Source organism: Panicum hallii, chromosome 7, assembly GCF_002211085.1.
Source record: "Panicum hallii strain FIL2 chromosome 7, PHallii_v3.1, whole genome shotgun sequence".
In the NCBI taxonomy this organism is placed as follows: Eukaryota; Viridiplantae; Streptophyta; class Magnoliopsida; order Poales; family Poaceae; genus Panicum; species Panicum hallii.
In genome coordinates, this window is record NC_038048.1 from 34,252,264 (window position 1) to 34,372,324 (window position 120,061).

General features: G+C 47.6%; 14 protein-coding genes, 1 long non-coding RNA gene, 1 other non-coding gene and 1 pseudogene across 19 annotated transcripts; 11 read left to right on the plus strand and 6 right to left on the minus strand.

Annotated features, from left to right (window-relative positions):
• The first annotated feature begins 16,191 nt into the window (after positions 1-16,191).
• LOC112898763 (beta-fructofuranosidase, insoluble isoenzyme 2-like) lies at positions 16,192-20,278 on the plus strand. The gene is made up of 7 exons (XM_025967050.1): positions 16,192-16,428; positions 17,076-17,084; positions 17,569-18,437; positions 18,551-18,709; positions 19,112-19,362; positions 19,535-19,625; positions 19,782-20,278. The coding sequence occupies exons 1-7, from the start codon at positions 16,245-16,247 to the stop codon at positions 19,965-19,967; spliced, it is 1,749 nt and encodes a 582-aa protein (XP_025822835.1). The 5' UTR covers positions 16,192-16,244; the 3' UTR covers positions 19,968-20,278.
• Positions 20,279-25,140: 4,862 nt separating this feature from the next.
• On the plus strand, positions 25,141-29,875 carry LOC112899996 (beta-fructofuranosidase, insoluble isoenzyme 2-like). 4 transcript variants are annotated; one of them, XM_025968687.1, is made up of 8 exons: positions 25,141-25,260; positions 26,170-26,245; positions 26,945-26,953; positions 27,236-28,101; positions 28,247-28,405; positions 28,939-29,192; positions 29,340-29,430; positions 29,522-29,875. In XM_025968687.1, exons 1-8 carry the CDS (start codon positions 25,141-25,143, stop codon positions 29,705-29,707), a joined length of 1,761 nt encoding a protein of 586 aa, XP_025824472.1. In that variant the 3' UTR covers positions 29,708-29,875. The 4 variants fall into 4 exon arrangements, with proteins under 4 accessions (XP_025824472.1, XP_025824475.1, XP_025824473.1 ...); XM_025968690.1 differs by having other exon boundaries at positions 25,141-25,248; positions 26,164-26,245; XM_025968688.1 differs by lacking the exon at positions 26,170-26,245 and having other exon boundaries at positions 25,141-25,333.
• Positions 29,876-32,796: 2,921 nt separating this feature from the next.
• LOC112900437 (40S ribosomal protein S14-like) lies at positions 32,797-36,212 on the minus strand. The gene is made up of 6 exons (XM_025969299.1): positions 36,070-36,212; positions 35,850-35,972; positions 35,684-35,729; positions 33,482-33,567; positions 33,279-33,408; positions 32,797-33,051 (listed from the first exon to the last, which is right to left on the minus strand). Exons 1-6 carry the CDS (start codon positions 36,070-36,072, stop codon positions 32,984-32,986), a joined length of 456 nt encoding a protein of 151 aa, XP_025825084.1. The 5' UTR covers positions 36,073-36,212; the 3' UTR covers positions 32,797-32,983.
• Positions 36,213-36,347: 135 nt separating this feature from the next.
• On the minus strand, positions 36,348-39,205 carry LOC112900685 (annotated as a pseudogene).
• Positions 39,206-40,261: 1,056 nt separating this feature from the next.
• On the minus strand, positions 40,262-43,007 carry LOC112901026 (putative hydrolase C777.06c). Its single transcript, XM_025969839.1, has 10 exons — positions 42,665-43,007; positions 42,357-42,495; positions 42,126-42,253; positions 41,876-42,023; positions 41,682-41,787; positions 41,132-41,199; positions 40,974-41,009; positions 40,730-40,839; positions 40,573-40,634; positions 40,262-40,490 (listed from the first exon to the last, which is right to left on the minus strand). Exons 1-9 carry the CDS (start codon positions 42,868-42,870, stop codon positions 40,577-40,579), a joined length of 999 nt encoding a protein of 332 aa, XP_025825624.1. The 5' UTR covers positions 42,871-43,007; the 3' UTR covers positions 40,262-40,490; positions 40,573-40,576.
• Positions 43,008-43,425: 418 nt separating this feature from the next.
• TRNAL-UAG lies at positions 43,426-43,505 on the minus strand. The gene has a single exon. It is a non-coding gene; the product is annotated as a tRNA-Leu (tRNA).
• Positions 43,506-47,318: 3,813 nt separating this feature from the next.
• On the plus strand, positions 47,319-48,792 carry LOC112900436 (predicted GPI-anchored protein 58). The gene has a single exon (XM_025969297.1). It carries the CDS (start codon positions 47,641-47,643, stop codon positions 48,400-48,402), a length of 762 nt encoding a protein of 253 aa, XP_025825082.1. The 5' UTR covers positions 47,319-47,640; the 3' UTR covers positions 48,403-48,792.
• Positions 48,793-51,382: 2,590 nt separating this feature from the next.
• Positions 51,383-56,337, plus strand: LOC112900261 (mitochondrial fission protein ELM1-like). The gene is made up of 10 exons (XM_025969055.1): positions 51,383-51,730; positions 52,888-53,126; positions 53,698-53,794; positions 53,927-54,076; positions 54,172-54,298; positions 54,989-55,101; positions 55,183-55,246; positions 55,326-55,419; positions 55,502-55,610; positions 55,789-56,337. The coding sequence occupies exons 1-10, from the start codon at positions 51,539-51,541 to the stop codon at positions 55,885-55,887; spliced, it is 1,284 nt and encodes a 427-aa protein (XP_025824840.1). The 5' UTR covers positions 51,383-51,538; the 3' UTR covers positions 55,888-56,337.
• Positions 56,338-57,388: 1,051 nt separating this feature from the next.
• On the plus strand, positions 57,389-61,875 carry LOC112899947 (OTU domain-containing protein 5-B). The gene is made up of 8 exons (XM_025968616.1): positions 57,389-58,461; positions 58,880-59,041; positions 60,047-60,124; positions 60,552-60,630; positions 60,723-60,868; positions 61,031-61,099; positions 61,195-61,360; positions 61,451-61,875. Exons 1-8 carry the CDS (start codon positions 57,784-57,786, stop codon positions 61,699-61,701), a joined length of 1,629 nt encoding a protein of 542 aa, XP_025824401.1. The 5' UTR covers positions 57,389-57,783; the 3' UTR covers positions 61,702-61,875.
• Positions 61,876-62,334: 459 nt separating this feature from the next.
• Positions 62,335-65,044, plus strand: LOC112900381 (small RNA-binding protein 11, chloroplastic). Its single transcript, XM_025969210.1, has 4 exons — positions 62,335-62,582; positions 64,251-64,319; positions 64,426-64,532; positions 64,633-65,044. Exons 1-4 carry the CDS (start codon positions 62,462-62,464, stop codon positions 64,741-64,743), a joined length of 408 nt encoding a protein of 135 aa, XP_025824995.1. The 5' UTR covers positions 62,335-62,461; the 3' UTR covers positions 64,744-65,044.
• Positions 65,045-65,395: 351 nt separating this feature from the next.
• LOC112900347 (probable F-box protein At2g36090) lies at positions 65,396-67,325 on the minus strand. The gene has a single exon (XM_025969171.1). It carries the CDS (start codon positions 66,546-66,548, stop codon positions 65,517-65,519), a length of 1,032 nt encoding a protein of 343 aa, XP_025824956.1. The 5' UTR covers positions 66,549-67,325; the 3' UTR covers positions 65,396-65,516.
• Positions 67,326-73,414: 6,089 nt separating this feature from the next.
• Positions 73,415-74,461, plus strand: LOC112901670 (photosystem I subunit O). Its single transcript, XM_025970628.1, has 4 exons — positions 73,415-73,571; positions 73,671-73,755; positions 73,883-74,062; positions 74,187-74,461. Exons 1-4 carry the CDS (start codon positions 73,496-73,498, stop codon positions 74,281-74,283), a joined length of 438 nt encoding a protein of 145 aa, XP_025826413.1. The 5' UTR covers positions 73,415-73,495; the 3' UTR covers positions 74,284-74,461.
• A 1,441-nt stretch (positions 74,462-75,902) lies between these two features.
• LOC112898828 (putative pentatricopeptide repeat-containing protein At5g37570) lies at positions 75,903-86,535 on the plus strand. The gene is made up of 3 exons (XM_025967131.1): positions 75,903-78,066; positions 82,463-82,540; positions 86,342-86,535. The coding sequence occupies exon 1, from the start codon at positions 75,937-75,939 to the stop codon at positions 77,764-77,766; it is 1,830 nt and encodes a 609-aa protein (XP_025822916.1). The 5' UTR covers positions 75,903-75,936; the 3' UTR covers positions 77,767-78,066; positions 82,463-82,540; positions 86,342-86,535.
• Positions 86,536-87,634: 1,099 nt separating this feature from the next.
• On the minus strand, positions 87,635-90,012 carry LOC112900142. Its single transcript, XR_003230150.1, has 3 exons — positions 89,845-90,012; positions 89,532-89,715; positions 87,635-88,006 (listed from the first exon to the last, which is right to left on the minus strand). It is a non-coding gene; the product is annotated as an uncharacterized LOC112900142 (long non-coding RNA).
• Positions 90,013-94,443: 4,431 nt separating this feature from the next.
• On the plus strand, positions 94,444-95,079 carry LOC112900686. Its single transcript, XM_025969516.1, has one exon. It carries the CDS (start codon positions 94,444-94,446, stop codon positions 95,077-95,079), a length of 636 nt encoding a protein of 211 aa, XP_025825301.1.
• Positions 95,080-109,324: 14,245 nt separating this feature from the next.
• Positions 109,325-110,762, plus strand: LOC112901454 (transcription repressor OFP13-like). Its single transcript, XM_025970381.1, has 2 exons — positions 109,325-109,884; positions 109,965-110,762. Exons 1-2 carry the CDS (start codon positions 109,357-109,359, stop codon positions 110,406-110,408), a joined length of 972 nt encoding a protein of 323 aa, XP_025826166.1. The 5' UTR covers positions 109,325-109,356; the 3' UTR covers positions 110,409-110,762.
• Positions 110,763-115,663: 4,901 nt separating this feature from the next.
• Positions 115,664-117,548, plus strand: LOC112900047 (putative HVA22-like protein g). The gene is made up of 6 exons (XM_025968761.1): positions 115,664-115,863; positions 116,018-116,116; positions 116,540-116,596; positions 116,675-116,738; positions 116,873-117,079; positions 117,177-117,548. Exons 1-6 carry the CDS (start codon positions 115,832-115,834, stop codon positions 117,291-117,293), a joined length of 576 nt encoding a protein of 191 aa, XP_025824546.1. The 5' UTR covers positions 115,664-115,831; the 3' UTR covers positions 117,294-117,548.
• Positions 117,549-120,061: the final 2,513 nt, after the last annotated feature.

Below are 120,061 nucleotides of genomic sequence, written 5' to 3' on the forward strand. Positions count from 1 at the left end.
ACTAAGTGGTAAAAAGGGGTATTTTTAGGTTTGTGGAACCCCTTATTTTGAGATATAGTCTCAAAATAATGGTTGAACAAACGAAACACTTAAAAGACCCTCAGAAAACCTCCTTAAATTGGATACTTAATTTATGAATAAATCATTATTCGAGTAGTCCCGTCATCTTTCTTCGTAGTCTTTGTTGAGTGGTGGAGCTCCTAGGACCCTCCGAAGGGTTTGACATTCGAAGGTGGAATGCTTGCTCTTCGCCTTTCTTCGGGTTGGTTGTTCCCCGACTTCTAGCTTGCATGAGTTGTACCCAGATAGTCGAAGGGGATATGATAGTTGGTGGGGCAATAGGCCTCAACCTTGTCGCACTCATGCTGCTTGGCGATGATGATGTTGCGGGCGTCCCGGCCGGCGTTGATGATAGTGCGGAGGTCGCTTGTGGAGCAGTCGTAGAGGTTGCCACGCTGGTGTTGGTGCTGTTCTGGTACGTGCTATCTGCACGCGGCACGCTTGGCGTTCCTGATCTTATGCTGCTCTTTTTGGACATCGTCTTCATCTTCGATCTTTGCAGTTCCCACAGTGTCGAGAGCATGTACAAGTAGATCGTGATGGGCGAATGCCCCCGCTGTGTCTAGGTTTGGACCATATGTGTCGGAGATGTAGTCGTCCTCGTTCATGTAGTAGTCATCCAATTTAATGTACTCCTATCGTTCATTGTCTTTGTTGACGTGAATCATGAATACCTCACGATCGGTGCGAAGTGTTTGGTACTAGCACTGCCTTCTTGGAACAGGAGTTCACCAGAGTTGATATTGGATTGTTGTGGGCTCGATTCGAGAAATTTGGAGGGCTTTCTGCCCTTCCAATGCTTGAGCCTGCCCGACCGAGTTGATCCTCTTGCCAGACTCTGGCGACTGCCTATTATAGGTGTTGGGTGAGTAGCCGAATCCGAATGGTTTTCATAAACGGTAGCCCCCCGACGTTCGGTGGCTTCTTCTTCTCCGAGTTGCAGTAGGTGATCAAAGTCATCTTCCAATGCGGAGAGGGTCTTGGGTAGGACCGCCTTAGACCGAATTGGACTTGGTACGAGGGTTTTGAATTTGCCGATGAAGCCATTGAAGTCGTGATCGAATGCCTTTGGCTCCCTGGGGTTGATGCGCTAAAGGGTGGTTTCTACGAGATTGATGCACTCAACGATACCTTGGTCGACTTGGTCGATGCCGGAGAAGATGTCGCCGGTGGCGACAGGAGGATGGCGAGGAGTCTATGGCGGTTCTGTGTTGAGAACGCCAGGTCAGGCTGTTGGAAAGCGGCTTCCGCGAGCTTGATGCATTCGGTGATCCCATTGTCCACCTGATCTATCCCGGCAATTAGATTGTCAGGACTGATCGATGGGCAAGGGTTTACCTTGATATGACTTGCGTAGTTTCCAATTAGATTAGAAAGTTTGATCTCGCTGAGATCATCGGTGAGATTATCGATGCTGCGGCTGGATGTCGGAGCAGATGCCTCTCGCCTCTTGGGGTTGGCCAGGTGATTGTTGAAACCACCTGAGCCGTTGGCGATGCAGACCCAGGAGCCGAAGTGCCCTCATCGGGCACGGTGCCGGTGAATCGAAAGATGCCATCAAGTTCTCCGACGGATGATCGATGAACACCCTCACCTGGCGCGCCAGCTGTTGGTGTTTAACCCCCAAGCCCACTGACGGATATTCCCGAGGTGGTAGAGTGTAGGTGCAGTGTCGTCGAGATTAAAAATTAGAAGGTGCAAGTAACACAAGATTTAGACAGGTTCAGGCCGCCAAGAGCGTAATATCCTACATCCTATGTGGTGGTTTGTATTGACTTAGGTGTTGATTATTTGGAGGGGCTCTCTGCCCGCTCTTTTATAGTCTGGGAGGATAGGATTACATGAAAATTCTAGCCTGATATTAGTTTAGGAGTTCTACCTGAGTATTACTCAGGTAGTTTCCTTCTGTTTCGAATAGTCTTCCTCCTGTACGAGTTGGTGTAGGGTGTGGATTCTGTCCCATTCTTTATCCTAGATATGTATGCTATGTGCGCAGTTTCGTAGTCCTGGTCTGACAGTGATGGCGGCAGCTAAATCTTTTAACTACTAGATTATTTTTTTGAACAAACCCGCCACACTCTTGTTGATTATGAACGTACGGAGTACGAATTACAAACCTTTATTGGCGGATAAAAAACTAAACATGACGACCTAAAACCCTGTACAAAGAGGATCTAGTCAAACTATGAGCGGGCCAAAATTATTGGCCCATGACACAATATGCAAGGAATTCCTGCACCAGAACGAGCTGGATCATCCGGGTCTACGGGGCCTTGATGATGCAACATGGGCAGACATTTGGCCCATCCAAAATCTAGTTTGCACATGCTCATCGCAGTTCTCCATGTAGACCGATCATTGTGTTTCATGTCTTAACGCTATCATTACCTTTGCATTTTTATAAGAAAGCGTGCTATTGTAAACTTGTCCTACCGGATCTTGTGAATTAAAATTTATGATCCTTCAAGAGTTAACCACCTCCCATTTTTTTAATATACATCTTGTACCAAAATTCAAATCATAGTTTATCTGATGCCTCTTAATTTCAAGAACGGAAAAAGGTTCGTCAGAAAATGTAACATGACAAAATTAAAGTGCGACTTAAGGACTGGACGATCATGTAGTGCGCGCGCGAATGAAGCATCTCCCTTCACTCCCTTGGCCGGCGGCGATCGTGTTGTCCTTGCGCAAAAGCAAAGCTGTTGAGTCGATTCGGGAGGGAATGTGAGATGGAGATGGAGAACGTGCCTAGCTAAGTGCGAGAGGTAGCTGGAGCTCGGAAAGGAATGGACACGGCCGGACGTCGCATCAGAGGTTGGAACCGACCGGAGCTGAGAGCACACGTACGATCGATCCAAGGACAATTACAACGAACAACAGGTCGATCCAGTTGACGGTCGGTGTGGTTCGGAAGTTCCCTGTCGTTCGTTGACAGTGCCCTTTTCCTATTCGAGAATACTAGTGGCAGTTCTTTAATTTAGCTGCCTAACTATTCCAGAGCTAGACCCAGCATGCAGCTGGTGGAGCGTTTCATCGGGCGTCCGGCGTAGCGCAGTTGATTCTGAAGGTTACCAAATCGATCAATAAGAAAACGAGACAAGATACTGAATATAACCACCAGCACTGCATGTCCCATACACAATGGATCAGGACATCCTTTCGTTATTTTCAACGGTGCAGAGGTGCTTAAACCGTTCTACTTAATCCATAAGCTAGTTATCGCCTAAATTTTGTTAAGAAAAAGGATATAAAGATTTGACCTTTTCAATCATCCAATACATACAACCATTGTCGATTATTACATCATCATGCCAATGCATATCGCCTAAAGAATAAGGTACTAAGTGTCTCGTTCCTTTCCGTAATCTAGATGAACACATTCAATATTTTTCTCTAATTGCCATGTAGCTAAATTATATGACAAACAGTACAAATTACTTAACTAGTACTTGTAACATCCCAGTTTTCATCACTATTGAAAGAAATGCAAAGTAAGGGTGTTTGCGTAATTTTATAAAAGATATTGATTTACAAAAAGTAACTTTTAAATCTACTCAGGACTAAAGTAAAAATACGAGTCATAATGACATGTCTATCCAACATTTATGACGAGTCTATCCCGTCATCATGACGTGTCATAAATGCTTGCATTTAGGTCCTGAATTTTATAAAGTTTTACTCTTTAGGACAAAAGCAATTCAAATCCGACTTTTGTTCCAAAAATTCGTGTGTAAAAACATAAGTTTTGAGTTTTTGAATTTGAGCCCTAAAGCAATGTTGTAGAGTTCGAAAAACTCTTCAACTTTCGTTTTGGGCATTTCTTCATTTGAGTTTTGGATTGATGGGAAATTTTGCCTTACAGATGAGCCCCTGCAGTTTTCTGAAATTGCGCATAAGTCCTTGGGGAATTCGATTTCCCTTTCCCCTCTGTTTTCCTTCTCCGGTGCTTTCTTTATCTTCACTAGCAACACCATCCCCCTTGATCTATAAATAGGACCCCCCTTTCTTTTGCCATCCACCCATGAGCAAGTTAGATAAGTTGTGGTAAGCTTAGTATTGGACTAGCCACTTAAGGTTGTGCGTTCCTTCGTGACTTTGTCGCTCCAATAAGGTATGTGTTAGTCTCCTGGTTAAGCTTGAGTACTTAGTATATAGGTTGTGATTCATCTGTTGGTAGGCTCCACCTCGCCATAAATCAGGGTCGTCGCACACAGCGCCGGCCGAGATATTTTTCCGCCGCGCGAACCGCCTCACCTCATTTATAAAGGAAGCCGACGCCTCTCCCTGCCGTCCCCCACCCGCGCTCGCTTTCGCTCGCGCACGCGCGACACACCGGCCCCACGACGCGACCGCGCACTGCCGCCGACACCGCGCCGTGCCGCCCACCTCCGCGTCCCCACCTTGCCCACGCCGCTGCAGCGTCCTCGCCGGCTTTGCCGCCTCGACGCTCGCGTCTTCAGTGCTGCCACTGTGGGAGCTGTCGGCGAGCTGCCGCAGCCCACGCCGTCGCCCGTGCGAGCCGCTGCCGCTCTCCCCGCCTATAAAAGGAGCGAGGCCGTGATGAACTCCACCATCAGCCCTAACACACCGAGCCGCTTCACTTTGCTAGCTGAACCACTTCTCCCGAGCTCAGTTCACTCACGAGACGAAGCTCCAACAGTTAACCCTCTCCTCAAATCATGTACTATCTATTTCTCCTATTTTCATCTCTATTTGAGCTTATTTTATAGCTTGCTTGTGTTGTTTGCCGGTTGCGCCGTTTCCGCCGTAGATCACGGAGTGACCGAGGAGGAGCCGGCCAAGGAGTACGAAGGTCAGTACAGCGGGCCGGAGCCAGAAGACCCGTACCACGAGCAGGAAGCTGCCGCCGCCGACGCGTACATAAGCGAAGGCAAGTTTCATTGACCCCTACGTGAGCGGTTGCATCCATGTGAGGACGTCTAGTTGTAGTCCTGGTTTAGGATCGATTACATATACCGATGCTTGAGTGATTGAGTGTGCTCATACATGCATGTGAGTAGTTATGCATATCCAGAGTTGAGACTAGGATATGAAGAGATTTGGTTGAGGCTAGGGCAGCTGGGTATGCTGGAGCCGGCGCTACCGTGGTGGTAGACTGGCAGGTGAGTGCTACCGTGGAGGTAGGCTCGAGTTGACATGTTGAGGAATGGTTGCTGCCCTGGTGAACCATAAGGACCGAGTTGTTTTGACATCTCACCTAGCTTACTTTAGTACGACCACAGGTTCCATTATGGGCCGGACTTAGCCTAATCCCACTGGTTAGCCTGACGGTCGCAGGGATGGTTCACGGGTATAGACCATTGGGGTCAGGGCCCGAGGGTTGTGCGGCCGGGCTGGGGCGTGACCACGGCTGGGTGTCGGTTATGTCGGTTGTCCGTTCGGGCAGTCGAGCTTGTGGGTACAGTGTACGACCTCTGCAGAGTGTAGAATCCATTCGAATGGTCCGTGTCCACGGAATGGACAGGCTACGGTGTGGTCCTGACAACTAGTGAGCTACCTAATGTGGGTTGTGTCGGGAAGAGTTGCATACTATAAGTTGCATTACTAATACTTTGTGCTTAATGTGCATCGTGCATGTCATTCCCCTCCCGTAGGGTGAGGTGGAACTTGCTGAGTACTTTTGTACTCACCCGTTTATGACTTGTTGCAGAGGATCCTGATTTCGTGCCTGAGGAAGGCGAGTAGTTCGTGCCCTATACCCAAGTCTGGAGTGGTGCCGTTGTGGTAGAAGCCCCCATGTCCGATGAAGAGTTTACCCTTGCGTTTATCATCGCAACTATTGTATTTCTAGTTTACATTATCATTGTAATCGAACGTATTAAATAAGGCTATGTATGACTGTGGCACCACTTGTGTAATGTATTTTCACCAGAGACTGTTTTCTGGTGTTTAAATACATGTTTAGCTCCGGTTGTTTAGGCCGGGGCGTTTCAAGTGGTATCAGAGCCATGCTTGGCTGTAGGACACGAACCGGTAGTAACGATGACCGTAGGAGCCCTAGGATGGTCAATCCATGAGACCCTATTAGTCCTTAAAACTTTATCCTTATTATGCTAACCCTACCTTTGTAAGTTAGATGGCGGATGACTGGACCACCACCTACTGCATCAACGAAGATGGATTTCCCAGGGTGCTTTATGCTGCCACGGTGCGACTGGGTATTCCGGAACGACCGGAGTATGCGGGTCGCGAGTTCATGGAGCATGGCACCGAAAGCTGTGAGGTCACCGTCCATATTGGCGCCAGTGATAAATACTTGGAAATGCAACCCTGGAGCATCACCGCCACTGGAGCCCGTATGCCTGACACCATTCAACTTGCAGCTCGCAAGGCACTGCGGTACCTATGCCAGATGTTCGAATGGCACTTGGGTTCCACGCCCATGAAGTACTTCCCACCGTTGGATCGTAGCCGTCCTGCTTGGGCAGCGAGGATCCGCAACCTGGAAAGTCCCGCAGGGACAGAGAAGAACCCCACAGTTGTCGCTATGTCTGGCTATTTGCTTAGCCTCGACGATTTGTGCGACCAACTGCATCAGCGTGTGAGAGATTTAATCCAGCGTGCTGAGGGAGCGGAGTCCCGTTGGCATAAGGCTAAGCTGGCCTTAGCTCAGGCAGAAGCCCGAGCGGCTGAAGCTGAAAGCCGCCTCGCCATGGCTGAAGAAAACCTTAGGGAACAGGCAGATCGCCACAGTCAACTCCTTAGGGGTGTTTACCTAGTGGACCGTGCCAAGCGCAAGGAACGCCATCCCAGGACCGCCGCGGAACCACCAATCCTGGAGGGGATCCCACTGTACCCTTTGTCCCAACCGCGCAGGAGGATTTGCGAATCAGTGCCGCCCACGCCTCCCGCGTCTCCCCGAGATCCCGGAAACAGTGACCCTGAAGACCGGGTGGTAGGGCTCAGTAGTCAAGTCGTCCCGGCCGACCCTTAAAAGTCGAGCCGCGTTATTGTAATCCGTCGTGTCATGTATCCCTGCTTGTTTGAATAAATGCTTGGTGCTTGAATGATTTGTTTGTGTTGTGTGCTATTATATATATATATATACATATATATATATATATGCAAATCTACCCTAATAATAAATTAGGAGAGCCACCTAATCGTACCCTATCCCTCCTTGACCGCAGATGTCCCGTCGTTCGAGTCGAGTCCAGGGACTCCATGCTCAGGAAGACGGTGACGAAGTCAACCCGAGAAACCAGGCCCCTTTGAACGTAGCCCCAGGAGCACCAGGAAATGGACACCCACCACCGCCACCTCCCCGTGCTCCAGCACCCATAGATCTGGCAGCCATACTGCAGCAGCAGAACCAACTCCTTCAAGTTCTTGTGACGACTCTCACAGCTCAAGCTCAAGGCAATCCTGGCAACAATAGACCTGCAATGCATCATGGCAATGGCAGCAGAATTGCAGATTTCAACCGCTTGCAGCCACCTAAGTTTGGAGGATCTGATAACCCTATTGAGGCAGATGATTGGCTGCGAGAGATTGAAATGAAGCTCGAGGTGGTTCATGCAGATGACAGAGACAAAGTTTTGCTCGCAGTACAACAGTTAAGGGGACCAGCCCTTGCTTGGTGGCAGAGTTATCGGGAAATAAATGAAAACGCTAACGAGATGGTATGGGCTGATTTTGTCAAGAGCTTCAGAGAACATCACATTCCCAGCAGTGTCATGAAGCTCAAGAGGGATGAGTTCAGAAAGCTTCGTCAAGGTGGTATGAATGTGACGGAGTATCTTCATAAGTTCACGGAGTTGTCTCGTTATGCACCAGAGGATATCAATGATGACGAGAAGAAGCAAGAAGCTTTTCTTGGTGGGCTAAACCCGGAAATCAGGACCTTGGTTGAAGTCACCACCCACAGTAACTTTAATGCCATGATCAACAGGGCTATCACCACTGAGAGAAATAGGAAGTCAGAACTCAGTGAGCGCAAACGACGGTTTGAAAGCAAGAAACCCCAGCAGATGGAGAAGTTCCAGAAGACTCAGTATCCGGCTCACTCAGGCCAGAGGAGCCAGGGTGCAACCTCATTCAGAACGCACCCCGGTTCTTTCCAGAAGCCAGCCCAGTCAGCTCCGGTTTTGCAGACCCAGAACACCTCCCGCACCCAACCGACTGGCGGAAGTCAAGTGACCAATCCGAAGGCCTGTTTCAACTGCCGTGAAGTCGGACACTACAGGGCCAACTGTCCGTATCTCAATCAGCCGGCCCCTTCGATTTTCTCCAACTCTGTTCAAGGACCAAAGCAGCCGGCGGGAACCAACCGTACAGCACCAGCTAAAAGCCAGCAGCAGTCCTTCGGCAAGGCAAAGGTGAACCATGTGCATGCTGAAGAAGCAGAGGATGCACCAGGAGTGATTTTCGGTGAGTTTCTGGTCCAATCAGCTCTAGCCTCAGTACTCTTTGATTCTGGAGCATCACATTCCTTTATATCCTCCCACTTTGTGGAAAAGCATGATATACCTACTATAGCCCTTAAGAGGCCGTTAATGACACGTTCGCCTGGAGGTCATATACCTTGCCACTTAGGTGTCTTAGATATCCCTATAAACCTAAGTGGGGTAGTATTCCTTGCCAACCTAGTAGTCCTTACTTCCAAAGGGATAGATGTCATACTCGGTATGGACTGGCTCACCAAGCACCGAGGAAACATAGCCTGTGCTGAGAGAGCAGTGACAGTCACCAACCACCAAGGGTCAACAGTCACATGCCTAATCCAGCCTAGCCTACCAGGCACCATGGTGAACCACATTCAAGCAGAATCCCCAGAAGATGTGCCAGTAGTTCAGGAATTCGCAGATGTATTTCCGGATGAACTACCCGGTATGCCTCCAGAAAGAGATGTAGAGTTCACTATTGACTTAGTCCCCGGAACCAAGCCTATAGCAAAGAATGCCTATCGGTTAGCAGCCCCAGAGCTTGCCGAGTTGAAGAAGCAGCTTGAGGAGCTCCAACAAAAGGGATTTATTAGACCTGCTGCTTCTCCATGGGGAGCCCCAGTGCTCTTTGTGAAGAAGAAAGATGGAAGCATGAGACTTTGTGTAGACTACCGTGACCTGAATGCAGTCACCATCAAGAACAAGTACCCTCTGCCTCGGATTGATGACCTGTTTGATCAGCTGAAGGGAGCTAAGTTCTTCTCCAAGATAGATCTGAGATCAGGCTATCATCAGCTCAGAGTACGACCAGAGGACATCCCTAAGACAGCCTTCAGGACCCGTTATGGCCAGTATGAGTTCACAGTGATGCCTTTTGGTCTAACTAACGCCCCTGCCTTTTTCATGACCCTCATGAATAAGGTGTTTATGGAGGAGTTAGATCGGTTTGTCGTGGTATTCATAGACGATATACTGGTCTACTCTAAGCGTGCTGAGGAACATGGACAACATCTTAGAGTTGTGCTGGGAAAACTCAGAGAACACCAGCTATATGCCAAGTTTAGCAAGTGTGAATTCTGGATGCAGAGAGTCAGTTTCCTGGGTCACGTCTTAACAGCTGAAGGTGTTGAAGTGGACCCAGAAAAGGTCAAGGCAGTATCAGAATGGAAGCAACCAACCTCAGCCTCGGAGATTAGGAGTTTCTTGGGATTAGCCGGCTATTACCGGAGATTTATAGAAGGTTTCTCTAAGATAGCCCGGCCTATGACCGAGCTGCTCCGAAAGGACACAAAGTTTGTCTGGTCTGAAGCTTGCGAGGGAAGTTTTCAAGAGTTGAAGAGGCAACTAACTTCTGCCCCGGTGTTAGTCTTGCCAGATAATCAGAAGAGCTTTGTCATTTATTGCGACGCATCCCGACAAGGATTGGACTGTGTGCTTATGCAAGAAGGAAGAGTTGTAGCTTATGCCTCAAGACAGTTGAGAACACATGAGCAGAACTACCCCACCCATGACTTGGAGTTAGCCGCGGTGGTGCATTCCCTCAAAATTTGGAGACATTATCTAATCGGGAACAAGTGTGAGATCTACACGGATCATAAGAGCCTGAAGTACATTTTTACCCAGTCAGATCTCAACCTTAGGCAGAGAAGATGGTTGGAGTTGATCAAAGACTATGATTTGGAAATTCATTACCACCCCGGAAAAGCTAATGTGGTGGCTGATGCGCTCAGTCGTAAAGCATATTGCCATCACCTAGTTACGCAAGCCCCAGAGCTGAGTGAAGAAATGAGGAAGTTAAACCTAAGGGTTATACGCCACTCTTGCAACCACAATCTTAGTGTTCATCCCATCCTGGATGACCAGATTAAGGAAGCTCAGATGGAGGATGAACGATTGGTATGGATTAAAGATCGCAACAGTGAAGGCAAAGCCCCAGATTTCAGGATAGATAAGGATGGAGTCTTGTGGTTCAAGAAAAGATTATGTGTGCCTAAGCAAGGTCATTTTCGCAGGACCATCTTGGATGAAGCCCATAACTCCACTTATTCCATTCACCCCGGCACTACGAAAATGTACCTGGACCTTAAGGAGAAGTATTGGTGGAATGGTATGAAGGGGGATATTGCTCGATTCGTAGCTCATTGTGATGTGTGCAAAAGGGTTAAGGCAGAGCACCAGAAACCCAGTGGATTACTCCAACCGTTGCCAATTCCAGTATGGAAGTGGGACGAAATTAGTATGGATTTTATCACCGGTCTACCAAGAACCCAGAGCGGCCATGACTCGGTTTGGGTAATTGTCGATCGACTTACTAAGGTGGCACACTTCATCCCAGTACGTACCAGTTATGGAGGGGATAAATTAGCGAAATTATATATTGAGCGTATTGTGAAGTTGCATGGAGTACCTAAGAGGATTGTGTCAGATAGAGGCACCCAGTTCACTTCGAGGTTCTGGGGCAGCTTACATGAAGCACTTGGTACAAAGTTGGACTTCAGTTCAGCATATCATCCCCAGACCGATGGCCAGACCGAAAGAATTAATCAGATCCTTGAAGACATGCTAAGAGCCTGTGTTCTTACTTATGGCAAAAATTGGGAAGATAGTTTGCCATATGCGGAGTTCTCTTACAACAACAGCTACCAGTCCAGTTTGAAGATGTCGCCGTTTGAAGCCCTCTACGGGAGGAAGTGTCGCACACCGCTCATGTGGACTGAAGTCGGTGACCGCATTATTGAGGGCCCAGATTTTATTAAGGAAGCAGAAGAAAAGATAGCGGAAATCAGAGAGAATATAAAGGCAGCTCAGTCCCGCCAGAAAAGTTATGCTGATAAAAGAAGGCGTACTCTCAGCTTCGAAGTTGGGGACTATGTGTACCTTAAAGTTTCACCAATCCGCGGCACACGCAGATTCCAGGTACAAGGAAAGTTGGCCCCACGCTACATTGGACCTTTCCCAATTATCAAGAAAGTGGGAGCGGTAGCCTATAAGCTTCAGTTGCCAGCAGAGATGTCAGATGTACACGATGTATTCCACGTGTCCCAACTCAGAAAGTGTCTGCGAGTACCGGAAGAACAAGTGGCACCAGAAACAATCGACCTGCAGGATGATCTCAGATATCAAGAAGTACCAGTAAAAATTCTAGATATTGTGACGCGAAGAACCCGCAACTCAGCAGTCAAAATTTGTCGAGTCCAGTGGAGTGGACATTCTGAAGCAGAAGCAACTTGGGAGAGAGAAGATGCGCTCCGAGCCGAGTTCCCCAGTCTCTTTAGTGCTGAAGCTGAATCTCGGGGACGAGATTCAACCTAAGTGGGGTAGGTTTGTAACATCCCAGTTTTCATCACTATTGAAAGAAATGCAAAGTAAGGGTGTTTGCGTAATTTTATAAAAGATATTGATTTACAAAAAGTAACTTTTAAATCTACTCAGGACTAAAGTAAAAATACGAGTCATAATGACATGTCTATCCAACATTTATGACGAGTCTATCCCGTCATCATGACGTGTCATAAATGCTTGCATTTAGGTCCTGAATTTTATAAAGTTTTACTCTTTAGGACAAAAGCAATTCAAATCCGACTTTTGTTCCAAAAATTCGTGTGTAAAAACATAAGTTTTGAGTTTTTGAATTTGAGCCCTAAAGCAATGTTGTAGAGTTCGAAAAACTCTTCAACTTTCGTTTTGGGCATTTCTTCATTTGAGTTTTGGATTGATGGGAAATTTTGCCTTACAGATGAGCCCCTGCAGTTTTCTGAAATTGCGCATAAGTCCTTGGGGAATTCGATTTCCCTTTCCCCTCTGTTTTCCTTCTCCGGTGCTTTCTTTATCTTCACTAGCAACACCATCCCCCTTGATCTATAAATAGGACCCCCCTTTCTTTTGCCATCCACCCATGAGCAAGTTAGATAAGTTGTGGTAAGCTTAGTATTGGACTAGCCACTTAAGGTTGTGCGTTCCTTCGTGACTTTGTCGCTCCAATAAGGTATGTGTTAGTCTCCTGGTTAAGCTTGAGTACTTAGTATATAGGTTGTGATTCATCTGTTGGTAGGCTCCACCTCGCCATAAATCAGGGTCGTCGCACACAGCGCCGGCCGAGATATTTTTCCGCCGCGCGAACCGCCTCACCTCATTTATAAAGGAAGCCGACGCCTCTCCCTGCCGTCCCCCACCCGCGCTCGCTTTCGCTCGCGCACGCGCGACACACCGGCCCCACGACGCGACCGCGCACTGCCGCCGACACCGCGCCGTGCCGCCCACCTCCGCGTCCCCACCTTGCCCACGCCGCTGCAGCGTCCTCGCCGGCTTTGCCGCCTCGACGCTCGCGTCTTCAGTGCTGCCACTGTGGGAGCTGTCGGCGAGCTGCCGCAGCCCACGCCGTCGCCCGTGCGAGCCGCTGCCGCTCTCCCCGCCTATAAAAGGAGCGAGGCCGTGATGAACTCCACCATCAGCCCTAACACACCGAGCCGCTTCACTTTGCTAGCTGAACCACTTCTCCCGAGCTCAGTTCACTCACGAGACGAAGCTCCAACAGTTAACCCTCTCCTCAAATCATGTACTATCTATTTCTCCTATTTTCATCTCTATTTGAGCTTATTTTATAGCTTGCTTGTGTTGTTTGCCGGTTGCGCCGTTTCCGCCGTAGATCACGGAGTGACCGAGGAGGAGCCGGCCAAGGAGTACGAAGGTCAGTACAGCGGGCCGGAGCCAGAAGACCCGTACCACGAGCAGGAAGCTGCCGCCGCCGACGCGTACATAAGCGAAGGCAAGTTTCATTGACCCCTACGTGAGCGGTTGCATCCATGTGAGGACGTCTAGTTGTAGTCCTGGTTTAGGATCGATTACATATACCGATGCTTGAGTGATTGAGTGTGCTCATACATGCATGTGAGTAGTTATGCATATCCAGAGTTGAGACTAGGATATGAAGAGATTTGGTTGAGGCTAGGGCAGCTGGGTATGCTGGAGCCGGCGCTACCGTGGTGGTAGACTGGCAGGTGAGTGCTACCGTGGAGGTAGGCTCGAGTTGACATGTTGAGGAATGGTTGCTGCCCTGGTGAACCATAAGGACCGAGTTGTTTTGACATCTCACCTAGCTTACTTTAGTACGACCACAGGTTCCGTTATGGGCCGGACTTAGCCTAATCCCACTGGTTAGCCTGACGGTCGCAGGGATGGTTCACGGGTATAGACCATTGGGGTCAGGGCCCGAGGGTTGTGCGGCCGGGCTGGGGCGTGACCACGGCTGGGTGTCGGTTATGTCGGTTGTCCGTTCGGGCAGTCGAGCTTGTGGGTACAGTGTACGACCTCTGCAGAGTGTAGAATCCATTCGAATGGTCCGTGTCCACGGAATGGACAGGCTACGGTGTGGTCCTGACAACTAGTGAGCTACCTAATGTGGGTTGTGTCGGGAAGAGTTGCATACTATAAGTTGCATTACTAATACTTTGTGCTTAATGTGCATCGTGCATGTCATTCCCCTCCCGTAGGGTGAGGTGGAACTTGCTGAGTACTTTTGTACTCACCCGTTTATGACTTGTTGCAGAGGATCCTGATTTCGTGCCTGAGGAAGGCGAGTAGTTCGTGCCCTATACCCAAGTCTGGAGTGGTGCCGTTGTGGTAGAAGCCCCCATGTCCGATGAAGAGTTTACCCTTGCGTTTATCATCGCAACTATTGTATTTCTAGTTTACATTATCATTGTAATCGAACGTATTAAATAAGGCTATGTATGATTGTGGCACCACTTGTGTAATGTATTTTCACCAGAGACTGTTTTCTGGTGTTTAAATACATGTTTAGCTCCGGTTGTTTAGGCCGGGGCGTTTCAGTACTCCCTAAGTTTAAAATTATAAGTTGTTTTGACTTTTTAGATGGGAAAAGTCCTGTTTACACCCTCAAACTATCATAAAAGTTCGGTTTTTAACTTTCAACTGCAAAATCGGATAAAATAGACAATCCAACTATCTAAATCGTGCAAATTTGACCCTTTAGGTGGTTTGAAAGGTGGCTTTGTTTTTTAAAAAAAATTTAAAAGATTCTAATTAGTTCTAAAAAATCAAAACCAATCCATTGTAAATCACAAAAATATGAAACTAGTATAAAAATTCCTAGAAATGTAATATATCTATTATTGCTCTATTTGAAACTTATTTATTCAAAAATAATAGGCATAACTACAAGTAACTAAATACTATGAACATTAAGAAATGGGAACCGAAAAACTGACAAGTAGAGTCAATAGATATGTTACATTTTTTGAAAAAAATTTATACCCGTTTCATATTTTTTTGATTTAAAATGAATTACTTATCAATTTTTAGTTTAAAATTATATATATTTAATTTTCACAAAATTAAAAACCATCTTTGAAACCCTCCAGAGAACCAAATTTGCACGGTTCCGATTGTTGGATGGTCTATGTTATCCGATTTTGCAGTGGAAGGTTGAAAAACGTATTTTTATGATAGTTCGATGGTGTAAACCGGACTTTTTCCCTTTTTAGATATATAGCTCTTGTTATGCACTTAGATGGCTAGATATGTGCTATATCTATATACATTGTAAAAGTATGTATCTAGAAAAGCTAACCTATAATTTGGAATTTGGAATAGGAGGAGTATTAAATTTCAGCTTGGGTAAGTGCCATTTGTTGAGCAATATTATTGCCAAGCCATAATAGTATTACTTAAGTGCCCTTTGTTGCCAAGGCGCAGGTTCATGCTTCTAGGTCTCTCGAATGGTTCTATACAAAAGTGCCGCTATCCTGAACGACTCTATATATCTTTCATCAAAAAATTAACTTAGGTCTCTCGAAGGTACAAAATCCTAAATCACAGTCATTTGGTGAAAGTTCTATTGTGTATATTTTTGTCTAGATATTGCTAACCCGTGTAGGGTGGACAGGTTGGACTAATATTATTAACATAAATGGCCATGGGGGAAAGCAGAATTGTTGTTTGGAGCACAAGTGCTGTGCTCTGCAGTTTGTGCTATCCACTGTGTTCTCGACTCAAAAAGGCTTTGTGGGAAAAAGTGGCTTGAAGATCGATGCCAGTCAGCCCATGCCCCGTCGGTGCCACGTGCCCCACGTTTGCCAGAGCTGTTAAAGTGTCGGAATCAAGAGCTAAAATTACCTGACCATCCGATGTCAAGAGGAGCACTAAGCAAACACCAATTGAAAATGCATCTGCTTGCTTGCAGGTGACTTGCGTTTTCCACGCCCCTCAAGCAGCAAACCGAATCGGAGGTGGTGCACTAACATTTCCACCGCGGAGCTAGATCACGCCGGGGGCAAAAAAGGGTTTTCACAGCGTCCGAATGTTACTGGATAAAATCCTCATGCGTCTCGGAAACACAACCCCAGGTTTCTGGCATTTTCCGTGAAGATACTGGTATTGCATACTTAAAACAAAACTAGAGCAAGCAACATGCTACAAAATGAAAAATCAAGTCCCCGTTTCAAAAGAAAAAAAGCTCTGGTTCGTTCAAAAAAAAAACTCTGGTAAGATAAGACCCCCTACAACTACACTTGTCTGATCTCCGCTGGGGAAAGCGAGCGTCGCTGAACTCAGAGAAAGCAAGCATGACCCAGAGCACTGACCTTCCATCCAGATCCAGCGCCTAAAAAAACAGCACAGGCCTGGCACGCGCTGCGCTCCGGGCATCGGCGACACAGTATAAATAGCACCCCTCTCCCCTGCTTCCGGGCATCCCTCATCAGTTCTCTTCCTGTTCTAGCTAGCTAGCTGCTGCACCTTTGTGCTAAGCGAGAGCTAGCAATGGGGGCGCTTGGAAGGGTTGCTTGGGCATGGCTGCTCCTCCTGCAGCTCGCCGGGGCGTCCCATGTCGTCTACGAGAACCTGCTCGAGGTGGAGGCGGCGGCGGCGGCCGTGCCGCCCTCCATTGTTGACCCCCTGCTGAGGACGGGGTACCACTTCCAGCCCCGCAAGAACTGGATCAATGGTAATGCTAAACCTGCTCGCTTGCTGCCTTGCTCGACGTAGAGCATGCAAAATTTTGTATTTTGCCGGCCAGCCAGTTTAGGACATTGTTCTGTTGTTCTTCTATCACGGAGACTCAATCAGACGTGTCATGCAGATTAATTCACCAGACAGTTTTTTGAGGGTGACATGCTGAACTTGCCCTGAAATAAAAGGATAAACCTTGTTCAGGGTTTTGACTTATCACCTGCAGGCTTATTATAGCTATGCCTGAGAAACAGACAGAGAACGTTGCTTTGACTGTCAACTCAGACATGCTTGATGCTTGTCACACCAGATACCAAGAGCTGCACACTTAACGGTTATCCCATAAAACCTGAATAAGTCAAAAACCCATTGAGATTACTGAAGAAGTTTCAAAGCTCTTTTTCACCAAGTTTTAAGTAAAATCTCCAGGGAACAAAATCTGTACCATTTGGCCAGTGTACAGATTCGTAACAGTCACATCTGTCTAAGTAGGTCGCTCTACTTTTGTTGCTTTTCTCTTTTCGGATTTAAGAACGGCTAGCTGTGCTGCCAAGGTTGGGCTCTAACTCGATTTTCTAATCGTCTCGGTGGGCTTGGTGCGTGCTCTGATTGCATCCGGCGGCGAAACTTTGCAACGCCCAGATCCTAACGGTACGTCGTTTCTTCCCTTTAAATTCCCTGCCACGAATCTCTGCCGTACATTTGAAGAATTGAAGATGCTATATATATATATATATATATATATATATATATATATATATATATATATATATATATATCGATCTGCTGGATTTATTTATATATAAGTATATATATGTCGTGGCAACTTGCAAACTCATTGCACGGCAGAGAACAGTGACGCCCTTTTTTTCTGGGGAGATAGGATGACAGAACACTTTAGCGTGCCAATGGGAGACACTCGGACTCCAAATGGAGGCAGGCATACTTGTCAGCCATGGGTTGGCTGTCTCCTACCATGGCCGCTAGTCAGACATGAACAGATCCAACAAGAAATGGCACCATGCATAACAATGTCTGATAGCACCATATTTGCTGGTGTTCTGATCTTATTAACTGCAAATAAAACTTAGACACTTGGTGATCTTAGAAATTTGTTGATCTGATGTACATGCAGCTCCACTGTACTACAAGGGGTGGTACCATATCTTCTACCAGTACAACCCCAAGGGCGCGGTGTGGGGCAACATCGTGTGGGCGCACTCGGTGTCCCGGGACCTCATCAACTGGGTGGCGCTGAAGCCGGCGATCGAGCCCAGCATCCCGTCCGACAAGTACGGCTGCTGGTCGGGATCGGCGACGACCATGCCCGACGGCACGCCGGCGATCATGTACACGGGCGTCAAACGCCCGGACGTCAACTACCAGGTCCAGAACGTGGCGTACCCGCGGAACAGGTCGGATCCGCTGCTCCGGGAGTGGGCGAAGCCGTCGCACAACCCGATCATCGTGCCCGGGGGCGGCGTCAACGCGACGCAGTTCCGGGACCCCACCACGGCGTGGCGCGCCGGCGGGCACTGGCGGCTGCTCATCGGCAGCGTGACCGGCTCCGCCCGGGGCGTGGCGTACGTGTACCGGAGCCGCGACTTCAAGCGGTGGACGCGGGTGCCGCGGCCGCTGCACTCGGCGGCCACGGGGATGTGGGAGTGCCCGGACTTCTACCCGGTGGAGGCCGCCGGCCGCCGCGAGGGGCTGGAGACCTCCGTGTCCGGCTCCGGCCGCGCGCGGGTGAAGTACGTGCTCAAGAACAGCCTCGACCTGCGCCGGTACGACTACTACACCATCGGCACGTACGACCGGAGGGCCGAGCGGTACGTGCCGGACGACCCCGCCGGCGACGAGCGCCACCTGCGCTACGACTACGGCAACTTCTACGCGTCCAAGACGTTCTACGACCCGGCGAAGCGGCGGCGCATCCTCTGGGGCTGGGCCAACGAGTCCGACACGTCCGCTGACGACGTCGCCAAGGGGTGGGCTGGGATCCAGGTCGGTACATCGATGCACATACCTGTCCATGGATGAGTTCATCCATGCGACCAAGCCTAGATGTCGATCGATCGACCACGCATGGCGTCATGCATCTTCGTTGCTCGCATCAGGCGATTCCAAGGACGGTGTGGCTGGACCCCAGCGGGAAGCAGCTGCTGCAGTGGCCGATCGAGGAGGTCGAGGCGCTCAGAGGCAAGTCGGCCACTCTCAAGGACAGGGTGATCAAGCCAGGTCAGCACCTCGAGGTTACGGGGCTGCAAACGGCACAGGTCTGTCGTGCTTACATCTTGCAATCCCTTTTTCACTTAGCAGCAGCCCGTGCATGTTTTGCCTGCGGATGGATATGTTAAGTTTTCCAAAGAGCCAAAAGGGACAGCAGCACTATACTGGCATCACAGCTGATGTGCAAATCGCAACACGATGTGTCCTGGTTGCCAGTGCTCAGCCCCGCGAGGCCACTAGCTGCCCTTGGTCGCCGCCGTCCGCTCGTGCCTTCTACGTCGGCCCCACCCATTTTTCACCGCACCTTTTGCCGTCACCACCACTCACCAGCACGCGCGCCCTGTCACGCCTAGTCCTTTTGAACCCTTTTCTCCTCCAGGTGCGATGTGCTGAGTTGGGAACCTGAAGCCAGTTAACTAACCACGGCGTGCGCGCGCCCACTTGTGCAGGCTGACGTGGATGTGAGCTTCGAGGTGCCGAGCCTGGCGGGCGCCGAGCGGCTGGACCCGGCTCTCGACGGCGACGCGCAGCGGCTGTGCGGCGCCAGGGGCGCCGCCGTGGAGGGCGGCGTGGGGCCGTTCGGGCTGTGGGTGCTCGCCTCCGCCGACCGGCGGGAGAGGACGGCGGTGTTCTTCCGGGTGTTCAGCCCCGCGCGCGGCGGCGGCAAGCCCGTCGTGCTCATGTGCACCGACCCCACCAAGTAAGTGAGCGCGCCGGCGTCGATCGGTCACACGTTGGCATGTGGTCAGCCACGAGTTTTCCGTGTGCTCACCTTCAAACCGGAGAGTGCTTTCTTTGGCTAGCTAGTTGCAAGTTGACTCTGCACTGACTTGGGTTTCTGCATGCTTTGTTTTTTTTCTTGGACACTACAGGTCGTCTCTGAACCCAAACCTGTACCAGCCGACATTTGCAGGTTTTGTTGACACGGACATTTCAAATGGGAAGATTTCTCTGAGAACCCTGGTATACATGACCAAACTTCTTTTTAGCGACCATGCCTGAGCGTATTTTTCATTGAGAGAACTAAACCCGGCTTCATGAATGGAACAAGAAGTTTGGACAATTTTATTTCCCTAATCAATTAATTAGGTGTTTTGTCCATTAATTTCCTCTGTGCAGATCGACCGGTCGGTTGTGGAGAGCTTCGGAGCCGGGGGCAAGACGTGCATCCTCTCCAGGGTCTACCCGTCGCTGGCCATCGGCAAGAACGCCCGGCTCTACGTGTTCAACAGCGGGAAGGCGGACGTCAAGGTGTCCCGCCTCATGGCGTGGGAGATGAAGAAGCCGCTCATGAATGGCGCCTAGCTAGGCCTGAATTGCATCACACAGGAGCTCCCATCGATCGTGTCTGGTCCACGCTTAGCGCGTCGTGTTTCCTTTTCATTTCAGGTGCTGGTTAGTTCCACGTTTCCATTGATTGTTCGTGTGATGGATCGTGCTCCTTTGTACAATGGCTTGTGCTAGCTGTGCTTTAATTTATATGATGAGTACGATTTCACTAGCTAGGAAAAAAGGACGAGTATGATTGTACCAAGGGGCCAATGCAGATGCCACTACGAATAATAAAACTTGTAGGTGTTCTTGGTGCGCATTGATGATAAACCGGCGCTAATTTATAAGCTGATCTCTCAGGACAGGTTGCTAATTAGTGAAGGGCTAATGCTATCTTATACTATATATATGTGCCCTTTTCTTCTTTTTGTTTGAGAGATCCGGAACTATGTCCGGCATATATTAATAAGAAGAACATATAGTATATATGCCTTTTTTAACCAGAATAAAAATGCCAATGGTCTCATGTTAAATGGCCAGAGTATGGTTATTATCAATTTACTTGAAGTTCTACATCAAGCTGTGGCTTCTTTGTCAGTTGCACGAATCCTCTCCAGTAATTTTCTGCTCCATCAAATGCCTAACCTCATGGCTTTGAAACCAAATAGAACATTCTGCATATAGGTTAAACAAAGCGGCCAAGGTAGGTCAAAGCCTCATCTTGATAGCATTTCCTCTTGTCTTTTCATCTGCACAATGCAGAAGTACTTTGGAGGCACCGATTCGATCATGTTCATTATTCTTCACGAAGTGCCGCCTAGGTAGGTACGTAAAAGCCTCATCCTGATAACACCAGACTTATCTCGGTAACATGCACGATGCAGAAGTATTTTCCTTCATAGGAGGCGCCAATTCATATGCATTCTTCCTCCCAAAGTGATGTGTGAGTGCACAGAAAAAATACCATACGTCTTTCTGAGTGGGCTAACAAGTTATTACCAGGGATATATAGGCGGATTGTGCACTTGCGCTACCTTTCCTCGGAAGAGAGTGAAAAGGAATTCACCTTACAGCGATTGTTAGGCCAACAAGCTTTCGGAAAACGTTAAACTATGAGGAAAACACACTTTACAGTGCTGATTGCATATACTTGGAAACATCCAGTCTTTTTGTCTCCACGAGTAGTGCCGGATCATATACAAAGAAAAAGAAAAGGTACTCCTTGGTTCTAAAATAGATGTTGATCATGCATGCCACACGTTAAATTTCAGAATTTTTACAGAAAGTAATTAAGATTTTTCACATGGAATTAACATTAGTAGATTTATTTGACAAATACTGTCAAGTGACTGTATATAAAAAATCGTTAAATGCTTAGAAAAAGGAGTAGTCAAATACATACTTTGGGACTGCATCAATATCCAAAACATAAAGTAAGAAAGAATGGATATGATACTACATCGTGTGCATTCCACTATCTAGCTGACGATTACCACAGAGCCTATTGTACTTGAGCAATAGTTTGGATGGTTAGTGGATGTAGTTCCCACTATCCTTTTTTTTTTTGCAATGTAGTTCCCATTATCTTGGTTTGATGTTTTGATTGTCTTATTAATTTAGCAAATTTATAAGAGGGGAGTAGCTAGGAGAGAATATTGCACATGGACTCTTGTGCTAGATATTTGGTTTTGAACAAAAAAAAAAGAGGGGAGATCTAACAAATCCAGAACTCAAGTACCCTATTACTTCTAAGTTTAAGAGGAGCAATAAGGTAGTTTCATGTTTGGGTAAAAGATTATACAAATGGATGTCATTGATCGCCATGATCCTTTGGATCACGGTATTGTGATTGTCACAAACTACTATGAAATGGTTAAAGAATGTTGCGTTCTTTTTCTTTCTTGACCGAGTTTTATCAACTAGGTATTTTTAATATGAGGTTTCTAATGAGGCAACATGTGGAATTTGGCAAGATACGCGAGCTATGCTATATATACTGTTATTTCCATTAGAATTGAAGGAGTTTTTGGAACATGATCAGTATGGCGTTGTGTAAATGTGCATTATGAATTTGGCCTGAAAGGCTTTATATGGATAATTATACCTAAATGGGTACTTGTTGGACTCGTAACAGAGGTGCTGTCCAAGAAGTTCATGTATACATTGCCACACGTTAGTGATACGGGAGTACTGTAGAGGAATCCCATCCAATATAAGAGAGGCCTCCCTGTAATGCCTTTTTTATAGAATAAGGGGAGAGGTTTCCAATACCAGTACTCCCAGGTTAAATTAGTTGAGAAGCATTCTTAGGACTATATTGTTTATGTGTGTTGTAAAAAACAAATAGTCTCGTGTGAATTCAACAATATTCAATGACGAAGTTGTGACGTAATAATGACCAAACTGTGCTACAGTACGTATATGGAGCATATATGTCTCCGTTAACTTCGCTCAGCTGCACGAGAAGCCAAGGTGCTGCGAAACAAAAGTTGAGCCGACTGGTGAAGAGAACATGGCGATGGAGAACATGCCTAGTGGGGGAGAGGTAGAGCTCAGAAAGGAATGGACGACACAGACATCGCATCAAATGTTGGAACCCAAACTGGGAGAGCACGTACAAGCAAAGGACAACGAACAAGAGGTCCAGCAAAGAGTTGACGGTGTGCCTCGAAAGTTTCTCGCCGTGTTCCTTTTCATCTTCGAGAATACATTGCCAGATTCCTTTAACCATGCATTTCAGGTATCTGGATCCAAGAGCGTTGCAATGTAGATGCAGGCAGTGCGTGCTTTCATTGTCACCGCCAAGTCGGCACACTACAGCGCAACTGGTTCAGAAGAGTGCCATGTGAAAGGATCGGAAAAGGCAAAGGTGCGGAATGTTCTTAACCACCAGCACCATCAGCATATTTGGCAACGGTTAGGGCATCTTTCATAGTTTCCAGTGGTACAAACTACAAAGTGCTCTTTAAGCACACCGTTCTACTCTATGGGTACAGCTACAACGATCTAGTTTTTGTTACGTCGCCTGAAGAAAATTCTACATGGAACTCTGCCAGCTAATTAAATGTTACATGAACCTCTGAATAGCCAATGCAATACGCAATGGAGATCTTAACTTGATGGCCAGCTAACTATGCCTGTCACTGACTCACTGTCGTGGTGCTGCTCCTCCAGTAGTCCTGATGACCTGCTGTCAGGATCCTTATCTCCCGATCACCACCCAGTACTATTTGTCTATACATTCCAGCACAAACCATACTGTTTTTCCTTTAATGTTGGTTCCTACAGTATCACAATCATTTAGCTCCATCATATATAGGAGTACTCGCAAAAAAAAAAATCCTAACAGACATATATTCTTCAAAAGTATTCTGATCTGTTTGGAATAGCAACGCAATGCAAAATGGTGTCGACAGACAGTGAAATGTACGGTCTTCTGAATTTCTGTACTGGTAAATGCCACGATAATGGACAAATGTTGTGCTAATTTATTACGATGAAGTCGGCCCCACAGGAACCGTGCAGTGACACTGCTTCCGTCCATAACTGGAACTGGAAGAGATGAAGGGCACTCCTCCGTGTGTGTTCACAATGTTGGCTTATATATTTCCTTATTTCCACTTTCAGAAACTTTTGTACGTCTTGATAATCGCTGTCAACGGCTTAAATCAAATTACAGGGAGCGCCCGGGATCAGGCAACTGGAATGGATTGACACGGGGGTAAAAACTATTTTGTGGTCTTCAATGTGCCATCGAGAGAACATGATATATATCTTTCGGAAAAAAACAGAACATAATATATAACTTATATTTGATTGATAAACTCACAAGGTAAGAAGGCTAAGCAATTCAACTATACTTTAACACTCTGTCTCACGTGCTAGTGGAGCCAGAAATTAATCATAGGTGGAGCCAAACAAATACAGTTAACATAAGTATGGATTCTCAAGAAATATGAAGATGATAATGGCTCGTCTAGTACTCTGGTTTGAGCCTTTGTCTTGGAGAAAGAGAAGACCAACAAGTAATACCTGAAATATGAGATGATTGTATGTGCGCGCGTTCACAGCTGGTTTGATTATTACGGGAGAGCTAGGCATGCTAAGTACTAACTAATTAGCTATAGGTGTAAGCTCCTAAATTGTGCTTAATAAGGAAGGATGCGTGAAAGGAACCCGTGCACGTATAGGGTAAGAGAGGAGAGGGTGAATTGTTAGGCAAACCAAAACCCTTAACATATGATTTTCGCTAATTATTTGCACAAAATATAAAGTAGATCATGCTATCTAGATGTGCAATTATGCAATTATGGTTCAACTAGTAGGAGTATTTGCACCCACCTATAAAAAATTTTGCAATTAAGAACTCGTTTTGTTTCAAAAAGAATCTTAAAAAACTTGTTATTGTCCAAATTAGAGTGCAAAAAGCCCTCTTTCACTTTCATAATTATAAAAAAGAATAAAAACCGCTGGCCATTTGAGAGGAACTTGGGGAAATTTTGAATATATTGTAGTACAGAGATCCATTATTGTTTATTTTCTATTATAGCTTGCAGTTCAAAACGCAGCATAGATGTGCTAAAAATAAAGGGAGTATAAAATGTAATTGGAGCACCAAAATGGACAAGACTAATAGATCGCCCATACGCTGTGTATCCACACGGAGGTTTCCCGGCGCCGCGTTCCCCACGTTTGCCAGGGCAGGTAAGCGTCCAAATCAACTACTAAAATTACCACGCCAGCAGAAGACCTCACAAAGATCAAACCAAGCGAAATTTTCTTCTGATTAGGTGCGGGCGAATCACGAGTTTCCACAAACCAGGCAATGAAAGGAAGCCAGGTTTCACATCATCAGAAAAAACTTGCCTGATAGTGTCGTAAACATTTTGAAAAACCGCAGATTTTCCAGCAACCTCTTGTCAGATATGATCTTCTCCAAATGATCTGCTCTCGGCGAGTGAAAGCTACACCGCTGAATTCAGAGAAAGCGTGTGTCGGAGGCCGCATCAAGCTCGGGATTTCCAGCGCTTGAAAAAACAGCGCACGCCTCGCACGCCTCGCACGCCGCGGCGCCGCGGCGTGCTCGCCGTCGGCTGCTCTGCCGAGTATAAGTAGCACGCCTTCTCCTCCGGTTCCGTCCATCCGTCGCCAGTTCTCTACTTGTTCTCGCTACACCTCTGGGGCGATCTGTGACTCAGCGAGAGCAATGAGAGCACTTGGGGCAGTTGCTTGGGCATGGCTGCTGCTCCTGCTGCAGGTAGCCGGGGCATCCCACGTCGTCTACGAGAACCTGCTCGAGCTGGAGGCGGCGGCGGCGGCGGCGGACGTGCCGCCGTACATTGTCGACCCCGAGCTGAGGATGGGGTACCACTTCCAGCCCCCCAAGAACTGGATCAATGGTAATGTAAACAAGAACTAAACTCTACTTACTTACTGACCTGCTCTCGGGTGGTGCATGTACGAGCAGGCGGCAATGAGTGTACGTTGGCAACTTGCTGCTGGCCGAGTGAATGCGCTGCAGCTCCAGTGTCAAGTTGCCGCATAGGAAAATTTTGTGTCTGCTTGCTGTCTGCTCCACTATTCAGACTGTACACTAAGTCACTAACCACTGTGTTCCGGGAACGAAAAAAATGGCTGTTTGTACGTAGGATGACGGTTTGAAGGTACAAGCTTAGTCGGTGGATCGGAACACGTTCCCCACGTTTGCCGAGCTGGTAAGCGTCAGGAATATTAATCAACCGTACCATAACAAGAGAGAGCGTAAACCTGAAATGAACCACAATATCTGCGTCACCCCCGAGCGACAAAATCAGGGCACCAGCAGCTGACCACAGGACCCTTTCATGGCAGATGCATGTCACCCGCCCCCAAAGGTCACAGCCAGTCAGCCAGCTTTCATAGCGTCAGGAAGCTTCCATGGTAGAGGCCTGAACCTGAGCTCCTGTCCTGATACACGTCGATCAAATGCCGCGTATTTCTGGTGTTTTTCCTGCTCAGTTATCGCTCGCGCGCGCAGTATAAATACCGCCCTCCCCCCTCTCGTCTTCCTCCGCCCACACTTCGCTTCTGATCTTGTACTCCACCTGCTGCGAGTAGTGTGTGTGCGTGAGTGAGAGCAATGGGAAGGGATGCTTGGGCGTGGCTGGGTGTGGTGGTGCCGCTGCTGCTGGTACAGCTCGCCGGGGCGTCCCACGTCGTCTACGAGAACCTGCTCGAGTTGAAGGCGGAGGCGGAGGCCGTGCCGCCGTCCATCGTCGACCCCCAGCTGAGGGCCGGGTACCACTTCCAGCCTCCCAAGAACTGGATCAACGGTAAAGTAAACCTCCCAAACTTGCTGTCTCGGACGAGGTGCAGACGGCTGGCTGCAGTGTGCTGTTCAGACAAGTCTTCCCTTAGGTTTAAAATCTATCACATCGAATGTTTCAATACCAATTAAAAAGATTAAATATAAACTAATTATAAAACTAGCTGCATAAGTTTAGGTTTATTTATAAGACGAATCACATGGGCTGATCACGGACTAATTAGGTTTGATAAATTCGTCTCGCAAATAAGCCTAGAGTTATAAAATTTATTATCATTAATCTATATTTAATATTTTTAATTAGCATCCAAATATTTGATACGACAGAGTTTAAAATAAACCCAGGGAACCAAACATTCCGCGCAGATGATATGTTGAGCATCTCCTGAAATAATCAGTAGGCAAGCTTATTCGATCGATCTCCAGAAATAAGCTTGATATGACATGTAGCTCAGACATGCTTGTCGCAGCAGAAATCACGAGCTGCACAGTAGCACACACTTAACTGGTTAACCCATCAACTCAGCCCTATCAGAAGTCACGAGCTCTCTGGCAAGAGTATCAGACATTTTGTTTCTTTTGTTTTTTTTTTCTGAATCCAATAGTGGTTCGTTCGAAGGCTTGGCTCTAACTCCATTTTTCTAATCTCTGGGTGGGCTGCTCTCTGCGATCTGATTGCGTCGGCGGCGGGACTTCGCAACACCAGACCCCAACGGTACGTCGTTGGCCCACCGTACCCTTTGGATTTCCTCCCGTCATCATGCATGCCATGCATGCAACTTGCAAAATTCATTGCCCGGCGCAGAACAGTGACGCCTTTTATGACAAGATTTCAGCACATTTTATGACAGTGTCCACCAATCAAAAAATTTAAGTTACACCCCAAAAAAAACACAATTTGCATGATATCTGTAAGCTCCATACTAGTACCAAACTGAATGGTGTTTCCTGAGGTTTTTGACAGTTTTTGGATTGAATGAAAACTGCATGCATGCAGCTCCGTTGTACTACAAGGGCTGGTACCATTTCTTCTACCAGTACAACCCCAAGGGCGCCGTGTGGGGCAACATCGTGTGGGCGCACTCCGTGTCGCGCGACCTCATCAACTGGATGGCGCTGGAGCCGGCGATCGAACCCAGCATCCCGTCAGACCAGTACGGCTGCTGGTCCGGCTCCGCGACGATCCTGCCCGACGGCACGCCGGTGATCATGTACACGGGCGTCAACCGCCCGGACGTCAACTACCAGGTCCAGAACGTGGCGTACCCGCGGAACAGGTCGGACCCGCTGCTCCGGGAGTGGGTGAAGCCCGGCTACAACCCCGTCATCGTGCCCGAGGGCGGCATCAACGCGACGCAGTTCCGCGACCCGACCACCGCGTGGCGCGCCGGCGGGCGCTGGCGGCTGCTCATCGGCGGCGTGGCCGGCGGCGGCACCCGCGGCGCGGCGTATGTTTACCGGAGCCGCGACTTCAGGCGGTGGGCGCGGGTGCGGCGGCCGCTGCACTCGGCGCCCACGGGGATGTGGGAGTGCCCGGACTTCTACCCGGTGGGCGCGGACGGCCGGCGCGCGGGGCTCGAGACGTCGGCGCTGGCCGGCCCGCGGGTGAAGCACGTGCTCAAGAACAGCCTCGACCTGCGCCGGTACGACTACTACACCGTCGGCACGTACGACCGGAGGGCCGAGCGGTACGTGCCGGACGACCCCGCCGGCGACGAGCGCCGCCTGCGGTACGACTATGGCAACTTCTACGCGTCCAAGACGTTCTACGACCCAGCGAAGCGGCGGCGGATCCTGTGGGGGTGGGCCAACGAGTCCGACACCACCGCCGACGACGTCGCCAAGGGGTGGGCCGGGATTCAGGTACGGCGACGACTGCCGATCTGCTAGCTAGACTGCTACGTGCATGCATGCCCTACTCAAATAGTGACAAGATCTCGATGTAATTGAGTTCTTCTCCTCTTGCTCAACTTTGCGCGCGTGTCACGTGCTTGAATGGTGGCATCAGGCGATCCCGAGGACGGTGTGGCTGGACCCCAGCGGGAAGCAGCTGCTGCAGTGGCCGATCGAGGAGGTCGAGGCGCTCAGGGGCAAGTCGGCCACTCTCAAGGACAGGGTGATCAAGCCAGGGCAGCACCTCGAGGTCACCGGGCTGCAAACCGCACAGGTTCGGCGTGCTTGTTACTGTAAACTTGTAATCCTTTTTCCAATTCACCTGCCGAATTTTTCTAATGACCGAAGAGGAATGGGGCAAGTGCACCCCCTCAAAAAAATACCCTAAAAAAAATAGGGCAAGTGCAGTGTACGGCGTTAACGCCATCAATGGCGTCCTGCAAAAACTGCTCCCCCTGATCTTCAGACAGCGCGATGCATGTTATCCTGGCTCACAATCTTATCCGCCGCCAGTGCTCTGCACGCACAAGTTGATCCTGCCCGGCATGCTGTGCAGTACGCCAGCTCCCCACTTGCCACCCCCAGCCGCGCGCCCGTGTCGCCTCCTCCTCCTGCCTTCTACGTAGCCCACCGTTTTTCACCGCGCGCGTTTTCTGCCGTCGCCCACCGTCATCCGCGCGCACTTGCACGCCTTTTCTCCGATCCCCGGCGGCCGGGTGCGTGGTGAGTGGTGACCCGGTCAGGGAAACAATAACCAAACTAACTTGGGCGTGCACGCCGCACGCGCGCTCCCATTCTCGGCTGCAGGCTGACGTGGAGGTGAGCTTCGAGGTGCCGAGCCTGGCGGGCGCGGAGCCGCTGGACCCGGCGCTCGCCAACGACGCGGAGCGGCTGTGCGGCGCCAGGGGCGCGCCCGTGGAGGGCGGCGTGGGGCCGTTCGGGCTGTGGGTGCTCGCCTCCGCCGACCGGCAGGAGCGGACCGCGGTGTTCTTCAGGGTGTTCAGGGCGGCCGCCGGCAGCGACGGCAAGCCCGTCGTGCTCATGTGCACTGACCCAACCAAGTAAGTGCGCGCGCCGCACCGGCATCGTCATCGACCCGGTCGGCTGGTCTTATCGAGCATTTGCATTTGGTGATCAGCTTTGGCTACACGTACTTGAGTGCATTGACTCGGGTTTAATTTCTTTCTTTCTTTTCCCCCCTCGGGCAGGTCATCTCTGAACCCAAACCTATACAAGCCGACGTTTGCAGGGTTCGTTGACACGGACATCTCAAACGGGAAGATTTCTCTGCGAAGCTTGGTATGCATAGTAGAATAAGCAAACAAGTCCCATGCAACAAGCAAATCTGCAGACTATATTTTCGTCACCCTGTGACTGCATTTCTCTGCAGATCGACCGGTCGGTTGTGGAGAGCTTCGGAGCCGGGGGTAAGACGTGCATCCTCTCCAGGGTCTACCCGTCGCTGGCCATCGGCAAGAACGCCCGCCTCTACGCGTTCAACAACGGCAAGGTGGACGTCAAGGTGTCGCGCCTCACGGCGTGGGAGATGAGGAAGCCGCTCATGAATGGCGCCTGACGTATTACACGCGAGCTTCTTCCATTGTGTCCGGTTCACATCTGGCGCGTCTTTTCTTTTCTTTTCTTTTTCTATTTCAGGTGTCCCGGCCCGCACGTTTTCTGTCGTCGAATGGATGATGGATCGTGCTCCATTGTACCAAAATTGTGCGATGGTTTGGATTGCGTTTTGTATGGGAATATATGGAGAAGTGCCGATTGAGTTTTGCATTGGGAACCCTTCATATGTACACTATTAGTCGTCCAAAAGCACCACAAGAACAACAATGGAGGGCTTTTATGATCTAGTAACAATGGTGCTAACGATGTGGTTTTGTTTTCTCAACGTAACTAACTCGCACACGTATCATGACATACTGTCATGCAACAACGTTGCAGTGTGCTGTGCGTGCATATGGAAGCAGGGGCGATCGATGTACTACAAGGGGCTGCACCATCTCTTTCTACCAGCACAACCCCAAGGGCTCGGTGTGGGCCCGCATCGTGTGGGCGCACTCGGTCTCGGCCGACCTGATCGACTGGACGGCGCTGAACGCCGGGATCTACCCGTCGAAGCCGTTCGACATCAACGGCTGCTGGTCCGGCTCCGCCACCTTGCTGCCAATGATTTAAGCGGCGCGCCGGTGATGACGTACACCGGCATCGACGGCGCCGGCGCCAAGGTGGTCAAGTACGTGCTCAAGGTGAGAGCCTGGATGAATTGAAAAAAAAAATGCAGATCGACCACTCCGTGGTGGAGAGCTTCGGCGCGGGCGGCAGGACGTACGTGCATCCTGACGCGGGTGTACCCCAAGAAGGCCGTGGGCGACGACGCACGCCTCTTCGTCTTCAACCACGGCGAGGTGGACATCGAAGTCGTGAACCTGGACGCCTGGGAGATGAAGACCCCGAAGATGAACGCGCCGGCGCAGTAGCACGAGGACCAGTGGGGGTGCTAGCGCCAGCCATACTCGTAGGCGTAGTGTTAGCTTTAGAGACTGACCCATCGTCAAATCTTTAGAGGAATAATACTTCCGGTTCGTTTCGTTCAGATCATCTCGATCAGACTGATCTCTCCATGGCGACGAATTGTAGTACCAATTTTTTGCTGATCAGGAATGAATGAAGTTGAGTGCGTGGAATTGTTTCAGTATGAGTTACTGCCTTATTCCGTGTCTGAGAGCTAACCATTATGCCACTTCCACTCTCTGGATGCATGCCGTAGAACTTATGTGTTGGGCACATTTCAGCGCAAGTTTCATCAACGTGCTAATATTATATTGTTCAATAAGTATAGAGTATTATTTGAGTAATGAAAAATCTAAGCTGTCTCTGAAGTTTAAATTCAGATACAGAATACGAACAGATTTGGTTTTGGACTGCCCGAGTTCACGAAATTACCCTTTCTCTCAACTCATTGTACGTACGTACCGGTGGTGGTTGGCCCCCAAAACGTGTAGTACCCTTTCTCTCAAGGTGAACATTTTGTCATGTGGCACACTGTACACCGGTATACGTGTCTGAGGTCTCGCCCGTCTGAACTCCCTTGCGGACTTGCGGTGCAACTGAAGGAAACAGACCATGTTCCTGTACCACTGTGGATACTACTAGTGGATGGCAACTGATCGTGCTACTGTGGCCAGTGGCCAGGGTCAACTAGATTGCCAACGAGACATGCAGCCGCACCTACCGAAAGGAAAGAACTTGGGAAAGTCGTGCCGAGCGATGAGGTCACCTCGATGTCATGTGCCCGCGCCCAACAGATCACGGGACAGCTAGTGCGTGTGAGACACCTCCGGGCGCAGGCAGGCACGAGTCACAACCGAACGGACACATATCTCCGACGCGCCAGCCTTTCCACCGGAAATTAGGCACGCGTCGCACTGTAGCTACGAGATCGCGTGGCCCATGTCCTGGCCGGCTCCTCCTCCTACCTAGTGGCAGCGCGCATGGATCGTGGTCACGCACGGCCGGCCTCAGCTCGCCGCCCCCCTGCAGGCAAGTGTACGCCACGCCAGCGGATCGGATCGCAGCCCAGCAGCCGTACGCGGCGACGGCAGACGCGCACCGAGGAAGAGGAATTGCCAAGCAGGGCCCGGCCCGGCGCAGTGGGGCGGCGCGCCCCGGCCGCATCCAAGCGGGTGGAGGACCATCACGGCACAAGCAGCGAACGAGTCACGGCCGACGCGGCAGCCACCGACCTGCGCGCCGGCGTCGGCTGCCGGAGCGGAGATAGTGAAAGCGCAGTGCGCGGGAGGGAGATTCTGGGAGGAAATAAACCGGACGTGTGGCCGGCCGGGCACCACCTCCAAGCAAGGTGGCCGAGTAGGTGTGCCACTGCCAGAACTAGCAGTAGCTGCTCGTACATTTGCACGCACGCCGCCCAGAATCTGGTCGCTGGTGGCCCGAAGTGGAGGCAATGATTTGGCTTTCCGAGGAAGCGAGACCGGACGAGGCGGGGCGGGGCGGGGCGGGCGATTCGGCTCGGCCTCGGTGGAGTTTGCGGCCGCGGTGACCTGTGACGCTGCAACCATGTGTGCAGTGCTGGTGGAGGGAGATACTGTCCCGAGCTCGCGCTGCGCTTTTTCCTTATCGGGAGGGGCAAGCGGGGGTAGCCAGCCTGCATGTTGTTCCAGCCCATTGTTTGGCGGTGACACTGATAGTCCCCGATCCTGTCGACGATGCACGGCTAGTGGCCCTAGTGGGAGAGTCGCAACGTGTCGAGGAGCAGGCACCGAGGCCGAGGCACATGCACAACGATGATGGCATGTTGCTGCGGCGTACAGCACGGAGAGGAGGCTCTCACTTGGGCCACCCACAGTCCAGGAAAGAGGTGGGCGAAATGGGCTTCTCACGGACCCAGCTGTTTAATCGTGACGGATGGCCCACGCTAGGGTCAAGTGTGTTTCACTCTTCCTCTTTTCGAAAAGAGTGTTTGCTGCAATTTTAGAAGAACGAGAATTGTTTCTTGTCTTGTACCGTGCTTCTCATGAAGCGGCGTGAACGTCAGCCTGGCTTTCAAGCATGCTCAGCCGATCGACCGTACTCTGATGTCGACAAAGATATTCTGGTGTGCAAACAAACGACGGGGACTCATGGACATTTACAGGATACAGGCAAAACAGCGAAATTGTAATAGAGAATGTGCAGCCAAAGTAAGCAAGCAATTCGGTTCAAAATGTTACGACGATACACAAGGTAGCTCAAAACTTATAAATCCATGAAATCCGGTGCTAGCATCACGAACAAAAGCACAAAACAGGTTGCACGGCCAGGTTGGGTCTGGTTCCGCACCAAATTACAGCCTCCTTCCCCTCCTACCACCCTTCCTCCGCGTGCTGTCAGTTGGGACCGGAGTCACATCCTCTGCATAACGAACAACACGGGGTGGTGAAACGGTTAGTCTTAAGTTGGAATAAGAAAAAAAGTTTTAAGTTTATGAACACGTGGTTCCAGCAGGCAAACCAGTTGATAACAATGCACTAATCCAATTGTGGGAAAAAAATTAGACTTTGCGCAGGAACAGGAAGGCAAGAACAGCTATCACCAAATGCCACAGATTTCTTACTACAAGAAAATAACAACATGCTCACCAATGCGTCCAATCTTCATGCCAGAACGCGCAAGAGCCCTAAGCGCAGACTGAGCACCAGGGCCTGGAGTCTTTGTCTTGTTTCCACCGGTCGCACGGAGCTTAATGTGCAGAGCAGTGATTCCAAGCTCCTAAAGAGGGCTTATGCACAGTAAGTATCTAATGACAGTTGACAAAAAGATATTAGAACTAGTAGCTCAGCACCTTGCATCTCTGGGCAACATCCTGAGCTGCAAGCATGGCTGCGTACGGGGATGACTCGTCACGGTCAGCTTTGACCTTCATGCCACCTGCCAAACAAAATTATGAAATCACGAATGCAAATTAACAATATCAAATAAATCTGAGATAATTATGAGTCATAGCAGTCCCCAAAGGCAAATTATGTAAAGATACAGACAGACAAGATCAGAAGGATCTTCGACGGCCTCGACTTGTAACGTAAACTACGTGACCGACATAGCATACATCATCTATACCATAGATCAAACTAAGTTAACATGAACAGAAAGCAAAGCTGCAAAGATGTAATAATCAGGTTGCAGAATTAATGAAAGAAACAGGACAGCTATACTCAAGTTAAAGAAGCGCAGGCAGCTTAATTAGGTAGTTGACCAAGTACAATAAACCAATCAACCAGCTGTAATCATTCTATCGATTTAGTGAAATACACTGATCAGCCAAATTACTCGAGGAACAGTCAATTCATCAACAACCATCAAGAAAAACGTGCACTACAAATTCCTAAGAAAATTCAAAATTCACACTAACATACAAGCTTAGACATATGAAATATTATCCATCTTTGCTCCAGTAGGAGCATATACCTCAGTACTACCGTGCACTGGATAACATTATACATATAAAAAGGCTGCAAAAGTACAACGCTAAAGTCTTTTCGAACAAAAAAGAGATCCTATGATTTTCACTTCAATTAAGCCAACTATCTAACATGTCAAAGGGTTGCAAAGGTGAACTCAGGAGAAGCAACACAGAAGAGCAGCAGCATGCTGACACTTTCTATAGGAAAATGCAATGCTAAGATGTAGAGACCTGGAACTAAATGTGCAGGCAAAGAAAATGTTACAGAGAAAAACTCTGGTACATTTTGTGAATTTAGCACGGCATGGCATGCTCCCACAAACTGAAAGCAAACCATCTTAATAGCCAAACTTGAAAAAAAAATTGACACCCAATCAAACATCAATGGTAAGAACCGGTGACTTGTGAACATTTGTGATTAGCATGACAATAGGTGACCTTGGCCAAAGGATGCAGCTGCCAGCCTGTCACAGCATGCACCTTCAGCTCTGGTTTAAAAGGCAAGGTGGAAGAGTAGGGGGTGGCTTGAAGATTGTATGTTTTGGTCCCACATTTCAATTACTACAAGACTAAACAGGATAAAACTTAACAACAGTGCGGTCCCGTTGAAAAGTTTTCCTTGCCTAATGTAGTTAAGAGTTATGGTACAGCTATAGGGATGAAAAAAAGTTCATGGAATTCTCTTTGAAAATGTTCACTTCCACAACAAAGACATCTCCATTTGACTTGACAAAGAGTTGCAAGAGTGATGAGTTCAGCAGAAGCACTGCAAAAAAGCAGTGACTACATACTGGCCATACACTACAGGAAACTCTATGCCAGGATGAAGACACCTGGAACTGAAACAGGAAGAGAAGAAGTTCCAGAGAAAAACTCTCTGGAACCACGTGGTCAATATTGCATGGCTATGACTCGACACGCTCCCACAAAGCAAAAGGGAGGCGATCTTAAGGGCCATGCATACAAAGCAAACTCAAGCTCGGTGACAAAACAGCACACTTGAAATACGTAGTATCACAAATTTAAGATCATCATCATCATGCAGTTATTCAACACGTACCTCAATGCAATAAAGTATCAGAAGTTTGTATCAAAGAAACATCAGAGTTCCATGGCACATACTAACAAAGGACAATGCTTAGTAAACAGGGCCTAGCGTGGTCTTCTTTGGACAGCTTAAGGTCAAACCACCATGTCCACACTTGTAAACCAACTGAAAATCTTAACCTCAGTTAATTGTCTTTCCAGGTGCCAATAATTTCAACCTCGCTTCGTCCATAGCTAATCATATAATAAGCTACCTTATTATGTTACAAGCTACAACTTCAATAAAACATTTCAAGACGCAAACCTAAATTGCATGAAAGAACTCCCTAATGTTCCAAATCCAGAACAGCAACTCTAACTTAAATGAGGATGAACAATGTCCGCAGAGCATGGACTAGCCACACAGTATAACTCTAAGGTCGAATACAAGGATCGCACTTCGTCAGTACATAATAAAGGAGACCAATAAAAGATCATGAGTAATAATGATACCAACTTTATGACAAGACCCAGCATTTCCAGAGGGGGATTTATTACCAGTGATGCGGACGAGCGTCTCCCTCCCGGACAGATCAGTGATATGCTGCAAGAACGAAACCAGAAAAAACACTGCATCAGCACCGAGTCCCACGCCACGCTTAGAACAGGAACCACCAACCAGTGGTATCACGAAAAAGAATGCGAGCTTCTTGGGAATACTCACGATGAAGGTGTCGTTGAAGGAGGCGAAGATGTGCGCGACGCCGAAGACGTACTCCCCCTCGCGGACGGTGGGGCCGAGCGTCACGTTCTCCTCCTTGGGCTCCCGCGTCTTCCTCCTCCCAGACTGCACACGCCCAAGCAAGACAAGGACGGGACGGGATCAGCACAGGGGACGAACCAACGGTGACAAAACGAAGGAACGAGAGACGGGGTGGCGTTACCATGGCTGCGTCCGCGTGCTCGCTGCGGCGGCGGGGGCGGCGGCGGGGAGGAGTAGAGAAGGAAGGCTAGGGTTCGGAATTCGGGGACGGGGACGAGGCGAGGAGCGGATGGAGAAATGGGTCGAGATAAAACCCCCGGAGTGAAGTGGGCCGACACCTTGAGGGCCTTTGCAGAGAGGTGGGCTTGGTTTGTTGAATGTTCCTGCATGTGCGGGCCGCGTAGTGGGCCGAACTGTCTTGGAAGTTCTAACTCAACACAAAAGTCCACCGCGGTTTTTTTTCTCAGCTGCTAAATTGCTAAGTCCCCCGGCAGATGCCACATTTGCAAGTTTGCAACAAATTCTGCAAAAACAGCAATGATACTGAATCTTCTCAAGTACCTATTGGCGTGAAACAGAAAAACTTCGATAATCCTTAAGACCCAACTCTGACATTTGCAACATTGTTTTCCTTTTCCATACTGCCCCTTTGAAGTATTTTCAGTTACTACCATCTCAATAACTGATTGCCTAAATGAAGTGAGCTCATATATTTCTGAACACCATAGCAACAAAAAGTATCACAGTAACTAGAACGTTACAGCTGCTCGAAGACACAACAAAGGAAGCATAAAGTAATCAATTGAACTGATGCTCGATCCAGTCCGAACTTTGTTCCTGTTTGAGATGAGCAACGCAGATATGGATGCTGTGATCTGCAATGATGATACTAAAACTGTTCAATGTAGACACGCAGCCAAAGAGCTATGCGCGGTATTACAAGTCAATGAAGATGCGCAGGCCGTCATGAGCTAGCTGTACAGGTATTCCTTCTCTGCAAGCGTACAGGCTTACAACATCAAACAATACAGTTACAGAAAATAAAGAAGAATATATCGAAAATATTTGTCGTTTTACGATCTTTCTGGTCAAACTTTTGTATGTTTGACTGTCAATATGAGGAATTACATACATTGATGACGTAAGTTAGATCCACCATGAAACGCATTTTCAAAATATTTAATTAACTTTACTTGAAATGACATGTTTTATGGAAATTGTTGGCAAAAGTTCACCGTGAAATTCTATAAAAGCAGGGTGGACCCTTTCTCAAAAAAAAGTTCACCTTGAAAATCATGGCCATGTCCTAAGCATTTTATATTTTGAATCGGAGAGAATAATAGTTTCAGCAACGACGCATACCTGCAAGACCATTCTTCCAGCATCCGATTTTCTCTGTGATGTTCAAACTCATGGTTCATTCCAATTAACAGAGCCCTTTTAGGACAGATTCTCTTGACAGCATCGAGACTCTGCGAATTGAATTATGACAGCATGATATTGAGGGAAAAATATATTCCTCCAAAGAAATACTAGACAGTCTGTTACGCAAATATGATTGCAGAAAAAATCACGAAAAAAATTTAGAAGTCATAACGAAAAGTAACCTCGTGCAGAGTAAAATGATTCTTGCGACGACCTACTCCCTGTTCACAGGACATAAACTCTGTATCAGACTATCGACATGGGCTTTTCAGATTGGAGTGAAAGGTTTAGCACATGGAGTTCAATTATAAAATAGTCTGATACCACAATACAATTAAGTCTGTATCAGACTATCAACATGTGGGGTTTTCAGATTAGAATGAAATATTTAGCACGTGCAGTTTAATTGTATGAGAGACACAGCAACTAGCCAACTATGCATCCTTTTCCAGATGACAGGTATGTGGCGGTGCCACAGGCTTACTGCTCCATGCAAAATGTTTGCTTCAAGTATAAGAAGATCAAGTTGTCCAGCACCAGACTTCGAAATAGCTGCAGGCAAAGACTACATCAGAATCATACTCTGTTGACACAGTGCAATAAAACATGCAGATATCTAGAGAATACACCTGCAAAAAAAAATACTAGAAATGTTGCCATTTGGGCTAATGATTTTCACCATCTTGTCATTTGGCAACTGACATGATGCTAAGACTCTGGTAACGAGAGATATAGTAAAAAGTGTTATAATTGAACTTGATCAGCTGACCAGTGGAACCAGTATAGATTTGCATAATTTTCAAGACCCCGCATATTACATTTGATATACAGTGTTAGAAAGAATGGTTGAAAAAACTCAACAATTTTGGATGCTGTAAGTTTACAGGATTATTATAGTCCTCCTTCGAGAAATAGCTCTTGTAACACAAGCTTATATTAATTATCATGCTATTTCCAAACACCACAAAAAAATCATGCAATTCTAATTATTTGAGCAAAGAATGATGGAAGATACAAAAATCATACCATGCTCAGTGCTAGGAAGAATTCTTGAGAGATCAGATAAATATGCAACTCTGGCTCTCCTCCCAAATAAAAGCCTAAATAAATATACCCCTCTCCGTGCATAACCTAAACAGAGAATAGCAAGCTCACTAATTCAGGGCACAAAAAACATAATAAGATCAAAGCAACCATTCAGAATACCAGTTCTTACTGGCAGTGGCACAAATTCTAGCCCTGATGATACAAATGACTTGCCGACATCGGCCTCAATTATCTTCCAGTCCAGTTGCGCAGCTCGGGCATCTTCATCTCCATCCTCTGGCTTTTGCTCCACCAAGTACGGGAATCTTGCTGCAACACTGTAAAATTGGCAGTTGGTATTACTACATGACAAATGCAATACGGTTACTAAATTCACTATGAACAATTAGGAGCAAAGGATGAACCTGTCCTTTGTGAATTGGGTGAGAAAAATAGGAATCGGCTCAATATGACGTGTACGTTGCCTGGCTGAACAATCCAAACTTCATTAAGGCCTAAGACAGCATCCGCGTGTTCATGAGTTAGAATGATCTGCACTGCACAGAACCCTCTTAGTCACTACATTCGTACATTATCAGGGATTAGGGAATTTAGCAGATCGGCTGATTAACACTGAGGATAAGTTGTTTCCGCGGGGAGGGGGGGGGGGGGCGCGGGGGGCGGGGGGCGAATGCAGAGTCAAAAATCTCACCGAATCGATGGAAGGAACATTGTGGTGGCCAAACCATCGTAGAACTTGCTCTCTGAAGGTCTTGCCGATATCGATCAGAATGTGTTTGTGAGTTCCGTCGTCATGGCAATAGTCTATCAAGAGGGAGGAGTTCAACCTGAACGCAAGCAGGCATCTTCACATAAGCGCACGCGAGGCCTTATCTGGTACGGATTCGATGATTGTTTGCTCAAGGAAAATGTAGAACTTTTTTTTCCAAATGGAATAGATGGGGTCTGTCTCCTAATTCACGCTCGCTGTTGATTGAAGGTCTAGTTGGGGTTCCGATCCGGCGGGAGAGAGAGGGCCGTAGAGCAGACGGCGCAGGGAGGTGTCGACGGCCTGATGAGGCACCTTGTGTCGGGTAGCGCGGTGGAGCAACCCGTGCCCAGGAAGATCAGCGACGACGACAACACTGCCGCCGCGGTAGCGGTGGCGGTGCCCCCGGCTGGGGACGCGTTCGGATCGGACTCTATCCCTGGACCAGTTCTTGGTTGTTCCGAAGGAAGCTTGGGCTCCAGGGCTCCGCGCCCGCTGGTGGCCGCCGGCGAGGAGCTGCAGCCAGGGCAGATCTACTTCATGTTTCGCGCCGACCCACTGCGCGGCCACTTCACCCGCGGGAAGGTGACGGCGCTCCTCAAGTGCGCTTGTTTCGGTTCAACCGAGCTGCCAGACTGCCATGGCCACTGCCATGTCACTATCCAGGGACCGAAAATATGTTGACTCGGGTCGAAAGCTCAAAATCACTCATGCCACGCAAAAACCACTTCACACGGCGTGCGTTTACAAAGAGAACCGAATTGTAGAACTTCAAATAAATCAGGAATGGAGAAATTTTTTTCATCTACAAAAGTTCAAAACTATTTTAAGGATACCTTTTTAGTAGCATTTTAAGGGTTCTTGAGGGTTGAGGCAGAACTTTCTCAATTGCGAGAAATAGCAAGTACAAATAACTTATGCGCAAACTCGAAACCTTTTGCAGCAATGTTTTCTGTACAAAAAAAAAGACCATTTGTAATATTGCAATTTACTCTAAAATTGAAACAACTAAGTAAAGCATCTATATATATCTTTCAATATAATTTGCATAGTTTCAATCTAATTAGTTCACTTCAAATTTCAATTTGGGAAAAAGGAAACGCTTTGCATACAAACCATTTATACAACTATGTGTACAACAAGGTGACTTCAACTTTCGATTCATATAAGCTAATAATCACACAAATTATGTGAGGCTTTTGGTCTTTTGGTGGTAAATCGTTGTATAAATAGGTTGCCTGTACACTGACACTGTTTCAAAATAGTAGGTTGTTTGTCAGAAGTTACAATCTCTTGGATACATAAAAATCTCAAAATAATCGCTAAACTACTGATCTGGCGGATCTTCGTTTAATTGGCAACAGAAATATGGATGCTGCAATCTGCAATGACATAATTGAAATTGTTCAAAGGTACCAACAAAGTTCAATAGTCCTCGACTGTTATTATCTCAACTCCGGATACCTTATTACAAGTCAATGGAGACACGCAGACCGTCGTGAGCCAGTTGTACCGGTATTCCTTCACTGTAGTCAAACAAAGCTTGCACATGAGAAAAGGCCTTTAGGCTTAGAGAAAGAGAAGGAAGAATATAACTGTTAGAAGCTACACACGGACATACCTGATAGACCATTCTGCCAACATCTGGTTTTCTCTCTGATGCTCAAAGAAATGCCTCATTCCAATCAACAGAGCTCTTTTAGGACGAATCCTCTTGATAGCATCGAGAGACTGCAAAAATGAAACATTTTGGTTTCATGCTGAGGAACATACTATTATCCCCCACAGGAAACACTTGACAGTCTATTAAGAAAATCTGATTTAGAAACTTCAAGACAAATATTATGAAGTACTTGAAAGATAACCTCACTCAGAGTTAAATGGGTGCTGAAAGCATCTCCCTGTTCAGAACATGAAGTCCGTGTCAGACTATCAACATATTTGACAGCATTTGCAATTCAATTGTATCAAATAATCAGCAAATTTGTATTCTCTGATGCCAGGTAATGTAGGACAGGCTTACCACTCCATGCAAAGCGTTTGCTTCTAGTATAAGAAGGTCAAGTTGTCCAGCACCAGACTTTGAAATAGCTAGAGGCAAAAACTCAGCATCAGCGATTCAGCATTGTATTCCGCTCCGTGACATGGAGCAGTAAAATATACAGGAATCAGGAGAATCCAACTACAAAAGACTAGATTTTCCGCCATGTGAAATTGTGAGTTGCACCCTTAGTTAACAATATTTGATTACTAACATGTACTAAGACACTGGTATCTCATCTCTGAGAAATATACTGAAAAGTGTTGCCGTTGGATTTGATCAGACACTGAAGTTGGTGTGTATATTATTATGATTTTCGACCTGCTACATTATCAACCACGTCCATAAATACCATCGAGAATTGTGGATGCAATTGAACCGATTAGTATCGTCTTTCTGCTTATAAAATGACCCTTTTACCAAATGTCAGTGAAAATGACAATATTGATTAAAAACACTCCTATCTATGATCCATAAGAACAAGCATTCTAATTATCTGAACAAAGATTTATGAACAAAGAAGGTTTTTTACCATGCTCAGTTTTAGGTAGAAATCTTGAGACATCAGATAAATATGCAACTCTGGCTCTCCTCCCGAACAAAAATCCTAAACAAATATACCCCTCTCCATGCATTACCTGAACAGAGAAGAGCAAGCTAAGTAACTACTCCAGGAGGCAAACATGTAGCAAGATTGAAGCACAGCTTAACAGCGCTGAAAGTTACCGGCAATGGCACAAACTCTAGCCCTGATGCTACAAATGGTTTGTCGACATCCTCCTCAATTATCTTCCAGTCGATCTTCGCGGCTTGGGCATCTTCGTCACCATCCTCTGGCTTCTGCTCCACCAAGTAGGGGAATCTTCTCGCGACACTGTAAAATAGGCGGCCGGTATTATTACAGGATATGTTATGTTGGTGACTGATCCGGTATTATTCAGTGCACTGGGAAAACATAAGATGAATGAGAATGGACCTGTCCATTGTGAATTGTGTTAGAAAAATAGGAATTTGCTCAGATTTGTTTCTGTCATTTCTTGGCTGCACCACCCAGACTTCGTCAAGGCCCAAGACAGCATCCGCGTGCTCATGAGTGAGAATGATCTGCACTGCACAGAACCCTCTTAGTCCTGCTGCCAAGACTACAACTGAGAAGAGTGGGCAGCAGTTGTTTTTCAGAAAAGAATGCAACTGTCAAAGATCTAACCGAATCAACTGAAGGAACTTTGTGATGGACAAACCACCGGAGGACTTGCTCTCTGAAGGTCTTGCCGATATCGATCAGAATGTACATGTGGGTTCCATCGTCATGGCAGTAGTACTCTATCAGGAGGGAAGTGTTCAGCCTGAAGGAGCAAACAGACATCAGTTGCAAGGCCTTATCTGGTAGGAACTCACACTGGACTGACTATTTATACTCTGTAAAAAGGAGACCAGTTGCCAAATGGACTAATTCCATGTCGATTGAAGCAAGGATTCGTTGCCTGTATTATGATGCATCCGTACTGCTCGCACCTGTAGTTGGGGTTCTGGTCGGGTGGGAGCGAGAGGCCCATGGAGCAGACGTGGCATGGCGGCGCGCCCGGCCTGATGAGGCACCGTGTGTCGGGCAGCGCGCCGGAGCAGCCCGTGCCCAGGAAGATCAGCGAGGACGAGGGCGGCGGCGGCGACACCGAAGCCGCGGTGCCCCCAGCTGGCGGCGTCGCCGGATCGGGCTGCATCGATCCCTGAACTCTCGTCTCGCAGGGAAAGATGTTTCGGTTGGTGCGGATCTTGGCCTGATTTCTGCTCTCGTTCTCCTCAGGTCCTCCTTGTTCGGGTCGTTTTTATTGCTGGCGCCGGCCGGCGGCGGGAAAGCTTTTGTTTTCCTTGCATTTGTTATTGACCTGGGCAAGTCTTGAGTCTTGATGACTTTTTAACCAGCCTTCCCTTTTTTTTTTCTGGCGACGAAACCAGCCTTCTCTTTTCTCAGAGATTTTAATACACCTGGTGAGACCATCGTGCGTTGCTAATGCGATACAAGTCTTTGTTGGTTAAAAAAAAGGAATGAAGAATGAAATCAGGTGGAGAGCCCAGCACACCAAGCAACCCCGTCACTGGACTGTGGACTCGGTCTCTGTCGCTGTCTGCAGGGCCGGCCCGTACGCGCGTCTCAGCGTATGCTTGGTTACTGAAAATGATTAGATGATGGAATCACTGAAATCTGGACGTGCAGTAGCAGAAATTAAGGTGAACTAATAATGACGGGAAAAAAAGGAAAAAGAAAAGAAAAATGTTGACAGCTGTGGGATTTGAACCCACGCCCTTTCGGACCAGAGCCTAAATCTGGCGCCTTAGACCACTCGGCCAAACTGTCGTTTTTGTGTGTTTTCTTAATTGATCTTATAAGTAAGGAATTCCTATGTCCACGGTGCTGACATCCGGTCACGATGAGACCCATCAACGAGGGACATGGTTCGATGCGATCATTCAACCGGCCGTTCCAATAATGTCCTAGGCCATGTCTTCTAGGCCAACATGATTAAGAACCAATCACATCAGAAAGAAAAACCTGTTTGATTTGGTGGCTGGATCAGGATTTGCACGATAATCACACACACTGCAGAGTGCAAACCACCGTTTCGCAACCTGCCCTGCCGTATGCATCAGAGCGCGCGGTGTCGTGTTGGGCGACAGGGCGAGCGCCGAGAGGGGGGACACACATCTGCAGCCTGACGCTGATGGCTCTGGGACCTGCGCCTCCCTGGAGCACGTCGTCATCCGCACGACCGCGACAGGCAAATGATGGAGATTAAGAATTGACTAATTAGCAGCAGGAGATGTTGCGGTCGCGCTTAGATTAATTAGCCTATAGTAGGTGCAGTTGTTTGGCCTCAACTCCCTGCAGGCAATGATTGAGAATTCGAGGCACTGTCTTCGCCGTTCAGACCTGAGTTTTTCAACTCGCAAAGTGTGGGGTAAGAACGTCGTAGATAGGCGAACCATGCTTGAGCTGACGAGGCGTGTCTTCCCACCATGCAATTTCTCTCGCAGTCGCAGGGATCCAACCGTAAAAGAAAAGTTCACGTTTTCACAGTTTCACCTCGCCGCCGCGACAAATCGCAGGTGGGGCTGTCAGAGTGGAGGAGCGATCTCGCTCGTGGCGCGGGGCCCCCCGAACCTCGTCGCCGGCGGCCTACACTACACGTGCGCATGCTCGGTCAGCTCAGAGCTCAGTGGCTGTGGCTCACTAGCGCAGTGGCACACGCCCCACGCCCCGGGGTGGCATGGCAGGGGACCGCCCGCCTCTCGAGCCGTGAGGGTGGCACCAGCGACAGCGATCGGGCGGCGGCCGGCGCCTTTGTCCGGGCGCGGCCACCGCTCGCTAGCATCCCTAGAGACGGGACACCACGCACGCGGGTGAGGTCCCCCGGCGAAGAGGCGAGCCAGGCAGCAGGAACCGCAGCGCCCACCGCCCACGTCGCCTCCCGACGGCGGGGGACCCCCGCGAACAGCGGCGCGTGACGTCGCTGGGTGCGCCGGGGGGACAGGTGAACAGGGCTTGGGAGGAAGGGACGAGATCCCGCCGCGTGTTTCTATCCGCGGGGGCGGAGCTAGTGTTGCGTCCACCCGGGCCCTGTTGCTTGCTCCACCGTTTGCTTGCTTGCTCTGGTTCCGTGCCATGGATTCGAGGAAGGATTAAAGGAGTAGGGCCGCTAACTTCTACCGGTATACATGCTCCCGCGTATAGCAGCACTATGCTATTTTAATTATTTTAATTGTAAATTGTTTTGGCAAATCTAGATACATGCTAGTGAAAATTCGAGCCATTAGTTAGATTATTTCCCGATGAAACCATCTTTATATATCCTTTAGGTATCTATTTGTGGCTATTACTTATAATTTTTATTCACTTATCTATCTTGAAAATCAATATAGGTCCATGTGCAATTTTTATATTTTTTTCTTAACCATGGTATGGACGATGACGCTCATAAACATGAATGGGCACACGTGTCCATTAATGCAGGCGCGCACATGCACATATAATTGTTGCCTTGAGATAATAGATATATAGATCTTTGATTCAGTCAAAATTAAACCTCATCTCATTTTATTACCTACGTCCCTCTTATTCCCACTACTCGATCTTTTTAACCCACTAAATCAATGATCTTTTCCAGCCTGATCACCACCAGACCTTATATCTCACATGTGACACGGGCTGAAACACATGTGAATATGTGAAGGACTAAAATGAGGTAGGCAAAAAGTCTTTTCGTGATTGGATGTGTGTGCGTGTCAAGGTCCACTGGGCAGTGTATGTTCGTGTGTTGTTATAAGCTGAGCATTTATTGAGTGAATGGCTATGCTAATTGAGAAACGGAAGGGGAAGGAGAATCCTTCTCTTCTGAGTTATCTGCCTCATTCTATCACGTGTTTGTGCTCATATCAACGGTTGCCGCTGTTGGCCAAAGGTGTGACATGCCACTAGCATTGCAAAATAATCCAAGGCTCTTTTCATCTAACTTATTCATGTTTGTGAAGGCTATTTTTTACAACATTCTATGGTTTCCACTCCTCCACCTATTCCTCTTTGACACTTCTCCAACCCCAGGCACCATGTCGTGCGTGACACAAGCTGAAGTAGATGTGAAGGCGCAAAATGAAGCAGGCGTTGATGACGTAGGTGGAAAGTTTTTTATGCATCGTGTTTCTTCGTGATTTGAGTTGTTTGCATGTCAAGGCTCATCGAGCAGCATCTGGCACTTGTGTTGTTATAAGGAGAACATTTATTGAGTGAAGAGTTGTGCCAAAAATCAATCGAGAAACGGAAATGGGGAAAGGGATCCCAACAAGAAATTTTAGCATATGTGAGTGGTGTCGGACGCTATAGGGGTTTGTGTATTCACATCAGGAGAAGAAAGAGGCTCCCTTGCTGTATCACGCTATCTCCCTTATTGTATCACACGTTCGTGCTCACATCAACAGCTAATAACACCTACAGATAGAGGTGTGACACGCTACTAGCATTTTGAAATAATTCAAAACTCTTTTTTTTGCAATATTTGTTTGCATCTAGAATTGAAAGTAGTGGTTATCGTACATAAGTCTTAGGCGGAAAGTTTTTTATGCACAGTGTCTCATTGTGATTGGAGTCGTGTGCGTGCCAAGACCCACCTGGCAGTATCTGACTCGTGTGCGGCTATGAGTCGAGCATTTATTGAGTGAAGAACTATGCTAAAATGTAATTGAGAAACAGAAAAGGAGAAAGATGATCCTTCTCTTCTAAGTTGTCTTCCTTGTGTATCGCGTATTCATGCTTGCATCAACAGCTATCGCCAGTGGATACTGGATAGAGGTGTGACACACCACTAGAATTTTGAAGTAATTCAAGACTCTTTTTATCTAATATTTTTCTGCACTTAGAATTGAAAGTAGAGGTTAACATCTATAGACCTTATTCATCTATGTAAAGCCTAATTTTTATAGCATTCTACAGCTTCAACTCTTCCACTTATTCATCTAAACTGATAGCTTTTCTACTTGATGACCACCAGACAACATGTGAAGGTGTGAAATGAAATAGGTATCGACGATGTAGGTAGAAAGTTTTTTTATGCGTCGTGTCTCTTCGTGATTGGAGTTATGTGCGTGTCAAGGCTAACTGGACAACGTATGGCTCGCATGTTGTTATAAGCCGAGTATTTATTGAGTGAAGAGCTATGCTAAAAATTAATTGAGAAATGGAAGGGAAAAAGATCCTTCTCTCCTAAGTTACCTCCCTCGTTGTATCACGTGTTCACGCTCACATCAGCGGCTATTATTTGTGGCAAGAAGTGTGGCATATACCGCAGTCATTTTAAAATAATCTAAGATTATTTTTATCTAGTAATCCAAACCTCCATCAAAAAGAAAAGAAATTCATCCAAAACGCCACAAACTTGTAGTTCCAGATAAGATTATCTTTCCCTTACCCATAATCTTTACTTCCAACCATGCGACCACTCACGATTCACACTCCCAAAATCCACCAAACATTGTGGTTCCATGGTCAGTTTCTCTCCCTGTTATGCACAAACCCCACCAACTTGCCGAATTTCGGATCTGGCCTTGCGCGGAAGCAGAATCCTGATCCAAAATCTAAACAATGTGCAAACACTCCGAGTCCCTGACAGATCCAACCGCCTGCTCCCAATCTCCCCCGACGTCCGCAGCAGCCACGGCCCCGCCGAGCCGAGGAACCCACCGAACCGAGCCTCGAGCGTGCCTGCGGGCCCGCATCTCTCCCCTCGCCCCGGTGGGTGGCGCCGCGCCCGCGCGCCCATAAAAACCAAACCCCACGACGCCTCGCCCTCTCCTTCGATCCCCCCACCAAGTCGCCCGCCGCTGGGGGAGCCGATACGGGACTAGGCCAGCCGATTCAACCCCGCATCCGCATGCGCCCGCGGCCGCAGCGCGTCGCCACCTGAGCTGCGGACACCCCCCGGGGCCGGAACCCGGAGCGCGCGATGGACGAGCACCGGACGCGCCGGTCGCCGGCGGGCGAGCGCTTCATGGGGATGTTCTCGTCGCCGTCGACGCCCTCGTCGTCCCCGACGGAGCCCTCGTTCGTCGCCGGGGACGAGCTCCACGAGGACGACTTCCTCTTCTCGTCGCCGGACGCCGCCGCGCCTGCGCCGGCGCCCGGGAGCCCCGGTCGGGGCGCGCCGCAGCAGGGGCACCTCGGCCTCCTCGCCGCGCTGGCGATGCACGAGGGGGACAGGCGCCTCCTGGTCCGCGGCGCCGCCGGAGGGGGAGCGACGGCCGCCGCGGCCGCGGTCAGCGCGGGGACGCTGCTCCGGCGCAAGGCGACTATCGCGGCGGCCGCCGCCTCGGTCTCGGCCTCGGCGGCGGCGACCGGGAGCGGGAGCGCTCTGTCGCCCGCCCAGTCCCCGAACTCCGCCGCGCGGGCCATCCCGGCGACCGCGAGGCCGAAGAACGTCACGCCAGCCCCGCCGTACCACCAGTCGGCGCCCGTGAGGGTGCCCGTCCGGCCGCCCCGGAAGCCGGACATTGGCCAGTGGGATGAATTCGTCGACGACGACGACGACTTCCGGCGCCGCGACGCCGCCATGCTGCCCCCGCACGAGATGGTCGCCCGCGCGTCCGCTGGTGGGGCCGGGCCGGCCGCGCCGTTCTCCATGCTCGAGGGCGCCGGGCGCACGCTCAAGGGCCGAGACCTGCGGCGGGTGCGCGACGCCGTGCTTAGGCAAACCGGATTCCTCGACTGAGTCCGGCAAGGTGATGTGGCTCTGGCCTTTTGTTCAGCACCGTGTGCTCAGAGTCGTAGATTTGTAGGGTATAATTGTAGAGGGTTCTTGCTGTAGATCGAGAAACAAAGCGGGGAGGTAAGGTAAAAAGGTTGAGCTTTTGATACAACTGCTTGCAATTTTGGTGTTCTTGGATGTGTGCATGTCATATTACTGTAAGCTTCAGCAGTAGTAAGAACTGGTCGTATGTCTGGGTCTCCGTGAGCTCTGTGTAATTCAGGAGGAAAGAGATTTTTTTTTCTTTGTCAAGGTTGTGTTTAGGTGTATCTATCAACTATCGTCATGATTGTCAGAGACCTATGGTTTTTCGTTCTTACTTCTTAGTGAAAAATTTGTCAGTTTTGTTTCTTACTCTCTTAATGTTACCAAGCTGCAATGCTGATGAAAGATGCATTCTTTCTGTGCCTTTTGCCTGATGTGCATTCTTGATTGAATCTACTTTTTTCAGAGAGCTACAGAATTATTGATCACCAATATGATATCACACATTAATGCTTTCAAATATATATATATATATAATAATATAAAAGATGTATGTGGGTTTGTTCATTGGCGCTTGAATTGGAAGATGTATAAGCACTCATTCAACAATGCATGCTCACGGTTTACTTCCTGGGAAGGATAGGTAGTTGGTACTTGAGCTCTCAATTCTCTAGGCATAAAAAGCTGTAGGATCTGATCTTGTTGCTTCAGTTTCTTCTACTTCTTGATGCTTCCGCTTGTAACAATTTTGGAAGATAACTAGTTTGGTGTTCACAATGAACTGTTTTTCATGTTTAGTTTTTATTAGTTTTGGCACTCTAATTGCAATAACTAACAAATGGAACAAGTACCAGCAGCATATTTGTTTCTTTTAGCGTATACTTCTGCCCTGCTGCAGGCACAGCACACAATGCTGAAAGAAGCTAGGTGTGCTATTGGTACTACTAGAAGAACACATAACCTTTCTTCAGTGCTTCATAACTTTCTGCCTGCACTTTAGCATTTGTATGTTCTAGTGATACATTTCAGTGCCTTTAGGTCTGTGGCTGCTGTAGATCCTCTGAAATAATACAGTATTATGAAAGTTGAAGCTTTTGGTGCCCTGAACTTTACACCACTGGACGCTAGTTAAGATGCGTCATTGTTCAAAAATCAAAACTTTTATGGTCTTCTGGAAGTTTGAAACAAGAATTTTGCAAACATGACGGCACGACGGCGATCATATCGACCACTGATACTTCACGTGATGTCTATCATGAACCGGCTGGCCTTTTGGGTTCTGTTGGGCAATCCTTATTTGTGCTGTTGGTGTTCATAAAACAAATCCACAATGGATATGGGAGCCAGCCCTGACGCTTTATGTCTTTATCAAACACGGTTTTCTGAGGCAATTTGGTTTGGCTTGGACTGTGAATCACTTTGAGTGCCCCTTTGCTGGGGGAAGTGGGTTTTTGTTGACTCTTTTACGCTGCATTTTGCTTTATTCCTTTGCGCCCCTCTTTCCCCTCGTCAATTTTCAGATTGTGGGAGCAGTGCTTTAGTCAATTGCTGGACCCATATTCAGCATGGCAAGGATCAATACATCGAACCATACTAATTGATGGATGAAATTGAATACTTTGCGGCATGGCGTTCTGTCTCTTCATCTGTGGGGCTGTGTTGAGCGTGGATTGCTGCCGGATTCGCCCATTCAGTGAGAACCAGGAGTAGTTGATTTCTCAGAAGCATTTTATATCGACCTGGACTGGAGTAAGGCAACTGCTGCGACTGTTTGTTGCTAAGATGCTTCCAGAGATACGCAAGTCCAGTCAGAGCCAAGAGGTGCGTGTATCTATTCCCTGTTGGTAGGGCAGGCTGGGCACTGGGCCAGCCACGCGCCAATGATGCCTTCTTTTAGTTCTTGCATCAACATGCAAGTCGCATCAGACGATCAGAGCGCAATGCACCAATCTTTTTCAGGAACAATTATTCCATTTTATCTCTTCAGGAAAAAAGATATTTTTTCATTTCCCCTTTTTTATTTTTCGGAAGAGATTTAAACATTTCGAAGTCAGAAGGAGTAGCATATAACGCTGCAGAATGTAATGATAAATAAAACAATCTGTTATGAGAATATATCCACACCATTTTTATGTAACTATCTAATCTAGCCTACATATCCTTTGATAATGTCTTAAACTCAACGCTGGTGTCTCATCTGGTATTTTTCCCGAATTGCTGTTGTAGTTGCAGGTATTCTGCAGCGCCTATGAACCACAAGGGAGGTGACGCACTCATCGCTAGCGGTCTAGCGGAGCTGAGTTTTCGTGAATCTCTTGTAGGCGTGCTGGTATAGATTCTAGTTCTAGCGTACGCTCTAGGGTGTGTAGGATGGGATGTCAGTGTATATGTTTGGTTGTACTACTGGTTATACAACAAATTGTACTCGCTCCATTCCAAATTGTAGGTCGTTTTAGTAAATTTAGATGCATAATATTTGCTATGGATCTAAACATAATATATATATCTATGCATCTAGATTTATTAAAATAACCTATATTTGGAACGAAGGGAGTACTCAAAGTCTGACGTATGGAAAATACACCCACACAGAAAACTGGTAGAGCAACGACTTGTTCATTTACCATGCCGCTCCCTGAAACTCTGAAACACTTCCTTTCGATATGACCTCATTCCACTTCCGAAACGGCTTTTCAGCCTTTTCAGATTTCCGTACCCTCCTCAATCTGGATTTTGGGCTTTACTCCGAGACCACTAGACAGCCCAACCAGCAAAAAGAAGAGCAAAGCCCAAAAGCCCACCCCGCAAATTCACATCGGCGGCGGCGCCTCGCCGTCTCCTCCGCTCTCCCCGGCGGTTCCCTCCCGCCGGGCAGGCAGCAGAGCCAGATGCAACCAAAGCAAAAGAGACTCAGCCAAGCAAAAGGGGGGCTAAAAAAAAATGCAAAAGCAAACTTGCTGCGCAAGACTGGTTTGCTCTCCGCGACTCACATGGATGCTCCTCCTCGCTGATTCACTCGACTGGGCCTCCCGAGCCACCGACGAACCGACCGGCCCTGCGCACCCAGCGCCGGCCTCCCATTTCTGACCCCTGCGCCGCAGAGAGGGGCAACCCGATGCGACCGATACGGCTGCCGGAGCCGGAGCCGGAGCCTCCGGGCGGGGCCACGCCGGAGATCTTCGCCGCGGGAGGCGGCGCGGCGGTGGTGCGCCGCGCCGTCGTCATCGGCAACGGCTGCGCCGGCGCGGAAAGCCAGTGCTTCGGCCTCCTCCGCGTGCTGGGCCTCGTCGACCGCCTCACGCTCTATGTAAGCCCCCGACCTCCCTCAGTCCCTGCCAGCCGGTGGTGGTAGTGTGGTTGGATTGTTCACCGTGTTCATAGTTTTATTGCTCGTTGGATTGCTGCCATCAGTTCAGTTTTTTTAAAAAATAATCATCAGTTCAGTTTTCCTTCTACATATAATGAATGGCTGATTCGTACTGCCACTTCCCACTTATATTTTGGAGTGGCTGATTCGTACTGCCACTTATGTTTTGGACTTATATTTTAGATGCGACATTTGGGCTGATTGGTTGTGGCTAGAAAACGGGAGCATTCTGCATTTTTGCCCTTCATTTTTCCTTTTGAGAGAAAATGACATGATGTATCAAAAAAAAAAACCAAACAAACTGGTGGCCTCATATGTGTGGACCTGTGCGGTGTACCGTGTATCCAGTATCCACGGCCCATGTTTTAAGGAAAAATCGTACTTTTTCCTCCACATAAGCTGCAGCTCACGAGTTGAAGTATGGATTGACAGTGGGTGAGAAAAGTTCTCAATTCCATTCATTTATTCGGCACTGACTTATATTTATTAATCACCATAATATTAAATTGGGACTTTTTTCTTGCTATATGCTTGCTGAGGGGATTATATATCTGAATCGCTGCAATTGAGGGAATGGATCAGATGTAAACATCAGTCTTAAGATGACTCTAAAATGGATCATCAGTTGATTCTGGAAATTTCTGAATGTGGAACCAGTTAATTACTGGCCTATGCATTGCCTGTGTCTATCTCAACCTGCTTGTTTTCTCGAGTCTTGACACTTAGTCTGCCACAATGCAGGCTGAATTTTTGGGTTGACTATTTTGATGTATCTGGAAATATCTGTAGCCTGAAATGCTGTAACTAAATTGTTGTTTCTTTCCAGTGCCACTACAGCTTGTACAAGGAGATGTGCTGCTGTTGCTTGTCTGTGCAGGCTTTTTTTCTGTATAGGGGAGAAATTAAGTGATATCTCAAGTTACCTATTTCTCATCCTCCTTTTTTAACTTTCCCATGGCAAAAGTTTCAAATGGGAGTTATCATCTAGATTCAGATAACAATGCAGCGATCCTCCCAAAAGACCCATTTATTAGTTCTTTTATTTAAGCTAATGGTTGCCAATTACTTATTTTTTCTGAATCTGTCTGGTTTTACAGCGTGCCATCAGGCCAACAGGAGGAATCAACAAGTGGCTGCATTTTCTTCCGATCTCCTTCCACAAAACACTGGATCAATTTCTCAGGCGGGTATTTTCTGATACGAGATTTGCAACGTTGGTTCAAGGAAACAAGTTCGTGCAGTATCCTGTCCGTAACTGTCAATCATTTGGACTCTCTTCTGTACTGGAAGCAGATACTCAAAAGATGGTGACCATGGTCCGTGATACCTTTGAGAAGTAGGTCGTATACCTTTGCTTTTCTGTTTCAGCACTGTCCAAATAAGCATGATTTCTTCTTAATTCTGATTTTTTATCTTGAGGGTCTCCTATTTCAATTTATGAGTCAGTGTCCTCATGCTTCCATTTCTTCACACATGCTAAAGTTCGAAGTGATGATTTTTTTAAAAAAAATCACTAGTAAATTAGAGCATATAATTTATAGGTCTTCCTGTATAATAACTTAAGCACATCCCTCGAAATATGGCTGATGTTTTGTTGACTTCCAGGTAGAAGTAAAATGTAGTGTTCTCAATCTGAGTTTACATTATCCAATGAAGTTGCAAGCACGCGTCATGTTGATATAACTATCTTAACATGTCAGATATGTGTTGTCAACTTGTCGTTGCATTGCGATAAGATGCTTCCAGGAATAAAATTGGAAATAAGAGTAGTTCTTCGTGGATTTTGAAGGGCAACTTCTCAACTCTAACGCACATGACTTTTACTCTGCAAAATAATAACTAGCCTAGACATGTTTAAGACATTTTTTTTCATTCCCTTGCTTCATCAAATTTTGATTTATCTTCAGAGAAGGTCCTGCCCTGGTTGTTGCTTGTGGCCGAGATACCGTATCATATGCAAGTTCCATAAGATGTTTAGCTCCAGATAATGTGTTTGTCATTCAGGTAGAATACCACAATCAGTATACCTGTTTAATTCGTGTTACTCAGTTGGAGATTTTGGAGATATTTTTCTACTTCTTTAACCATTTTAGCGGATCTTATTGTAGCAAATGATATGTATTTATTCCGTTCCAGATGCAACATCCCAGGTTTCACCTTGATAGGTTTGATTTAGTCGTGGCGCCTCGTCATGACTACTATGCTTTAACTGCAAAGGGAAAACAGGAAGTTCCACGCCTTCTCCGGAGATGGATTACTCCACAAGAACCACCTGGTCCTAATGTGGTATGCTGTTCTTGTCTTTCTTATGTAAAGTGCCCTGTATGTTTTCATCGTGTACCTGCTGTTCTGTTCTTAACATGTGAAACTTGCAAAGCCAGGTCCTCACTGCTGGTGCACTTCACCAAGCAGATTCTGCTGCTTTACGTTGTGCTGCTGCAGATTGGCATACTGAACTCGCTCCTTTGCCGAAGCCATTGGTAGTAGTGAACATTGGTGGACCAACAAGTAAATACCTCCCACCATCTTGCCCTTCCTGTGCTCTGCCTATTTTCCAACATACCCACCTAAGTCATGTTCTTGTTTGACTTGATTGGCGAACCAAACAATCTTTAGTACCAATTTGTGGCACCGCAAATTATTAGGAACACGGAGCTCCTTTGTGCAGGAACACATGATTAAACTTTACCCCATGTTGAATCCATACTTCGTGTAGTGTTAACTTCGATAATATATTTCAATGCAAAGGTTACATCTTCAGATCTTGGTCATTTTCTAATATGAAATGAGAGTGCTAATCTTGTATGTTGGGAGGGTACCCTACTATGGTACTAACCCATGCCAGGTGATATGTTAGCACATTAATGACATCCATTCAATCCATGCAAAGCAATAGCTCAAGTGCATAGATGCTAGATCTCTGTTCCGGACAACTAATTGTATATACGTTGATATACTCCAGATCCATGTTCCCTTTCATGCACACCCTTGCCTTCCACATGTTCTTTTTGTTCCTTTAACTAAAGGAAAGCCAGAACATTTTGGAGTTCGAAACTGGGGAAACCAATAAAACAAAGGCTTTTGGACCTCATTTGTTTCAGTAGTTTTTCTATATTTTGCTCTACATGTTCAGCTGATTCTTTTCAACTTCATATGAATCTATGGGTATTTCTAATGCATAGTCTTTTCAATGATTAGGAAACTGTAAATATGATGTGGACCTTGCCAAGCAGCTGGTAAGCTCGCTACACAATGTTCTGAAGACCTGTGGAAGTGTCAGAATTTCATTTTCTAGGAGAACACCACAAAAGGTAGGGTTACTACAACCTTTGGCTGTTCAAATTTTTTTTAACGAAGTGTTTACAGTTGATTTCTGTAACTATTTTCTGCAGGTGTCTGATCTCATATTGAAAGAGTTCAGTACACATCCTAAGATTTATATTTGGGATGGTGAAGGTATATTCGCAAATGAGATTGGTAACATATCTTGATCCTTGGGCGATATATTTGTGCTGATCTGGTTTTGACAGTGCAGGTCCTAATCCGCATTTGGGCCATCTTGCATGGGCTGATGCTTTCATCATAACAGCAGACTCTATAAGCATGCTAAGTGAGGCATGCAGTACTGGGTGAGTTGTTATGCTATATTCTTACTCTGTACCAGACTTTGATGGGGATGCATCACTAAGCTGGGAGTATAACTTCTTACAGGAAGCCTGTCTACGTCATTGGAGCCGAGCACTGCAGGTGGAAGTTCGCAGATTTTCACAACCATCTTCGTGAGCGTAGGGTTGTCCGGCCTTTCACTGGACTGGAAGATGTAAGCTTTCTTAACGCTACCCTTTGTCAGTTGATTTCTCTTAAGTGCTTAGATATACATCCAGATATTTAATTCTATCATACAATCGCACCAAAGTGATTTCACCATCATCTCAGTTTTGGAACTCTTCGGCATTGAATTTCTAAACGTCACCATGTCCTGTTGTCCTCCGCTGCAGATGTCAGATAGCTGGAGCTATCCTCCCCTGAATGACGCTGCTGATGTGGCTGCAAGGGTTCGTGAAGCGCTTGCGCAACGTGGATGGAGGTTGGGTTAACAGTAACCAAAGTAGAGAATGAAAATAACTTCACTTCAGTTATCTTGGTTGCACAGAAATTTGGTATTTAGTCATGCCTTGCTTGCTAGGAAAACATAACTGATTGCGCGATTTGCATGAAGCACACCCAGTTCCGCATGAAGTTTTGAGCAACCATACATCCAAAGATGTGAAATCATGACATATCCATTCACTAGTGTATTGTTCTGCTGTAAAGACGCCGATTGAGCTGATAGTGCAGTTAAATACTCATCACTGGAAGAGTTGGCCAGGGCCTCATGGGACATCTGCCATCGTGGGCTGTGACTGTGCTGAGTTTATCCTCAGACGCCATTGCTCCGTTGAGCTGCGACGAATGTGTAAATCCTTTCGTGGCCTGACAAATTATGGAGGCCATGTTAGGAGGCAGCATAAACTAAGCCCTGCTTTGGCGAAGGGTAATAGATCTAAGCTTGGCTGGTGCTGCTGCTGCTGCTGCTCGTGTTTATCCTGGTGTGGCTGATACTTTGGAATAGCCTGCTTGTCTGGCCTTTTTCTGGTTGCTGAATGTAGCTGACCATCTGTCAGTAATATTGCTTTGCCCGTGTGCTGATCCGAATTCAGAATTGCTTTGGATATCCGGGTGTGTAACAAGTCAAGTCTCGGATCGGATGACTTTGTGCTGGGTCATTCCTTTCTTGCTCCGTGGCTGTGCAGAGGGCAAGACTGCATCGACTGGGTGCACAGCTTGCAGATTCCTTGGGAAACCGTGTGGCTGCATTTACCGTTCTGCCCAGGGAAAAGTTTCGCAAAGAGCCAAACTACGGGCCCAGGATATTGGGTCGCAAAGAGCCAAACTACACGCCCGGAATGATTGGATTTGGGTTTGTACGGTCGCTGCGATGAGAGAATGGGAGGGTTTGTTTGGTTTTAGCGCGTGGATGGGTCACTCTCACGAGATCCAAGGTGTGTTTTGAGGCCTAAAGTTTGAAAACCGTGGAACTTGATTTCTCCTATCTTGAAAGATTAGTATTGCCTAAGTTCTAGCACAATCAAAAGTTTAGATTTTGCTATCTAAAAATATAAACCGAATAAATATGAGTGTTGATCTTGACGTAGTTGAAAATAACATATATCATCTATTGCATTCTACGACGATTAAGTGGTATCTCCAACCTCCAGACTAAATAGTATATATAATAGTGTTCATTGATGTCGCATGTATAGATTTTGTAATCATCTTAACATGATATTTCATTTTCATAATTGTTCGGCTATTCAATCAATATCATTTACATACTTCTCCTACACATCACTATACGCAAAAATTTAGTTATATGCCTTAAAACACTACAAAGTAACTTTTCAAGGGATAAAGACATAAAGTAAAGAACTAGATAAAATAATAATTTTCTGCCCCCAAAACCATCAGGGCCGGGTTAAGGCCGAAACCAGGCCCGGCTCAGCTCGGCCGGCCCGGCCAGGCGCTTGTGCTAGACACCTAAGACCTCAAAGCATGACTCTCTCTCACACACACACACAATCCGTCGTCGTCCTTCGCCAGCGCCGCCGAACCCGCCATAGCCGCCTCCCACCACCGGAGCACGCTGCCTCCCCGAAGGAGCTCTCCCCTCGCAGCCATCGCCACAGCGTCCACCCTCGTCCCTCCCCTCCTCCGCTGCTATCGGATTGGCGGTGGAGTGGAGATCGACCCTGTATTGGAATTCCCTTTGTTGGTAAGGAACCCTAATTTGGTCGGATGGGATTTTCATCTTCGACAACGCGCGCGAGATCGATCGACCTCAGCTGACGCGAAGGGATTGGGAAGCCGAGGTGCGGGTGCAGCTGATTTTCTAGGAAGATTGGGGTTTCAGCTCAAACCCCCATGCTCGACGCTGAGGACGACCCCGGCGGGAGATGACGAGGATCTTCGTGCAGCGCGGGGCCCCCGGCTCCTCGTCCAGCTCCGGCCGCTCGGGCTCGCAGCCAGCGCAGCAGCAGCCGGCAGCTCCTGCCCGGGAGGAGGAGCTGCCGCTGCAGCCTCAGCCGCAGCAGCCGCCGGAGCTTTTGGCCTCAGATGATATAACCGAGCATCTAAATGAGGGCAGCGAAAACAGCAGCAGCAGCAATAAGCCTTTGAGGCTGGATGACCCCGTTTCGGAGAGCTCGAGCTCGGCGGAGGAGAGGGCTACAAGGGAGAAACCTCCTAAGGATGACACTAATGTAATCAACTCCACTTTCTTGGTGGAGGAACTGATAGGACTCCAGATTCCTGATGAGGTCGAGCACGGGAATTCTGTGGCATCAGGCACTGGTTCATCACAGATGGCGGGTGCAGCATCACACCCACCGCAGCCGCCAGCTCCACCTCCAAAACCAACATCTGGGAATAATGGGTTGCGGAGAATGGGGTCTGGGAGTTCAAACAGTGTGCGGATTGGATCTTCAAGAAGGCCAGTAGCTTGGCCACCAGTGGCAGCCCGGACATCTGCTTCAGGTTCTCGGCCTTCTTCACCTAGGTCACTGGTTGATGGTGAAGGTTACAACAGTGCAGATGAACAGGGTCCCTGTTATGACTCGAGTTACGATGATTCGGTATGGTTTCCAGATGTCTTGTTGCTTTATATACGCATCTTATTTTCTCCTATAACATTTGTAGCAGTCTTATGTATTACATCATCATCTATTGTGAAATGTGAAGATAGTCCTAGAGATGTTAAGTAGCCTTGTAGTTAAACAATATGCTCTTTGGTACCTTTGCTGTTTCCTCTTTAAGTGTATGATTATTAGATAAATCTGTATATCATGTGCTTTCCTCCATGGTGTCAATAACACAAGCATTCTTCTCGGTAGAGTTATTTATTCTGATAATATAAGGAGACACTAATCTTTTCGGTCAAGAAAAACCTTGTGTTTCTTGCTTCGAAGTAACAGTTTTTTTCATGTACATGAGCAGGTAATTTTTACATGATTGTATTTTTTGCTACTTCTCATCTAATTTATTGCACCCCAGGAAAGGGACCGCATGTTTGAGCATGACCTAAGGCGGGTGAAAGGGTTGGAAATCAGAAAGATGGCGGAAGACGGTAACTGTCTATTCAGAGCAGTTGCTGATCAAGTTTATGGAGATGCAGAAGCTTATGATATGGCTAGGCAGATGTGTGTTGATTATATGGTAGGTTGCATCGTTGCATCTGATTGTGAATAGAAATTTGTCTAGTTTATATCTTTGTAAGGGCAATGTTGTGTTGGCAATGAGCATCATCATTTTAATTGATGAATGCAATTATTAAGTTCAGACTTGTCTTGCTATATTCGACAAGCCTGCTTTCTACATCGCACTAATTTATGAACACCAAGTCCTTAGATTGGTTAGTTTTAGCATAGTTTTTTGACACAATTGGTATGAGCTAAAATACTCCACTAACAATTTGAGACAACCCAATTCGCAATCAGACGGCTATGGAAATGGCTGCCACCTGTTCCACGCTTCCAGCGGCTAGCAAATAATGTCTTCTGCATGGCTACTTACAAGTAACAGCCAGCTCTTAACTAGGCAGGATACTTTCCAAGGTAGCTTCAAGCATCTTAGCCCATAACTGGTCAAAAACTTGCTACATGCCGTTACAGAATGGTTATAGCTGCTTCCAGCAAAAGTTTCAGCTACATTCAATTGTTTTTTGGCATATTACGAATAGCATTGATTACTGTATCTTGTGTAAAAACAATGCAAAACACCGTCAAATTCTATGTGGATGTTCTGTCTTGGTAGACAGAAAGTCCCTAGTTAAGGCATGACCTATCCATGGACTGGAATTCCCTTCCAGCGGCAAATGATCTAACAGGAAGAACCTTTTCTGAGTTTAGTTTCTTGTGTTATTTGCCCACTTTTCTTTGATAATTTGGCATTTTGTGGAAGGATTAAGCAATCTTGTCTTTCTATGAAACCATCAATCATTGTTGCAAAAATGGGTCTTCTAGGATTTATAAAGGAGTAAGTGTATTTTTGATAAGAAAAAGTATTTGGGGGTGCATAATATGCAATTGAATGATGGGTGTAACTGCTGACCACTCTAGTTGTAGAACAGGGGAAACATGCATTGCCATGATTTTCTGTTATCCGTTACTCTGTTAGCCATGCAGTTGAAACGCTCATTGTCGCTTTGTGTTTCTTTTTCAGGAAAGGGAACGTGATCATTTCTCTCAGTTCATAACTGAAAGTTTTACATTATACTGTAAGAGGAAAAGGAGAGATAAGGTAAGCTATTAAATATATCCTTTGCAAATTATTAGTTTCCTACCTTTTTATTTGTCCATTTTCCTTTCCCAATTATTGAATCCAGCGCAGGCAATCTATTGCTATTATGAGGTGCATCTGTCGAGTTAACGTTGTGAATTATAAACACCTATAATTGTTTGGTCAACTGACTGTCATGCTTTTTTTTTTTCTTTTGCTTTCTTGTGCCCCTGCCAAGCATTTTCACCTATTTGAGTTTCCATTTGTGTTAACTATTTATACGTGCTTCCACGCAGCGAAACATGAATTTTGTCCCAACTTTTGAAACCTTTCTGCTGATATTTAAGCATCTGCCTTTCTAACACAAACTAACAGAAAAGGAGAAATTTGGCCTTATTGCCTCTTTCAATTCAAGGTGCTATGCTGATTGGTTGTTTAATTCTTCAAGGTATATGGCAACAATGTTGAGATCCAGGCATTTGCAGAGATGTACAATCGTCCCATTCACATATATTCCTACAGTACAGGTAAACTGTGCTCAGCATTTGATGTTTTTTCTCCTTGATTTTTTCCTTATAATAGCTAGTGTTGACTTAACATGGTTTGCTGTTTACTGCAGAGCCCATTAACATTTTCCAAGGAAGCTATAACACAGATGTTCCTCCGATTAGGTTAAGTTACCATCATGGTAATCATTATAATTCAGTGGTTGATCCCCGTCGACAGACAATTGGGGCGGGCCTTGGATTTAGCTCCCTCAGAGGGGTACATTTTTGTTTCTCTGAACCTTTGTCTTGCATTTAGTACATACAGTTATCTGTACACTTTTAGCCATTTTCTGGACTAATGTTTATGTTATGTTTCAACTTGATTTATTTTGTCTAGCTGATGGCCTGGTTAAATAATATTTTGTTCCCTTTTTTGTAGACCAATAATGTTGACAGGGACCAGGTGAAGGCTGCTATAAGAGCCCAGCAAGATCAGCAGATTGAGAATGTAAGCAGTGCAAGTTATTTTCATGTGTTGCTGCCATCCCAATTCCTCATAAATCAAACATGGCATATGCTTAATTCTTGTTTTGGCAATGTCAGGCACTTTTGGCCGAAGGGAGATTCTACTCTGATTTGGAGTTGACAGAAAGGGAAATAGAACGGATGGTGATGGAGGCCTCAAGGGCAGAGTATCTGGCTGAGGAGAAAAAGCTTAACATCAGAGAGTCATCAACATCAGGGGCAGAGCCATCATCTTCTGCCGCAAGTAAGCCCACCTTTCTTGGAATTTGAAGAACTAACTAATGTCCTGCTAATCAGTTTTTATTGAGACTGGCAATGCTTTCCTACCCTGCAGTTAGTGGGTCGTCTCATTCAGCAGCAGCAGTAGAGAGAGGGAGCGACGAGTGCTTTGTGCTCCCAGACACCGTGCTGACTCGCAGCATGCAGCTGCTCCTGGCAATGGGCTTCAGTTACATCCAGGTCATGGAGGCCTACAGCATATTCGGCGAGGACGTGGACTCGATGATCTGCTACCTGGTGGAGACCGGAGGCCCTGGAGCCTCCGCAGGCGGTAGCAACCGCCGTAAAGGAAAGGCTGCTGAGTGATGTGCACACCTTCCTTGATGTGAATGTGATGGATCGGAATTGTTGGGCATAAGTCATACCAGATAATGACAGCCGTGTGAGTTGAGATGTCGGTGTACCTGCTACCATATGGGTGACAATAAATGGAACTCTCCAGTTGCGACTTACATCAGGTATTCTGGTGTTCGATATGAATGGTTGTTGATGCCTTGTTGCTTGGAAAGTTGCTGGGTTACCCAGGTGTCCGGCGCCCTCCTCTGTGATCCTTGTGGGAACTGGGAAGCCGACTTGACTCTACTGTGCTGGACTGCTGGTACACTCGGGCAACAAATTGTCTTATGCTTTTGAATGCATGGCATATACCAGACCTAAGCTCGGCCTATTAAAAAAAATGGGATGTTTCGATCAAAATTTGGCCACAGTTTTGGTGCCACTATCTTTTGTTTAAGACAATTTTGGTGCCAGTATCGGTAACCTACACTATTATTGGGTTTGCTGGTGCGCTTACGAAGCCCAATCCAACGTAGCATATGCATATCTAGGCCCATCGCAATTACCCAGCTCACTTAATCCAAGATCTAGCCCAGCCCACATGAATGCAGCACATGGGCACTCACGCGGCCACGCCACGTGCTCATACGAGCTGGGGCTCGTGCCCTCGCCTCCCGCCGTCTCGCACACGCCGCGAGCGCCGCCCCAGCAGAACAGGAACGACTCCGCCTCTCGCCTCCTCCCTCACGGTCTCGCACTATTCCCGCTTGCTCCGAGAAAAGGCGCTGCCATGGCCACGGCGGCGCTGCGCGGGGTCTCTCGCTGCCTGGCGTCCAGGGGGAGCGCCGCGGCCACGCGCCCCATGCTCCTGGCGCACTCTCGCGGAATCACCTACAAGCTCTTCATTGGAGGTTGGTTGCTTACCTTAATTGCCCGTCTCCAGTCTCCTCCCCTCCTCACCAGCGCGTCCGTTTCACGGCTTCCTCAGTCGAGCGCTCCGTTCCCTCTCGCGCATCTCGCTGCTGGAGGGGAAGCACGTCTGCTGCATGGCTCACGCGTCGCCAGGGCGTGCGTGCCTAGTGTTCGACGGAATGTCCGTACAGGCAGGGCGCCTTGATGCCGTTTTTTGATACAACCATGTAGCTAAAACAATTTCAGTACTTCCTCCGTTTGTCTGTGAGGCACAGTTTAACTAAATGCTACCTCCAAAGCTAATCTAGCTGCAAGTTGCAACCCCAAAATCGTGATAATACGAAAGTAGTGTCGAATTATGAAATCTAGTTATATAATTCCGTACCACGCAATACGCGAAATAGGTATCATGCAGTTTGAATATTGAAATGTGTGTCGGCGCATTGATTGAGTTCCTGCTGCTAGGCAAGATATTAGTGTGTCTGACTTCTGAAGAGGTGTCAGTTGCCTTTTTTCCCCCACCATTAGTGTCTAGTCCGCTTGTTTTCAACAAAACTAATGTTTTTCTGCATTAGTTAATATGGTGCCACCATCTTTGATCAGATCTTGTTTATCAACAAACAACATAGGAATACCAGGTACTCCCTCTGTTTCTAGATATATGATGTTAGGACAAGCTAATTAGTCCAAAATATGACATGTATTTAAAAATGGAGCGGAAATGTTCCTTGAACTAGGATGTATATGGAACTACAGGACTAGGACATATTCAGTTGTTTTTCAAAAAAAAACGTGTCTTTTTTTTCACCATTAGTGTCTAAGAGTACATATTCGGTAACACGCAGAGCACAAAATCAGAATCATGCAGTCTGGTTCTTGAAATACGTGGCAGCACATTCATTGAGCTTTTGCTGCTAGGGAAGAGATTAGTGCATCTGACTTCTGTGTAGGTATCAGTTGCTGCTTAGTTTCTTCACCATTAGTGTCTAGTGCATTTGTTTTCAAGGAAATAAATGTTTTCGGGCCATTAGTTGATATGGTGCTCCATCTATGACCAGAAGATCTTGTTTAACAACAAACAACATATGAATGCTAGCGTATTCTCTATTTCGAAAGTGAGCAGGGGACCCTACCTTGGACTATGGTGATTGGTGAGGCGTATGTTTCGGTGCGTTATGCCTTAATACTCTAAGAGTACATATTCAACCCTTCTTAAGTTGTAGATGCAGTAGAGTTACCATATACTACTGGTCAACCAGATTGTAGTGGGTTCCAACTGACAGCTTAGGTATATATGACTGTGGCTATTAATAAGTAAAACACAACCTCTATCCTAAATATTCCAGAAAGGGTTGTATTTTTGTTAACCTATGCTGATTTACTCTGAATTACGCCAAGTTATGAAGTGCACATATCCACATTGATGCCAGTTGCTATTCATGCTGTACATGCATGTAACACATTGCTGCAGAATTTTATTCAAAAGATGAGATCTATTGAGATCAGCTGAGCTTCGTTTAAGCTGAATTTCTGAGCGGGAGTTAAAGCACACACTATACACACTTGAGAATCTCTGGAACCAGTGGGAAATTGTTGTTCTGTGTTATTTATGAGAATTTTGTCTATTGCTGTTTATACCCTCGTCTGGGTCCTCTGTCCTTTTTCAGGCTTATCACACTTTGCAACGGAAGACAGCCTAGCAGAAGCGTTTTCTCGTTACGGCCAAGTAATAGAAGGTTTGCCCTCATCACTTGCAAGAGCACGCTTCTGTTGGTAGTTGATAATCATTCTGTCCGCTACCGTTGGCTGTTACCCAAGCTGGGGCTTCTTGTTTGAGTGCAGCTACGATCGTCACGGATAAGGTGACCAACAGACCAAAGGGGTTTGGCTTCGTGAAGTTTGCTTCCGAGGAAGAAGCCAATAACGCGAGGGAAGAGATGAACGGCAAGGCAAGATGTTGATGGATTTGTCTACGTTCTTTTTAACTTGGAATTGTGAATATGTTTTGTGCCGTTTGGGGAGATTCTAATATGTGCAAGCTCGTGTCAGGTATTGAACGGCCGTGTGATCTACGTCGACATTGCAAAGGCCAAACCGGACCGGGATGCAGATGCCCGGCCAATAGCGAGAGGCCCTCCTAAGCCAATTGGCAACGACTGAAAAAGAACGGCCTGGTGTGTAGACTCCATACTTCTCCTCTGCCCCCTCTGCTATACCAGTTCACCCCTCAGATTCGGAAGCTCTTAGATACAGGGCGATGTGTAATAATGTGTCGAGGTTTTGCGAGAATATAAATCAAGTCCACCTAAATATAGTACTTGTGACTTGTGAGCTGTTTGCCCGGATCAGATGCTGTGTTTTCTTGTCATGACTCATGAGCCTCTGCTGCTATAATAAGGCTAGCCACACGAAACATCTAGACGATGTTACGGGTTGCGGATGGTGGTTGCATGTGCTTCTCGTTCTTGAATCTGTTCAGGAACATGATGTTACCCCGTTGCTACTCTGTTCGGAATCAATGCTTCGCAGTTCATCTGTACTTCTCTAAGCCTTCCATCTGATTCCTGGAAATTCTTTCGTTCCGGCGGACCTGATCCCCGAGTTGGGAACAGTACTTGATCTACGAAAATAATGAAAGATCATGCACCCAAAGGCAGATATTTTCTCCTGTATCGTTGTCGCATTGTTTGTTAAAGGAAAACGACGCACATCAGTGCCGGACATGATGTTGTCCAGTTGCTCGCTGTTACTACCAGGAAGAAAAAGGCGTTACAGAAAAGTTTAGTGGTCGATGTTGTACGCTAATGACATGTCTAGTGCACCAGACGGTTGATCAGAGTAGTACTACATTTTATTGCGCCAGTTCGTCGGCGTCAGAAGAAGAACCGGACGTGCACTCTTGTCCGTCCGGCCGGCCGGCCGGCAGGCGCCGGTCACCGGAGCGCGACCGCGGCGAGGCAGGTGAGCACGACGGCGGCGCTGGCGGCGGAGCAGCACAGGTCCACGAGCGCCTCGCGCCGCGCCTTGCTCTCCTTCCTCCCCTTCTTGCGCCTCACGAACTCGAGGTACCGCCTCTTGGCCTCCTCCGGCTCCCACTCCCCGCCCCTCCTGGGCGCCTCCATCGCCGCGGCGAGGAGCCGCAGCGTGCCCTCGCCGCTGACCGCGGCGCCGTCAGCGTCCTCGACGGCGAGGGCGACCTCGGTGACGTGCCCGGACCCCTCGGCGCAGGCCACGATGGCCTCGAACTTGCACCCGCCCAGCGCGACCGCGAAGCGCACCAGCGTCTCGCCCGTGTACCAGTGCCGGTCCACGGACACCGGGCGCCGGCTGGAGACGTTCACGGCGCGGCCCCGGGCCGGGTCCGCGACCACCCAGCTCAGCTCCAGCTCCGCGGGCGCCGCCCCCGCCGCGGCCTCTGTCGCCGGCGGCCTCTTGCGCTCGACGGCCTCGACGCGGAAAGGCGAGCCGAGGAACCACGGCGACGACGCGGGCGTCTCCACCACGCGCGACAGCAGCGGCGCGCCCCCGCAGTAGACGTCCACCGCGGAGACCAGCTCCCTGGGGAGCCCGAGCTCGCCATCGCCTCCGCTGGCGCCGACCGCGGAAGGGAACGGGAAGGCGTCGGCGAAGAGGCGGCGCGGCGGGATCGCGGCCAGGAGGCGGCGGGCGCCCGGCAGCGCGAGCGACGGCCACTCGGCGAGGCAGAGCGCGCGCCACGTCTCCGGGTCCGCGGCTAACGCGCGGAGCCCCGCCGTGGCGCAGCTGGCGGCGGCCAGCGACCGCCCGTCCAGGCGCCGCAGCGCGCAGCCCAGCACGTCGGCGTGCAGCAGGTCCTCTATCGTCGTGGTCGCCATGCCGCCCCACCTGCGAGTCGCGACCCTGTTCCCTCTTCTACTTGGAGCAAGTGAAGTAAAACTCTGGCCTATGGAAATGAGACGAGACGCTTTAGCCGCGCGGGCTTGCATATAAACGCACGCGGGGGCACTGTAATTGACCCCGGTCAAAGGCAGGCAGCCCTCTGCGGCTCTTGTCCATCGCGTCGCCTCATTTACTGCTGCTGCTGCTCCTGGCCCTGGGCCCGGGCGCAGTGTGATATTTCTCTCTGGTGCGCAATTGACCGCGTGCCGACCTGCCGTGGCGTCGACGGGAACCGGCCGGTGGCCGGTGTGGGGGCGCGCCGGGGCGACGGTGCGGCCCCGCGGCCGTGCAGCGGGACGCGTGGGCGCGGCGGGGGGCGCACGCGAGACTCGCGGGCTCGGACGTGCAGCGCCCCCGCACTGGGGCCGCGCGTTCCCCGCTCGGCGCTCGCCGTCCTCCTCGCGCGCCCGCGCCCGGACGGGGCACCTGCTGGCCGTGCGTGGGGCGGGGGCGCCGCGTGGTCGCGTCGCGCGCGTTCTCACCGCGCGGAGGGCGCGGTTTCTCCACACGCGGCGGCGCCGGAACGTTCGGGCGGGGCCGGTGGGCGCGGCGCCCTGCCGTAGCCACCGGCCGGTCTCGGCGTGGTGTGGTAGTATATCAGTGTACGTCCCTGTTGGGTTGGATTCCCCCGTCCGTCCCCGCAGAAGAAAAACGGGGTCGCGATCCTTCTCGCGGGACGGGGGGCGGTGCAAATCTGCGGCGCCATCGGGCTAGTCTTGCAGGAGCCGTGAGCCATCGCCGGAGGGCGTAATGGCGCTAGTAGGCCGTCGTTTTCGCGACCGGCCGGTCGTCCTGCAGCGTTCTCTAGGGGCAAGTGCTGTACCGGCCGTTTAGGAGGCGGCCTTCAATCTACTGTGCGTATTCGCAGGCCAAAGTGCCCAACTAGCCTAGCTTGCACGCGACATACGCTTTCAAATCCAAAGTTGGTGCCGGCGGACGTCTCGTCCGAAAGGGTGAATTGATACCGCCACGATCTCGATGCGTGTGTGCGTCGTGGCAACGTGCATGCCCTCCCCCGGCCACGTGACGAGAAGCTAGCTTAGCTTGTGGTGCCGGGGGGACCCGGGCCCAGGGGGGCTGCTGTACGGTCCGCGTACGGTACGATCCAATCCCGAACGGAGTAGCTGCAGTTCGAAGTAGCTGTCAGGTTAGTGGGCTGAAGCAGGAGGTACTCTCAGTGAAGTGTCGTCGGAGCCAAACCAAATGCGGGGCTAGCATTACTGGCTGCATTGCGATTGCACTAGGACTAGGAGTTCCTGTATTCTGTGACTACCATCGTTTCTACTGATCTTTTTTTTTTATCCTTTGTAATCTTTGCCTTCCCATCTTTAGGGTTGAAACACACGGTAGTGCGGGGAGCCGCAGAGCATGGCTGCAGCAGTCTCTGCCAGGACTGGCAGAGGAACAGGAGCTGGAGATTGGTCAAACCTCCTACAGGTTCCAGATCTGCCTCACAATAAATAAAAAGAGGAAATGAATCTTCAGATTAGTTCAGGGGTTGCATAAAAGAAAAACTAGCTGGGCCTCTGGGAACATCCTTGCCTATGTGTTGCGGTACCGCTGCCTCCTTAATGGTGTCCGGTGCCCCGGCCGGCCATCATGGGTTCCCTAATCCTGCATCATCAGAGGCCCCGGGGCCGACCGAATGCTTCTAGAAAGCCAATCAAGTATATCGACGGACACAAATGGTCCGATCCCACACTGTGCACAGTACGGGAGGCTCGTACGTGGGCGTGCGTGGGCGCCGTCCCGTTCATGCACGTCGTGCTGTGACCCCGTGTGCATGCACGAACAGCAGTAATGCACATTGCTTGCAGTGCGCAGTAGCTAGCTACTGGAGATTTTGATACTGCCACAGGACTTTCTGAGCTGAAGGATCAGAGGATTACGGCATTCTGAGCTGACGAGCTACTTTAGTGGAGCAATTTGCGCTTGCTCCTCCTTGTTTCCTGTCTGAATCAGGGTTGGTGCGCCTTGGCGCTGCTCGTAGTTTTCAGCCGGGATCTCGTGCGGTGCCGGCCGCCAAGGAAGAAACGTCTCGACATCCACGGGTAAGATCTTTGCACCTTGCCTGGGAGCTCTGCAATCGGACAGCGAAATGCCCGCTTATCAGGACTCGCGCACCTACCTGTAGGACAGGGACGTCAGGCTTAGGCCAAGGACCCACGGCAGCCTACGTGGAAGAACTCTCGCGACTCGCAATTGCCGCAGGAAAAGAGCAGCTGGACTGTAGGACTCGTCGCACCACGAGGTGCCTGCACTTGCGCGGCTGCGCAGTGCAGTGCCTCTCCTCCCCACTCTTCGCTATCCTTAGCCGCCCCCAGCTCTTGCTCTATGCTTTCGTTCAGTGAATCAGCGACCTAGCGGCGGAGTCCGAGTGAGCTTTGACAGACAGGCAGGCCGCGGGCGTCTCCTCACCTTTTCCTTTGTTCTTACGAGCAGTTCTTTTCTTTTCACTGTCGTCGAAGCCCTCGTGATCGCAATACCTGACCAAAATCTAACAAACCACACCACGGATGGGAACGTGAATGCAGATATCCGTATCCGTTTAAACATTAATATAGATATTCATATCCTTATTCGAATTTAATATGGTAGTAAAGTGGATGCATCCAAATCTGATTTTCATTATTTTTCTCTATCTGATTCCACATCTGTATTCGATAATATCTAACGCTATCCGTATCCCTTTTCAGTAGAACTATTTAAAAAGTTATATTTATTTTTCATAACCAATATTATTATTTTTATAATAAAATTATAAAAATATTAAATTTATTCGTAAGTATTCTTGATTTATCTATTTATGGGTGAAATTACTTTTACAAATTTTTATTATATATTAATTAAAAATGTTTATATATTTATTGAAAATATATTTTTATTTCTAATTTTATTTTTTATATATTTATCTATTAAAATATTTATTGATAAATAAGCTATTTTTTACAAGCTATCTTTATTATATTATCATATTTTAGTTTGTATATATATAACGATTTTATATTTAAAATTATCAATAAAGAAAATAACTAAATGTTATTCTATATTGAGTAAATATTCGAATTCAAATCCGAATCCGAAGCATCCATTTTGCATTTGTATTCGAAAATATCCAAATTTATATCCATATTCAAATTAAAATATAGTAAAAAATACTATTCGAATTCGATTACACGCTTATCCGATACGCTTCCGTCGTCGAACCAGCTGCGCCTCCCTTTTTCTTTTGGCTTCTCTTTCTCCGTCACTGTCTCCCTTTTGGCGCCAGCAGCCGATCAGAAATTCCAAGCGCTCATTAATCGGTGGGCGAGTTGCCTGGATTCACCCGATCACCGCGTGCGCGCGTCGTTCCCGTTGTGCGGCGGATCTGGACGCATGTGGTTGGAAACTCTGTTTGGAAACCGGTCTGCATCTCCATCTCGTCAGTTGTCTCTGTCTCGTACGAGACGATACTGTGATGCTGTGCAGTGTGCCCTGGACGCAGACCCCGACACTGTGAACTGTGCCGTTTGGACTGGGCATGGACGGAGTTGGGGCCACCTCCCAGGCGAAGGCGAGCGTTTGCCGTTTGGTGCCACAGAAGAAGCTCACGCCGGGTCCTTACATGTCCGGCAACCTGCACCCGTTCATCCTTTCCTTCGCGAAAGGACCTGCCACGGAATTCGGAAGGAAAATCGCGTTGGACGCGAGCGTGAGTGCACACCAGCTATTGAGGATCCGGGAGAAGAATCCAAGCGCGGACAGCTTGGAATGAGCTCCGCTCGCTGTCTGGTCTGACGCGCAGGTCGGCAAGCGTGACCGGTTGGCGATTGGCTCGCGGTTTTCTTCTCTCTCCCGTCCCGTGAAGTGCCAAGGGTAGGGCTCTGTGCCAGGAGCAGCAGGATGCTGTGCCTGTGCGCGGGCATGGACGCATCCGGAATCCTCGAACAGAACCTGTACTGCATTGTTTGTTTGCCATGAGTTGCCGCGTTGTGCAGCGAGGAAATTGCGGCTGGGTTGGGTGCCGGGAGGCCTTCGAGTTCCAGTTGAACTCTTCCGCCTCTGTGAACCAATGCCAAGTGGTATACAGACGGATCTTTTTCTTTTCATCTTCTTTTACCAACCGCGTAGGAACAGGATCAGAGGATCAATTCTCGTGCGCCACAAAGAGCAACGTTAATCGCGTCGTGAATTTGGTAAGCAAGGACAGTAATCATACCGCACTTGAAGGTTGGCCAGTTGCCTGTTGCCAACCACGACCAAAGTGTCATTGCCAAGCAAGATCGTGGCCGCTGTTGCGTCTCGTGTTGCGGAGTAGTGGGCGCGCCGCCGGGTGAGCCTGCTCTGCCTGTAGAGCTGGATAACGCGCCGGCTCGGTTCAGCTCGGTCAGGCTTGTTATCCCAACGAGCTAGCTCGGCTCAGCTTGTTAACGAAACGAGCAAAAAATCTTATCTCGGCTCGGCTCGTTCTAGCTCGCAGACAAGCCAAACACTGGTGGCGTCGCCAATGGCAACATGAGGCGTCTCCAATGGCGGCCTGTGCCATGTCGCTTAAGGGAATAAGAAAACCGAGAGGGCAGGCGATGGAAAGGCCCGGGGGCAGCCATTTGATTGTGCGGTCCTCTTCGTCACTGCCTTGCGTGCGCGCCTGCTCCTTGATTCAATGCTGGGCGGAACCTGCTCGAGCTCCTTATCTTCCATGGCGGGTCGCGGGTGACGGATCCGCAGCTCCTCCCGTGGGTGGGCGCCCCTGTGCCTGCGCCGCTCGAAGCTGGTCTTCCTCCAGACGGGAGCGGGCGGAGGCAGGCCAGAGGGGAGCAGGCGAACGGAGGAAGACGCTGGTTGAGCGTCGATGGCTCCGCGCCTAGCAGGCGACACGAGACTGAGAGAAGGAGCATGCGGAGGGAGGCGATTCCCCGATAGGATCAGGAAACAGCGGCCGAACAGGTGGGGGATCGGACTCGGGAAGGATTTAGTGCGTCTAGGATTTGGTTAGGTGGGCCGTTGGGCTTATTGGGCCAGTATATTTGGGCCTGCAGCCTGCTGGTGCGCGAGGCTCGTTATACTAACGAGCAAAAAAATGCTACTCGGCTCGTTAGTAAATTGTACCAAGCTGAGCCGAGCCGGCTGCAAGCCGAGCAAGCTTAACAAACCACGAGCATTTCATGCAGCCGTATCTGCCGGCCTCCTTCCGCTTCCTCCGCACCGGCGGGCGGCGCAAGCCGCTTTGTCGCCGACGTGCCGTCGAATAGCAGCATCACGTACAACCATCACCATGTCGTCCAGACTCGTCACCAATCGCACGCTTCCTTTGCGGTGGAATTGTTGTCCCTGACGCCAGAAAATTACAGCTTAAGAGACCATCCCATCCCAGCCCGGGCCGTCACTTGCTACAAACCAAAAGCATCGCAAAAGGCCGTCGTCTGGTCATTAACTCCGGCCTGCAAAAAGCCCACGATCTCCGTGAAAAGAAGAGGCCCACGGTCGGTTCCACGCGCGTAACATCTCCTAATAACGAAACCAGCCCATGACAGCCACGTCGCCTGTGATTCCGCGGCCGTCTGATCCTTTACTAGCGTGATCTGCCATCGTCCATATGCAGCCGAGCAATCGTGAGCCTCGCCGTTAATCCCAACTCTCGAATTCCTGTCTCCGGCGGCTTCTCCCGCGGGCCGCGCCCATATGCTCGGGCCATGGGGGCTTGAGGAGAGCTCGCACCCGATTCCCTGCCTCCCACTGACTTCTCTCCCGTCCGCCGCCTCGGTGTTAACATAGCATGAAATTGTGTTAACACAATGTATTCATTTCTTCATTCCTATAATCCAAATGAGGGTGGTTTAGGTTAGCTCAGATTATTTGTGATGTAATATTCCAGTGTCAAGTTTTGGCTTCCACTCAGCAGCTTGTACAAAGTTGTTCTAAAGCTGATTAGTCTAACAATTCATTTCCCCACGTTCTAGAATCTCGAGGTCGTCCTTAGCATCACCAGAAGGGGGGGGGGGGGGGGGGGGAGGGGCGTGAACTCTGATAATCGAAGCAGGGAGACAATCCTGAACATCTGTCACTTCCTGTATTCATCAGCATCCCTTCATTGATTTTGTATTCTTTCAGAAGAAAATTTGATAGCTTAGAAGACCGATCCTGCCTATTTGCTAAATATAATTGTTTTATAATCAATTTGCTACAGCACTACAGCAGTTGCTTAACTGGTGACAAATCATTGCATTTACATCAATGTGCCACGGTTTATTCAAATGGTACTGAACAGTCTGAACATATTTGTCGACTAATGTCAATACTACATATCATGTTCCCTGGAAAAATTGATACCTAATATTAGTAGATCAGTTCCTTTGCAAAATATGCAAGTCCATTCTCTCAAACAACATATATGTTGACGTTTCTGAGATCAGTTTCCCACCACTTATGGGTTCAGATGCTATCATCTGGCTCCCATAAGAAACCTACATTCTTTTAAGTAGATGCTTCATACTTTAGATTGAGCAGGGACGTACAGTTAACACTTGATACATCTCTCATAAACCCTTTGTCTGCAATAGCAAAGCTACTCACTCCGTTTCAAAATTATAAATCGTTTTGGTAAATCTAAATATATAAATTTTACTATGCACCTAGATAAACACTGTATCCATATACATAGAAAAACTACGCATTTAAATTTACCAAAACGATCTACAATTTGGAACGGAACGAGCGCTGAAATGGCTGGTTCGCTTCTACGAGGGCGCCGCGAAGCCGCCCTTGTGTTTCTAGTAATATCTTATCCAGATATTATCCAAGTGGAGCGCTCCCATAGGTCACCCGCCCAGCCTTGAATCTATTCCATCCACTGCAAGTGATCCACATCAGCCGAGCCCCCACAACAATCCCCGCGGCCTCATCTCCGCCACTCGACGGACGCCGCCAGACTCCGCAGCCGCCCGCCACAAAAATAAGAGCGCCCCGGGCGCTCGACGCCGCGACCCGCAGCGCGAACACGAGAGAGATCGACATGGCCGCCTCCTCCTCCTCCGCCGTCTCCGGCCTCGCCGGCGCTGCCCTCGCCAGCCGGCCGGCATTCTCCACCAGTATGGGTCTTAACTGCCGTTTAATTTCCTTAGCTTGCACTGTAGCTGAAGGACTGTAATGTTGAGGTTATCTTTAAATGCTCGATCGTCGCATCGCAGGCTTCGTGCGGGGCGGCCGGGTGTCGGCGAGGAACCCGCTGATGACGAGGAACCTGGAGAGGAACGGCAGGATCACCTGCATGACGTGAGTTCTTGCTGGCTTGGCTTAGCTTTGTCGCCCAAGAGTAGCGGCGACGAGCGTTGCTGTCTTGCTGATGTGGCCTCTCTGCTGTGAAATGAAATCGTTGCTGACTCATGCTGCTTGTCATCAGGTTCCCCCGGGACTGGCTGCGGAGGGACCTGAGCGTGATCGGCTTCGGGCTCATCGGGTGGATCGGTCCCTCCAGCGTCCCGGTGATCAACGGCAACAGCCTCACGGGGCTCTTCTTCTCCAGCATCGGCCAGGAGCTCGCCCACTTCCCCACGCCCCCGCCCGTCACCTCCCAGTTCTGGTGAGACTCGCACCACTCGCACTCACGCTCTGCTTGGCCAATGGCCACTACTGTCCTGCACGCCTGTTCTTGCAGTGGTAGCGGTAGCACTTGTAACTGACAGACGAACACGAACTCGTTGCAGGCTGTGGCTGGTGACGTGGCACCTGGGTCTGTTCATCGTGCTCACCTTCGGCCAGATCGGCTTCAAGGGCAGGACCGAGGACTACTTCCAGAAGTGAAGCGGCTGAGCTCGATCGACCTCCGCTGCCCGCATTCGAACCTTGCTTTGTATAGGGCTCTGATTTGGCTGAACTTATGTGTGCTGCTGCTTTTATGATGAGCTCAATGTAAATCTATTGTCCCCTGCGCGCTTGGGTTTAATTCGAGGAAAAAAATCTAAATTACTTCCCTCAATTATAGCTAAAATCCGGATAACTCCCTAAATTATGGTTTGGTTTATTTTACCCCCTAATATAATTTATCTTTTTCATTTCTCCATGCATAGGTGGAGTTTTAAGTTGAAAATTTACAAGATGGTACTACACATCATAACACATGTTAGAAAAAATACATCATAATTTTTATCATTATTTTGATAGGTTAGGATATTTGATAATAAATTAATTATTGGAGTTCAAAATTATATGAAAAATAATGATGAAAAAATTATAACAATTTTTAATATTCACGTACACTACCACCCTGCAAAATTTGAAATTAAAATTTAACTTGTGTATGGACAAAAAAACAAATTATATTATGGGATAAAATGAACTAAATGGTATAGTTTAGGGGGGAGAGAGTAAATTGAACCAAATTATAGTTTAGGGGTTATTCGGACTTTGGCTATGCTTGAATGGAGTAAATTAAATTTTTTCCTTAATTCGATGTATCTAGCTAGTGTCTCGTAACTGGAAAAATCTTTACGAAGTTTAATTTATGCAAACAAAATGAGAGAGAAATGTTCAGAGAATTTGAAGTACAAAGCGTAGGAACATGATAATTAAGTGGCGACCATAATTAAATTACGGCAACGTGTTAACAGGGAGGCTGCGGTGACTGATGGCATCAAGTGGATACACCTAATTTGTGGATTTTGGCGAAACTTGTCCAGAACCTCTCCAGGGTTAATCCTTCCAATTGTCTTTTCGTACAACGCCTGCCTATGCTGGCCATTAGGTGAATCTAAGCGGCAGAATACATCTACCACCCTTCAAATGAACTCAGCAAATTGGCGAACAAAGAAAAGATGATGAACTGTTTCATTGTCATGTTTTATACTCCCGTTCCAGTCCCGTCTATCTAAATAGTCCTACATATGTTAGAATAACCTCTCCTTTCAACTCCATAAAAATCCATCCAAATGTTGCCACAAGCAACTGCAACCTCTACGATAGAAGAGCAATTAAATATTAAAAATGATTATGAGAGAAACATTGGATGTCCTATGCAGAAAGAGACAATCATGCAAAAATAAAATCCTACATGCCTTTTTAATACGGAATAGCTATTCCGTGGAATTGATAATTGATAATTGATAAATGCCGTGGACTCACTAGCGACCAGGTCCTAGTCTCCTAGATACAAGTTGAGATTGCCAATAACCTATGACTACTTTATTTTAAAACAAAAAATTTATATAAAATTATATGGCTACTTTCACCATAACAAGAACAAAGTTCTATGTAAAATCATTTTTAGATATTCTACGATTCTTGAGCCTTTTTTTAGAGAAAATAGAAATTCTTGGGCAAATTCCAAAAATTGCCGAGCACCGAGGAGGCCCAAGCCCAACTCTCAACGAACACCCACTTGAAAAGGCCGAAAGGCAAGGCAAACGCAAATGCCACGACCCGCCTGGCCACTACCTCCCCACTCGCCGGCGTAGCCGCATGACACCCGCCGCCGGCCGGCCATCCCCTACGGTCGCCACCCTCCTCGGCCGCAGCCGCACCGCCCGCTGCGTCGCGCAGGTCCAATCCCTCATCGTCCTCCTCGGCCTCCACAACCACCAGTCCCTCGTCGCCCGCTTCGCCGCCACCTACAATGACCTCGCGTCCCCCTCCCCCATCACAGCCGCCGCCAGCAGGCCATCCCCCGCAGTCGCCACCCTCCTCGGCCGCTGCCGCTCGACTCGCTGCCTCGCCCAGCTCCACGCCCGCATCATCCGCCTTGGTCTCCACAACCACCACGCCCTCCTCGCCCGCTTCGCCGCTGCCTGCGACGCCCTCGAGTGCCCCTCCGTCGCCGCCTCGTTCATCACCGTTCTTCCCGAATCCCACACCGCCCCGCTTCGCCTCCGCAACGCCGTGCTCGCATCCCTCGCTCGCCACGCTCCGCTCCACGCAGCGCTCGCGGAGTTCAACCTGCTCCTCCAACGAGGCGTGCGCCCCGACTCCTTCTCATTCCCTTGCCTCCTCCGCGCGTGCGCCCGCGCATCCTGCATCCCAGCCGGACGCGCCCTGCACGCCGCCGCCATCCGCCTCGGCGTCCACGCCAACCTCTTCGTCCGCACGGCGCTCATCCAGTTCTACGGGAGGTGCGGCGCGGCCTGCGCGGCCCGGGCTCTATTTGATCAAATCGACATCCCCAGTGATGTTTCCTGGACCGCCATTATTGTGGCCTATGTCAACAATGGTGACATTGTGGCCGCCAGAGAGCTGTTTGATAGAATGCCACTGCGGAACATGGTGCACTGGAATGTGATGGTTGATGGGTATGTAAAGTGTGGGGACTTGGAGGGCGCAAGGAGGCTGTTTGATGAAATGCCTGAGAGAACTACTACGGCATGCACATCGTTGATTGGTGGCTATGCAAAGTCAGGGAACTTGGAAGTTGCTAGATCATTGTTTGATAAGTTAGAGGACCGGGATGTGTTCTCATGGTCAGCGATGATATCAGGTTATGCGCAGAATGGTTACCCTGGAGAGGCATTGAGGATTTTCGATGAGTTCCAAGAGAAAGGCATATGCCCAGATGAGCTTGTTGTTGTTGGTCTGATGTCAGCATGCTCCCAATTAGGTAATGTCAGGTTGGCACGGTGGATTGAAGATTATATCGCAAAGTACTCGATAGATGTGAACAATGCCCATGTGTTGGCTGGTCTTGTGAACATGAATGCAAAGTGTGGGAACTTGGAGAGGGCTACTGTTTTGTTTGAGTCAATGCCAGTTCGAGATGTGTTTTCATATTGTTCACTGATGCAAGGTCATTGCCTCCATGGTTCAGCTAATAAGGCTGTTGAACTTTTCTCTCGGATGCTTTTGGAGGGCCTTTCCCCCGATAATGCTGTGTTTACAGTTGTTTTAACAGCTTGCAGTCATGCTGGTCTAGTAGAAGAAGGGAAGAAGTTCTTTGATATGATGAAGAATGTGTACTTGATTGTGCCTTCTGGTGAGCATTATGCTTGCCTTGTCAGTCTTCTTGGACGATGTGGGATGCTAAAAGAGGCATACGAGCTTGTAATGTCGATGCCAGGGAAACCTCATCCTGGAGCATGGGGTGCACTGCTGGGTGGATGCAAGCTTTACGGTAACATTGAGCTTGGAAAAATCGCAGCAAAGAAGCTTTTTGAAATTGAACCGGATAATGCTGGAAATTATGTCTCTCTATCAAATATGTATGCTAACATTGACAGGTGGGGAAATGTTTCTGAACTTAGAGCTGAGATGACTGAAAAGAGGATAACAAAAATTGCAGGTCGTACCCTAGTTTTGCAATGAAGCTGTGTTGACTAGAACGATGCATTTATCTTGACTTATGTTACTGGGCCCCATTGGAACCTGAGGGGGCTGTAAATGAAGAAAAGAGACCTCACGACTGCTATGAATGAATGGAAAACAAGATATCATTCCGAAGTGATGCAGATGGTGGAAGTTCAGCATAAGCTGACATAGACAACATGCTGACCAACAGGCTGTTGTGTTAATAATAGGCAGGAGACCACACTTAATTTGCTTAGTGTTTTCACAGTTTCCTGCCAATTAAACATTCTCAGAGCCGGGAGGATGCTTTGATTGCTGGTGAGACCATCCACTGCTGCCATTGCTGATGAAATGATTTCCTGCGAGTGCTCCCTCCTGCTTAGTCTTTCCTTCCTTTTTTTTCTGACTGCATCAATTTTTACCTGTTAATTCTAGTCATCTAGTGTTTTTTTAGTGATTACCGGTGAACTCAGACTTCCAGCAAATAAACTGCTGCTAGGGGTGATAATGGATCATGGCCCTAATGCCCCCTTCAATCCAACTCAACCTTAATCATCCTTAACTAAAAAATATGTAAAATATGAGCCCGATCCTTAAAATTTATAGGCTAATTTTTTAGGCCCTTTACCATCCCTAACTGCTACCATTGATACGATGAAATGGTTGCTGGCCTAGGACCACTTTTATCTAGGGATGCATGTTGGTATCCAATGAGTAATTCTGGGTCACTTAGTTCTTTTCTTTTTCTTGCTTTGGAATACTTGTTTGAATGAGATTTGGTTTGACCCAATGATCCATTGATCCAGAAAAAGGAAAACTGCATCCCTACTTTTATTAGATGCTTGGATTAGTGTAACCTGTTAGTTATCTAAGGGCTTCTTTGAATAAGGAATCGTTCTTGAAACTTATCCTTTCCGATATGGTCTTGTCAAATTTCAGGATTGATGATTTGAGATTTTCTGGAGAAGGGTTACATATTACATTAATGATTGGTAATTGCTTGGATATGAAACCTGTTAGAGTATGGTTGTGTTTGGTTAGGCTGTGGCTTTTGGAAAAGCTGCTGTGAGCTGTGGAAAAGCTGCTGTGAAAAATCTGCTGTGGAAAAAGCAGAAGACTGTTTGGTTAGAGCAGCTGTGAGCTGCGGGAAATTGTGTACTGTGGGAAACTGTGTGCTGTGTGCGACGTCGGGGCGGCCGGGGTGGCGCGGACTTGGGCGGGCGGCGTTGGGCTGGGGCGGCCGGGGTACTCTGGATCCGGGGCGTCGGGGCGGCCGGGGCGGCGCGGCGGCGGTCCCTGGGGGCGGGCGGCGCGGCGGCGGGGCAGGCGGTGCGACCGGGGCGGCGCGGCGGCGGGACGGGGCGGGGCGGCGCAGCAGCAGGCGGCGCGGCGCCGGGCGGGGTGCGGCAGGAGGGGGCGGGTTGCGGGATGGGAACGGAGGCGGGATAGAGCGGATGGGGACGGGAGGTGGGATAGAATGAACCGTTTTTTTTATAATCAGTGGCAGGTGGGTAATTTTTTGCCCCAAAAGCCATCGAAAGCAGAGGGGTAGGTGCTTTTGCCTTTGTACTACGGCGAAAGCTGCTTTTGGGCAAAAGCATCTAGGGCGTTTAAGCCCTTTGGTTGGCTTTTGGCTTTTGCAAAAGCAAAAGCAGGTGCAAAAGTCCAACCAAAGGCACCCTATATTAGTCAACTCCGGATATGGTTAGTTTAGGATTGATTGTAATCCCAGGATAACCTTCCTTATCTCTAGGAGAGGCTACTTGCCCTCCAAGCCATGTACTCCTATATATTCGCCCTAGAGGCTCAATGCAATATATCCCACGCATTATACCCAATCTTACATGGTATCACGAGTCTAGATTCTAACCCTAGGTCTCCGGCTTCCGCTGCCCTCGCGCCGCCCCCGGGGACATCGATCTCCGCCGGGGGCAGCGCCCTCATAGGATCCACGCGGATCCCTATGATCCGCCGCGCCGTCGTGGTCTCGCAACAGCAAAGGAACGTACCTCGACCCGTGGCCCATCCATGGTGGTTCCGCTCGTCATCCTCGTCGGGCACCACATCGCCATGGGGCCGCCGCCGGGCCTGCCATGCCTTCGCGTTGTCGCTCCCTCTGGCACCGCGTTTGGATCTGTGCCCCTCCGCGCAACAGGCCAGGCGGCCCCCTCCTACCAGCGCTGCCGCACCGCTGCCTTGAGCGCGAGTGTGTGGCTGCAGAGGCAGATCGTGGGGTCGCCAGGCTACCACGCCGTTGGGGCTGTCGGGCCACTGCACCGCCAATCGACACCTTTGCCGGGCCGCCGCGCCGTGGGGCTCCGCCCCTTCCCCGCTCCCCCCTCCTACCTGCGCTGCCGCACCACTGCCTTGAGCGCGAGTGAGTGGCCGCGGAGGAAGTACCTGGAGGTTCGTATTGTTGCTGCTGTTTTATTTTTTTTTCCGATCAAAGATCGGTTTGCGTCGCCCTGCCGTTCGTCGCCACTCCATCGTCGACACTCCTGAGGATGAGGTTGTCGCTGCGCCTTCCCAGGCTGCAGCGCCGACGCTCGTGGTCAAGCCATCATTGCCGGTGTTGCCACCTTTTTAGGCGGTGGCGCCATCCGCTGCTGGTCCTCGTCAAGCTGGCACTCGATCTGAGTCCGCGCCTACTACCGTTTTTGCACGGACACCGCCGCCGATGTTGCTGAAGGAAGACGCCGGAGCGCTTTTCATCCGCCGCTCACCATCCTGCTGCTGTCATCGGCAAGAAGCTGCTGATTTTGTGTACTCGCATGCCTTTGTTGACGCTTCAGACATGCGCCCTCCTCCACGGCTTAGACCACGTCCACCTCGACCTTGGCTACTTTGGCACTAAAGGGCTATCATCTGCATTAGCTACTCTAGTCGAAGCATTCGCACCGGCGTTCCGACTGCGGGGGATATCTCCATTGTTCTCCAGTCTGTCTGTTCGTGTTGCTACCACTACGACTGCGGGGGGATGTTAGAGTATATTAGGCAACTCCGGATATGGTTAGTTTAGGATTGATTGTAATCCCGGGATAACCTTCCTTATCTCTAGGAGAGGCTACTTGCCCTCCAAGCCATGTACTCCTATATATTCGCCCTAGAGGCTCAATGCAATATATCCCACGCATTATACCCAATCTTACAAAACCAATGTATGCACTTGGTTTGTTTCCTGCTATATATCGAATCTTTAATTCTATTTGGATTCATGGAGGTATTCTAACGAGAAATGAGCCTGCTTGGCCATCTTGGGATCATTCCAGGTTAAGAAAACTAGCACGTTGTATCATGTAATCTGACCCTGTACGCATTATTGAAATACTGATTCTACAACTTTCTATATAATCCCCTTCGAACTGGCTTAGCAATATTAATATTAGTTACTGATTCTGTTTTAAGTTTCTTCCTTGTACTCCCTTTGTTTCATTTATAGGGCATATTGGGATTTGAGAGGTCAAAATTTGTAAGCTTTGACTAATAGTTAAGTCAAAGTATATTGTATGCATGTTTTGTGTGCAAAAGTTGTATCATCAGATTTGTACTTCACAAATGCTTTAATAAGATATTGATTTTTAGGAATTAAGAATAATAATATATTATTGGAGATTTAATGGCGAAAGTATACTTTTAAATAGTTTTTAAAATCCTATTAATCCCTATAAAAGGAAACAGAGGGGTTTCAGCAATATAATTCTGGTGGCCTGTAGTAATTTTTTGTTTTACTCGCGGTAATACTTGCGATATGTGATACCAATTTAGAGTTAAGCTAAATCCGTGTAAGCTAAATCCGTGTAACCAACAAAATAACCATTTCTTGTATCTTATAAAAGCAGCACATTGTAAATTATAGAAGTTCTGTTAGTGGAGAAGTTAACAAGGAGACAAGGCAATTTTTTTTCCTTGAAAACAAGGCACAAGGCAATAAGGGTGAGGCACCTTCCATATGTGGGTCATCAAAGCCTTTTTGTGTGCTACTATTATGCTCCTTGCAATTTCTCTAGTACTTAAAGCATTGGAGTTGGTGGTGATGGTGTGCCACCACCACTTTGCCCCTAAACTTCACCTTATTTTTCCCACCAATGCCCTTAAGTCTGATTTTGTCATTATATTCCCTCTATGTCACCATTTTCAAATGAACTATCTATGCACATGTAATAGTTTGATTTGTTTCACCGTTGCAACGCACGGACAATTTTGCTAGTGTTAAGAGTTATCTCAAAGCTGCTTGCATCCTAAATGTCCTATCGTCTTGCATGAACTGAGTGTCAAATTTGTTGGGAAGAGCACCCTCTCATCTTGTTATAATATCAAAATCAAACATTCAAACTTTAAACTTTGGACTGCACTACGTTAAATTCTATCAAGCTATTTTAGCTCTACCTGGCCTTTTGTATGAACTTCTTTTTTATAGTGAGTTGTTGAACACCATCTTCTCAAGTTAAAGAAAAACACATGTTCTTTTTGCACAGGGACGTAGGTGTAGGCGAGTCTCGGTACCATGGTTCATTTATGGCTTGAACTTGAATAACACCAGCATCTAAATGAAATGTATTGCTTCAGAAGTTCATTTACTATAAGTTTTGGAGCTGCTGAACATGCATGCCTCAGTATATAATCCTGCATGCTCACTGCTGAGTTCAGTTGCACTTGCCAAACACAACTAGCACTGGAGTATTTCTTTTATGGGTGTTTTTGTAATCTCTTGCAGGCTCCGTGGAAGATCAGGATGCTGTTGTACAAATATGGTCCTGATCAAGACATGAAGTTTTTTACATTTGTTATGAAGGTACTTTTAATCTTGACCCTTAAGAATCAATAGAGAGTAGCTGTATTGCCTGTCAGTAGTACTGTTAAGGCAAATGCTTCTATATCATCAATATATCATGCATTTTTCTTATTATTAACTTGTCAAGGACCGAAACATGGTGTATCTGCTTTTTTGTTCAATTTTCACGGTGCTTCCATGGTCTGCCATTTGCTACCGCAAATATTTGTCACCAAGCAGTAGCCACATTAACTTACACATAGCATTATGGTGCAGCTATGCATAAACTTTTTGAAAATAATTTTTAGAAGGTCACATGCTTACATTTCCTGGAGATCCAAGTAGGTGGCCATATATAGAGTAATAGAAAGATCAAATTTGAATCGTAATGTTGCACTGCTGAATTTTAATACTGTATTGACTTCTGACTCAAAATGTCAATGCCTAAAGTATAAAGTTATTTTACTTTTATATCGGGTGTAGATGTTAAAGCATACACAGATTTAATATGTGATGTGCATTCAAAAATGTTCGTGACCATGTGCTAACTGAACAACTGAGATATTAACAGTCAAGTTCATTGTTGACAACTGTTAGTTTCTGTAATCATAGCGAGAACCAATATTCAGGTGGAATTTGTTTGTATTTCCTAATAGCAGTCTGATCCCAGTCGAGTTTGAAAAATCTGATACACCCAGGCACAGCTTCTTTTATTGTTGATACCAATGGTGTGGTAGTTTCAGGCTTTCAATTCTGGAGAGGGCTTGAAAAAGATGACTTGTTGGTTTACTTGATGCCATACTCATGAAGTGTAGGGCCTGTTTAGTTCAAATGCAGATCTGTCAAAAGGTCTCAATGCTCACGAGCAACACGTGCGGTCCTTGTGAAGCTTGATTTGAGCCCAGTTCAAACTCTACATAAGCTGAGCTTATGCCTAGACCAAGGTTGATTGGTATGATTAAGGCTCAACTCACTCAGTTTTCCCAAGACATGATGTATGCATCCCAAATTTTAAGCTGAGATCGCGCTTACTAAAACTCTCCCCAAGCTTGTACACGAAGCAGTTGCTCAGTTTTTGTGAGCTGAGCTTGAGGTTACTTGAGCTTTGGTTGAGCTGTCATAAAAGGTTTTATATTGAACTGTAGAAAAAACACCTCTTTCCCTGCATTTCCAGATTATTATAAACTCAATTAACTGATTTCTCGAGCTTCCTTTAGCTGAGCTTGAGCCTCCATGAGCTTTGGCGGAGCCAAGCTAGTGCCCAGCTCTAAGCTCAAAAGGCCAATTTACACTCAGCTTGAACCTAGGCAGGCGCACTCTGCTTGGCTTGTTTGCAGTTTTATTGAATTTAATTGTGTTCTTATTACTTGAAAGTCCACTAGGCTACATTGTACTCGTTACACTAACATGTCAAGCAGTTGCCATTAATGCTCACATGCTATTTACCTTTTGGTTCGAGGAAAGGTACTTTCAGATGCTTCCATTTGGGATACCTCCGGTTATGGCCGGTTGCAGAATCGGTACTATAGTAAGTTAGTAAGTAACATGTCACAGTCACACGTCTGTTAAATTATGGCCTCTTGTCCTAGTCATAAAGAAAGAGATTAGACTGATTCCTAGATGGATTCAAGTGGACCCACCTTTCATAGTGCTTCTTGCCTTTTCGTCTGCGTACCGGCATACAAAATGCCTGTGTGATTTTGTGGTCCAGCATTATGTGATTGAGAAATGTCAGAGCTCATAGTAGTTTCTGGGCTTTATAAAGCCAATGATAGTCATGGTAATTAGAGTAATGCTTCTAGGATTATACATGTGTGTAAATCAGCAAATAAGCGGATTTCATTGCGAGTCATGATTGCTTATATATTTGCATATTCTTAGTAACTAACCAGAGCATGACTTGTTATTATATTTGCTTTGCTTTATGAAATTTCGAGGTATTGGTTATTATGGCAAAAAAAAAAAACAAAACAAAGTTGAGCTTGAACAGATCCATGCATAGCAACATGGTGGGATCATTGGCGAGCCATGATGGTCAGTCTTTTCGGATTATAACGGGATATTAGTGAATTCGTAGGTACAAAATACTTGTGCAGATGTGCTTGAAAGTTAGTGCTTTGCATGTGCTGTCCTAGGTATATAAACCTCACCTAGTGGCTACCCACCTAGCCTGCTGGAGCATCTCGTCCATAGGTGGTGCACGATCTTTTGTGTTTAGGTGTATGGATCTTTTGCGGCCTGTTTATGGCAGACAAACTTATCTTCATGTCGAGGGTATTAATAACTTGCCCGCGTATGGCCCTGCACCAGTACCACTCTCCCAGGTCAATGATCTTGTTATTAATGAAATCGAGCCTGACCTTATGGTATTCATAGTAGTAGCTTCATAACAGTAACAACAATTTGGGGAGTATATAAAAAAATATTTAAACTCTCTGCTTATCTGGTTGCTGTGTCTTAGATTCTTAGTGGGATGTGTGCCTGTGAGCACTATGTCTTCCTGTGGGCATGCGCACGAGTGTATGTGCATGTCGTGGCACATGTCTACCATCATGGTACACGTACTGAATCCTGTGGTAGTGCCTCTTGGAGGAAGTTCGCAGTTCTTGGGGTGGTGCAGATGGGTGCTGATCTTTGTTTGGCGATTGAGCCATTGAGGTGTGATTATATGACAAAGAATCTCTCTGCATAAGAACCTTCTGACATGTAGGCAAATCTGTTGAAGAAGTGAGTCTAATGTATGTTGGACTATAGTGACGAGTCTCATGCAGTTTCACTTATAGGATTGACTGAATCATATGATCCATTTTTTTGGCAGGTTGCTAGAAGCTATTCAAGTTTTGAGTCATAAAATGCTCTGCTTGGATTAATAATTTCATCAACTTTTCTCCTATAATTTAAATAATATTAATGTCATGTTGCACCAGTGCTTCTCCGTATATCTTCCATGGAAAGTTTTAAACAAACAATAGAAGCATATAGTTAAATTGTTTCGAGCATATAGGACAAGTATAAGCTGGAACAGAACATGAAATGGAAAAAATATTGAATAAGATCTAGACTGGTCCTATGGGTTGACATTAGGACTATAGTTTGAACTAAGACACTTATGGTGGTATTATGGAGGTTCAAAACTTTTTTGTGTAGTTTATTCAAGTTGGGCTATGAAGTTCATGGCAGTATCTTGAAGCAACTGCGTTAATGCTTTGTTCCCTCTAACAACGTGTCAGTTTCTTGCAGTAGTCAACTCCTGAGTTCTTACTAGCATTAAAAGGAAGATTAATGTGATGCCTGCACTCTGAGTCCACTATCTTCAAATAAGTTAAACAAATTCTAGCTTAATGCATTGTTTTTCCTTTTGTTTTTTAAAGGATGCTTCGGATGCTTTAATGCATTGTTAGTTGGACGCGCTCGTGCGTGTGTGAGAAGATTAGGCGTTTGACTCACTCCTGCAACATTAATGCGCAGGATCTTTTCACTTGTGACTAGAATATGATACTTAGCCTTAAATTGCTTTTGAACCGCGAGTAACAGATAGCTGTGGCACTTAAACCCCACGGTGTTGCAAGGTTAAGATAATGGGAAGATGTTCCCTTCGTGGGTGGGATGATCTATTTTTCTATTCTTCCAAAGCAATAGGGGAGAGATGGAAATCTAATGCCGACTGCCAATAGGAAGACTGCTATCAGTTTCTCTACATATCTTTTCTTTTCATCTTTCAATTGCGAAGATTTCAGAATCAAGTAAATGTTGATCATTATGAGTTTGGAGCTTCCTAGTGTAATCATTTTTTTTTCTAATTCACCTTTCTTTCTTTTTCAGGATTTGAAGGGATCGCATGAAGTATGCAATGATGGGCCACTTTAGGAATAAATGACACACTTCTGGATAATTGGCTGCGGCACAAATTACTTAATTTTTTTTTGCCATCCTGTGGCTTTTTACTGATAAGTTTTGCTGGATATTACACGCTTATGTTACTCGGTGCTACATGATTATTGTTAGGTGCTTCTCCATATCGCTGCATTGTCGCTCCAACTTGAAGATGACTATCACAGATCTCCTCGGGAAAAATGGTAATTATCTCGGTTTAGGCACATGAAGCGCCTTTGGAGTTATCAGGCACCAGGTTTGCTGCCTGCAAGGCAAACTGCTCTTTTAATAAGTGATGAAAGACGCCTAAGGCATCTTATACATGATTTGTATTTTATGAAAACATTAAGAACCAATACAGAAAAAACTGTACCATAAAGGAGAATTACAGCCAATTTGACAAATTCTTCCTCCACTGCATCGATCCCAAACTGAGAACCAGGTAAGATCTAGACGAATTCTAGTTGCACGGTGGCTTTTGGAAATCGCAAAGGTTGCCTGTCCATACAAGGCAACTTTTAGAGAGATTGCTAGATGCAGTAATACTTTTTCTAAGCTATCAGGAGGTATTATCTAGGAACAAGCAGGGTTGATCATGGGAATGTTTTAGGAAAAGAAAGAAAAACAGTAGGAATTCATTTGTTTTTGTTATGCACGACTTGCAAAGTGAAGGGGAGATATGTTATTTGGTGGTAGAAATTGTATAAAGTTTGGAAAAATAAAAAGATTTTAAATTCTAGTAACAGACACTACATTTTTTTTTACCTCAATCTCCCTGGCACCACTATATTGCCGTAGAAAATTAAAATGGCAAACAATTGAAACCCAACATTACATGGGCTAAATCGTGCATTTTGCACTGCGGTTTCTCTATTTCTTCTAATATACAATTCAAATATAGTAGCTGATTTCATTAAAAAAACAAATTATTAACGCACTACAGAGCACTACTCAGCTCTAAGGTACGTGCTGCATCTGCACATCCTAGCCACCTATGTAACTTAAATTTACATAAGGAATTTGAGTCACACTACTTATCACAAAAAGGGTGACCGCATCAACAGTTCAACACTTCGACGCCATGTGAGCGGCCATTTATCCGGTTAACCCCAGCAGGCCTGCACCAGAAATCAAGCTGTGCAGCCTAAAACAGTTCTATATCAGTATCAAGATAAATTAGTAAATTACATACAAAAAGGAATTCAAAAGAACATCTCAGGTGTACAGCAATTTCGGGACTTCTGGAGAAATCATACTTCGTCCGAATACGTTTACTCAGAATTTGATCCATCCCGCTCTGCTAATTTCTCAATCAACAAAAAACAGTGCTACCAGTTGCAACAGGTGAAACCCCAATAGCATGACTGACGCATGGGACTTTTCTTTTTTCCTCTGGTAAGCTTTAATCAACGCATTAGACTGCTCTATGAATTTAAAGAAGGGCACATGGGATTGACCCAAAACACCGACTAATCACAATTTATACATGCAAAATCATTTTAAATTATATCCTGTACTAAGTAACCTAGTGCCACAGTTATGAGCCCACATTCAGGTCAACCCCCCTTGCCTCCGTAGTTGGGCTGAAGTTGCATTCAACTCCGTGCCTTCCACCTGCAATGTTAAACACATCAACAAGGAATCATGGAGAATGATGGCAAAATAATATGCAATCGGGTAAAGCGAATTTTAATCTTTGATCCCAAGGCGAATACAATTCGGCTCTGGATCCCAAAACCATCCATTACTGCTTCCATTTGCCCCAAAAGTGGCATTAATGCTGGGATTAGTTCCAGCAAAGGCACAAGAAAAAACAAATGCACAGATGGCTCTCTCTTAACCAAGTAGAGTAGCAGGCAGTAGCATTGACCAGACCCAATGCAACACACAAACCAAAACAACTTTAAGTGAGTTGTGTGTCATCATCATTAACCAAGGTGAGATATGGAAGCAATCTTGGGAGATTACATTAGTGGGTTCCTACTATGACTTGAAAAGCAATTTTTCGCTCTTTTTTTAAGTGAAAGGAGATTAAGTCGCAAACTGGGATGCAATATCTCCATAATACTAATAAGTCAACTGTCAAATTTAATATATACACTGTCAGCATTTAGACTTTGCAAGCTGGAAACAATCAAAATCCCAGCAGAGCTGTGATTCAGAGTGGGAGATGACTAATAGAAGGGGCTGCTCTTATGTGCATCAAACAAAGTGACATTAATGAGTTTGCTTATCTCTTTGTCATTGTATCAAGATGCGCACCAGGCGATGTATGGGTACAGAGGCCTTGCCTTGCGCCATCTAAAGACTTAATTGTATGAGCTAGCAGCAGCCAGCAGGACACCATCTAGAGTATTGAAGAGCCTCATTTATTCAAATAAACAAAAACAATGGCCCAACGTTCAAGTCCATTTAGTGCTCATTTAGCAGTGTTGTGCATTTGAAATACTGTGCCCAATAAATTCCATTCAAGGCCACATCAAGTTGTGAAATCAGTTGAAGAGCCAGTCAAAATTTTACTGTACAAGATTTATAAATAATCAAAAAGAAAGAAAATTGATGAGTTTTTCAACACTCAACTGCTCAACCAATAATAATTGTCATAATTATCTGATGAGTCCACCTAACTTCCCAGTGGCACATAAGGGATTATTTCTAAAATCTGTTGGAGGTCACTCATTTTCAAAATTTCGAAACATGATTTAGATATCGACAGCAAGCTTCAACTCTCACCCACAATGCAACAAAAATTTTATGCCAAGATCTAGAAAAAAGTTGTGGAGCAATTACTTTTCATCACTAGCAGGCTAAAAAATACCAATTGCAAGCTAAATTTGTTTACTATTACAGTACGCACCATAATAGAAGCTTCCCAGCACTGGTTCTCATTTGGAAAAAGCAAAGCAAAGCAAAACAGCTGTAGATATGTATTCCTGCTCCTCTCTTCCTCATTTAGATTTGTCAATCCTTTGCATATGACCCAACAGGCCACCACAAAGCCTCTCACCTCGCACTTCTCTTCCACCCAACATATATTCAATCCTTCCCTTGCCACTCCCCAACCATGAATATGATAGGCAATAAAATGTGTATAATGTACTACTACTATGAGATAGTGAGTAATTACATGGGAGCGTACCTCTTACTGTCACATTAAAGAAAACCAATTGACCTCCCATCCTTCTCCCACTATAAATACCATCCATCTCTTCTCCAACAGCACCACCAACACCTCTGAGCATTCTAAAGCTCAGAGTCCTCTCCTCTAAGAGCATCACACATCGCTCTCATCTACATCTGCTCACATCCAGCGCTTCATCACCCTACAAAACAGTAAGTTCCCTTGCTATATGTATCCGGGCATCTAATCCTCGTAAGAGTAGGAAATTCATTCTGAGGTGTATATCTCAACCAGCTGATTCAAACGTTTGATGGATGCAGCCATCACATACCATCCAGGATGAGTCGCAGCAACAGGAAGAGCTCTAGGGGCCTTGACCTGAAGCTGAACCTCTCACTTCCGGCAACTGGAGACTCCTCCAGGAGGACGATGGCTGACGAGGAGTCATCCCCGAGCTCCTGCCTGTCATCTGAGAACGAGCATGGCCTGCAGTGGTCCAACAGCCCCGAGGCCACGTCCATGGTTCTTGCAGCCTGCCCTCGCTGCTTCATCTATGTCATGCTCCCCCAGGATGACCCTAGGTGCCCCCAGTGCAAGAGCCCCGTGCTCCTTGACTTCCTGCAGGATAACAACAGTAAGAACAACAGCAATAGCAATAGCAGCAGGAGGAGCAGGAGGGGATGAAGAACATGGTTCCATTAGGCGGCACAACATCAAGAAAAAAGCGCTATATGAAGTCCTAGGTCCAGTAGATCTATTTTGTCTGGTCATTTCTTCAGTGTAACTGTGATATATCCATAAAAATTGTGAAGCTAGCACCCATGTGTTACTATCACAATTTTGATATATCACAGATACACTGGGGACTGGGGACTATATCCTTCATCCTTGTTTCCTCCTTTTGCGGCTCTAAATGTAATAGTTTTGCTTAGAGATAGGACCAGACTTCCTGCCTTTTCATTTCAAGATAACAAGAAAAGTTCACCCCTGATAGTGTGAAATTGAGAAGTAACTTCATCCTATCATCCATATGAGTTTCAAATCCGAGTTTGCCCAAGTCACGAATTCCAATTTCATCAATGTTTTATGTTAGATAAGTCATCCAAACCCAAAACAGGAAGAAGGGGATAACACAGGAAGAACAGTCAACCCCAGAAATGGGGTGTTAGGAAGTTGGCATCACCGGTTAGCTGAACTGACCAATTGGCATTACTGCTTCCACGTTGCAACATAAAGAGGGTGCTTCATGGACTTTCTCAGCTAGCCCTGAAGAAGACGTTAAGCAATTGAAATGGTGATGGAATTTCAAATTGGAAAGAGATATATTTAAAACAGTTGAAAAAAGATGGAGTGACGCCATGCAATAAATACTGATAAATTTCAGCATTAGTCACTCTATCTCTTTCCATTATACATCCATCTGAATACGTGCATTATGACGCAACAACCTGACTCAATGCTGCTTTGGTCAACTTTGTCAAGCCAATATATTTTAGTTCACTTGATAAAGACGCCTCAGGTTAAGTCCAGATCATCATTATCAGATACATGACCAGCCATACTACAAGTTGGTCTGAATCACATCAAAAGAAGAAAGATCAAAAGATCAAAAAAAAACATGTGCATATATAGTAGGCGTCCTTTAATTCATGTTGACTGGAAATAGCAAACTTGTCCCTTTCATTTCATTCATTGTAGAAAACAAGTGTTTCACACAGTAATATGGTAGTCTTAGTTCAATGACAAGACAACAGAAAATGAATGAGCTGTTATTAGAGAAGAAGAAATAAAATGACAGGAGCAACATAAGAAATTACAAGAAACATAGCAGAATTGAAATATCAGGCCAAAGTGTATAATGGTATATTTTGATAGTAAAATAAAAAATTAGCTAATTTAACTAGCAACATGTGTAAATAGTTCCAGATACTAAAAGTAAAAAAATCAAGAAGGTAACCAACTAAATAATTCATTTGAATTTATTGTACATACAAAAAAAGGAAATATAGCATTGCAACTCTGCACATTTCTTTCAACATCAGCAAACTTCATCTCAAGTTACAACCCAGACACCCAGTAGTCCAAGAAGCTAAATAGCAAGTGCCTACAACACTACATGTGGAATAGACGAATAATGGGGCTAAAACTGCCAGCCAGATAAAACTGCCTAGTATTCAACATAACTTTTGAAACTCAACAAAAAACAGGATGAGGAGTTACACCACATGAACATGTGCTCTAAAAGAAACGATAGTAATGCATCCAATTGTAAAAAAAAATGTTAATTACATGCGTTTTTTTGCCTTAACAGAGGGATAGGGGGGATTAACATGTAGTCTGACAAAAGAAAACTGCTGACAATATATGATGCTATCCTGACATGTGCAATGGAATATAAGAAACCTACGCGCAACATCTGAAGACTGAAGGCAAGAACATTCACCTAATGCAGGCCCTATTCATCCACCAAGGCTCCCAAGGCCGACAAGTTTGGCTGCATATGCAGTCACCCAAGTGCCGCAGAGGCATATTGCCGGCCATGATCCCGCAGAAATCACATCAAGTCACATGGAAATGTCTCAACGGGACTACCAGATACCGGAGGAGCAACACAATCTCGGCCTAAGATTGGAAGGCTGGGGCATAGTAAAACTGCGACATTGCAGTCTTGCAGTTGCAGACATCTGCACGAGAGAGATTAATTGCAACTAAAGCACAAAATGTAGCTTAAACTGGTGTTGTACGGATCCAAAAAAAGAAGAAATGGTCCCGCAAAAGACTGCAATCACGAATCTGAGCTCAAGATAGGGGTTGTATAAAATCAAACAAGAAAAGCACGAAATGTAGGTGGAAGTGCCCCCAAACAAGCACGGAAAAATCGAGATCTCAACCGCCTCCGAGTGCGTCGGAAAACAAGTGGTTCCCCTAGCTGCTTACGTCGATTCAGAAGCCCGTTCGCCGAGGATGACGAGAGGCTCCGACCTCCGGTATCCGGAGGGCGACGCGCCGATGAAGCCACAGCCGCTGCCGTTTCGCCTCGCCTTCCGAAAGCGACGGCCACAGCCGCTGGATCGACATGGGCTCGTTGGGCCGCGTTGGCCCAAAGCAACCTGGGTTGGTGTAACAAGATGGCTCCGCTAGGCCATGATCGTTAATTTTGGCGACTGTGTGATAAAATTTTGTAAGTTCAAGTTTATACAGTATATTTGGGATCCAAATGATCGCAGCGATAATTTGGACAAATGATGAAAATATTCAAAAGAACGATCACGTTCAGAAGATAGCGGGTCGATGCGCTAGTAGTTTAAACAACGATCACGTTCAGAAGAATCCAGTTGAACCGGTTAAACCGACGGTCCCAGAAGATAGCGGGTCGATGCGCTAGTAGTTTAAACAACGATCACGTTCAGAAGAATCCAGTTGAACCGGTTAAACCGACGCTATAAAAACGGAGAGGTTGGTGCAATAAGGAGATGATATGGTAATCAAGTGAAGAAATGATAGAAGTACCGGTTAAACCGACGGTGCAAGAAAAGACGTCGATGCAAGCGTGCTGTGGTTACTCAGTACGCATATTTTAGTTTTAAAAGAGTTTTCAAGCAAAGCCTTGACCGGTTAAACCAACGGTCGTCGGTGCATTGTATCGGTGCAATGACGTTAGCACAGAATGGTAGTTGGAGTTTAACGGCTAGTAGGCAGGCCGAGTGTGACCGGTTAAACTGAAGGTGACACTGATTTAACCGACGCTTTATGCTTTTCAGGATAAAAGCATATAATAGCTAGAAATAGATCTCTAGCCTATATAAAGCCTCACCTTGGGTTATTTGAGGTGGCTAGATTTCATGAGAAGCTATCCACACTTCTCCAAACCACCTAAGAGCTCATTGATCATATCCTTAGGTTTAGCACAAGTATTGAAAGTGTTAGTGCTAGAATTAGCTTTAGAGAGAGTGAGAGAGCAAGATGTTGCTACCTTGTGTGCTAGTTCTTAAGTGAGCCACAAGTTGTATCTCAGTATGGTTGCTCACCGGCAAGTCGTCGATCCTCTGGCGTGGTTTGGTGCGGCGACGACGGCTTTATACGAGGAACCGTGGAGACCCCTTCCTTCGTAGAGAAAGCTCCTTAGTGGAGACGACATCGAGATGATCAGGGACTTGGCGAGAGTCTTGGTGGCTAAAATTTGGTGGCGAGTCAAGAAGAGTTTCGGTGACCGGGAAGCAATACTCTTAGTGCGTGCTTCAACAACGTGAACTCGAGGTGGATTTATGTTTACTGATACCATAGGATAAGTTATCGTGTCGAGAGTTTGCTTCGCTTTGTTCCTTTTCTTTTAAGCTTCTGCGTTTCTTTAAGCTTGTGCTTTTACATTTTTAGCATAGTATCTTGTTAGAATTAGCTATACATTGCAAAACTTTTTAGGATAAAATTTTCACACTAGTTGAACTCTAGTTGCATATTATATTTTAGCTTATATTTTATACTAACTAGTTTGAGCTATAGATTAAGGTTTTAGAATGGCCTAATTCACTTTTTTTTTTCTTTTAGACTACGAGCCGATCCCTTTTAATTGGTTCAGCTGGGACAACTGGATCACGTCCTCGTCGGTCCAAACGCGATCGGACAGCCCGTGGATCGATCTTTCAGAGCCTGCTGAATTGGTGGGGCCCTCACTCCTCAGTCGCCCCTGTTTCGCTCGCCGCCGCCGCTGCCGCTGTCAGCGACCTGTACTATACTTAGTTAGCACGTTCCTTGGCTCTCCTTAAGTGTAGCTATTGTTAGTTATCTAGCTGACCTGATGTACATGTATAAGAGGCGTAAGCCCTGATCAATACAACTTGAGTTGTCTGCATTCTTTCTATTCAGAACTTACATGGTATCAGACGTTCCACGATCCTAACTCTCCGCTGCCTCAACCTCCCACCCCGACGCCATGAGCTCATCCTCGTCCTCATCGTCGGCGGCCTCCGACAACTCCGACGCCGAGTCTGGCCTTCCCCACACACTCCGCGTCCAAACCGAACCTGCCACACCGGCGGTCGTCCATGGCATCAACATCCTCAACCGCGTGCCCATCGTCCTCGACTTCAACGACGCCAACTACGTCGCCTGGGCGCGCGCCTTCTCCGCCATCTTTGGCCAGTTCGGACTCCGCGACCACGTCGACAGCTCCACCGCCAAGGGCGACAGCGACTGGGTGCAGAATGACTGCGCCATCGTCTCGTGGTTCTACAACCGCATCTCCCCCGAGCTTCTCTCCATGGTCTCGGCAGACACCGACACCGCCTACTCCATATGGCGCGGCGTCCGCAGCCTCTTCCGCGACAACAAGGACACTCGCGCCGTCTACCTCGGCGCCGAGTTCCGCAACTTCTACCAAGGTGATCTCACCGTCCTCGACTACTGCTCTCGCATGAAGGTCATGGCCGATCGCCTCGCCGGTCTCGGGGCCCCGGTGAATGACAAAGATCTCATCTACAACATCGTCCGCGGCCTCAACCCTCGTCTCCACCACGCGATCCCCCACATCACACTTCGCCGCCGTCTACCGTCGTTCCTCAAGACGTGATCCATGCTGCAGCTCGAGGAGCATCGCATCAACGAGTCGGAGAAGTTGCAGGCTGCGGCGGCGCTTGTCGCTCACGCCGCGAACGCCGGCACGTCCTTGTCGCTATTCCTTGTGCAATGCACCGGTGACCGAACCATCGCCGCCGGCGTGCATCTCCGTCACGGCGGCAACGAGCCGCGCCAGCCGGTCAAAGATCGCCACCTAAACATGCCGAGGCGTCGTGGCACAGAGGCGCAGACCAGTTCTGTGTGCTTCCGATCCGAGAGGAAGAAGACTCCCAGGGAATAATGATCAGTCCCCTTCGGCCCCAAATCCAAGGCACCACCAAAGTTTCTACCTCGCCGCCGCTAATCCTCTTCGTAAAGCTACATCACATCCGGAGGAGGCAGATGAAATGCGCAAACAAGCTAGTCCGGGAAAGAACAAAATCGAAGAAGGAATCGCATAAAGAAACGATTCTGGAATCTGGGGAGGATAAGCTATGCTAGGCAAACGACCAGGTCACCTTCACCTCGCTGACTGCTGCTCGTGAATCTTGCTGGCCCGACGGCATAGACCGATAGAAAACACACTCTACACTCTACATGCTCCCTATCATTGGCATGCAACGCCACAAAAAAACAGAAGGCTACCTACCTTCCATCAGCAACCTCCCATTTGTTTAGGCCACGCCTGTCGGATCGAAGGTTCATGTGCATTTTTCAGTTTCTCACCATGCCTTGTACACTCGATGGCGATGCAGTTACCGATGCGACATGATCAATGCATCAAGCACTAAGAGTGGAAAAACCATGGGCACGCTCGGTGCTCATCCAGTCATCCTGCAGTCTCTCTCGATCATTTCGATGACCCACGCACGCATGGATGGACCAGCAGCCGGCTCTCAATTCCAGCCGCCGGGGTCTCGAGCAACTCAACATGCTCGAGGCTGGTGATCTGTGGGAATCCCAGGGCGACAGTGTGGTCACTGCTTCTACGCGAGCTTGATGAGCTAGAGACAAGGAGCTGGTCAACTTTGCATGTGCAGGCGGTGCATCGCTATCCTTGTGAATCCGTAAGCGTAGTTTTCTAGCAACTCGATTCGATCATTTGGAAGCTCGCTGCTCCGAAGAATTGTTATAAAACAGTGTGTCGTTTTGTTAAGTCAGGCTGTCAGGGACGCGTCTTCTGTTCCCCATGCTTCAATTCTGCTTCCCATAATTCGGCACCATCAGAGGAACAGCCCTAATTACCTTCAAAACAAATAGTAGTAGGTGACTAAGTGCAATGATTGAAGTACATGAATACATTTTTTATGCAAAATAAACTTGGTTTGCACTCTCTGATCCTACAGGGATTTCTCACTTGCTAGTGTGACACAAACACAACCTACTTGTGCTGAACACCTCTGAGGAGATTAGTTGCAACACACTAAGCTACAAATCATACTGACTCTTGTTAGTTTGATCTCGACCCCGGATCGGTCCAACGACCGATCCGGAGTCCGTTACGCGCCCCGATCGGGGGCGCACAGCCAAGTCAATGGCGTGTGGGCCCCCGTCGTGCAGCGCCAAAATAAATAGGAGGTGGGGGCCAGGGCACGCGAGACGAGATTCGCCGCCGTGCCTGTAGCCCACCTAAAACCCTAGCCGATCCGATCTAAGGGGCGCTGAAGCGACAGGAAGTGCCGCTGCCTCTGCACCGAGCGCCGCCGCCTCTGCGCCACACGCCGCCGCCTCTGCTCGACTTCAGTGCCGGCCTCTTCCACTCTCGTGTTCGACTACGGCTCAGATTCTTCATCGCCATGGCAAGCAATGGCGATGCCGGCTCAGCAACCGGGGGTACGGCATCTCCTTCTCCTCTCTCTCTCTCTCTCTCTCTCTCTCTCTCTCTCTCTCTTTCCCTTGAAGTTAAACACAAATGCTATCTTATTGGCTAATCCCCGAGCTAACTGGCGCTTAGTTGATCCCTAAAGTCTAACAATGGTATCAGTAAGCCTAACTAAGTGAAGTTAGGCTCGGGTAAGAAAGAAATAGCAATTAGAAGGAGGGGATTTCAAATCAACTCGAGAGAAATTGCAAGGCAAGAAAGCAAAGTGCGATTCAAACCCTTCGGGGTGAAAGAACCCACGCACTCCGAGCCAAACCCGGAAACCCTAACCCTAACCCTAACCCTAACCCTAACCCTAACCGGGCAAGCAAGAACATTTACCTCACCACCGGGAGCTCCACGCTTGATGGGACAGCAACGCCGCGGCCCAGGAGCTCCGGCGCACCACCGTCGTCGATGGGCCGCGCCATCCCGAGCGTGCTGTCGCTCGCGGATCCCCACCGTGCCTCGCGCGCGGGCTAGCTAGCCACCTCGGGCCCACTCGACGGCGGCGCGCTCACGCACAGGCGAGCGCGCTCGCTGGCGAGGAGGCCCGCGGCGGCGCCATCGCCTCGGTCGCCGTCGCGAGGAGGAGGCAGGAGAGACCGACAGGGGGAAAGAAGAGAGTGAGCTAGGGTTTCTGGGCGCGGTGCTCGCGTGCGGGTTTTGACCCGCCGGGATCAACGCGCGACTGTCGATCGCGATCGGACGGTCGCGGTCGATCCGCGGGCGTGCGGGCCTCTTATGGCCCAGGCGGGACGCCGCTTTCCCGGCCTAGGCCCAGGTTGCGGCCTGGTGTCCGGGTCAGCGCCCCGCGCGCACGGTAGCCGCGTTGGGCTGGGCCGTTTTGGGCCGTTCTGGGCTGTTTTGGGCCAGAAGAACAGTAAGTCTTTTAGTATTTTCTCAGAAACAATTTTCGACATTTCATGTATGATTTAATCTCTGTTTTAATTTTCACTAACGTGATAAATTCTATAGAGAGATAATAAGTCAGAATGTTTCTGAAAGTAAGCACAGTTTAATTTTTCCGCTGCAAATTTAATTAAAGTTATATCCTTTAATTATTTTAGAACCAACGAGACATTATAATTTAAAGGAGTCAGTTTTATATTTTCCTCAATTACAATATTGTTATTTTCTAACCAACGTTGATAATAGCAATATTATAATTCTTTTTCAGTAAGTTTCCATGCATTTGTTCTAATACTGCCCAACGGTGATTTAGAATTAATGCAGCCAGTTATTTGTATATCTTAATATTAACCAACGTTAATTTGAGATATGCACTTATTGTTTTATAAAGCAGTTCTCACCTTTCTTGGTTTAAATTTCAGGATCTAATGCAATGACTTTCATTAATGCTATACCGCCGTTGGATGGTTCCAACTACGGGATATGGGCACAGAAGCTAGAAGTGGCTCTCGCACTGTTAGATATTGACTTAGCCATCACCTCACCATTTCCCGTTGGTCCCGAGGAACTGGTGAGGGACCCGGAAGAGACCTCTACTGCTTGGCAAGCCCGTCAGAGAGAACATGCAAATGTTCAGATGAAGTACGATCTTGAGAGAGCAAAATGGAACTCTTCCAATAGGAAGTGCTTGATGGTCATCAAGAGTTCCATTATAGACAATATCAGGGGAGCAATCCCAGATTGCGCCACCGCAGTTGAGTACTTGAAGAAAGTTGAGAGTCAATTCGTTGGCTCTTCAAAAGCTTATGCACAAACTCTAATTCAGATGTTAGTAAATGACAAGTACACTGGCGGTGGTGTGAGAGAGCACATACCGAAGATGAGCAACATGGCATCCAAGCTCAAACCTATGGATATGGAGCTTCCCCATGCTTTTGTGGTCCATTTGGTTCTGGCTTCCCTGCCAAAAGAGTTTAAGACTTTTGTTGTTAACTACAACATCAGCCCAGAGATATGGGATCTAGAGAAGCTCATCGCGATGTGTGTGCAAGAAGAGGAAAGACTTAAAGCCTCGCATGGTGACATGCTCAACTATGTTAGGCACAACAAAAGAAACAACTCTTCTGATAAATACACGAGGCCACAAGGGAAACCTCAGTTCAAACGGGGTTCCACTTCTTCTTCTTCTTCGACTCACCCAGGCAAGGGTGCAAAGAAAGATCAACCGCACATTGAGAAAGATCAATGCATGTGGTGTCACAAGACAGGACACTACAAGAAAGACTGCCCAGACTTTCTAAAGCATTTAATTAAGAAAGGTGAGGATGTTATCACATTTATAGATGAGACCCTGTACGTAAGTTATTCTAAATCTACTTGGTGGATTGACTCAGGTGCAACTGTTCATGTTGCTAATTCCTTACAGGGTATAAGTACAAAGACAATGCTATAAAGAGGGGATAGATGTCTGAAAGTCGCCAATGGAGTTAGAGCCGACGTTGAAGCAGTTTGTCAACTCACGTTAGAATTAGAGAACGGCTTTAAACTCCAGTTGCACAATGTTCTTTATGTACCCTCTTTGTCTAGAAACTTAATTTCAGTATCATGTTTGGCAGATGATGGTTATGATTGTCATTTTGGCAAAGAACAATGTGAGATTATATTTAAAAGTCAGTGTGTTGGTCTTGCCATCCGACAAGACAAACTTTATATGTTGCCTATGCATGAGACTGTGAATTCTGTTAGCAATACTACGAGTATTGAACGCACGACTAACGACGCAAGTAATAAGCGCAAACGATGCGACAACGAAAATTCAGCGAAATTATGGCACTGTCGTTTAGGCCATATTTCGAGGGGGAGAATTGAGAGATTAATTAAAGAAAATATTCTCCATCCGTTAGATTTTTCAAATGAAGAATATTGCATCGATTGCGTTAAAGGAAAGTACGTTAAGAAAATAAAGAAAGGAGCCAAACGCAGTTCAGGGGTTTTGGAGATAGTGCACACAGATATCTGTGGTCCTTTTTCCATAAAATCTGTAGACGGTTATGATTCGTTCATAATGTTTACAGATAATTATTCGTGTTATGGCTATATTTATTCAATTAAAGAAAGATCAGAAGCATTGGATAAATTCAAAAATTTTAAGGCTGAAGTAGAAAATCAGCAAAATCTTAAGATAAAAATAGTAAGATCTGACCGTGGAGGTGAGTACTACGGTCGACACACCCCGTATGGCCAAATTCCTGGACCCTTTGCAAGGTTTCTACAGGAAAATGGAATAGTAGCTCAGTACTCTACACCGAGCGAGCCTCAGCAAAATGGAGTCGTTGAAAGACGTAACCGTACCTTAATGGATATGCTGAGAAGTATGTTAAGCTACTCCACATTACCGGTTAATCTATGGATGGAGGCGTTAAAAACCGCTATTCATATTCTTAATCGCGTACCAAGTAAGTCGGTGCCTAAAACACCGTATGAGTTATGGACAGGGAGAAAACCCACACTAAATTATTTACATGTGTGGGGCTGTCCAGCTGAGGCGAAAGTATTCAATCCAAATATCGGAAAGTTAGACCCTAAGACAGTAAGTTGCCATTTTATTGGCTATCCAGAAAAGTCGAAGGGTTATCGTTTCTACTGTCCCAATGGATATACCAAGTTTGTAAAAACGAGACATGCTGTCTTTTTGGAGAATCAGATGATGAGGGGGAGCACGGTAGCTCGAAAGATTGACCTTGAGGAGAAGCAGGTTTTCGTACCTACTCCGATGATCCAAGATCCATTTTTCATATTGCCTGTTGCTGCTTCACCTACGGTGTCAGCACCTGTTGTTAGTTCTTCACCAGTTGTTGCTTCACCCACGGTGCCAGTACCTGTTGTTAGTTCTCCAGCTGCGGCAACGAGTCAGAATCAGAAACCTGTCCTTCAGGATCCGACAGAACCGGTAGCCGTACATCAGGGGGGGCAACAGCAGCCCCAAGTAGAAGAAGTGCCGATAGCTGAGGCACCGAGAAGGTCTCAAAGAACAAGAAAGCCCGCTATTTCGAGCGATTATCAAATCTATAATAGTGAGGAAATTCAGATGGAGGGTGACCCCACTTCATTTGAAGAAGCCATGAGAAGCGTTAATTCGTCTGAATGGTTGGAAGCGATGAAAGATGAAATGAAATCGATGAGTACCAACGATGTTTGGGATCTAGAAGAAATTCCTAAAGGAGCCAAAACAGTAGGCTGTAAATGGGTCTACAAGACGAAATGTGACTCCAAAGGGAATATAGAAAGATATAAAGCGCGACTTGTGGCGAAAGGTTTCACGCAAAGAGAAGGGATAGATTATAATGAGACATTTTCTCCTGTTTCATGCAAGGACTCTTTCAGAATTATAATAGCGTTAGTGACGCATTATAATTTAGAGTTACATCAGATGGATGTAAAGACGGCGTTCCTAAACGGGGACCTTTATGAGAATGTTTACATGGCACAGCCAAAAGGTTTTGTCGTGGAAGGAAAAGAAAAGATGGGATGTCGTCTAAAGAAATCCATTTATGGATTAAAGCAAGCCTCCAGACAGTGGTATTTGAAATTCGATGAAACCGTAAGAAAGTTTGGTTTCAAAGAAAATGAGGAGGACAACTGCATTTACGCAAAATTTAAGAATGGAAAATACGTTTTCCTTATTCTGTATGTGGATGATATTCTGCTTGCTAGTAGTGATATTGATCTGCTATTAGAGATAAAGAAATTCTTGTCCTCAAAGTTCGATATGAAAGATTTAGGTGAAGCCTCATTCGTTTTAGGAATTGAGATTCACCGAGATAGAAACAAGGGGGTTTTAGAATTATCGCAGAAAGCATACCTAGAAAAGGTACTAAAGAAGTACGGTATGCATGAGAGTAAGCCAACACCTGCTCCTATAGTCAAGGGCGATAGTTATGGGAAATTTCAGTGTCCCAGAAATCATTATGAAATCGATCAGATGAAAGCGGTACCATATGCTTCAGCTGTCGGAAGGCTACAGTATGCTCAAGTATGTACGCGCCCTGACTTAGCTTTTGTCACCAGGATACTTGGCAGATTCCAGAGTAATCCAGGGATAGAACAGTGGAAAATGGTTAAGAAAGCCTTACGTTATGTGCAAGGAACGAAAGACCTCATGCTAACATACAGGAGATCTGAATCTCTAGTGATAGAGGGTTATTCAGATTCAGACTTTGCGAGAGATAAGGATGACAAAAAATCCACGTCAGGCTATGTGTTTACTCTCGCAGGTGGAGCTATATCGTGGAAAAGCTCCAAACAGACAGTCACTGCATCGTCTACGATGTATGCAGAATTTATAGCTTGTTACGAGGCATCGGGGCAGGTTAAATGGCTAAAGAAATTTATATCCGGATTAAGAGTGGTTGACAGCATAGAAAAACCACTAAAGATGTACTGTGACAATGAGCCTGCAGTATTTTACGCTCACAACAACAAGTCAAGTGGAGCTGCCAAACACATTGACATAAAGTTTTATGTTGTTAAAGAGAAAATCCAGAATCATTCAATCAGTCTTGAGTATTTGAGCACAAAGAAGATATTAGCGGATCCGCTCACAAAAGGCTTACCACCCAATGTGTTCAGAGAACACTTAGCCGGCATGGGTTTAATGGAAAGCCTACGATTCCTGGACAGTAAGGGCCCAAAAGTAGGGTTCTGTTTCAAACGGAAAAATATGTTGTGGCTGTTAATCCAACAGTAATAACTGTTGAGACGAGGCATGCTCAATGTACTAATCTGAATGAAATCGGACGTAAGAAGTGAGTAAGTTGGTAGAGATCAAAGGGGAGAATGTTAGTTTGATCTCGACCCCGGATCGGTCCAACGACCGATCCGGAGTCCGTTACGCGCCCCGATCGGGGACGCACAGCCAAGTCAATGGCGTGTGGGCCCCCGTCGTGCAGCGCCAAAATAAATAGGAGGTGGGGGCCGGGGCACGCGAGACGAGGTTCGCCGCCGTGCCTGTAGCCCACCTAAAACCCTAGCCGATCCGATCTAAGGGGCGCTGAAGCGACGGGAAGTGCCGCTGCCTCTGCACCGAGCGCCGCCGCCTCTGCGCCACACGCCGCCACCTCTGCTCGACTTCAGTGCCGGCCTCTTCCACTCTCGTGTTCGACTACGGCTCAGATTCTTCATCGCCATGGCAAGCAATGGCGATGCCGGCTCAGCAACCGGGGGTACGGCATCTCCTTCTCTCTCTCTCTCTCTCTCTCTCTCTCTCTCTCTCTCTCTCTCTCTCTCTCTCTCTCTCTCTCTCTCTCTCTGTTTCCCTTGAAGTTAAACACAAATGCTATCTTATTGGCTAATCCCCGAGCTAACTGGCGCTTAGTTGATCCCTAAAGTCTAACAACTCTACCTTAATTAAAATCGAACAGCCACAATTTGTTTTGCGAAAACAACACCCACAATTATTAATGTACCTTTTTAGAAAAAGGAAATGTCTCTGGCCTCTGCAATTATTAATGTACTTATCAGCTGCTAGATTTTTCCCACTTAATTTAAAATGCTGGCAACAACAGACATGCGTCTTTTGGTCCACCCACATAACCTGAACAAAGGACTAAAATTTGAGCAGGAAGAACATAGCGATAAGAGAACAAGAAGGTGGCATCCAAACGCAGCCAGAAACATGGAGGAAAAGGCTCTAAAGCTTAAGGACCGTGCTTGTTGGCATTTTGTCGCCTTATAATTGCCTGAAACCTTGCTATCCTTTTGCCGAGGGAACAGGTCATTAGGCCCTGAAAAGCGCCAGCACTGCCCCCCTTTGAGGCTTTGAGCACTTAGCCGTAGGATGGATCCATCAACTTTCTCTGTGGAACCAAGTGGCCCGTTGTATATTCCAGCCTAGCTTTTCTTGTCCTAAGGAGCAGGGAAAGCCTCACAGGGGACATCAGGGACCATTGCAAGGACTCATAGCCATTCTGCACCTCAAATTCTATTTTCATCTTCAGAGCAGCACGCATGTCTAGCTTTGTAGCGGGCAGAAACAAAGAGAAAAGGCATTCCCTGGACCGTCGGATGCTCGATCCGACGGCCCTGGACACACACAGGCCGCGTCCTCTCACAGTCACACGTGCACAACCCCCACTCGACACGAACTTAAAAAACAGTAGGGCACTAGCGCTCTAGTGCCCTTTTTAACCATGACACGAACGGACAAGCTTTCCTCCTCAAAAGCAGCAATGGCGGACGCCAATATAATTAGGCGATCAAGCATGGCTTTTGCGAGCTCATCTGAGAACGAAGACACGCTCGCGCGCGTGGAGGCGAGCTGGGCGAGCTTTTCTCGAGGGGACTGCGAGCATGGCCACTGTGGCGTCGGGCCTGACGGCAGGAACAGGGCAGGGGTGGCGAGTATGCCTTGTTTAATGGTGATCTCCCTGGGAAAAGGCCAAGGAAGAGATTTTTCTATGGGACGTTTCAAATTTTGTCACATTGCCCAACCACCCCTGTGATCTGTCTGTCAGGGCATGGATCTCTCCAATCTTCTCGTCTCCATTTTAATCTGTCACCTGTTCAGAGATGTTTAAGAATCGCCCGTGGCATCTTACACCTGATACATGCATCCATGGTGTACTTGGGCATGGTTTCTTTTGTTCTTCAAAAGTTCAGATAGATGAATGTCATGTTACCGGACTTGCAGGACAGCAGCACGCAAGCGCAGGGCCATAAGTGTGAGACGTGACATCTTTACACCTGCCACCTTGCATCCATTCAATAACTTGCAGATCGTGCCAGGCACCCTGTAGATTTTTGCATCTGTCTTTTTTAAATTGAAGCCGGTCAGAGAACAGTATACAGCTACTATAGCAATTCAGGAAATATTGAATGTGGGATTCAGGGAGTGGCAGATGAGGCAGAGAAATGCACAGGGTGCTCTGTGTAAAATGCTTTCAGGAAGATGAACAGCAGCCCACAGGTCAAAATAGGACCGATGCCCACAAGACCAGTAGACAGCATAACATTGTTTTGACCAGCACAGCTGTTTAGATTTTGTGCTGTTCGTCAAATGTATATCTTTTTGTTTTTTAAAAAAACTGTTATGTATCCTTCTAGCAGAAAGCCAGAGAACAGCTACTGGGCACAAATAATAGTTTTTGATGCAGCTTTAGAACATATTAATAAAAATGCATTTAGAGAAGGGCAAAGAAAGCTGTTGATCAGAACCAGAGGGCAACGAACTACGAACATGGTGAGCACACCCTATCTTTGCAGCAAACATGTGTATCTCGGAGAAAAAGTTAAAAAGTTAGTAGAACAGCACATAACTTTCTGCCAAGAATTAACTACTTTCTACTCAGAAGCACTGTCAATCTGACGCGCGTGAAGGAAAAAGTCGCTACGAAGTTGAAAGTGGTTAACAAGCAGGTCGTTCTGTGCTCAGCGTGAACAGTCGCAAGCAGATAACCTCGTCTGTTCCAAAAGTTTCAAAAAAATATTAGGACCTATGGGAGGGCTCAGATCGACTCCGGCTTATCCACCGGCGGCTTCAAGCTTTTTTTTACTTTTAAGGCCTCTCAATCGTTTAAAACAAGAACGGCTTCGGCCTGACGCGCTGCAAGGCCATTTGCAGGAAGAAAAAAAAAAGAAAAAAGAAACTGAGAACGAGAAGCTAAAAAAATTGATTTCTCTTAGCTACCTACGTTCATCCACCTCCCCGGAAAATAGCCTATTTAATTTAAATTTCGATTGATTTATATGGTGCAAACCTGTATGCACTGATGATGTGGCCATAACATGGGGGGCCAGGGCCCCAGCCCCTCCCGATGGCTTGGCTCGTGGTGTTTCAGGCTTTCAGCTGCACCATAAAAGGTTTCTTTCGAGTTAGGAACCATAGATATTTTTGGATGAGGTAGTTATTGACCCATAGTTCTCCTTTGATGACATAGTTACTCATTTCAAGTACCGTGTCGACCCTTAAGCCCCTAATCTAATGTAGCAGACACATCACGTGCACAGCATTCATAGATTTTCTTTGTTTAATCATCTTTTTTATGACTTAGTGATAGATTTAACTTGATTTGAATAGACTTTGACGGTTCAAGGGCTCGGGGGTCCCCAGCGGGCCCACTTCTCGATGACCGGTCCCCAGCAGCAGGACCTCCAGCTGACCCCGTTCAATACGCGTATTTAATTGCCAAATTTTTGAAATATGCAAAAACCCCTAAAGCGCGCCATCGGATCCATACTCGGGAGCCCGACTGACCGAGGTTCCAAGGCCGGTTCATGGAGGACTCGAGGCCGCCTTGCGTCAAACAAAGCAAGGGGAGAAAATGCAAATGAGCCCCAGCGGCCTTCGCCCGACCTGCTCAGGCAGCGATTCAGCTCATCTCGACCTTCTCGTCCGATCCGAACCTCGAGCTATGCCCACAGAATCTCCATCGAGGAGAGGCCAGTGGGCCACCTGAGTCGGTTGGACGACTCGGGCATCTGCCGAGAGGCGGGTCATGGAGTAATGGAATGCCACATGCGGGCTATGCCGACCCCATCACGAAGAACAGACCCGGATTCCACTCTGACGCCCAGAACTTTGTGCAGGCACACCCGTTAGGAGCTCACCGAGCACGTCACTCGGGCCATCGAGGCAAGTGACGCCGACTCAACCCCTCCGGTCACAGAGAACGCGGATGGGGCCACCTCTATGCGTGCACGCTCATGAACATCACCGACCCGACCACTCCCCCATGACAAGGACCGCTGCGGGTCGGGGGACCCTGCTTTCCACTCGAGAAGAATAACAAAATGCCAACCCCCGACCGGATCCCTGGTCGAGTGTAGCAACGCTTCAGAATAAAGGCATCTTATTCCTAGCAACTAAATGTTACAAAGTACACTCGGCCCATGGACGCTACAAAATACAAAAACCTGTTACCACCACAAGGATGGTAGCACCGGGGACCTACAAGTACACTCGAAGAGGGCAGCTACAAGTGCGGGAAGCTTGGCAGGAACATCTTCCTCGCAAGCCTTCTTCTTGCATCCCCTCCCTCGAGGACAAGACGGCAAGGGATAATGGCGAGCAGTCCATCTGCCGCCGCCGCAGGCCGAACTCCCTCGCCGTCTCAAATGACAGTGAGGAGCTATTTCCTAGCCTCAACCATCCTAGAAGAACGAGCCTTCTGACGATGCGAGCTAAGGCTGAGGCACGCGAGGAAGCCGAACCCACTTGGGGCCCAAGCAGCTCCTGCGGGCACGCACCGTGCCAGGAAGGGTCGAGGAGTTCCTCCCCGTACAAGTGCCCTGCCGGTGGAAGCACTGACACATCCTCCGCAGGGGCTGACGCCTCCTCCTCGACTGTCCGAGGAGCCTGGGAAGGCCGCACCACCAACCCGACGAAGACGGTGCCCCGCCTACGCACCCACTTAGCCCGATCACACAAGCAGGACGTTTGGGGGATCGAGCTTAGGAACGGCCCGAATGGACGGCCTCGTCCGTGCGCTGTCCCTTGCCGCTCGCAAGCATTCTTCTAGCATCAGATGCTGAAGGAACCACCGGCTCCGTTAGGCGGACGCACACAGGCTGAAAGCAACCCCATTATTCAAGGCAAGGCTCGCTCACAACTCAGGTTGGGGGTGAGCTCAAAACAAGGCGCTAGAGACCTCCATTTATAGCCACTCAGGCGCCCTCCAGTACGGTGAGCCGGTTCCGTCGCGTGGCACACGGCCTCACCTCAAAAGAAGAGAAACTTTCATGAGAGGAGCAGGGAGGAGCACCACCGCAGCAGGCAGACGTGACGGGTCACCCAGCCCTTGATATTCATATTTCGCACTGAAGACTCGCAGCTGGCGCCGCAGCGGCGCACTTATTACGCGAACCAACCAGGGCAACCCCAGTTGATCCGCGGTCACAAGAGGGGATCCCTTGAAACGATGCGTCCCTCTGCAGTTGGGATAGAGCGATGCGACCCCTCGCCTCGAGCGAGGGTACAATGTACCATGGGACAGCGCCTTCACGATTAAACAAATCGAGAAGTTGCTCGGAGGCCTCTGACGGTTCCAGGGACCGCGGGTCCCTAGCGGGCCCACTTCTCGATGACCAGTCCAAGGTCGCGCTTGGGACGAGCGCCCGCGACAGCTTCATCCGGGCCGCCTCGGCCCAGATCCCCGACTGACATCCTGGTCGGGATGACCAAGGCCCATATCCCTAACTGTGAGAACGGTCGGATGCTGGGTCCGGACTGAGGCCCCGATCGGGTGCTCCGACTGGGCCTCGCCTAACACGTGCCTGCCTCCCCAACTGACAGCTCGATCGGGAAGCCAGGCCCGGGTTGCCGGCAGGCCCCACGAGTAGGTGTGGAAGATAAGGATGAGCCTCGGGGTCATCTTGTCGTACACGACCCACCACTCCCTCCACGGGGTTACAATCCCCTCTACGGTGGGAGCAGGGAACCTGCCCATCCTTGCAAAAGGATAAAGCGAAACGTCATCATGATATGGCCGGCACGTCCCCGTCACGACGACGCGGCTGGGCGCAGCACCAGGGACGGGGAGTGATAGCCGTACTTATCAATGCCCCCACAACCTCTAATCGACGGAGCATGATGCACAGGGACAAGATAAGTTGACCGCCCCACGACGCAGAACTTGGACGGTGGTTGAGTAGGTTTAGCTGCCGGTTATTTCCGGAACCGACGAGTTTACTCTCTTTTCTTATTTTTGGCCGATTGGACATTTCTTCATTCTAGGAGGAATGGTGTAGGATTTTAGAGATATGGGTCATACGTTGACTTATCATCTATCTAATATAGGACTAGGACACAATATATATATTTCGTTACCCTAACTCAATAAAGGGACACATGTTGGTGTAGTTATTCAATTATGCTAAACTCGTATCAAGGGACTCGGCATACGAATGTGGAACTCCACGTACATAATATCTAGTCCAATTCAAAAGAAGTTTGAAAAATTGAATGACCAATCTAATAGTTTAGGGATGAAAATATATATCCAAGATATATATATATCCATTGTACGAAAGAAAGTGCATCCACTATTTCTTCCTAGTCTTTTCTCACTTCATCCCTTCAATAATAAAGTGAACTTGGAGGAGTCAAGAAGTGTCTAAAGTGCACAGAATCGAGTGCCTCCATCCTGCAATACAGATAATCTATTTTCCTAAAGATAAATCTATTTTACATCGAAAAAGTTACATGCTACAATGAAATAGCATCATATTTTTTACGTTGTCAATCTTTACAGTTTTATTCGTAGTTAAAGTTAAAAAAAATATTGACGAGTATTTTGACACGGTCTTGGTCTTGTATTGGCCAGTAGTGAACCATTGAATGGCAGTATTCATTTCCTTACTGAAACCTCTCCAACCCCTACACCTACAGTAAATGAGCATGACGGGGGAGGAAGAACTTCCTCTCGTCTTCTCCTCCTCCCTCTCTATAAAACAAACGAAGCAAACAAACAGAGCAGAGCGGCAAGAAGAGGTCCCGCCGGCCGGCCAGTCGAGAGCGGCGCAATGCCTCCGTCCCTGCACCCTCCCCACCTCCACTTCCACAAGCTGAAGCGGCGCCACCACCCCGCCGCCATGGCCAAGAAGGGCCTGGTCGCCATCCTCTACAAGCTCCGCGACGTGCACCGGCCCCCGTCGTCGCCGGCCTCTCCCTCGCCGCTGCCGTCGACCCCGTCCGCGCACTACGCCCAGCGCTGCTACCCGCCGCCGCCGTCCGCGTGGCCGTGGCCGTCGTGCCGGCACCCGCGCACCAGCTCGTTCCGCGGGCCCAAGGACGACGACGCCGCCGTGTTCCGGACCGCCAACACCGTCTACGACACGAACTCGGAGCAGTTCCTCCGGCGCTTGTCCATAGATGAGGCGGCGTGCATCGACCGGAGCCCCCTGGCGTTGCCCCCCGGGGAGGCCGCTGCGGAGCAGGTGGAAGAGGAGGAGGAGAAGGAGATGCAGCTGCGAGAGACGGCCGTCGTGCGCGGCATGCGGTCGGAGCGACTGTTCTTCGAGCCGGCCGGCGCAGAGTTCTTGCCCAAGCAGGTAACGCATTTTGCATGCCTTGTGCTGTCCCACGAGCAACCACACCATTCGAATCGGTTCTAACGCGAGAGAGGTTTCAGGAGACGGCGCCGGCGAGAGGCGAGAACGAGGCGGCCGCGGTGTTGTGCGTCAAGAACGAGGAACAATCGACCGCCACGGCGCCCCACAAGAACGAGTCGGCGGCGGAGGCGCAGGCCGCCGCGGTGAAGGGCGGCGCGGTGGTGGTGACGGTGGAATCGAAGGACCCGTACGGCGACTTCCGGGCGTCAATGGCGGAGATGGTGGCGGCGCACGGGCTGCGGGATTGGGAAGCCCTGGAGGAGCTCCTGGCGTGGTACCTCAAGCTGAACGCCAAGGGCGTCCACGCCGCCATCGTCGGCGCATTCATCGATCTTCTCGTGAGCATGCAGCCACAGGCTGCATCCCCGCTGCCGAGCCCGCCGTCGCCGTCGCCCTCGTCGTCGTGCATCACGTTCGAGGAGTACTCGTCGGCGACCTTTGACGAGGAAGAAGGCAAGAGCTGAGCTGAGGTTGAGGAGCTCGTTGTTTCTTTTTAATATTTTCCTTGTCTCGTTCAGAGATGGCAGTTTTTTGTGAATTATTTCGTGTGCCTGTGGAGGAATGGAAGGTGAGGCCTGAATGTAGCCATGGATGTACAGTTGCTAAAACTAGTTGATGCTGACCATCAGAGTAGATTAATGCCTAGACAACCACCAATGGACAGTATTTTAGTTTGCATGTTCTTTGTTTGTCCTTTTTGATTCCTGCTCTGCTCTTGTGTGTAAACTAGACTAACTCTGAAGCATGTTCCCTCTATGCGCCTGGCGTTGTTGTTAGCAGCTGCGTTTGGCTGCTTTTGCTAACAATTTTCATGGCATTTGAGCTCAACTTTATGTGTGAAGATCCAAACAAAGGTTGAGTCAAACATTAGCCCTTAGTCGTGCAGTGAACATTAAGCACTGCTGGTGTTTTCCTCACTGCAGTATAAATGCTTCACCAATATGTCATAATTTCGAGATGCTTGCAGTCCTTCAATGCGTCGGCAGGCCTCTCATCGGAGCATTGTCACTGAAAGGAATCCATTCTGGCGGACCAAGAGGAGGGGATGAATTAGGCTTGACGGGTCCAGGGACCCGGGATCCCCAGTGGGTCCATTTTCCGTCGATCGGTTCAAGGTCGCGCCTGGGAATTTGTATGAAGCAACAAATTTATTTGGGCCACCTCGGCTCCAACCCCGACTGACAAGTCGGTCGGAATGATCAAGGCCCGTGTCCATGACTGCAAAGCAGCCAAAGGCCGGTTCAATACCTAGGCTCCAACTGGGGGTTCCGATTGGGCTCCGCCTAACACGTGCCTGCCTTCCCGACTGGTAGGGCAGTCGGAAGGCCGGACTCAGCTTACTAGCGGGTCCCGGTCCCTCGGTCAACGGCCCGAGATCCGGCACAAGTCCTGGCGTCTGTGTTGTTAGACGTGCCACCTGACCTTATACATGATAAGGAAGGTGTTATATGTTAGTTTCCTGCATGCACAGACAAGTATAAACATTAGTCCGAGCCGTGATCGGCTCATCGGATGACTCCTATATCGCATGTAAAGAGCTGATTGTATTAAGTACCAGATCGGATCTATAAACAAGTCAAACATATCCAATGGTAACATAAAGTTTGCTCTGTAACCATTAAGCTAATCCAATTTACGACGGTTAAAGCTTTTACTGTGTAACCGGAACATCCTACACGTAATTGAGCCTAACAGATACGGAAGGTAACGGAACAACAACCTAAATAGAGACCTAAAACCAACAGAAAACTAATTCCCGGAACAATCCCTTTTTAAGCTGTCATAAAGCGCCAAACATACTGCCGGAACATTCAACCCGTTTGAAGGACCTAATCATGCAGACATTAAACTAAATTTTCGATGAACAAAGAGTAACCATAATAGATTGGATCTACTAAATAAAAACAGAGCAAGGTGCTGCCCTTACACCCGAGATCGGGCAAAATGACAGCTGATCGTTTACAGGTAACAAACGATGCATGATTAAAGCATGGAAGAGCCGATGCTACTCTATAAACATTAAGATAACTAGCGTTACTCGCCATCAACAACGCTTCAGAACGAGAAACACAAAAGGTGGATAAGCAGGGACGATGCCGCTCCGATCACGCAGGGCATGATTAGGGCTGCACGGCACTTACCCGAGAAACTCTGGAACAGGGGTGGCGATGCGCCGAGAATTGTTGGTGAATGATTGATTTTCTCTCTTATTCATAATCCAGGGTATATATTTATAATCCGGAGACTTGTCTTCCATAACCAATTCTAACTAAACACGACACAAAACTTGGCTATCTATATCTAAACTATTTAAACACACATGCCTATCTAGATACATGGCCAATCCTGACCTCAAACACCCGCAGAGGGCCGGTTCGCAAACCCATTATGATTACCTTTCGAGCCCATCTTGCTTCACGGCCCACTTTTCTGGCCCGTCTAAATTATGGCGATAACATATTTCTCAGCAAACATGGTAGATTTTCTAACACTTTGTTATTAAAATAATGATAGATTGATGATATACATAATAATAGATAGATTATATACAAAATGTCAGCATTTATATGTTTGATTCATCATGGCTGCCAGGCTTTGCTGCCACTTATGTCTGAAAAGGTGCACTTTTAGGCCCCGTTTGATTGCTGAAGGATTTTGGGAATCCAGAATCAAAAATCTTGACAGCCTCCGAACGGGTTGATTCCGGCCGTGGATTCTGGAAGAATGATTACAGGATTTTGAAAATCCCGGAATCCAGGAGTCCAGTGCTTCCAGCAGGTACTGGGTGTCGATTTTACGATTTTGCTCATGACCATTCCAAAGAATTACTCCAATCTGCCATCAACTCGCACGCACCAATTTTCCTCCCCCATCTCCCCTGTCGCTCCCACTCCATTCCCGCCGCCCCCACCTCCGTCTCCGCCGGCGGATCCTCGCCAGCTCCACTTTGTCCCCGACCACCTGCGCACACCGCCAGGGATCCGGCCTATCCCGGCCAGTGGCAATCGGGCGCCGTCCCCGACGACCCGTCGCTCGTCCCCGAACGGGCGGCCTTCTCCGCCGCCCGTCCCCGCCCGGGCGGCCTCCCCAACAACCGCAGCCCCGGAATCTGACCGCTCCTGCCGAGGCGGCGACCGGCGCGATCCCCGACCACCCCCTACCGTCCTTGCCCGGGTGGCCTTCCCCGCCGCACGTCCCCGCCCGAGCGGCCTTCCCCAGCAACCACCGCCCGTCCCCGCCCGGGCCACCACCCCCGCCGACTCGCCGCCCATCCCTGCCGAGTGCGGCCGTCCACGCTGAGGCGCCGCCCGTCCCCTGCCGGACGGCCGTTCCACGCACGGACGCCGCTAATTCACGCCCGACGAGCTGCCTGAAGCCGAATCCGGCCAATAGTTGTGCGCACGGCTGCCATTCGCAAATGGATTTGGAAGGGGAGCGCGAAGAGGAGTGGTTCGGGAATGACTACAACACTGCTGCGACGAATATTTGGCTTGATTTCTTCAGTCAGCCTGCTAGCTTCCCTACGGTGGCTTCCCACTACCGGCAAGAGCGGCTCCCACGTCGAGGTCGCGCGGTCACCTAACGTAACCGACCGTGTACCCTGCTCCATCCATCTGAATATCTGATGCGTACATGCCGAGGTGCGAACGCGTGTGCAAGGACGGTCTCCAGGCTCCGATTATCCGATTGCCGATGGAGATGAACAGGTACAGTCAAAGCAGGCCCAGAGGTCGGTGCACGTGTGGTTGTGGATATATATGAGAGCCACAACCACTGTCAGGTCGCCAACGCTTTGGTAATGGCGGGTGCAGGAGCGGAAGTGGAAGATAGAGGGACGGGGAACATGAGTTTCTTCTTCAAAACAGCATGTTCCCGAGTTATAATTGACCAATCTTGTGAATGCAGGCTTTCAATTTGTTTGGCTCTGCTTGATGTGTCCGGGATTTGTTTCTTTTTATCTTGCTTAATAAGGCCAGTTCCAATAGGGTTTCATGTTGAGTTTCGTGGTATTAAATTCTATACCACAACATCAATTTTGCTGATATGGCGAGGAGAAAGGAGAGAGTTTTATGGGATATGAGAAGAGTTTCATCACCATAAAACTCATCTGGTACAGTTATCTAAATCCCAATCTTGTTAACTGTACCATGAAATTATGCACCGAGACTGGTCTAAGAGTACACTAAGATCCCGTTTGGTTCCTAAGAGTTAAACTTTAGCACCGTCACATTAAAAAAAATTTATCATTTAGAAGTATTAAATAAAATTTGTTTAAATTTTTTTTCTCACAAATGGGTACTAATTCGCGAGACGAATTTAATGAGCCTAATTAATCCATAATTTGCAACGGTGATGCTACAGTAATCATTCGCTAGTCATGAATTAGCCATGTAATATAGCTTATTAGATTCATCTCTGAATTAGCCCAGGAGTTTTGCAATTAATTTTATAATTAGACTTTATTTAATATATCTAAATAATAAAATTCTGATAACAAAATTCTAACAGGGCTAAAGTTTATCCATTAAAAATAAAACACCAATATTATTGGGAGGCCACTATGGTAGAGTCAGATTGGATCCATCCATTCAGATTTCAGGGATAGCAGCTGGAATTTACTTTACTGCTGTCTTTGCTGCGGTGCTGTCCTTATTACTGCCAAAAAAGATAAATCTTTTCTTCAGTACCTGGAGATCCACTGCAAATTTTGAGGACCCTGAAGAATGAATCCAAAACATCTAGCATGCATTGCTGAATACTGATGGATGGGTGTTCTGAAGAATCACTGGAAGACAAATTACCAGACAGAGCTTGCACGAACCTGAAGTGACGGGAGTTTCAGTGTCAAAGGCATTATCTAGCCTCCCGAGTTGTCAATCTATACTAGGCTTATAATTTGCCTGGCACTCTGGCTTCTTTAACAGACAGTCAAACCTGACCATACACTCGTACAGTGCACAAAACTATACTACACTACACGAAGTTGCAAGGTGTCTCAGCGTCAGCAGTCCAAAGCAATTCGAAGCACAAACTCGTGGATAAGGATTCAGAGGTGCATATACTTCGACAGCTACCGAAAACTTCTGCTACCGAATACAAATCAGTACAGAAACATCAGACCCCGCCAAGATCGCCTGAAGAAGAAGAAGAAAAAGCTTAAAAGAGCTTCGTTAGGGCCCTCTGTTGTTAGGTCAAATGCAATGCTCTTGATATTAATTGGATCATAAATCAGAAAGGACCTGGACACTTCTCACAAAACAAGATGTCCCCGCATTTAATATGAACAGTTCATTTCCAATCGGATAGAGTGGGTCAGGACTACATAGAGAAGATACCATCACTAATCAAATCTCCCTGTTCCCTCAATAACTCAGACCTCGCTTTTAGTTTTTGGTGGGTTTTATGTCACATCACACCAAATGGCACCAAATTATGCCTAAATTATTGATCCTATCTTTTAAGTTTCTGCTTTGTGCACACCCAATTCAGCTTTCCCTTTAGTATATTCACAAAGCCTCCCTTGATCCACAACTCATCATATGTCCTAGATCCAAAAGCCAGTCAAGCCCTACTGATGCCCACACCCATCATTGGCCATCAATTGCAGCTGCAAGGGCAAATCCGTAATTTGCCCGCCCCAGGACCACGAGAGGTCCTGCCGCCTGCAGGTGCCGGTGCCGGAGCCGCTGAGCTAACCACCTGCTGGCTTTTGTCTCATCGCCTCTAACTTGGCAAGTAAGCAAGTCATCAGCCACCAAACAGGTCAGCTAGGCGAGGCGGTTAGGCCAGCGTCTTGTGTGCCCAAGAAGGCAACAACTCGAGAGAACTCAGACAGACCTCGCCCTCCTCCTCCTCCTCCTCCGGCGAATCCCGCGCTGGTTCCGGGATGTCGACGGAACTCCTGACGAAATTCCTCACGTGAGTGCCCCTTCCACCCCTGTCCCAGGCCTTTCTTGCCTGAAATTCGGTGGAATTTCTCGATGCCGAGCGGTGCTTCCGGTTGTGTTTGGTCCCTGTTCCTGGAAGAAGAAGAAGGCTGTGCCGAGCTCATCTGCTTGTTGTGTGGTTGCAGGTTGCTGTTCGGATACGCGATGCCGGCGCTGGAGTGCTTCAAGGCGATCGAGCAGCGGCCCGGCCGAGCTGACCAGCTCCGGTTCTGGTGCGAGTACTGGTAATGATTCAGAAGCCTGTATCTCTGGGTAATTGGTCCGTTTAAGCTTCTGCGATTTGCTTAATTGGATTGGAGGTTGGGAGTAATTCGAATTCGAACTCGTACTAATAGAGAGAATCGGATCTGGCAGCTAACCTAGAAAAGGGGATTGATTTCTATCTAGTAGTAGGTACAGGTAAAGAGTTGTTTCGCTTGGTGTGGGATTCAATAGCAAATTCTTTTTTTTCTGAAAAAGGACTATGTAGCAATTTCATTTCATATATGGGAATGGGATACAGAACCGCAAGATCTTACTTTTAGTTGCTGACTGAAATCTTTGGGTGGTTGACTTAATATGATTAACTGAAAGTCTGATATACTATGATGTGTACTGCTTGGAGACCTTCGTCTTGCTAAGTTTGACCAGTTTCATCAACCTTGCAGGATTATCCTAGTGCTCCTGGTCATGTTCGACGAAATTGCGGGCGTTCTGATTTCCAAGTAATTACCAAAATATCAATCATAACTTCATTCAGAAAAGTGGTTGTGGTCTGACAACTCCCTCCATTCCCATCGCAGGGTTCCAATGTACTACGAGGTCAGGCTTGCGTTCCTCGTGTACCTGTGGTACCCGAAGACAAGGGTATGCACTAGAAGACTAGAAGTGCATAACACTGAATGCAGTGCAGCAACAGAAAGCTGTGGCTGTGCATCTCTAATCTTTTGATATACTGTATGCCTGAACACTGAACAGAAAGTCATTCTCTTCTGAACCAGGGAACGGACATCGTGTACGAGACCTTCCTCCAGCCCCTGGTGATGCAGTACCAGCCCAGCATCGAGGCGAGGCTGCAGTACCTGCGCGCCAATGCCGGTGACATCCTTGTCTTCTACCTCAAGAACTTCACCGAGAGGGGCTACGACCTCTTCCTCCGGGTAATGGACTACGTCCGGTCGCAGGCGTCCAGAGGATCAAGAACAAGGGTAAGCTGACTCGACCAGTTTGGTTATCCTCCTCTTCAGAGGTTATGGCATTCAGATCAGATGTTAAGATGTGCGATTGTTCCTGGTGGTGGTGCAGAGTTTCTTCTCGTTCAGAGGGGACCGGGCTGAGAGGCCGAGCTTCACCGACGACTACGCAATTGGTGGTGAGCGGAGGGACGGCGGGAGGCACCGGCGACCGCGCAGTGGCTACTAGCAGACCAAAAATTAGCAAGGGGATGCGTAGGGTGTGCACAGAAACTGGAACGATTACTGGCATAGGCTTAGGTAGGAACAAGCAAATCATTGTGAAGCAGATTGATTTGAAACACAGGTAGATTATTGACAAAACTTGTAGGTTTGACCACAAACATAGATCGCTTCTTGTAAATATTGGGTTTAGGTTGTCAGCAACAATATCTTCGCATGCTTCTTGCAGTGGTGGCATTCCAATAGGATTTACTGACATAAATCCAAATAATAGTTGCACGACACAACTGTATCTCAGCACAACACAACTATTATTTGTAGTATAGTTGTGTTGTGCTGAGATATGGAAAGTCTGTTCATTCCAATAGGATTTACTGACATAAATCCAAATAATAGTTGCACGAAAAGTTGTAAATAAACAAGTATTCTAACATATAAATCTAAACAACCTTCCAAATTTGAGCTATGAGTACTGACAGTGTATCCAAGATGTTCGTCGAAAAAAAACAGTGTATCCAAGATAAAAGGGGAAGGAAAATTCTGGCAGAGGATGGTTCAGGAGAATCATGGATGGAGCTTATAAAACATCATGATGACAACTAACTAGCTAACTAGTACTAACTTCGCCATTCATCATCGCATGACCACTATCTACAAACTTGATCCTCCTAGTTTTTAAGATTCAATTGTCACCTCAAGAAAAGAGGCCAACTGACGGGTCCAGGTACCCCGGATTCCTAGCGGGTCCACTTCTCGCTGACCAGCCAAACGCCGTGCCTAGACGAGCGCCCTTCCCCGTAGACAGCAGCTCCGTCCGAGCGGCCCAGGCCCATTATCCCAACAGACAAGTGGGTCGAGGCAAGCCTGGCCCATAACCCAGACCTAGAAGGTGATTGTAGACCGAGTCCGTATCATGGCTCCGATTAAAGATTCCGACCGGGCTCCACCTTACACGTGGTGGCGTCCCCGGCCAGCAAAGCCGGTCGGGGAGCTAAATCCTACGCACCAGCGGACCCCTAGGGCAGGTGCGGAGGATAAGGATGAGCTCCGGAGTCAACTTGTCGTACAGGGCCAACCACTCCCGTCACAAGGGTGCAGTCCCCTCTATTGTCACAGTAGGGGGCACTATTCCACCTATCCGTACTCGCGAAGGGACGGGGCGCAACGTTATCATGACACGACGGACATGCCTCCATCACGATGGAGTGAAAGGGCGTGTCGCTAGGGATGGGGCGTGACTGCCGTACCATACCTATCGGCATGCGCTTGCCCCCCCGACCGACGAAGCATGACACACAAGGACGAGATGAGACAGCCAGTCCACGACGCAGAATTTGGATGATGGTCGATGGAGGACTCCAACTGACAGAGTTGGCAGACCTGACTGATAGAGCTGGTGACTCCGACCGGCAAGACTAGGAACTCTTTCTCCACCAACCTTTTTCTACCCATAGTTCTCCTATAAAGCCGACCCCCCTTGGGCTGTAAAAGGGAGGGTCAGCTGCCTAAGCAAAAGAGGCAGATAAGGAACCATAGACACTCAAATCTCGTAACTTCCGCTCGAAAGTTTGTAACTACGCAACTCTCACAAGCACCTAAGCTCAAGCAATATATCCGACTGACCCCCGACTGGACGTAGGGCTCGATTGCCTAAACCAGTATAAATTTTGAGTCATTATGTACTAGGCCACATCCAATCACGACGTGCGATACACACTTCGAGTAGGTTTAGCTGCCGGCCATTTTTGGAACCGACACAAACACACTAATTGGTTGCGCCTATTTTAGCGAACTGTACTTGCTGGTCATGATGAGGCAAAGGTACAACAGAACATCCCCACCAGGAAGAACAAAACATTTTAAGAGAGGATCTAATGCCAGTCGCGGTACAAAATTTCATAGCAGAGTTATCAAGACTGAAAATTAGGTAACCTTTGAGTTTCATGGGGATGAAACTCCTCTCTCATCTCATGAAACTTTCTTCTTCTCTGTTCTCGCTATGTCAGCAAAATTGATGATGCGATATAGAATTTAATGATATAAAATTCTCCATAAAATTCTCATTGGAACTAGCCAAACTGATTACAGTGGGACTTGCTGGTTCAGAAAATTCAGTTTACGAACCAAGAAGACAGTACCATATGGTCTGCACGGATGCACGGAAACCTTCACCACCTTTGATGGAACGAGCATTTGGCATGCTCATGCGGAAGGAAACAGAAATTCTTCACGTGGCTACTTGTTCAGACTTCAATTCAGAGCAAGATTTTGACAGCTGACCACCAGATATTGTCCATGCAACCTAGGGTGCGCATTGTGCCATTAGCTAGGTACACGAAACGGCGGGCGAATGGTCCACCTATGCCTACATTTTCGTCCGCCGCAGCCCCCACGCCGGCACCAGTGGATCGCTGACATGTTACGGCCTCAAGCGGCCGCTGCTGCCGTCGCAGAACGTAAGGGCGTCTATTCTTTATTCTTCGGGTACGACCAGCCGCTCTATATCACACATATTCAATGAAGATAATAATATTATAGATTAAAATAAAATATTATAAAATAAGATAAAAATATTTTGAAATATGGTTATATCCATTCTTTTATTTTATTTTAGAACATTTTATTTTGTTTTAAAATATTTTATCTGCAGTGGATATTTTATTTTATTTTGAAATATTATTATCTCCAACACCATGATACGGTAGTTAATTGCACTATGAATAGATGTCCCGACGTAGCATGCTGTGATGGTGTCCGCCGCCGCCGCTGCCTCGC

Coding starts and splice junctions, on each gene's coding strand:
- LOC112900047 (XM_025968761.1), top strand. CDS start 115,832: ATGTCGACGGAACTCCTGACGAAATTCCTCAC. Junction 115,864..116,017: donor CTCCTGACGAAATTCCTCAC/GTGAGTGCCCCT, acceptor GTGTGGTTGCAG/GTTGCTGTTCGGATACGCGA. Junction 116,117..116,539: donor CGGTTCTGGTGCGAGTACTG/GTAATGATTCAG, acceptor TCAACCTTGCAG/GATTATCCTAGTGCTCCTGG.
- LOC112901026 (XM_025969839.1), bottom strand. CDS start 42,870: ATGCAGCCCGATCCGGCGACGCCGCCAGCTGGGGGCACCGCGGCTTCG. Junction 41,010..41,131: donor CAAACGCTTTGCATGGAGTG/GTAAGCCTGTCC, acceptor TGTTCTGAACAG/GGAGATGCTTTCAGCACCCA. Junction 40,840..40,973: donor CCCATTTAACTCTGAGTGAG/GTTATCTTTCAA, acceptor TCATTTTTGCAG/TCTCTCGATGCTATCAAGAG.
- LOC112900686 (XM_025969516.1), top strand. CDS start 94,444: ATGAGCTCATCCTCGTCCTCATCGTCGGCGGCCTCCGACAACTCCGAC.
- LOC112900437 (XM_025969299.1), bottom strand. Junction 33,568..35,683: donor GACGCTCGTCCGCATCACTG/GTAATAAATCCC, acceptor TTTGTTTGGCAG/GTGGCATGAAGGTCAAAGCT. Junction 33,409..33,481: donor ATGTTGCCCAGAGATGCAAG/GTGCTGAGCTAC, acceptor AGCCCTCTTTAG/GAGCTTGGAATCACTGCTCT.
- LOC112898763 (XM_025967050.1), top strand. CDS start 16,245: ATGGGGGCGCTTGGAAGGGTTGCTTGGGCATGGCTGCTCCTCCTGCAG. Junction 18,438..18,550: donor AGGGGTGGGCTGGGATCCAG/GTCGGTACATCG, acceptor TGCTCGCATCAG/GCGATTCCAAGGACGGTGTG. Junction 19,363..19,534: donor ATGTGCACCGACCCCACCAA/GTAAGTGAGCGC, acceptor TGGACACTACAG/GTCGTCTCTGAACCCAAACC.
- LOC112898828 (XM_025967131.1), top strand. CDS start 75,937: ATGACACCCGCCGCCGGCCGGCCATCCCCTACGGTCGCCACCCTCCTC.
- LOC112900347 (XM_025969171.1), bottom strand. CDS start 66,548: ATGCAAGCCCGCGCGGCTAAAGCGTCTCGTCTCATTTCCATAGGCCAG.
- LOC112901670 (XM_025970628.1), top strand. CDS start 73,496: ATGGCCGCCTCCTCCTCCTCCGCCGTCTCCGGCCTCGCCGGCGCTGCC. Junction 73,572..73,670: donor CCGGCCGGCATTCTCCACCA/GTATGGGTCTTA, acceptor GTCGCATCGCAG/GCTTCGTGCGGGGCGGCCGG. Junction 74,063..74,186: donor CCCGTCACCTCCCAGTTCTG/GTGAGACTCGCA, acceptor AACTCGTTGCAG/GCTGTGGCTGGTGACGTGGC.
- LOC112899947 (XM_025968616.1), top strand. CDS start 57,784: ATGACGAGGATCTTCGTGCAGCGCGGGGCCCCCGGCTCCTCGTCCAGC. Junction 58,462..58,879: donor ACTCGAGTTACGATGATTCG/GTATGGTTTCCA, acceptor ATTGCACCCCAG/GAAAGGGACCGCATGTTTGA. Junction 60,869..61,030: donor GATTTAGCTCCCTCAGAGGG/GTACATTTTTGT, acceptor CCTTTTTTGTAG/ACCAATAATGTTGACAGGGA.
- LOC112900261 (XM_025969055.1), top strand. CDS start 51,539: ATGCGACCGATACGGCTGCCGGAGCCGGAGCCGGAGCCTCCGGGCGGG. Junction 53,127..53,697: donor GTCCGTGATACCTTTGAGAA/GTAGGTCGTATA, acceptor ATTTATCTTCAG/AGAAGGTCCTGCCCTGGTTG. Junction 55,102..55,182: donor CTAGGAGAACACCACAAAAG/GTAGGGTTACTA, acceptor TATTTTCTGCAG/GTGTCTGATCTCATATTGAA.
- LOC112900381 (XM_025969210.1), top strand. CDS start 62,462: ATGGCCACGGCGGCGCTGCGCGGGGTCTCTCGCTGCCTGGCGTCCAGG. Junction 64,320..64,425: donor TTACGGCCAAGTAATAGAAG/GTTTGCCCTCAT, acceptor GTTTGAGTGCAG/CTACGATCGTCACGGATAAG. Junction 64,533..64,632: donor GGGAAGAGATGAACGGCAAG/GCAAGATGTTGA, acceptor AGCTCGTGTCAG/GTATTGAACGGCCGTGTGAT.
- LOC112901454 (XM_025970381.1), top strand. CDS start 109,357: ATGCCTCCGTCCCTGCACCCTCCCCACCTCCACTTCCACAAGCTGAAG. Junction 109,885..109,964: donor CAGAGTTCTTGCCCAAGCAG/GTAACGCATTTT, acceptor GAGAGGTTTCAG/GAGACGGCGCCGGCGAGAGG.
- LOC112900436 (XM_025969297.1), top strand. CDS start 47,641: ATGGACGAGCACCGGACGCGCCGGTCGCCGGCGGGCGAGCGCTTCATG.
- LOC112899996 (XM_025968687.1), top strand. CDS start 25,141: ATGAGAGCACTTGGGGCAGTTGCTTGGGCATGGCTGCTGCTCCTGCTG. Junction 25,261..26,169: donor CGGCGGCGGCGGCGGCGGAC/GTGCCGCCGTAC, acceptor GCGGAGGCGGAG/GCCGTGCCGCCGTCCATCGT. Junction 28,406..28,938: donor CCGGGCTGCAAACCGCACAG/GTTCGGCGTGCT, acceptor TCTCGGCTGCAG/GCTGACGTGGAGGTGAGCTT.